Source organism: Podarcis raffonei, chromosome 8 (genome assembly GCF_027172205.1).
Source record: "Podarcis raffonei isolate rPodRaf1 chromosome 8, rPodRaf1.pri, whole genome shotgun sequence".
NCBI lineage: Eukaryota > Metazoa > Chordata > Lepidosauria > Squamata > Lacertidae > Podarcis > Podarcis raffonei.
Window position 1 is genome coordinate 43,319,787 of NC_070609.1, and position 144,179 is coordinate 43,463,965.

The window sequence follows — 144,179 nt, forward strand, 5'->3', positions numbered from 1 at the left end:
CTGCTGTGCGAAGCAGGGTCAACCTCAGTGGGGTGGTCCCTGAAGAGATTTTCCTCTTTGGCTCCTCACTTCTGGGACAGGCAAGGGGAGACCAGGCACTGGAGACCAGGCACTGTAGGTGACAGGCATGTGGCCCTTACCTAAGGTGAGAGCCTGTGGGAAGGGAAGTTTCATTTGGTGGGTTCCCACTGAGTGAAATATGGGGGGAAAGAGTTGTAGTGAAATTACTATCTTCCACCTCATAGTGTGAGGGGAGTTGCAAAGATGCTTCCCCAATTTCATTGGTGGTGGGCAGAAGAACTTATAATTGGAGTGGAGTGTCTGACCATCATTCTAGATGCTTGTTCCTGGTACCCTGTTTCAGTCACCCAGAAGTTACCAATAGCTTATCCACTGAACCCTCTGGTTTGGTGGGGCTGTCAGTGAATGCCAGTCCAGTTCATAATAAGACTATTCCCATCCATTACTTATTCCAAACTCAATGCAACAATTTAGACGAAATACTTCATTAACAAGCAAACACCCATATATGTGCAAGATACATCAAATGAACTTAACATTCTCAAACAGAACAAGCTAACTGACAGTCTTTCTCTTAATAGTCTATTCTTCTTAAAGATACATTAACAGGGTTGTGCGCAAAGGGAGATGAAGAATTGGAGAGAGGGGGCGGCATGGGCATGGGGCAATCTAGGTGCAAGGGAGAGTTGAGAAAAGTAAAGAGGAGGGTGGAGAAAAAAGGAGTGAAAGTGAAAATTGGGGAGCAAAGGGGATTGCAAAAAGGAGGGAACAGGAAGCATGGGAATGGGATTGAAGATGAAAGGAGGGTCATGAAAGGGTCCGAAGAGGAGGAGGGAGTCTCTCCCTAGTTGGGCAGAAGGTGAAAAGGGTGCTTAGTAGGAGAATGTGTAGGAGAAGAATGTGTAGGAGAAGAAAGATGTGGGAGATTACCATGGAATGGCTTGTGGGGTTGCAGAAAAGGAGGGAGAGGGGGCATGGACATGGGGGTAAAGGTGAAAAGGGGCAAAGGGGGACTGCAGAATAGTAGAGAGAAACAGAAGGGAGGAGGGACCCAACACCAGATCTCCATCTCCAGTGTTGTTGGGAATGGAAATCCAATGTACATTTGGTCCCTGGGATACCCTCATGGGAGCCAAATATTTTAATTCACAAATAATAACAAATTTATTAAAGTTTATATAAACACCAGGCACATTTTCGCTCCAACAATCTTTTTCAGTGGCACAAGGAAATAATGCACAAACCTAGCCTCACCAACAAGCACATTGTGGGCAATTTAAACAAAGAAATAGAATTTAAAAGATAATGAAATATTTACGCAGATTTGTGGGCCACTAACTACAGGTGTTTGACTTCCTTTCAATGATACCTAGTAATGTACAGAACAACCTGAACCATGTCTTCCCAGTACCATTGAATACAATGCAGCTTATTCCCAGTTAAACGGATTAGGATTTGTATTGATTTGCATTAAGTTTGCTACTTCAATTATTTCAGATCAGTCCAGACGTTTCAATAAAATGCTTCTTTATGTATTTCTGATCCTGCTATTGCTGATTACCGTGTAAAGGTTTAATTCTATTTTTTATGATATTAAGAATATATTTGAAATTATGTTTTGTTTCGTTTTTACTCCCAGAACGCTGAAACTTGTATAGCATAGATTTGGAAACGACACCCTTACATCTGTCAAAAGGTGCAATTCATCTATGCCATTCCATCCCATTGTTCCAAAAGAAAGGGGGGCATTTTGGCATGCTTACGACACTGTAAAGTGGAAAAAAAAATGTTTTTATTAGAGTTCTGTGAATTCAGAGTTACCTGTTCTTTAATTACGCTGGGCAAGCTTCCAGGAAACTCCTCTAAAACAGAACACTTGAAAATTCTAATTTGGGCCACCCACAATGACACCCCTTTTCCTGCCCTACATTAACTCTGCTTACTGATGGATATTTTATTTAATTTTCCTTTGGGGAGGGGGGTGAAGAGAGAGAGAAAGAGATCCATGTCCTGAATCACAGCTTTTCCCTTGTTCATTTTGCAGCCATCCAAGTGTTCAGTGCATTAAGACAGAAACTCGTGATATTTGGAAGCTGTCCAAAGGAATTTGCCCACTTTCTAGGATGTCTCTTTTGCTTTCCTGGCTTGGAATTCCCCTTTCTAGTGTGTGTGCTCATGTGTGTGTGTCTTTTTCTTTTTAAAAAATTGCTGGTGGTGACATTGGAAAAGCTAGTCATTTAATCTCTATTCAAATCCCAAGCATTAGCCATCAGCGATCAGTGAACAAGAACAGAATCTCAGAGAAGCTGCTGTGTGTTAGACCTTAAGCACTAAGTATGGAGGTGCAACCTTCATTCTTCCCTGGAATCCGGATCAGGCAGCAAAGCATGGAAAATACAATACAAGGATGTCAGCAGGATAGCTGGAACTTCATTCGCAGTGCCAGGAGAGAGGATATCCTAGCAAACATAAATAAATGTGTAGAACTAATCAAATTAGGATGACCATGCTGTGCGGTACAGAGCAATTCATGAAAGCAGAAAATTGCTATTTAATATTTGTAATCAAAGCATCTATTCGGGACCAGAGCAGTTTGAACACACTGCGGAAATGTAAACACTGATCTCTCTTGATTTCACTGACAGTTTGGGGTGCAAGATGGAATGTGAGTTCAAGGCCTTTGTTCCATCTTAACCAGATTATGAAGCTGTGCAAAATGAAATTATCGGGATAACAATAACAACAACAATAATAATATGAATACGCTGACAACTAATTCCACTGAGATTGCTTTTTATTGCTCAGAGCTTGCCAAGATTTGTAGGTCTCAGTCACAGAAATTGTAAGTTTTAGAGCTCTTTGGAGGAAATAACTCTACTCCTAAAATGATGTTTTGAGGCTTCTGCAGAATGTAGAATTTAATACAGAGACTGGGGAGATGATTGGAATTTTATTTTAGGAGTGTTCCTGGCTCACAAGGCACATAAATTAATGGAGGAACCATACCATTTCAAGCCATAGATGTTTGTTGTTACCTAGTCTGTTTCCATGTCAGCTGAAATGCAGTTATCAGTATGGCGTGGTAGACTGTGTCCAGGAATAATTCAGTTAGCCATAAGCAAAATCAGCCTTCATTGTGGGATGCTTTAAATGTTATCTTGGCTGTGTGAGAGCTGATTTTTCATGAACTGTTGCTCATCGTCATGGCTTTTGACCTGTGGGGATGCATAATCGTCCATTCTGTCTCCTATGCTATTCAACATCCATATGAAACCATTGGAAGCTGACAAATAGGGATATGGACCATGGTGACTTCAGTAGGCTAATGGCACAGAGTTCTATCTTTCCATTCCATCTGAATCAAGAGAATCTGTGTGGGTGGTCCCTGGAAGCAATGATAGGCTGGATGGGGGTCAGTAAAGTAAGGCTGAATCCAGATTTTTAAAAAGTACTATGGGTGACCGGGACGCGGGTGGCGCTGTGGGTAAAACCTCAGCGCCTAGGACTTGCCGATCGCATGGTCGGCGGTTCGAATCCCCGCGACGGGGTGCGCTCCCATCGTTCGGTCCCAGCGCCTTCCAACCTAGCAGTTCGAAAGCACGTCAAAGTGCAAGTAGATAAATAGCGACTGCTTACCAGCGGGAAGGTAAACGGCGTTCCGTGTGCTGCGCTGGCTCGCCAGATGCAGCTTGTCACGCTGGCCACATGACCCGGAAGTGTCTGCGGACAGCGCTGGCTCCCGGCCTATAGAGTGAGATGAGCGCACAACCCTAGAGTCTGGCAAGACTGGCCCGAACGGGCAGGGGTACCTTTACCTTTACCTTTTACTATGGGTGACCAGTCCCTGTGTCCAGGATTTAGGTGGACAACCTGTTACTGGAATGGTTTTATTTTCCTTGAAGGAAGATTTTTGCAGTCTGGAAGAACTCTTGACTTTCAGTCTGTCACTAGAGTCCCAAGTGGCTTCTGTGGCTAGGAGTGCTTATGTTTAGCTTAGGCTGCTTCACCAAATATGGCTGTTATTGGACCAAAATTTTTAGTCTTAGTTATACATGTCCTGGAGACCTCCCAACCCAGACTATTGCAGTGAATTCTATGTGGGACTACCTTTGAAGATGATCAGGAAGCTTAAGCCAGTACAGAATTTGGTTCATTACCTTCAGTGAGTCTACTCTGAGTATGTCTAGCATTGCATACCACTCTATATGTCCCATTAATCTATAGTATCTTATCTTCTAATATTCAACATATTAACTATCCCAAATGGCAAACAAAGAACACAGAAGTTTCATGGTAGGATTGATGGGAGCATCTCTGATTGATAAAAATGAGGAGACTAGAACTACCGCTTTCACCCGCATGAATTGGCACTGGAAAATGAGGCCAGAGTTGTCACATAACTGAGCACTCCCAAGTTATTTGCTTAGATATACTTAGTGGTTGCCAATGTGTTGCACAGTGAAGAATTTGCTCAAACAAAAGAAGCCAAAGCAAATAAGCTTATTTGTTCTGCATGCCTGTCAGTCCTGCTGATGTTAATATGAATTCTGCATGTGGGAAAAGACTGGAAGGCAAGAGGAACTCTTTATCAACTGTTTAGTGCTGTGACATTGGTTTCTCAGGAGAAAGAGAGAGAAAAATACTTGTTTAAAGGGGTGCAACCTTTTTCTGGAGTATCTTAATACTTAATACAGTACTTGCCTGTGGAAGGTGAAAATAGATGACCAACAGACATTGGACTACAATTTTCATCCTTGCAGCCATTGGGCAGATGGGAATTGGGGTCCATCAACAACTGTAGGGTCACAAGTTCCATGTCCCTGATCCAAGGAATTCTTTCCTACCCTGATATGGTTATGGTTCATAATTACGGTATATGGGATTAGACAAATTCAGTGAGGATGGGCATTAAGCAAGAGAAGTGGCGCCTGCAACAAAACATGCAGAACTCCAGTTCAAAGTTGCAGCCAGCCAGGCCCAATTCCAGGATATACCTTCCTACTTCCACTTGCCCCACCACTTTCTCCCACAAAAACCTGCTATTTACCACTGAATCAGAGCAAATGTCAGTCATGTTTTCTCCAGGCTGATGTTTACTCTGATCTAGCACTGAAAAGTGGGTTTTTCAGGGGAAATCAGTGGGGCAAAGGCAAAACTGCTTGGATCTAGAAACCACAAGACAAGCTTTATAAACCCATATGAGGAAAGTTGCCCATGCAAAAGTTTCCATTGACCAGATGATTTTGCCACAGCGACTGCTTTTTTCTTTTCTTTTTACTAGGGAGGTTGCTCAGGCATTTATTTTGGAAATGGATACATTTTATCAAGAGCAGGGATTGGGGAGAAACTGGATCTTGTTCACACTTTAATGAGAAATGATCTAATTCACGTTTCTCAGGACAATATGTGAACAAAACCCAGCCAACCTTCTCTCAATTTTGCGATGTGGTTATCCAACCAATATGTACAAAAATGCATATATTAGTGAAAATAACAACATGCAAAATGCATCATATTAGGGGAAATGACAAGTAAAAATGTGTGTATTAGTAAAAATTGCATACAAAAATAAATTTATTAAGAGAAATTCTCATTTTTAAGTTGACAAATTTTTATGAGTCCCTTCCTCTTTTAAACAAATTGAAATTTCATGTGAAAATGTAGAGAGCTGACTTTATTATTGGAAAATGAGAAACTGAGATAAACTGAAACTGACAGATTTATCTATACCTAGTTCTGCTTATTGTATTTAGACAGTTATAATGTGCCTTCTCCAATTTTGTCAAGGCCACCCACAGTAAATAGCAATACCCATCACTCCCAGTGGACAGTTAGGAATGATAGGAGTAGTAGACCAACAACAATTTTGCCAGTGGAGGTTTTGATATCCAAGTCTGCATCTGTATTGGATTTGAAATGGTTTTATACATGACATTGTCCTAATTGTTTCTATATGTGAAATTGTTTTAACAGTTTTTATTGTTAGATCACTTTGAGAGGTTTCAAAGGAAGTGATTAATATTTATTTATTCATTTACTCCTTCCAACAATTGATATGCCATTTAATAACAATGGTCTCCAAGCGGTGTACAACTAACTCAATACAAATGCAGATAAAAGTCATTAGAATTATAAAATCAGATTTCAGTTAACATTCCTGCTGGAATTCTTTCTTTCTTTCTTTTTTTAAGTATTGAGTAGGCACCATTCAGCAGGGAGGGTCTATCTGATTTCAACTGGAATTGAGTTCCACAAAACTAGGCCCATAAATAGAATTAAATAAATGATTTGGGAGGGCTGATGTCCCCCTTCCCTGCTACGGAAGGTTGGAAGGGAAAGAAACCATTCCAAGCTAAGGAAGTTATTTAATGTTTATGGACAGGAAACAATTCAGAGAAGTGAAATGTGCTTATTGGGCTGCATAATCACATTGCAAATAAACACCTTGCTTGTAAAAGGCAATTGGACATCTTCTCAGCTAAGTGTTTTTTGGTTCACAGCTATGTGAGACTGGAGCTGCCAAAATGGGCCCCTGGCCCCTTATTGTGAGGAAGAGCTCCCCTCACCCCACATGTTTTCAAGTGTTCTATACCAGAACAGTTCAAACAAGGGAGTTGAATCTCAAGTGTCTCCCTTGAAACACAAGTGGTAAAAGCTACACCACAAAAAATAGATTTGGGTGGATTTTCCAAAGGTTAACCCCCAAAAGAAGCAAATCAAACCCTGCAATCAATGACTTTGGGTCTAATACAGCCCAATTCACTTCAAATCTCTGGGGCCATTTCCTCCCCACTCTAAGACCACTTACATTTATTGTCCTTTGAGAAGGATTCATGTAGGGAAGCCAGAAGTAGCATACAGTTAGGGTCCTTTTCAGATGACGACTTTTCTTGCTGTTTCCTTGACATGCTAGTTTTTCTGCGGAAACCCTCCCTCTCAAATAGAGCACCATTCAACTATGCAAACCCCAAACTTGGCATAGCCCTAACATAGCTTTGGCACCTCAGCAAAAATTCAGCCTCTGGTTTAAGCAGTGCAAAGTGACTGCAAAGTGCTGTTCAGAGGGACCCCAACCATAATGGGTTCATTGGTGAGGGGCTTATTTTGGTTGCACTGGAATCTCATGGTAGAAGCCATGTTTTTTCTATATTAAGACCTGTGTCCACTCAACTTCCATGGCATGGTTGAAGAGATATGGTGGTTATCTAAAGCTGGTATGAGCTAGTATGACTTTTTTTAAAAGAGGGTTCTGCTGGGGTGCTCAGACCCTGACACCTGTGAAAGGATGCATTGGTGCTAACCCTAAAATTAATGCTTATGTGTACACAATGAACACAGTCATCTTCAGAAGACATAGGAACATTGGGATCTATATTATACTGAAGAATACCATTGGTCCATCTAGCTGAGCACTGTGTACACTGACTGGCAGTGGCTCTCCGGGGTTTCAAGCAGGGGTCTCTCCCAACCCTACCTGAAGATGTCAGAGATTGAGCATGAGCTCTTCAACATGCAGAGGAGGTGCAATATCATGGAGTTATGGCCCTTACTTATTGAGCTTCTACACTACTCAGCATAGTGAGTAGCTCCACCCAGAGCATCCATGTGCTGGCCCCATGCCTGGTTTCACATCCTCTGCTCTCATGTTGTCCTCGTGTTGGTGGCAAGCCTGCAGAGTTGAGGCCTACTAAACATGCACAGGATATCCCCATTCACAGTGCTAGCAGAAGATGTGATAGCAGGGGTGGGGCCAGCATGTATGGTTGCACTCTCTGCTTATATGAACACTTTCTTGGAATGTAGTACATCTTGAGATGGCTGCCACAGTTTTATAGACATGGGAGAGCAAAACAACTTTGGACCCAAACTCCTGTCTGAATTTAAGCATCGTCCTGGATGCATCTCCAGATATGTGAACTTGGGCAAAAGTCCCCCTATGCTGAAGTATACTTATATTCTTATACATGCACCTTGCCTTGCTATTGGGAAAGGGTGAATCTGTCAATTTTATTTTCCTTCACTTTCTCATTTTTTCCAACCTTATGTCCAGTTTGCCAGATTTTCACATCAATTTGCATTTTTTTCTTTAAAATCTGCACAAAATATCCACATTTATGTGTGGATTTCTCTTGATATATATGTATTTCCACATGCAATTTGGTCTAATATATGAATTTCTTCAAGTAATTTCTCCTAACACAATGTAGGTTTGTACATTATTTTCACTCATTGCTCCCCTAGGATCCCTTGGGAGGAAGGGCAGGACATAAATTTAATAATTGATAAATAAATAATATATGCATTTCTGCAAACAGCTTTCACACTGGATATATATATGGTTGAAGAATTGCACCACAAATTCAAAAAGTGCAGATAGCCATAAATTTTTATTGAAACTTTCCATCATGCAATACAATTCAGTTTGTTTATGGGTTCAGAAAGTGCAAATTAATTTGCCTTGCATGAAAATGCAAAGTGAACACTTTTCTCCCCAAGGTGGTTGATAAGTTCTGATGCCATCTCTTGCAGAAATCTGTGATTGGTAGGGAATGTAGTGGATGATGTTTGTCCAGATAGTGGTGGCAAATTTCAGAGAGGGAAGTAGTGCTCATATTTTCCAATAAAAATGACACTGTTAAAACTAAGCCAATTATTACAACATATGTTTTCGCAAGTTAGAAGCCACTTCATCCCATTCATGAATTTTAACATCTGTAGTGAGTGAGACAAAAAAATCTTTAATTAGGATGGGAAAACTAGGAAGACGGCACTGCCACCAATTATCACTCTGTTGTGAAGGTCGGTCACTCTTTCATTTCAGTTTTGCATGGAACAGGCACATACTGAGCAGTGATGGGGAACAGTGACAGGCAGGGATGAAGTGCTACCATATACACAGAAGGGATGATGATGTCATCTCCTGGGCCATTATTTGGCAATTCTCTGCATGACAAATAAATAAGCTTGGGGTCACACCGGATAGCTAGATGAAGATGTCATCCAGTGTGGGGCAGCTGTGAATAAAGGTAAATCACGGTTGAATGGTTGATGGATTCCCATCCCAGAGTCATGCCTAGTGTTGAACTAGGACTCAAGTTCAAATCGCCACTCATCTATCAAACCCACTGGGCCAGACCCTTGCTACTTCAGGTGATTGTTGTGAGGATTAAATGGGTGGGGAAAACGCCTTGTATGCTTTGCTGTGCTCCTTTGAACAAGTGTGGGATGCAAATGTAATAATAAGGTGTGCTTCCTGAATTGTCACTATTTCACAGGAAGGATTCAAGCACATTTAGGTTTGTGCAACCTAAGTAGATCAAGTATACTGTCACCCAACCACTCTAAAAAAAGAAAAGGGCATTTTGTGGCTAGAAAAGTGGTGGGGAAATGTATTGAATACTATGACATGAATGAATGAATAATAGGAACACATATAAACCTACCACAAGCAAATCAGGATGAACGATCATTTTTATATAACCTCTACACAAACAAATCAGAATGGATGCTCAATAAAGACTGGATATAATCTAACCTCTACATAAGCTTTCTGCAAGCAAATCAAGATGCATGCTCATTAAATAAGTTGTTTGGAGTTCTAAATAAATGAAGTGTGGCAATGGGGGGAAAATCTGCTAAATTAATGTTTATGACAAAGGCTCTAGTTAATCACTGTTTCTGCCACAATGAAGCTGTAGTCCTATTATATACTTATCTTGGAGCAAGTCCTCCTAATTTCATCCAACAGAACACATGTCTGAGTATACGTGCATAGACTTGTTGTCAATCTGCTTATCTTTAAGATGCCAATATACTATTAGGGTCCTTCTTGAGTGTTGCTGTTTTGTGAGAGGGAGTCAAGCTCATGCCAACAAATTCAGGTTGCACAATAAAAGTGGACAACAAAAAATCAGACTATTTGCTGTGATGGAAAGTGCACACTGGAAAGCATGGCATAACAATTGCTTGTCATGATGTGTAACCCCTGCAAACAAATCAGGATGGATGCTCAATAAACAGGTTGTCTGGAAGTTGACCTTGAACTCATAGACCCTAGAAGCAGAGGGCAGGCAGAGGGAGCTAGAGCCTCTTAAGCTTGGCTGGGGGCACAGAAGGAATATTTGAGCAAAAAAGAGACTGGCATTGCAGGCAAGGCTGGCTGATGTTCTAGAAATGTTCTGGGTTTGTTAGCTTTTACTTTGTTCTGTTACCATCTCTGAGATTCCCCCCCCCCCAATCAAGCATAGGTATGGCAGGCATACCTTTCAACAATGGGTATTGTTGAACTGATAACCCATGAAGGAAGCCAAGGGAAAAATTCCTCACAAAACAAGGCAACATCCTTCATGCCCTGACCACCTTTCTCCCTCTCCAATACCCCTCTCTCTGGCTATAGTCCTGTTTACACTTGCCTGGGAATGAGCCACGTTTGGAACATGTTTCTGAGTGAACCTGCTTGGAGTTGCTCTGTGATTTACCCCCTCTCCTCCTTCGCCAACGATGATGATCATTATGACCATGATTAGGAGCATAGGAACCTGCCTCAACGTCATGTCATTGGTCCACGTTGTTCAGCACTGTTTACATCAGGGATGGTTGACCTGCTGCCTCCAAATGTTGAGTTTCAACTCATATCAGTCCCAGCTAGCCTGGCCAACAATAGCTAGAAGGCCACGACATAGCCACCTGATCTACACTGAGCTCTAGCAAAGTCTCAGACAGGGTTTTTTAGGATTCTAAGTGATTTACAACCAATTACACAAGTTATGGTCATTCCTCCGGTGTATTAAAGCTAATACTTTATATCCAATCTTAGTCCTAGTTAGAGCAGCGCCTCTGAAATCAATGGGCATGCCTAACAGATCTATTAATTCCAATGGCTTTGCTCTGAGTAGCACTTAGATCACAGTAGCAGCACTTTGTATCCAAAGCTAGTTCCGCCGTCGAAGTTAATAGACACAACTAACTTAGCCTTGGTGGGCCTACTGTGCATAGAGGTCGGCTGAATACAATGCAACAACAATAAGAAGAACAGTAAGATTCCAATGGCTAAAGAAGATCAAAGAAACAGAACCCAGGAAGGAGCAGCCCAGAGCAAGGGAAGCCTGCGAAGGGCCGATCCTTCTCTTCTCTTCCCTCCTCGCGCCCGCCCCATCCCCGGTAGTTGAGAGCAGGCGCTGCTGCCAAAGCGCCCGGAGCCACCAAGCAGCCTCCTCTCTCCCTCTCTCTGTCTCTCCCCCACTCCCGATTGGTGCGCTCCATCGCTGCGCCCCCTCCGAGCCGTTGCTCCCGCTCCCCGGGGGCTGCGGCGCGCAGCGAGTTAGCGAGCGAGCCGGGGCAGCTGCGCCTTGGGGCCGCCGCGTCCTGGTGGCGGAGCTGCAGCCGATTTCAAAAGCTGCGCGCTGGCCGCGGAGGAGGCGGGGAAGGCAGGCGGGCGGGCAGCAGCAGCAGCAGCAGCAGCAGGGCTCCCCTCGGCGCTCCTTTCTGCATGGGCTGCCCTGCGCCCGCGGTGGGCGGTGCAGGCGGGGGATGCCAATCCCCATGACCATCTCCCCGAACATGTGGCGGAGGAGACGGGATCTCCCGCTGCACGTGTCTGCTGCTGCTGCTGGAGGCGGCAGCGGCGGTGGCCGCGACAGGTAAACCGACCGCACCCCCACCCACCGCGCACTCCTGGCCGCCCCCTTCCCAGATGTACCGAGGCGAGAGGAAGAATCCATGGATTGCCTCCTGCTTTTCCTGTGGACTTTGCCCGTGGCGATCGGCAACGCCACCCCGATGCACTCGCTCACCATCCTCTGGCTCGGCAGCATTGCAAAGGTAAGTGGTGGTGGGAGCCATCGGGGCGAGATCCGATCGAGGTTTCCCCACGTATCCCTGAGATACCCCTCTTCTTTCTCTCTTTTTGCAGAGTCTGCAGCTGTGCTGCCTCTGTTGCGTGTCCTTGGCGGCCGCGTTAACCGGTGACAGCGGCGGCATCGGCGGATTTAACCACGGTTCGTATCCTTTTCGATTACAATGCGAATGAATGAGCCTCTTTCTCGCCTGTGCGGGAGCCCATGGGAGCAGGAGGCGGGAAACTCTTAATATTCTTTGGTTGGGAGTAGTTTCACCGGAGGCCACTGTGCAAACCATAGTTCAGTAGGGAAGGACTATAGCTCAGGGGCAGAGCACCTGCTTGGCAAGCAGAAGGTCCCAGGCTCAATCCCTGGCATCTCCCGGTAGTGTTAGGAATGGCCCCTTCTGAAGTCTTGCAGAGCTGCTGCCTGCCAGTGTGAATGCTCTTGAGCTAGATGGACCAATGCTTTGATTCTGTCAAAAGTAGCGATGACTGGACCGTTGTGGTGGATTGAGTGCTGGAAGTTGGACTTAAGAGACCAGGTGTGTTCAAATCCTGATTTGGTTATGGAGTTCAGTTGAGGGTGTGATGCTATACATACTTTCCTGAGAGTAAATGGTACGCAAATCAGTGGAATTTAATTCTGACTAGAGATGTGTATAGGATTGCACTGTGGGGGGAGGATTGGGCAGGTGACTGCCTCAGTGTGGCTCATCTGTAAAATGGGACTGTTTGAAGGTTGTGACAAGTGAGCAATGCAATAATTGCAATGAGCTATTTCTTTGCTGAGACAGAAATAAATAAGAGGCTAAACATTGTGATGGCCAGTTGTGTTAGTGGTTTGGTAAGAGTTGAACAATTTTGGGGAGAACGGCTTTGTTAATGGCTATTGCCCTTGATGTTTAAATAATGAATCATAGAATTGTAGAGTTGGGAGTGACTGAAAGGGTCATCTAGTCCAACAGAAAGTTAAAATGGCTATAGAATCAATAGACTATAGGAACAGTCTGGAGAAATTGGTGGAAGGATTACAGAATATGTACCCTGATAGCTCAGACCCAATTAAGCTGTAATAAAAGTTCCATTTGTTTCAACATGGAGGATCAAAGACTGGGCTACTTGGAAATTAATGTCACTGGAGCCAGAAGGGCTTGCTTCTGTGTAAATGAAATAGAGGTGGAGATCATTCCTGATGACTGGTGAACAAAAACTGGTGAATATCAGTCTCTTTGCACAGCTCTTTCAGCAATATGGAAAGAAACCAGCCTGAAGTGCGAAAAGAAAGGAAGACAATAAAGAATATGTGCTTAAGGATTTGTAAGAAATAGATCAAGTCTCTCTCTCTCTTTGAAACATCTCAGTAGAAAGAATCTCTACACGTTCAAAGCACTTCCAGCCTTCTGCCCAAAATGAAAGAAAGAGAATGAAATGCTAATGTAATGTAGCAGTGTATTAAAACGTGTGTGAACAGGCAGGCAATGATTCCTAGATTTCAAAGAGAACAGGTGATTGCAGGCAATCATCGACTGAAGACGAAGCTCCCATTTTTTAAAAAAGATAAGTTAATGTTACAAACAATTGCATGGCATGCTTTAGCACTCCAGCTCATATTGCAGAAGAATACAAAAACCCCTACTCATGTTCTGTATGGATATCTATATACAAATAGATTCAGCAGGATGTCCAGCTGTGAATGTTCTGTAGCTCAGGAAGATCGAAGCGTGATGCGCTTGCTAGCTGGGAGTGTTAACAAGTACAGTGCGCACAGGACTGGGAAAGGCAAATCCTGGTGTGCCTTGTGTCTGTTCGCTGGGGAATTCCTCCCTCTCGCAGCTGCTTGCATTTTTGGCTACCAGCCTGTTTAGCATCCTGAACTTCTGCCACTGATTAACACCACTGGAAAGTGAAAGGCTTGTGATATATCATTTCCACTGTCTAACACAAAGGCAACCTATTGCTGCTTACATTTAATGGAGGCATAGAGCTGTAAAGTTGGAAGAGTGTAATGCAGGATGGGCTAGTTAGCAATTCTGCACCACTTTAACTCTATCTCTAACATTTGTCCTGCCATACAAATTTGGCAGAGAAAGGTGCTCTGCCAGTTGCTTTCCTTGTCCAGATTACCATTAAGGAAAAAAGAAAAGCATTGGATTATATCCAACTCAATTTTATTCAAAGTAGACCCATTGACATTAATCAAGCTTCACTAATTTTAATGGGCCTAGCTTTGGATATAGTCCATTATGATGATGGCATGTGGAAACAGATGTTGCTGAAGACCTAGAACTCCTAGGAAATCTGGGATTTTTAAAGAAATGCTTTAATTGGAAGGGCAGAATTTCCTATGGAGGCATACTTACTATGACAGATATTCCCCCACAATGTGCAACCACTGGGGAGTTGGGGGTATATTCCAGGAAATGTTCTCAGTTCATTTAGAACTAAAATCAAGCCTCTACAGAAAACTTTTTCATTCCTTCTGGGCAAACTTCTGAGGGCTCTATTCCAGTGGTGAGCAGGACCAGAGGCAAAACTGAGCAAAGCAATTAATGTAAGATTTACCTTTGGACAGCAGGCTAGTTTACTCCAGGCAAGTAAGAACCATGATGAGAGTTCAGGGATACATTCCATCCAAGCAAAAGTGTAAAGGCAGGAGCAAAGTGGGGGTGGGGGTGAGGGGTGTGGCCTGGGGAGAGGGATAGTAGCTTGGGGAGAGTTCCGAGACCCAGCTAAGGAGACCTGTAGAGGTCACACACCCTGCTGGGCCTCCTCTAAGTCCCATTGACTGTTTTGGCAGGTGAGCTAGTTCACTTACCTGCCAATCATCTGATGCTTTGCAGGTGCTGCTGATCAGCTGATTGCAATGTCTGCAAATTCTGCTTTTTGTAGGAAGTCACATCTTTACCTGATGCACACTTGCTGTCATATAGAATGTTATGTGCAGGGCAGGTGGGCATGGCTTGTTGGACCCAGAGGCACCCCACTGCTGCACCAGCCTATCTCCTGATTTTCTTTGCTATCACTGCCTATGTTCGTCTGCTGTCCCCAGGCATGCAAGCCATGACATGAGTTGAAACCTTCCACCTGCATTATGTGCTCTCTCTCTCTCTCTCTCTGGTTGTATGGATTGGGGCCAAAATGGGTGGGCAAGTGTGTGAGCCACAATGTCTTGGAGTGGGGGGGGGGTTAGGGAGAGAGGACCCGCCCCTCTGGAGTGCCTTGCCTCAATTTCAAAACCTGGAGCCAGTATTACATGCATATGTAATCCTTTCATGTTCATCCTGTCACCTATAAATGCACATAGGATCATAATCAGGATGCCAGTGATCAGCAGTGCATAGCTGTCAACGTTTTCCTTTTTTAAAGGGAAATTCCCTTATTCCGAATAGGATTCCTCACAAGAAAAGGGAAAAGTTGACAGCTATGCAGCAGTGCAGACCAGGTTTAGGAATTTTGTTCTAGGTATATTGCCTCACAATCTTTTCATTGTACTTCTTTGTTTATTTGATCATGAACAAGAAATCACACTGCAGCTGAATTAGCAGAAACAGGCAAAATTTAGAGGTTTGAGGTGATCTTTCTTAACAGCTACAACCTTAAAAACCAGACTAGCCAAGCTGCCATTGGTGGGATTAGTGGAGGAGAACGCTGAATCCTTTGAGACACTAATAATTAAATCCTTTAATCCAGTTGAACAAATTGTGTGCAATTCCTCCTGGGACTTCAGTATTCTTTGCTCTGCTTTTGAGAGACAGGGAGATTGCACGGGGGTGGGGAAGCCACCTTCCCATTTGTCATCAATTAATTGAAGGGACAATGGAGGAAAAAATGACACCTTGGTGATGACAAATATCTTTTCCAAAGTGACTGTGGGAAACTTCACAGCTACGCCAAGCCGTCTCTCCTGGCGGGAATGATCAGAGGGCAGAGAGGAAACTAGTCCAGTTTTATAATCCTTGTCATTTATGTGGAGCCGGCTGACATTGCTTTAGAAGTATTTATGCATGCATGGCTGTATCAACACAGACTGCAGACTCCCTGTGCCACTTTGCAAATGGTGATAACGAATGTGCCCTACTGAAAACCTGCTTTGCTGCATAAAAATGTCTTACAGAGGTTAATTTTTTTAGGCAAGAAAGCCTAAAACTAACCAACTGATAAATGAACAGGCATGCCCTTGGCTCATGAAGGCTGATGGCTAATAAACCCTTTCCCTTTCCAGATTACATCTTTGTCACCCCTGTTGAAGTGGACTCCAGTGGATCGTACATCACGCATGATGTTTTGCGCAGTGCTAGAAGGAAACGATCAACCGCGAGCTCCAAGAGTTCCTTGCACTATAAATTTTCAGCATTTGGACAGGAACTTCTCTTGGACCTCCAGCTTTCGGCCTTTTTTGGCAATGGTTTCACTGTCCAGGTGCTTGGGGAAGATGGCATCGTGCATTCTCAGGAACATGAAGTTGAACAGTGTTTCTATCAGGGATTTATAAGGAACTATAGTTCTTCTTCAGTAGCCATATCTACATGCGTAGGCTTGGTAAGTGTATGCTGTCCCCTCAAATGCAACCTAGCCTCCAGACCCTTTCCTTTATTGCCTTGGCTTGTACCAAGAACACCGTTAAGGAACAGTAGAATCCAAAACCTGTTAAAGAGAATGCAGGTGGGATGGACTCATTTTGACACAGTTATTATGACCCTGCAACATTCAGTTTGACATACAATCCTTCTCCCAACTCCCCACCCCCATTACCTGTCTTGCCAATGTAATCATATTCAACAAGAGAGCTATAATTACAGATGATATCTTTCTGTGCTAAACTAGTGGTTATCTTAAGATTGGTTCCTGAAAAGACAAGCCTTCTGAAAGTACTTCTAAGGGCAATTATGTGCAGATGTTAATCCTTGGGAATTTCTTTTCTGCCCAAAATATTCACAGTGTATATATGTGTAACTGGTTGGAAAGGTTTGAGATCCTTCCTGTGTATGTATGTATAGTCTTTGCTCATACTTCTTCTACTTCTTCTACTGTTAACTCTCATTTCCTCATATGAACCACAGTGGAGGGCAGGGAAGCATAGAGGTTGTTTTCATTGATGGCCATCATGACTAACACTCTTACTAAGAACATAGGCTATCAAAAAAGGGTCCAAGTTTTTAATTGCTCTAGTTGGTGCCAACCAATTGTCTATTAGACTCCTAGACTGTGTTTCTAGTCTTTATGGATGTGGATAATTTTGGGGGGAGCGTGTGATGAAATCACAGATGCTGGGAATAGAGAAGGACAATGGATGCTACTGATTTGGGACTGCACTCTAGTAAACTGCAGAAAATTCTCACCCAAAAAGTCTGTTACTTAAACTTCATAGTTGATGTTCACCAACTAACAGTGTCTCCAGCCTTCCGCCTTCTATCCTCCAATACACTCCCCAACTGCCCCTTTCCGCTGGTACCTGTCAGATTCCAGCGCAGTGCAGGATCCCACAAAGAAGGTGGTGAGACGTGAGGAAAGGCAGGACCAGGCTGGAGGAAGGCAGAGCAGGAGGCAAGGCTGGGCAGAAGTTGCAGAGCTACACTCTAGGGATTCAGAGGTTGTGGCGGTACCTTTCTAGATCATTGCCTTGGTATTTGCATTTTTGAGGGGAAAGTCTTTTAAAAATGTTATTAGTGTGGGCTGCTAGTGTCAGAATTCAGGGACATTGAAGCTCTCTCTCAGTGGACTTGATAATATTGGGTACATCCTTGTCCCTTGCACGTGTGTGTGTGTGAACTTTGAGGCATCTGTGCATGCAATTTTACATCCCTTTAACTGCTCAGGGGTTTAACTGTACCCCATTATGTTTTGTTTTTCTGGTATGTTATTTTGGAGAAGACATAGGGTTGGATCCAGATGAGGGTCCCATTGATATCAATGCAAAGATTTAGTCACAGCTAACTTAGGTTCCATTGATTTCAGCAGAGCATCTGAAAGAGCAGCATGGAGCATCTTTCTGGTGGGGTCCCCAGATGCTGTGTACCCAAAAAATCATATACAATGCTAAAATGTGTGTAAACAGGCATATATTCATGAAAATAACATACAAAAATGCATTATATGAGTGGAAATTGCTTACAAAAATGTCAGAATCATTGGGTTGTATGCAATTAACTTTACACAGAATAGGCCAGCTGAAATTAATGGAGCTAAGTTAGTCCTGTCCATTAATGTCAATGAGTCTACTCTGAGTAGAGCTAACATTGGACCCAACTCATAACAACAAACAAACAAACATTTAGAGCCAGTTCTTATGATTATACTGTTAAGGTTGTATCCAGATTGTCATATTTTGTGGGAGGGATTCAAGAACACATTGGAAATTTTGGTTTGTGCAACTGAAATATATTGAAGTGTTTTTTGCTCCAGCACACCAGATCCACTTCAAAATATGCAACAGACTTTTTGTAGTTAGGAACGTGATGGAGAAATGCACTACAAAGTGTGGGAGGATTAGTGGGAAGACGTATAAGCATCATGCAAACATATTATAGTGAATGAAAATGAGATGACTGCATGTTGCAGAACTTTCAAATCAGAATGAATAATCAGTAAAGACCAGGCAGAGTCTAACCTCTGTGTAAGCTTTGTGCAAGCAAACCAAGATGAATACTCAATAAACAGGTCATATGGAAGAGTCCCCGTTTTTGTTTTGAAGTAAATTGGTACATATGCTAAAAGAATGTTCTAAACCTCAAATCCTAATTAATTACTTAGCAATAGGTTCATGTAGGGTAGCTGAGTGAAAAAGAGACTAAGGTTCCTGCATATGTAAAGTTACACCTGGTGAAATTCCCTTTCCTACTCAATTCTTCAAAGCATGGGATCTCTGTTTCCTTTTTCAGCTGGCCACCTTCAATTACTATTCACTGTCTTTTAAGGTAACAATATCAGAATGAGATGCTATGTTAATTGCACTATGGGTGTTATTGGAGGGATGCGGGGGTGCTGTGGTCTAAACTACAGAGCCTAGGGCTTGCCGATCAGAAGGTTGGCTGTTTGAATCCCCGTGACGGTGTGAGCTCCCGTTGCTTGGTCCCTGCTCCTGCCAACCTAGCAGTTTGAAAGCACATCAAAGTGCAAGTAGATAAATAGGTACCACTCCAGTGGGATGGTAAACAGCTTTTCCGTGTGCTGCTCTGGTTCGCCAGAAGCAGCTTAGTCATGCTGGCCACATGACCCGGAAGCTGTACGCTGGCTCCCTCGGCCAATAAAGCGAGATGAGCGGCGCAACCCCAGAGTCATCCGCAACTGGACCTAACAGTCAGGGGTCCCTTTACCTTTATGTATGTTATTATATTACTTACATGCAACTAAAATTAGCAGTGGCCCTGGTGTGATTTCATCCAGGGTTATTCTCAGTAAGCATTGAATCCCTGGAGTGCAATGTTGGCAGCAGAGTGGATTTGAATGTTTTGCGGTTTCAGAAAAGACTGCAATGATTAAGCTTTTTAAATAGCTTTTGAAATTTAGCTCAGAAGTGCAGACAAGAATGAGATACTGACAGTTACAGTAAAGTGATGTGCCTGGCTCTTACTGATGAAAATGCATTGGGAGAAATCTAGCACTTTTTTCTTAGGTGAATAAACAAAGTTGCCCAATACTCTACAACTAATGCAAGACATTCTCCAGAGTCATTTGTCAGAAAGGATTGGGGAGAAGGTTATAGCTTAGTGGTGGACAACATACTTTGTGCACAGAAAATCTTAGGTTTTGTTCCCTATTTCATCTCTTAAAATTACCTCAGGTCTCAGGGCTGGAAAGACCTATCTGAATATTTTGAGAGCTGCATTCAGAGCCTCCCCAACCTGATGCCCTCTAGATGTTTTGGACTATAACTGTGATCACCCTCAGCCATCATGGTCACTGGTCAGGGATGACTGGAATTGTTGTCCAACCAGGCTGGAATGGATAATGCTTTGATTAGATGGACCACTAGTTTGATGCTGTAGGACTCCTTGCCCCTGTGAGTGAATGAGGAGTTGGACCACACCTGGTGGTCCTGCTCCTAATGTCAGCTGTTCCCAGTTCTTACATATTCAGGTCTGAATGAGATGCCTTCATTTACTCAGTGTTCCCTGTTGCATGGAGAACATAAGTCAATAGCCACTTTTCTATCAGTTTGCAATAACAATGCAATAACAAAGATCAAGATTCTGTAAACAAGGAGTAGCTAATGTGATGCTTTTGTCCTCTGCACCAACCCTGCACCCTTGCTTAGAGGACAAACGGGCTTTTTGGCACTGAAGTTCCACTCCTGTTACCTACTGAGTCCCACTCCTCAGCTTCTGGCTATTATGGTAGGTTCCACCCGTCTTAATAATGGGAAACCTGCCACTCTCCATATGTTGCTGGACTCCTGACTTCCGTTATCCTTGACCATTGAGCATGTTGTCTGGGGCTGAAGACAGTTGCGAGCCTAAAAACATCTGGAGAACTACAGGTTCTCCAGCTCTGACCTATCTCCTGGAATAAGAAGCAAAGCTCTTGATCAAGGGTGAGACCCTCCAGACATTGTACTCCATCAGCCCCCAGACAGCATAGCTGATTATCAGGGATGTTGGGGGTTGTAGTTCAACATGCTGTGGAGGACACCATTCTGGCTGCAGGGGTGTAACCATGTGCTTGGAATCCTGTGCTGTGATTGAGAATCCCTTGTGGACAACCACCATTTGTGTCTCCACCCCCCTTCCCTTACTATGTTGTGTCACTTGGCTAGCCTTCTTTCCTATTTGCTTTGTTCACTGCAATTAAACCGAAAGTGGTGTTGCTTCTACATGGTTGGTAGCACTAATCTTTCCATTGTTCCTTTCATTAGCAGTAGCTTCTCCACAATAAAATGGCAGTGACCCATTCTTTTAAGCCTGGAACACCACAATGTGATTTGGAAGCAATTGTATTTCAATAGACTGCAGGGATTCTTTGATCTCACTTGTTTTTTGGTCTCTGTGTGTGTAGTGCGGGGAGCAGCATGCTGGGGAGCATTCTCTAATTCAGCAGTTCAGATGTCTACTTCGTGCTTTTGCCTGGATAGAAGATTATGAAGAGAGAAGAAAAGTCCCTCTATAAGCTAGCTGGGTGGGGGAGGACCGAGGACCTGGTGCTTTACTACAGCTCTACAATGAGGCTGACACTGAACTCCATGTATCATTGATTGACATATCCATCATGCTCCGTTCTTAAAAAAAAGGGGGGTATAAGAAGTTGGACCTTTGGTTCTCCAGGATTCCAAATGAGAGACTTTCTGGTATTATAGGAGATGGAACCTGGAACAGTTGATCTAACAGTTGATCTAACACTCAAAGAAGAGCAGAGGAAGCAGACTTATCCTGAGTCAGACAATTGGTCCATCTAACTCAGTATTGTCTGCACCAGGGGTGGGCAACCTTTGGCCCTCAGGCCACGTTTGGCCCAGCATGGCTTCCAGTTTGACCCATGACTGTTTCCCATAACTCATGGCCACTTGTCCCACATGCCAGTGACGGCAAGTGTGGGGCAGATAGAGATGCACCTGGATCAGCTGCATGGCTGAGTTCTGCATGTGGGACTCACTTGTGAAGCCACTCCCTGCAGAATGCAGACTTGAAGTCACTGGATACTGCTGATGGACTGTTTTTCAAGCCTGCTGCTTGCAAATCAGCTGCACTTCAAAGCACCATGCAGGGCTCTTTGCAAGGCCTTTGTGGTGCTTTGAAGTCTCAGCAATCATCACCTGACATCTTTGTGATGTCAAACCTCGCCCATGAGGGATAGGAAAGGTGAGGATCTGGCCCACTATCCAGTTCAGTTTTCCAATCCTGGTCTATATTGACTGGGAGCAGATTTCCAGGATTCCAGATACAAGTCTTCCCTAGCCCTGCCTGGAGATGCTAAGCATAACAGTAATAAATAACTTCAATAAATAATCAGCATGTCAATAACAATAATACAGTTCAAACATTAGCATATACAAGTGAGGCCTGCAACAAAATGCTGCAGCATAGTGTGCTGATGTTTGGGATTCCAGCTACTTTACTCCATCTCCAACCCCCTTGTTTTCATTCCTCTTCCAACTGTCAATCAGCATTCATTCACACACACACAGACACACACACACACACACACACACACACACACACACTTACTTCATATAGACTGGACTGGCCCAAGGCATTTTGCTGTCTGAGGTAAAGGACAAGATGATGCCACCTCTCCAAATCCACATATAGAAGCGAAATGGACTTGCGCTTGAATCTTCCTTCAGCATTGATGATAGGGTAGCATCTTCCACAGTATCTGAGGGAAGCAGCCTAGGTTAGGGTTGCAGGGCAGATTGGGTGGCACACGCAACTCTGTCTGCTCCACAGCCCCTGGCGTCTGCTACCTATCTCACTCTGTCTAATGGTAGGGCCGGCCCTGCATGTAGACATGGTCTGAGTGTAGATTCCTTGGATAAGAAAGCCACTGATTATGTTGCTGTCTGCCTTTCTGATCCTATCGGTGGGGAAAGGGACTTTGCTGCTTTCTTGCCAAATTCTTTTTTGGCAGGTCTGCTATGAATTTAAAGTGCACAGCAGGCACTGTGCACTGATACGCTCTGACATTGAATTGACTGGCTATGGACTGATGAAAGCTAAATTAGTTTTGGTTTCAAACAGTAGGGAATAGACTAGAATGCTGTGTATATAAAATTATATATATGGTTTAAAAAAATCAGTTTTACAAAGGTGGCAGTCATGTTGACAAGGAACATGTCAAACGGGAATTTCGTTCCAGTTTAAAACTGATAACAGGGGATGCCAAATTGCAGTTGCTGACAATGAAATCTTTTTTTTTTAAAAAAAATGCTGTTTTCAAATACAGAAACTTGTCAGTTCTTGAAAAATCTTGATATATGGGTTTGCCGATGATAGGAGTGTTGAGAAATAATATCAAGCAGATACTTCTTGGCTTCCTTCTCCATATTTTTTTGGGGAGGGATTTAACAGGTGCTGAAAAACAGTTAATGGGAGTTGTTGAAGGTCAATGAAGCTTAGTTGGAAAACCTTCCCAGAAATGGCCTGTACTAGTGTTAGGCCAGATGTGGAGAACCTATGGCCCTCCAGATATTGCCAAACTACAACTCCCATCAGCCCTAGCAAGCATGGATGGCCAATGGTGAAGTATGATGGGAATTTATTTATTTCATAACATTTACACAGCGCTTGATTGTAAAAAACCAAACCAAAGCAAACCCACAAAAGTGGTTTACAGAAATATAAAACAAGAAAATCAAGAAAAAATGACAACAGTACTTTAAAACATACAAAAGTTTAAATATTAAAACTGATTAAAATTACCTCAACTTTCTAAGAATCTAGGCAGGCTTGACTAAACAAGAGTTTTTTAAGCAAGTGCCAAAAAGAAATGCATGCCTGCTTGCTATCAGTAGGCAGGGAGTACCAAAGTGCAGGTGCTGCCGCACTAACTGAATTCTTACAAATCAGAACCTGTATTATGTAGCACCTGTATTAGCAGGAACACCATCTGGGGAGGGGCTGGGGGACTGAGGGCCTTCTTGGCAGTGGCACCTTCTCTGTGAAACGCTCTCCCATCAGATGTCAAGGAGATAAAGAACTATACAATTTTTAGAAGACATCTGAAGGCAGCTGTGTATTGGGAAGTTTTAAACATTTGAAGTTTTATTATGTTTTTATATGCACTGGAATCTGCCCAGAGTGGCTGGGGAAACCCAGCCAGATGGGTGGGGTATTATTATTATTATTATTATTTATTACTTTATTAAGCTGGCTCTGGATGGATGTAATAACGTTTGGGCACCCGATGTTGAAGAACACTGCCCTAGAAGTTACGTTACCAATCTTTTGCGACCGGTTTGCCCAAGCACTAGACAGCCTTGGCATTGTCTTGCCAGACATATGGCTAGATCTAGTCCTACTTAGCATCAGTGAGATAGTTCTTACTAATGAAAAGCCTGATGCATTTCGGGTGTAAAAGCCTTTCTAAGGCAAACACTCCTGGTTACATATGAAAATCATGAAGAGTGAGGAATCTAGACTGAGCCTACTCTGTCCTGCTCTGGACCCTATGCACATGTAATTTATACATACATATGCAAGATTTGTTCTGACCTTCAAAAAAGTTTTTTTTTTAATGCATGGTCATCCAGAGTGGGGAATCCATATGCAATCCATATATTTGTGGAACATCTGCACAGGGCTACTGGTACCCCCGAGGTAGAATCTTGGAGCAGGGGTGGCCCAAGACAGGTTGCTGCCTGATGGGAAGGACAAGATGGAGTCCCATTTGCATTCCATGGACAGAAGCTGGCTGGACAAGCAAGTTGAATTTTACTTCAGCACTGGTGATGTGATAGTATCTGAGCACTGATCTCATGTCTAGTTTGGTCCTTGGAGGGACCACAGATGCACTTTTTGCTAAATTACCAGTGGCAAACCAACTGAATGTTCATGGAATAAATAGATCATCGTAACCTAGCATTAGAACCAGAGCAGTCATCCCCACCCCCATCTCTCTCTGCAAATTTTTATACTTAATTTGAGGAAAAAACACATATGCATGGGAATGTACTTATAGGGGAAAATAAACTTAAGTTCTGTGCCACATTCCTAATTCTGCATTGATTTTTTTTCCTCCTTCAAAGAGGCTTAGGATGTAGGATGTTATTATCAATCCCATATGCTTTAAATTAGTCTAGTCCAAACCACAGGAAATGTTTAAAGTTAATATTGTAATTGAAAATGTTTCTTGTAGGTAGAAATATATATAAAAATAGTCAAAATTTAGAAAACCTGCCAGTAGTTGGAAATTGTGTCAGATGAGAAGGCTGGGAACAAATTTGAGATAGGAAGGCAAGTTCTGAAGCATAGCACCTGTTGTGCTGAGAGGATTTCCTGGGGAAGTGTTGATGTGGCAGGTTATTTGTAGGCAGAGATTATTCATTGTAAAAAGATGTGCATATTAGAGCTTGAGATTTAGATGTTTGAGATTGGGTAGCATGCTTCCTAAATATATTTTACTTGGAATCAAGATTGTGCCCATTTGCCCCACACCGGCCAATTTTCAAAGCAGGAGCGGTTGATCTGTAATTTCAGTTCAGATACTGTTGCACACTAACTCCCATTAGCTGCAGCCAGGGATGATGGGAGCTGTAGTCCAGCAACACTGAGGGTGCCAGAGGTTTCCCAACCTTGACCTAGGCGCTCGAATCATAGGTCACCTGTTCTGCACCAGTTACACTTACTATGTCAGGCATTCTGTCCCAATTCAAGGTGCTGGAATTAAAGTTTTAAGCACCAAATGTTTTCTAACCACACTATCTGAAGGATCTCCTATGCCCATGTAACCACCTAAGCTTTAAGGCTGGCAGCTGGGGCATCTTCTCTCTTGTATCGTGCAATACCAGACACTTACCTTCTCGATGCCAGTCTTTAAATATTTTTGGCTGACAAAAGAAAATGAGCATTGAAATATCTGGACTGTTAGGATTTTATTAATTATTATTTTTTTGATAAAAGTTCATCTGTGCAAGAGTGTCTATGTTAAGCATTGTAAGATGTTACGAAGTAGTAATTCATTTAGAACTTGAAAAGATTACAGACAGCGAACAAATGCACCCCAGATCAAGGGCAAATGACCCTCTTAGCATGGCTAGCTAGACTAAGACATTGGCTAGTGGATGGCGCAACCCAACTGTCATTCACTTGAAATCATTGACAGGTGGGTTGTCCTGCTTATTAGTCAAAGTCCTAAAAATCTTCATTGTGACAGCATGGTGGATCAGGGTCTTGGTTGCTTTGTTTTTTAGGAGGCACAGGGCAAGCCACACAACTCACACAGCTCTGTCCTCCATTTGTCATTGTCCTTCAGCATCTGCTTGAGATGGTCACCTCACTCTTCCTAATGATAGAACCGGCCCTGTTCAGAGTGTGATGTGTGGCTTTCAACCCAACAGATGAACACCAAGGCACTATACCACATTGCTTCTCTTTTAAAAGAAGAACAAAAGAACTAATATCCTAGTAATGATAAATGTGATGAAGATATAGGTTTCTATATCTGTGGAACAAGTTTCTACAACCTTTTGGCATTTTTTTTAAAAAAAATAAATATGCATTGCAAGGGGTTATTTGTGATATATATCTGCCAAAGTGGTGAGACTATGTTGTGATTTCAAACATAGTTAAATATAGCACAACGCATTTTGTACTGTTGAAAATAAATCACTACTCTGAAGTGCGAATATAAGGGGGGAAATGTCTCACTTACTCCAAGGGCAAACTATGGGGAAGCAGCCCTGAAATGTCAAGGAGATGAATTAGATCTGTTTGAGATAAGTCTTTCCAATATATCATTGTATGTGTCTAGAACAAGCATGGTTACATTTTGCAGGAGGTTAAAAATATATGCTAGATATATGCAGGTAAAAGAAGATGTTCTTCTGCAAATCATTGCCTGATCCTAGATGGATAGTTCAGTTCTGGCTGCAATGCAAACAGTGTCACATGTCTTTGCTGCTAAACAAGGACTCTTTGTAGGAGTAGCATTTGATGTGACATGTAATCTTAACTTATGGTAGTTCACCTGTGATTACTCTTATAGGGTTGCCAAACGTCAACGGAAAGCTCAACAACTTTTCTGTCTGGATTGTCACTGTTTGAAATATGGCAACCCTACTTTCATGCACTCAAGCTGATTTGAGTTTGCTTCGTGCATTATCCCTTTCAAGCAGGCTTAGGGCCAGCACTACCATTAGACAGAGTTAGGCAACTGCCTTAGGTAGCAGGTGCTGAGGAGTGGTGGTGAAGTGTTGTGGGACACAGTTGTGTGGGCTGCATTGCCTCTGCTGTCCCCACAATGTTAGTTTGCTACTCTTCGGAGAAAGCTGTCCCTGTGTTGAAAAAAAGATTGTAGTCCAATCATTTTCTGTATGTGGGATGGAGGATGGTGCCACCTTCTTTCTCAAGTGGCAAAATGGCTTGGACCATGCAGAAGACCCTGCAGGGTCAGGCTGCTAGCCCTGCCCCAATATTGCATGCCTTCCTGCCTCCTGTCCCTGACAAAGAGTTGTGCGAGGTTATCTGCATAGAGAAATCTTAAACCTTGATTGAACAAGGTTCCAGATCATGTGGAATCCCATGCACATAAAACTCTGCATGCATAGGCTTTCCCTGTTCTTATGCCCATATGAAATGCACAGTTGTCGAAGGACCAGAAAGTTGTAGGATGTTGAAGGCAGGGTCAGCTGTATGGGTCCACTGTCCCTTCTGTACATGGTGCTGGATAACATATGAATGGAGGCTTAGATGTTGTTTTCATCAAGTTGCATGGGGCTTCTCGAATCTGTGAAGACACACCATTCCAAAAATAGTTGATCACTCTAGAAAGCATCAGCAGTGCATACCACCTAGATAAAAAAATAGGGTAACTTCAGGCCAAGGAAACCCTCTGTTTGACCGCCAGGCCATAACCTCCCTGAGTGCTTCTGCTGGGCTTCAATGCATGAACTATGATAGTGCCTCTTGCTTGCTTAGCAGAAGGCTGGAGAGATGTGGTGTGTATGGAAACCTCTGGCTTTTGTATGGTTGGAATGTAGCCTACTGCACAAAGTTAACAGCCACATTCATTGCTTTGCATACTCTTGTGTCTGAATCTGCCCATCATGTGACCCCGGAAGGTTGCCCACAAGAGAATGCTGGCCTTGGATTGAAAAAAAGGTTCCCCACAAAATGACCACATCATTTTGATTCAGAGCACTGGCTAGCTGTTCTTTAATTCTGCATAAGTGGTGTAAATCTGAGTCCTGGGACACCCCCAGAATTCAAAATATCTGAAGAGTCTGCCTTCTTCCTGACTAGGAGCATCTCTGCCTTGTCTGGATTAAGCCTCAATTTGTTAACCCACATCCAACCAATTACTGCCTTCAGGCACTGATTCTAATTTCAATAACTTCCTTTGTATTAATCATAATGAAGCGAAATTAAGACCAGGTCCATGCTAGTGCAGTCCTGTCCTCACTGCAGCCTTGTCACACCCTAGACCCACCTAGGTAATCAGCAGTGTCAAGTGGGTGGCTCTCTGGCTTTGTCCCACCTCATGGGTCACAACTGCTAGCAAGGCAATTCTTATATAGGCCAACAACTTAAAATATCTGAAGCTTATTAACATTAGCAGCAGTTCATGCATATAAATATACTCACGCCTTACCTACCATTCAGAAATTCTTCAGTTTGGGATTACAGTTCTTGGAGTAACAGCCTTTTAGGCTGAACTCAAAGGGCCAAGTGCATGTAGAAGCATCACAGTAGATTAACAAGAATAACATATTCCTGAAAGAAAGAGAAATTTGAGCCAATAAAGGGATTACTGACTGTCATCCATGAATAAATCTCCAATTTGATTCTGAAGAAATCCTGTGAAGTGCACCCAAGCACTGAATTTCTGAATATTGTTATTCTGCTGGTCTGCACAAATGCCCTGAATAATGAGAGACAAGTCTCTGCTCACTGTGCAGTGGTCTGGGTCAGTTGCAGCGAGGGTGTTCTCTTTAGCTCATGGAGCAATCATTATGAATGGACTAATGAAACTCACCTGCTATTCAAATCAGTCACAGAGTTCTTGCAAATTCTTTCTTGGAAAGTTTGCAAGGCTAAATATGGTAGCATATTGTCGCTTGGAGAAAGTGAATGCTCCCAAACAACCTCTGAATAAAATGAAGGACAGAACAATGCTATTTCATGGTGTTATTTCCTATCTACCCAAGACCACCCTCACTGGTGTAATGTGAGTTTCTTTTGTGGTGCTAATTTACCTGATTTATGAAGATGGCTGATTTAAGAACTAGTTTCTTCTGCTACTCTGGATTGCTACTTTCTGTGACATTGCTGTATTGTGGTACAATGAATTGTTTGTGTGCCCTTTGCGCTGAAAGGTGGGTTATAAATGTAATAATAATAATAATAATAATAATAATGGCAAGCGGTGTTTTCCTATGATGACTGTTTCTGGTGGTCTGCATATACTGGTGGTCATTTCTGGTGGTCTGCATATACTAATATGCATAAGGCAGTGATTCATGTATAAACGAGAGCAGTGTGGAGATTCTTGGTTTTGCAATCCTACAGTCCCTTGGAGGGTATTCTAGGGCCATAAGAAGCAACAGACAAAAGAGAGAGAGAGAGAGAGAGAGATTAAAACTTGAAGAAGAAGGTCTGATATTGAATGCTTCCTTCTTCCACAGGCCTTACTCTACTATGTCAGAGCTCTGAGTTGTTCCATCTAGGTCAGTATTGTTTACACTGACTGGCAGAGGTTTTCTAAAGTTTCAGACAGGGTTCTCTCCTAGCTGTACCTGGAGATACCAGGAATTGGACCTTCAAAGCAGATTCTCTGCCACTAAGTTACAACTCTTCCACATATGATGTCAGTAGGGCTGAGAAGGCAGCATGGTGGGGGTGTACTGAAGGCATGCTAGAGCCAGAGCAGGGGGGATGGGGAGTGTTGGATCCAATGCCTCCACAGTCCCCTGATATGCCCCCAAATCAGGGAAATAATTATGTTAGCCCTAAAGCTGGAATAGTTTGTGTCATCATTTCAGTTAGGAGGAAAATGGTTATCATCATCACCACCACCATCATAGATGGGGGGAAAATGGAGGAGCATGAGAATACCCTTCCACCCAACCAACATGAGGCTAGTAGGGTGTCCATTGGTCTCGTTTGGTTCTCATTCCTACCACACATTTTAGGATTGCAGCCTTAGAAAGATGAAAGAAATTCTTTGGCTGCATCTGACTGAGAGCTCTCACTAAGCAGAGAAAGTAGGCTGGAAGTTCAGCAGTCATACCCAGAGAACCAGCTGTTGCACATAATGTACTCCCAAGTCTGCCATCTGGAGATTACAGCTGCCAGATTTACTTCCCTGTGAGACGAGAGTGCAATGACTCTGCTGCCAGAGCGTAGTAGTAACTGCAAAAGAACAAAGAAATAAATGACTGAGATCCAGGCTGCTTCACTGCTGGACTCTCAGGCAAGGCACTAAGGGAGAACGCTTGTTCCAGTGGCGCTCCAGAAAGGAGCATCTTCAACACTTTGCCTCCATTTGTTCAACACTTTATTTTCTATTGTGCTCAACACCCATTTCATGAACTTGATAAGTGATTTGCATGGGTGATTTATCACTATCACGTGAGACAATAAATTTGAGCATGTGGACCTGATCACAGTCATTTTTAATCATTCACACACCCAAAGGTTGTTGAATGGGAACTGTTGCTGTGAATTTTCCCATGAGTTAAGAACAAGCTAATGTTAAAGCAGCACTGGTCACATGTCCTGCATCAAAACTAGGCCTAATTGGGGTGTAGGACAAGTTAAGGTCCAAACACCCAACCCACTGGGTGGAGTGGAGTTGCTGCACTGGCCTCCTGGAGGGCACTGATGCTTACCAGAAGGGAGAGGGGGAGTGGCAAGCCAGCAGAGAGGCCAGTGTGGGGCAAATACACTGGCAGGACTGCCATATTAGCTCCAGCAGTGTGTTTTGAACCATGCTGACCTCCACCTGCTTCCCCTTTCTCCTGTTCCCTCCCAGTCAGTGACAGTGACTCACAGCTAGTGTAGTGGCTCTGCCTTACCCAGTAGCAACCACTTCCCCAGCCAGCCATCTCTGGGCATTCCCCACAATTGTAGTAGAGAGCTGGGTTTGCCATGTGACCTACCTGGCTCCACCTGCAAACTAGTTCTGCTGCCTGCCCATCACCATGTTGAAACAATATTCAATTGCCTAGTCCAGTTGGCTTCTGTATACAGAATGTGGGGTAGGGATAGATGAATCTTTCACTTTTGGTTTCTCGGTTTCTCATTTTCCCAATCCTAAATTTGGTCCTCCACATTTTTTGCAGAAATCTGCGCTTAAAAAAAAAATTTAAACAGCCTCATGAAAATGTTTCAGCATTTTAGCGCAAAATTCTCCTAACGTATACATTTTTGCAAGCAGTGATTAAAATAAATCTTTTTTGCAAGCAATTTCCCCATATGTAATGCATTTTTAAATGTTATTTTAACCAATGCACATACTTCTACGCACATTTTCCCTTAACAGATGCATTTTTGTCCACATTGCTTCTTTGGAGAACTACACTGCAAAATTCAGAGAAGCTGAACTTGGACGGATAATTGTGGTTTGGTTTCAATATTGGTTTGAGAAGTGAAAAGTAGGTAGTTTTTCATTAAAATGCAAATAAAATCAACTTCTCCCCCCACCTCCTCAAAAGGGATGGGTACTATTTCTTTGCTGCATGCAGCAAAATGTCCTAGACTGCTCCTGCAGTTACATATTCTTTTTTCCAAGTCCCCCGAGAACAAATTCATTGATAATATAATACACAAGATATTATGCAACTATCTATCTGATTGATTGATTTTTTTTGTTCCCTTTTTACACACCTCTTTTAAGAGTCAACATATACCAGAAATGGATATTATTTCCCCTGGAGATATTATATTTGCAATTAGGGTAGAAAGTTGTCCTAATTTGTATAGATACTCTGTCAATTATAAGCAAACACCACACTTTGTCAAGCCACCCCTTCATAGACTGTCCCTGGGGGCATTTCCACTCTGAAGCCAGGTGAAATTTGGCTGCTGTTAACAAAAGGCTTATTCATTCATATTGTGTACTTGGAATAGCTTGCTCAGGGTGGATATAGAGATATGTGTGTGAAGAGGAAGCCCACCAACAAAAGAAAAAGAATATTGACTCAGTTGAGAAGTCGCTAAGTAGCCTAAAGCTAGCTACTGTCCCACAGTCTCCCACTTGTAATAAGAGGATAATATACATTACAGATCTTCTGAACAGAACTGTTATAGTGATGATTGAGATAATGAATGTGGGGTGCTTTGAACACTCTCCAGCAAGGACAGGAAACCTACGACCCTCCAGATGTTGTTAGGCTCCCATCAGCCCCAGCCAGCATAGCCAATGGTCGGGGTGATGGGATTTGTATTCCAGCAACATCTGGAGTACGTAGGTTCCTCACTTCTAAAGCATTGTGCTAATGCAGAAAATATTATTAAACCCACCATTAAGCCTCTTCTCGTGTCACTGATTTGCTGGTGGTCCCAAGGACCATCGTTTGAGAACATGCTGTTCTAGGTAGTAAAAGTTGGAAACCCTCCACTTGGCAAAGGTTTGCATCAAGAAATGGTACTCGCAAGCTTGAAACAAAAATTAATCTAATACATGTCTGCCATATGGTAAGAAAATGTTCAGAAATCTCTCCCCCCTCCTCTGTCTACCCAGCCCCAGACTTGTTTATAAACATCTGAAAAGAAAACAAAGTGGGGAAGGAGGGAAGGAGTATAGCTTCATGTAGCTTCTCTCATGTCACCCATTCCTCTCATCTTGGAATTTCTGTAGGGCAGCATGTGACTGATCATCTTCATGTATGAAAATAAGCAAATAGATGCTCCCGCATGGTTTAGGGCATATACAGCCATCCCAAGCAAACTGCAAAGGCATAGCATGTAACTGCTTTGTATGGGGTAGGGAAGTGCATAATGTTGCTGTGCTAAATGGAACATTTAAAAAATAATAATAATCTTGGGTTGTAATCCCCAAACAGGTTGTGCTGGAATGATACTAAGGCTCTTTAAGGATCTGCCTCCACATTTCCTTTCTGCACCAAAAACGTGAGGCATATAGCTGGCAGTGTCTTAGAGCACGTACAGAATGTGCCGATGTGGTGTAGAGCCAGTGTGGTGTATTGGTTAAGAGCGGTAGATTCGTAATCTGGTGAACTGGGTTCGATTCCCCACTCCTCCACCTGCAGCTGCTGGGTGACCTTGGGCCAGGCACACTTCTCTGAAGTCTCTCAGCCCCACTCACCTCACAGAGTGTTTGTTGTGGGGAAAGAAGGGAAAGGAGATTGTGAGCCGCTTTGAGACTCCTTAGGGTAGTGATAAAGCAGGATATCAAATCCAAACTCCTTCTCCTCCGATACCACAGAGTGACTGTAGAAGATTCCCACCCACCTGGAATTGGGGAATGGGCTTTCAGAGGACAGGATGATGTTTCCAGGGATCTCTCTTCCTAGAAATTAAAGATTGCTAGTGAACACATTCCAGCCAGGCAAAAGCAGTTGAGAAGGGCTTGGAACAAGACTGGTGATGGATGTGGCCTGGGGAAAGTATTGAGGGCTGAATAGAGAGGCTTGGAGACCTAAAGTTCCCCACTGTATAATTCCAGAGCAAACTATTTGTTCGTCTTTCCTAGTCTTGCCTACTCTGAGCAGCAGTGGTTTCCCAGGATATCAGGTGGAAGTGTTTCCCATCAGCTACGTACTTCCTGAGCCTTGTAACTGGAGATACCAGAAATTGAAGATGGGATCTTCTGTGTACCAAACCACTATAAAATGGCTCTTCTTTTCATAGGTCCTTCATAATATTCAATGTGTTGGGGAGGTTTGTAAACTTGTGTCACTGTGTGCACTTGCATAGATTTCTAGTCACATTTGTTCCACAAATCCTGTGTTTGTATGCACAACTATAGTTTAGTTGAGTGCTATAAAGCCAGTTTTATGACACTGGGGTTTTGGCTCAAGAATGTGTCATTTTTAACAGACAGCACAATGATGATTCAGTTGTAGTTTAACAGGCATGCTTTGCACTCTGGGATCTGTTTGCTATTAAATCTGGAAGTTTGGGGATGTTTATCTGGTTTACTATATATCTAAGGTTACAGTTGTTATCTAGGTTTCTTATTGTTGCAGAACATCTTGAGGGAAAGAGCGAAGAGATGGGATCTTTAAACCTGTTGATCTTTAGCAGAAATACTTGCTGTTCTGGAATTCAGTTTTAACACAGCCTGAACTGTAGCCAAACAGGAATAAAATTTACTACTTTATCACCCTTTAATATCAGAATGGGATTCAGATGGGCCAAGAATGTTTCTTTATTGTATATGGGCAATTTCTGGAAAACAAAAAGGATGACATTTACTGTCCTTTCCCTGCTGATTCCCAAAGACAAGCCAAGTAAACTAGTATCATTCAGGGGAAAAATGATCACAGTGATCCTATGAACATTCCCATTGTGTTCAATACAAAAGGTACCTTTTGGGATTGTAAATGGAATAAATAAGGGAGAGTAGGCTGAGGAGCAATGTGAATACATGTAGGAAAATCATGATCAGCTTTAGACCTTCATGCATTTCTCTGCATATCTAAACAGCAATAGGGCAGAGGAAAGGTGTGCACTGGCCACAAGCTTTGGTTTGGACTAGGGAACATGGACAGATTCAATTTTGTTTGCATTTAAATGAGAAACTACCTAATTCTCACTTCTCAAACCAATAGGAGAACTGAAACACAGCTAGCCTTCAAAATTCACACTTCTCTGAATTTTGTGTTGCAGTCCTCTAACTCAACAGATGTATAAATTCGGGGAAAGTTTGCCATATATTGAATGTATAACATAAAAAAAAAATTTTATTAGTGAAAAATGCATGCAAAAATATGTTTAGAGGAACTGAATTAAAGACTGGAAGAAAGAGAAACAAAACAAAATTGATAGATTTCAGATCACAATTAGGCACTCAGCCTTCAGTGGCTGTCCAATTTGGTTCAGGTGGAAAACTGAATTGCTAAAACATATCTATCTCTCCCTGAAGCTTCTTTTAGACAATAAATGCATCTGTTCAAAACATTTCACTTGCCCCTCTACAAAGGTCTGTTCCACAGAAGGATGTGGTATCTTATGTTTTACCATATTTGGTGTGTTGGGTCTGTGGACTTTTATGCAAGAGATTTGAGTGGATTGAGGTGGTAGTGGTTCCCATTCAGTACTTAAGGTGTCTAGTCAGGATGAGGCCTAGGGCCAAACGTGACTCTCTAGGCCTTCAGAACTATCCACAGTCCTGCTTCGCATCCAAGCGTTTTGCCTGTCTGCAATGTGTCTTTGTACTTTAAGAATGCCTCTTGCTTATCTGCATGGAGGGTAGAGAAGGGTGAGGGTTAGAGTTAGAGTTCGATAGCATAGGAAGGGGTGTGTGAATGTGTGTAGAAGCTAGCCCACTGTAAAAAGTTAAAATTTACATTTGTTCTTCTGCCTAGTTTTGCCTCTGGCCTCACCTACTGCAGGCATGTTGTTCTCAGTGCATTGCAGTGAAATAAATGTGGGACTTGGACTGAAGAAGGTTCCCTATTTCCTATGCTTAGTGGTTCAGCTTTAGGCTCAGTTGGCATGTGAGCAAATGGAGACCAGATAGTGGATGAATGGAGAATGATTGTGGCAGATCATTTTGATAGATTTCTTTCGTGAGCTGTTAATCAGGATATCTCAACACTAGAAGTGGGGCAGGAAGTTCCATGGAGGGGGAGAAGATCTCACAGGAACCGGTGGTACATTCATTTTAGCAGCAGAGATTAAGTGCTAGCCATGGGATATGTGGCGAGGCAAGAACATCATGAGAACATCTGGCTAGCACTATTTTAATGTTCAGTGTCTTTTTGTGTTTTAATTTGTACATATTTGTGAAAGCATACAAAATGAATTATATTCCAATAAATCACTTTGCAAAAATGTGTATATAAGGCAAAATTGCATACAAAAACGTTTATATTAAGAGAAATTCACACTAAATTGTTGATGAATTTTAATGAGGACTTTTTTTTAATGCAAACTGATGTGGAAGTGTGGACAACTGAAGAGTAAAAAAAATGAGAACGTGAAAGAAACTGAAATTGCCACATTCTCCCATCCCTAGCTGATACTGACCAGTTTGAGCCCAATTTCTCCCCACCTGGTTTCACTTAAGATTAAAGTTTTAGAGAGTGGCTTCCTGGTATTTGAACTAACCTTACATTTATTTTGCAGAAAATAAATGATTTGTTGCTTTTTTATCATCATTCTCTACAGGGATGCATTTGTTTCTGTTCTCTTTATGACAACTCTTTCTGTATCACTCACCTATATTTTCAACATTTCATCATTGGTTCTTGTTGGTGCATGAGAAACAGTTCAAACATATGAGAAATACTGCACTGTCTTCCTTTCACAACAAAACAAGTGAAGCATTAGGGAATTCAGAGCATAATCCCATGGCTTCCTGTTTGCTTTGCAATGCATTTTGGAACTGTCATTACTAATAAAATATCTAGATTTTTATCCTGTGCTCACAGCAGCCTTGCTTAAACAGTTCCCCTTGACATAATTGTCAAACCTATCTTAGGCCTGTTTCTCACTGCGGACCAGAACTGTTTGGAAATGCTATTTTAAAAGGGTAACATATACTTTTGATTTAAAATGTAATAGAGCAGGGGTGAGGAATATGTGCCCCACCAGATATTACTGGTCTAGGAACATAGGAAGCTGCCTTATAATTAGTCAGACCATTGGTCCTTCTAGCTCAATATTGTTTACGCTGACTGGCAGTGGTTTTCCAGAGCTTCACACTGCTCTATCACTGCGCCACAGCCCTTCCCAATACAGCTTCCATCATCCCTGACCCTTGGCCATGCTGGTTGGCATTGATGGGATTTCAACACCATCTGGAAGGCAGCAGATCTTTCTATGAAGGACCATGAAAAAGGGACAAAAGGGGAGATTTAAGGGTGGATTTAATCATATTTGTAGCATTTACATAATGCTCTAGAGGCAGGGAACCTGTGAACTCTAGATGTTGCTAAAATGCAGCTACCATTGCATTGAACCATTGACCATGCTGGCTTGGGCTGTTGGGCTACAGTTCCCCACCCCAAAGTATGCAAAGTGTATGTGTAGCTGGCAAGCAAAGTCCTGCTTGCTACTTTCCTTGGAGTGTCCCTAACCCCAGCTTTAAAATTGGGGTTAAAGCTGATGCACATTGCAAAGAGGTGGGTCTGGGAATAGGGCAGTTTATATCTCTGCTCTCCCTTGCTACAGGCAGGCTTGCACACTTTGAAGGTACATGCAAATAAAAATCCATCTGGCATCCATTAGAGTGTGGTTTTGCACTGCATTTAACAAGGCATATCTTATGGCTTGTAGTCAGCAAATGCGGATTTAGGATGGAGTTTGGATGCAAGGAATTACAAAAAAGGAAGCAATGATTGCGAAAGATAAAGGGATGGAAGATGCTTCCACCACCTTCACAGTCGTGAGCAGGAAGTGCTTTGCATATGTTGAATTGCCCTGCCTGATGATGGCTTTGTGCTTGTGGTAAACATTTCTGCATCCTCCCATGGCACCCCCAAAATTGCTTGAAAGTTGAGTGACTAATGGAAATACTTTGAGATATGGAACAAATTGCTGCAGTTCACGAAGAGAGACTGATGAGAATCGAGTGTTTTTTCCTTGACGAATGGAAGCTCTCATACCTGGTGAGGCCTGTACTTCCCTACATGCAGATTTAATTTGAAGCCTTACCTTATTCCTGGCCACTGACTTTGCCTTGAGTCTTCACTGGTCCCACATGAGCAGCATGAGCAAGCACACTAGACAGGAAGTACAAATGTTTCCCCACAGGTCATAGCATTGGCTAAAGAGAGTACACTTCCCAGAAGACCCTGTAGTGTGATGCACAACAGGGTTTGGGAACCTGAAGCCCTCCAGATGTTTTTGGATGACAACTCTCATCACCCCACCCAACATTACCAGTGCTCAGGGATGATGGGAGCTGGAGTCCAGTAACATCTGTAGGGTACCTGTTTCCAGATCTATATGGTGTATGATGAAGGCAAATGAAAGATAGGGGAGCCCCTATGGTGTACAAAAGTCACACTATTTATTCAGCCCAATGAGTTTCAAATAAACCTTACTGGGGACACTGGGAAAATAAAGCAACACTATTCCCTGTGTGTCCCTCAGCAATGCATACAGGAAATTAGTCTTGCTATGTTTCCCAGGGCTTCTGATGATGATTACTCAAAATGATTTTGTTTGAATAAACAGTGTGTTTTTCCACAAACTGTCTACACAACAGAATACTACAGAACAGTATACAGCATACTATGGTGAGGCAGGAGATATGAAACTATCATAAGCAGGTCCCGTTTCAACAATTACTCCCTGCTTCATAAACCATGGTTTATGGTTAAACCATATTTCATGAACTGAGGATCAAGGCTGAGTGCTCCTACCTCATTCATCCCCTCATTCTACAGGCAATCCTCGTTTTGTGCAGGGGGTGCATTCTAGACCCCATTTTTGGCGGGACCCATATAAAGCATTCTGCCCTTTCCTTGACCTAAAGAAAGCCCAAGCTCTCAACAAAATAAGTCAACTAACCACAAAACAATTGTGCAGAGAGAATACCAGCAAGGGCTTAGGAGTATCTGCATGAGATTTCTCAAATAACTGAAAGATTAAATTACTGCTCTTCTGTGCAACTTGTCACTAAGAACAGTTTGTATATCTGAGGGCAAGAAAGTAGCCAATATAACACCAGATTTAGGAAAGGGTTGCTGGACATTTCAGGCCAGTTAGCTGTCCTCGGAAAGTTTTGTTAAAGATAAAATAATCAAGCACATCAAAGAACAAACCTTGCTGAAGTAGAGCGAACATGAAGCAGTGATGACTACCTACATGGGTTTCAGACAGGGGACAATTCCAGCACTGCTTGAAGATACCCGGACTGAACTTGAGACCTTCTGCATGTAAAGCAGTTGCTCTATCACTGAGCAATGGCCCTTCTCCAGTTGTGCCAAATTAAGGGTGGTGTGAGCTGTTCCTCCACACAGGACACTGAGCTGAGGGGGTGCAAAATTATGATGATCATAATGCCTATATTAAGCAGGTAACTGGCGTGTGTGTGCATGCCAAATGACCAAAGTCTGCCCCTCCCCCAAGCATGATGTTAAGAATAGCCATGTCCTTTTTTGCCTTCACTTTGAATTCTACTCTTTGAATCAGTTGACTGTATGTGTGGGGGAAAATGTTAAAGATTATGAAAGAAGAAACCACAGGATTACATATAAAGTGTAATTCCATCAGGCATTCATTGATGTAGGGAGCAGGGGAATAGGAAGCAAGGCATCACTTTATTTTATATTTCAGCATTTCATTTTACAGAGAAAGCCAAATAATTTAAGTACAGAGGGGAACATTTTAAGATTGAATGTAGAGTATTTTACTTTGTTCTTAAATTCTGTACTTTAAAGTATGGAACAATGCATGATTTCTTAAAAACCCAGCCCAGGAAATGGATTTAAATACTGCATCATTGCTACACAACGTTGGAAACGGATGTTTCGGGGATGTTTTTAAAAGATCCACTCAACTGCCAAAGCACAAAGGCACCATTCAGTGGAACCTCGTCTCTCTCTTTCTCTGTTCATATCTGAATAATTAGAAGGGAGACTAGTTTTCCTACCTTGTTTTTAACCATTGCTGAGCATTCAGAAATAGCGTTCATTCTTGTGGCACTAACTTGAACTGAGCGGTCTTCTAGCCAAAGAACAAAATGGTTGTTTAAAGGTTCAAGATCACTGAAGATCCTTTAATTTGTGGGGGAACTAAAATGCTATGTAGTTTAAGCCAGCTTAACATTTGAAGCTTAAAAATATAGAGTCTTCAAGAAAGCTATGTCATTATGCTGAATGCATCTACACACCCCTTTCATAGCAAAACTGAAGCCAGGCAGCTTGAAAGCATTCATCATTTAAAGTTTGTCGGGATTTTTGTTTTGTTTCTGCTCATCTTTTAGTCTTATTTTTAGCCCAAGTCCACTCCTCATCCTACAACACAAGTTGTTCAACACTTGTTACTTCATCTGACTATCTATCAATCATTTGGATCCTAAATTAACAAGGAATTTTTACTAGTTTTGTGACTTGAGTAATAAAATGTGTTGTTGTAACTAAAGTAAGTTAATGAAACATTTCCCCTCCTTTCCCCTGAAATGCCCTGAAAAGGCACTCTGGAGAGTATGGAACTCCCCTTGAACAATGTGAGGTGGAGTTCAGGAGGCTGTTAGGGCAGTGGGAATTACAATGTGTATCTGAAGAAGTGTGCATGCACACGAAAGCTTATACCAGAACAAACTTAGTTGGTCTATAAGGTGCCACTGGACATTTTTTTTATTTTTTGTTTTAATGAGAATGAGAATCATCATTGGCAAGGTAGAAACCCACTTTGAATTTCTGCTTTGGATCTTGTGGTGCCTCTTCTTGGGCCTCATACTCAAACTGCCATTTCTTTCACCTTTTTCTAACTTGTTCTATCTTGAAGTTTAATGGTTTTTCTAGCTACTTTGTAGTCTCAGTAGCATCTATCAAAACTTGTTGAAAGTCCCATCACACAGCAGCCCACAAGGTAATTCTTGGTCACTTGCAATTGGTTTGTAGCTGAATTTAAATCAGCTTCCCTATTTTGTAGTAGCTTGTTTGTAAAATTAACTTCAAAAAAGGACATTGCACCATGTAAAAAGAGATACCACAAATTTGAATTTACAAATTGCATCAGTAAGGGCTTCAGCTTCAATTTGGGAAGTATTTCCAGATAAACTTTTAAGGCATGTGTCATCAAAGATCTCTATTAAAGCATCATATATATCTCAGTGGTTTCAAAGCACCGATCCAACTCTCCATCTTGTTTTGCTCAGTGGATTAACAGTTTTACCTAAGTCTGATACATGGCTAGTTAGAATTTGCTAATGCCAAGTCGATGCAGAGAAATAATTATAGATCAGTTGAACAAAACTGAAGAAACTAGTTGCTTCCAGGCAACACTTAGTGGCATTATTGACTACTAAATTTAAAGAGTGTGTATTTCAGGGCAAAAAAAGGACGTGTGTTTATGTCCAGGATTCTCTTTTATACTTAATTTTCTTTGCCTTTCATGTTATCATAACCTTGACCACACAGATACTCAATTCATAATCCTATTTGTTCAAGAGTTTCCATCATAAAGGCACTGTAGTGAAACAAATCCCAATAAATGTTCTCAGGTTCAGACATCTCATTATCTGATAGTTTGATTACATCAACATAACATTCATTTGCTCAATATGACTAACATCAGATATGCAGTCCGGAATAATTGAGTAGTATTTGGCTGAGTTTGCATGCGCTATTTTTTTCTGCTTTAGTATCTGCTAGAAGCTGTATAAGGTCACCCTGCACCCAGCTGATATCTGCCTTGCCTTGCCTTGCCTCGGCACAGAAATTTCTCCTTCCTGTGGTCATGGCTGACCATTTAATTTCCGCCTTCTTCTTGGCTGTGTCCACACAGCCAACCAGAGACAGTGATGGATGCTGAAGAGAGAGCCAATAAACAATGAGCAGCAGCAGCAAGGAGGGGCACCCAGGGGTGAACAGTTACCCCTCTGCAGTGGTATGGGTCATGACATGCATTCAACATCCAATGTTGCAGGGATCAAGTGTTGTCTGTGGAGGTGATACTTTGGCATGTTTGAATGCGCCAAGAGATATAAAATGCTACAGGTGAAACTTCCATATCAGCTCAGATTATGTCAGATGCAATCCTTTTCAATTGCGTCACTTTGCACGTTCAGCTGTGAGTCATCGAGTAATGAAGTGATATCTATTTCTATATCAGAGTGTGAACCACTTCTAGCAGATGCATCATTAAAAAGCTTAATGTTTTCTGTCTGGAGGCTGGGCTCAAAACCACGGCCACCACCAGATTTTTATTCTCTCTAACCAGATGCAATGCAAACCAGCTCTACCTCTCTTTTAAATCAGAACCAGTGAGGGCGGTGAAGGTCCTGTGTGAGTGTCTGGAGGCAGTTGGAGGATGGATGGCGGCTAACAGATTGAGGTTGAATCCTGACAAGACAGAAGTACTGTTTTTGGGGGACAGGAGGCGGGCAGGTGTGGAGGATTCCCTGGTCCTGAATGGGGTAACTGTGCCCCTGAAGGACCAGGTGCGCAGCCTGGGAGTCATTTTGGACTCACAGCTGTCCATGGAGGCACAGGTCAAATCTGTGTCCAGGGCAGCTGTTTACCAGCTCCATCTGGTACGTAGGCTGAGACCCTATCTGCCTGCGGACTGTCTCGCCAGAGTGGTGCATGCTCTGGTTATCTCCCTCTTGGACTACTGCAATGCACTCTACGTGGGGCTACCTTTGAAGGTGACTCAGAAACTACAACTAATCCAGAATGCGGCAGCTAGACTGGTGACTGGGGGCGGCCGCCGAGACCATATAACACCGGTCTTGAAAGACCTACATTGGCTCCCAGTACGTTTCCGAGCACAATTCAAAGTGTTGGTGCTGACCTTTAAAGCCCTAAACGGCCTCGGTCCAGTATACCTGAAGGAGCGTCTCCACCCCCATCATTCTGCCCGGACGCTGAGGTCCAGCGCCGAGGGCCTTCTGGCGGTTCCCTCATTGCGAGAAGCAAAGCTACAGGGAACCAGGCAGAGGGCCTTCTCGGTAGTGGCGCCCGCCCTGTGGAACGCCCTTCCAGCAGATGTCAAAGCGATAAACAACTACCTGACATTAAGAAGACATCTTAAGGCAGCCCTGTTCAGGGAAGTTTTTAACGTGTGATATTTTACTGTATTTTTGGTTTTTATGGAAGCCGCCCAGAGTGGCTGGGGAGGCCCAGCCAGATGGGCGGGGTATAAATAATAAATTATTATTATTATTATTATTATTATTATTATTATTATTATTATAAACCACCATGACATAATAGCGATACAGCTATTGTTCAATTACATTTGAAGTTTTCCAGCATAAAATCTAAAAGAAGGAAGAGGGGAAATGCAAGTTGTACTACGTAAATCAAGGATAGCACAGTGTGATCAGCTGTCAACCTGTTCCCTGCTGTCACCAGCACTGGCACTTCAGCAATAACAACCACACTAGACTGTGATTGTTATGGCTGAACCTATCTCTGGCCTTCTGGGTGCACAGATCTCATGGCTTGATAGTATATCACCAATCTATTTTTTTTGTAGTTGGCATGGGGCAAAGACTAGGTCACATTTTAAAGCTGTTGAAGTGGTGGCCTGCTGTTCTGTGCATACTTCCTAAACTTTAAAAAAATATTTTAAAAATACTGTAAGATACCATGTCACAAAACACACACATACTCTCTCTCTATCTCTCTCTCTCTCTCTCTCTCTCTCTCTCTCTCTTTCTGGAAATAAACTTTTCCAGTTTGTTTAAACATTCAGGCATTATGCAGATTTATTTTGATGATTCAGATATAATTTCTACTTACATTTAGTCTCAATTGGGCCTTTTTTTGGTACATCATTGCCATACATAAGAAGATAATGGCTTCTAATGAGAGATTGGAACTTGTTGCTGAGCCTCACCATTATTACCTGGTTTGTTATATGAATTGGTCCAGCTGTCCAGTGAGCAGATATATTACAATAGAATAGACTGTGTGGTGGAGGCACTTAGCCAACATCCAGGCAAGTAAACTGCTGCTAGTTTTTGAGGAGGAGACAGGCAAGGTGCAGGGAAGATGGTGCAGTACTGATAGACCAGAAGGAGTGCCAGATTGACTGTACTGGTTTCAAGGGCGCCAACCTAAATAAAATATTGGGTGGGGGCAAGTAAGCCCCACCTCGCATAATCAATCATGTGACGTGGTGCACACACACCATTCGAATGGCAATGCCCATCAACTTTGTGGGGGCCTGACCCCCTCAAATATTTTATGGGGGTACGAAGCGATCTTGGCCCCTCAGAGTTGGCTCCTATGAGTGGTTTGATTGTGCCACAGTGCCCTCTCCTTCCCCTCCTGGTAAGCAGTAACGACTCATTACACCATTCGCTACTAGTTATGGAATTATGGCAAGATTAATATATTATACTAGAATAAGGGAAGGAAGACAGGGCCAGAACAGATTTATGTATAGACAGAAATACAACACATCTCATTCTAATGGGGAAGACTTTGACCAGAGGATCTGAATACTTGCTCAGTCTGCTGTTGATAACCAAATTTAAGGCCCCTGATTTCTGTCCTTAGGGTTCTTTGTCTATAAATGGAGCTTGGACTGGGCAGCCCTACAAACAGAAGAAAGACTTCTGACAGCACTTGAAACAGAGAACTGTCCTCTGCAAAGGGGACACTAACCAAACAATACAAACAATTTGAGTGTTTCACTGTTTTCAGTTAAAGTCATAGGCCTCAGTCACAGCTGATGAAATATTTTAAAATATGGCAATGTGAAAAGATGCAATGAACTTACAAGCCAACTTATGACTTTTTCAAGTCATAAACCTTACCCATTTTCTCCCACAATGTTGTGCAAAGGGAAGCTTACCCCTCACAACTTTGAACTGGACTGTGGGGTTTAATTGGCTTAATCAACTGATTAATCAACTAAAGCTTTGATTAATCAATGGGGAACAAATTCAATCAGGGAGGAATAGTTAAATTGGCAAGGCTCCAATTAGGGATACATTCCTGTTTGTTTGTTTTTTGATGTAGTTTTGGCATGTTACAGTAATAGGAAATTAAAAAAAAACAACAAAATATGAATAACAACATGTAGCTAAAATTGTTCATTGAATTATTCTTACATTCTTTTCAGTATCTCAAAAAGGCACCCATTTCCAGCCTTCTGTAATATGCAGATTTATAATAAGGGATGGTGATCAATCATCTGAGCATTCTTTAATCAGCGGACAGTCCTAATAAGTTCCTTACACATCATTGGAATTCTCAGCCCACCAATGTGATGTCTGCAATGCAGTGCACATCACAAGCAGGTTCTTGAAAGGGAAACACAGACAATTCAAATCATATGGTTCAAATCATTTATGAAATGAATCCTCTAGGAATAATTTCAGATGTTGGAAACCTTTAGAATAGCAAAATAAAGAACAGATTTACTATGTTTTTCTGTCTCTCTCTTTCTCTTTCTCTTTCTCTCTCTGTAAAATCAGTTAGCAGATGCCCTGTTTCTGGTGCAGAATACCAGAAGACTATGAGGTTCCCTTCCCCCCTTTTGCCCAGAACTTCGTATGAATGGTGTCATTTCTTAATAAATGATGACATAAATCTTAAGGATTAAAATATCAGTTCTGTCCCCTGTAGGGATCTGCTTCTCCATGCCCTAGTGTGGCTTGCCAGTTTGAAGATTACCAGCACATTGAGCAAAGCAAGCAAATGAATTAAGCCCTTGCCAAAGATGAACTTCTTTTGTATTTTCATTGACAGCAAAGGTTTTACTCCAAAGAAGATGTTAGATGAGGCTGGGCAGGCTTAGTTAATTTCTTTTGAAAAGAGGAAGGAACAAATAGCTCCTGGTGAAGTCTCTTTTCTTATTTTCATAGTGTAATAAACTGCAGCCACAGCTGCATGGGGTTTGAAGAGGCCCCTGAGGAAAGTGTTCTCTGCTGGGCCTCCTGCTCTGTCATTGGCTTTTCATAGGGGCTGCTATGACAGTGATCCAGGGAGCATCAAGCAGCCCTTTACATTTACAGGTATGCCCTAGAATGACACAAGGTCAGAAGGCTAGAACTCTCATAATGCTAGAACTCAAGGCCATCCAATAAAGCTGAATGTTGGCAGAATCAGACTGAAAGAAAGTACTTCTTTACACAGTACATTCATGAAATGATGAGATTTTCTCCCTGAAGTGGTAGCGATGACCACCACTTTGTATGGCTTTAAAAGGGGATTAGACAAATCCATGTAAGGTAGGAATATCAGAGGCTACTTGCCATGATGGCTATGTTCTGCTTCCACTAAGAGACAAGATAATAATAACTATTATTATTTATACACCTGCCCATCTGGCTGGTTTCCCCAGCCACTCTGGGCAGCTCACAGCATATATCAGAACATACTAAAACATCAAACATTTAAAACTGCCTGATACAGGGCTGCCATCAGATGTCTTCTAAAAGTCAGGTAGTTGTTTGTTTCCTTGGCATCTGAAGGGAGGGGGTTCCACAGGGAGGGCGCCACTACCGAGATGACCCTCTGCCTGGTTCCCTGTAACTTTGCTTCTCGCAGTGAGGGAACCTTGGAGGAGGACCTCAGCGTGCAGGCTGAATGATGGGGGAGGAGATGCTCCTTCAGGTATACTGGGCCAAGGCCATTTAGGGCTCTAAAGGTCAGCTCAGAAATGCACTGGGAGCCAATGAGGAACCTTTAGGACCAGTGTTATATGGTTCCGGAGGCCACTCCCAGGCACCAGTCTAGTTGCCACATTCTGGATTAGTTGTAGTTTCTGGGTAACCTTCAAAGGTAGCCCCACGTAGAGCGCATTGCAGTACTCCAAGCAGGCGATAACCAGAGCATGCACCACTCTGGTGAGACAGTCTGCAGGCAGGTAGGTACTCTGGTACTTCTTGGTGTGCCAGACCAATAAATATATAGAAAAATGGAAAGGGTAGGGGAGGCCATTGGAGCCCTTGCAGTTGCTCAAGGATACCAGGTGCTGATCGCAGCAATCATATCATGGCTCAGTGAAGTAATTTTTTTTAAAAAAAACCTTCTGGGTGACAGTGAAGGTCTATCCAGTCCAGCATCCTGTTTTACACAGTGGTCAGTGGCAGTGGCGTAGCGTGGGGGGTGCAGGGGGGCCCGGCCACACCGGGCACAACATCTGGGGGTTAGGGGGCGCAAATCCACGGGTTAGGGGGCGCAAATTACTTGCCTTGCCCCGGGTGCTGACAACCCACGCTACGCCACTGGTCAGTGGAATACTTTATGGAAACCTGCAGGCCAGCTGTGAAACTGTTGGCCAACTACAAGTGCATGATTTTCATATAAACATATAAAGCTGCCTTCCACCAAGTTTAGATAGCACTGGTTCACCTAGGACAGTATTTTGCTTTTGTTTTTTAAACTGGCAGCAGCTCTCTGTTAAAACAGCAACGACAAAAACTCCCGCTGCTTCATTTCCTTTAGCTGGAGATGCCTGGGACCATGTTCTTTCTCTCTGATCTGTGGCGCTGTGAATCTTTTCCAAACTAAGAATATGCTCATATTAAAACATACTCTGCATTCAGTGTGCTCCCACTGCTAGATGTTGAAGCCACAGTCACACATTAGCCACAGTCCATATCAGTCCTGCAGTTTCTTGACAAATGTTTGATGCATTTTTTCCCTCAAACCAGTTTCCATCTGACTAGAAAACTGGATGCAGAGTAGGCAGTAGTAGGGACATTTGAAGAAGCCATTGCACATGTAGAGATCATTGTGCACACACAGATAACAGCTTCATGGAAAGGAGTTCCATGGGAGTGGGGAAACCAATAATGTACATTGGAGGAAGACATCTCTGCCCCTTCTCAGATGTGAACACTGTGCAAATGAGGCTTGAAATGCAGATTGGGGATGGGGGATGACCTTGCTGTGTTTTAAGCTGCTAATGTGAAGATATCCTAATTTTCAACCAACAACATGAGATACAATCTGTGTAGTAAGAAAGATAATGACCCAGGGTATCCTATTTGTGTGGAAACATTTTAGGTCACCTCTAGACTGTCAGTACTTTGTGAAAGGGATTCAAGTGCATACTGGAAATTGAGGTTTATGCAATGAAAGTGGATTAAAGAGCTCAGTCACACCAGTGCAACAAATCCACTTACAAAACAACAACCTGCATTTTTGCAGTTAGGAAAGTCACAGAGTAATACATTGCAAAATGTGGGATGATCACTGATTAATGGGAAAACTTATAAACACTCCACAAACAAATTAGAGTGTGTGCTCATTGTTGTATAATCTCCCTGCAAACAAATCAGGACAAATGTGCAATAAAGATCAGACATAGTTTAATCCCCACATCAAGTAAATCAGGATGAATGCTCAATGAACAGGCCATCTGAAGGAGTTCTTAGGATGTCATCATATACCCAGTAACCCAGGAGGAATTTAGGGTGGCCACATATGTATAGTCAAAAAAGTGTTACTACGTTACCAAAAAGGTCAAAAGAGGACACGTATCTGCATGCTATTGTATTTCTACCACAGCATTGGACCTCATGGTATTTATTTGTGAAAAAAATCTATATACTGCTTTTAAATGTGAAATGGTCAGGGCAGCTCACAAAATACCATTAGAATACCATTACAACATTGTACCTTGCTTCTGAGTACACAGTCTTTGAGTAACCAAACTTATTTGCACATCTGGTTTTGATGAATCTGTTACACATATACTACAGAAGCTGACAAGTGGTTAACAAGGTTTGCAGCAGCACAGACCTCAATAAAGTCCATGTTGGCCCTTTAAACTAGAGCTGGATATATTAAGAACAATAATAAGGGAATGGGTTGCTTTTTTGCATTTTCATTCCTAATTCGGGTGTGTGTGAAGGAGAGTGCACAACTTTGTGATTCACAAAGCTTTGCCAGCTTTCTGACTTGTGCACAGTTCTGTCGATATTTTAAATACTTTAATAACTAAGAAGTGAGACATCAATAGGACTAGCAGATATTTACAAAGAGATTTGTAAATGTTCACATGCCTAGCTGCCTGCAGTTCCTTAAGAGACATGGCCGAATCTATCAATTTTGGTTTCTCTCAGTTTCTCAAATTTGCAATCTTAAATTTGATCCTCCATATTTCCACATCAGTTTGTGTGTTTTTAATTGCGAAAACAGTAATACTTTCTCCCAAAGAATTCTGTGAGCTGTGGTTTTTAAGGGTGTTGAGGGTTGTTAGGAAACCCCCTATTTCCTGCCCAGAGCTACAATTCTTAGAGTGGTTTAATAATCAGCCCATCATCACAGGGAACCCTGGAAATGGTAGCTCTGGGAGGGGGATACGGATCTCAGCACACTTAACAAACCATGGTTCCCAGAATCCTTTGGGGGGAAGCCATGATTGTTTAAGGATCTATCATAGTGCTTTCAATGTGTGGTGTGAATGTGACCATAGTGTGATCAAATCTCATACAAGGCAACGGAGCAGGTTGGTGACCTGCTCTTAAGATTCCTTGTGGCTGCATTTGAGAAACTCTTTGCCTAGTGAACCTAAGTATAACCTTATCTTTTCTTTATATTTATCTCTTTAGTCAGGTTTGATAAGGACACGGGAGAATGACTTCCTTATATCTCCATTACCTCAACACCTAGCACAGGAACACCACTATACGCCACCTGCCGGACACCACCCTCATGTATTGTACAAACGGACCGCTGAAGAGAAGGTGCACAAAGTAGATTCCAATCCCCATCACTTCCCCCCTGGCCATCACAGAAATCACACTGCCCACAAGTCTCACGTCCAAGCTCACGGTTACCACCACGGAAGGTTTCAAAAGCAGCATTTTTGTGGACGTCGCAAGAAATGTATGTAAGGAAACTTTCTATCTCTTTTCTTGACGTAGTAGTTCTTAGATTATGAGGTGTTTGTTTTTTTGCAGTGGTCTGCAGGCATTGCTTTGGTGATTGCTGCATTTTTTTTAAAAAAATGTCCAAATAAAAGAGAAGGAGCAGTGCCTCCCCCAATCTGTACCATACATTTAAAGCCTTATCGTACCATTGTAAACAGTCCCCCCCCAAGAATCCTGTGTACTGTAGTCTGAAGTGTGTTAAGGGTGCTGAGTATTGTTAGGAGACCACCATTTCCCTTCCCAGAACTACAGTTTCTAGAGTTCCTGGGGAAGAGGAATTGATTGTTAAATTGCATGTAGAATTGGAGTGGAATTGTGGCTGGTCTGATGGGAATTACAGTCCAAAACATCTGGAAGGCACCAGGCTGGCAAAGACTGGCCTGCATACATAGCTTCCCAAATCCATAACTCTGGATAAACAGAGGCTCTGGGCATGTTGGCCTTAAGCATCTGGAGTTCAAGGGGCAAGACACAACCACAAATTCATTTCTCCTAGATTGATCCATGATTAGGACTGCTTTGGATAGCTTGTTTGCTTGCTTATCCCCATTATGAACACCAAACCTGGATGTATTTGGCAATCTTATTAGGAAGCAAACCTGAGTTACAATGGGAATTGATTGCTGCAGCTTCATCTGAGATTCCTTGTTTTTTCTGGATGTTAGTGTTCCCCATTAGAGTCCTAGTTATTTATTTGTGTGGTTTTCATTTGCTTCAGTTTGAAAGATGACTTTGTTGTAGTTTTTAAAAAGACTGTTTAGTTAAACCCATACTTGTAATAGATCAGCTTTAAAAAATAATAATGGGAAAAAGAAAACTTTAGCACAGTGCAGCATTTACGGCATATGTGTAACATTTGCCCCTTTTAACTTTCTTTAATAATTGCACTCAACATGCAGCTTGTATAGAATCAGCATTAGTCAGCATTCTTTTCAAGCCACTTATCCCAAGATACATAATTACAGAGCAAGGCATGCCAAGTGGATCGTGTTTAGCAAGTCACGCTTTAGTAAAATTCTTCCCCCATTTTTTAATAACCCTTTTCTTCTTCATAGTAACAGCAAAGACAAGACTAATCTCAGGACAAGGTGGCCTGAGAAACTACTGTCTGCATGCACTAAACATATATATTATGTGAAGACCATATAATCTCATATTCCCAGCTAAACAAATGAAGTCATGTGCTTTGTGGCTTGACTTCAAAAGGCAAGGGGACGGAAATTTACTCACACAACTGATCTTTCCCCATGTTCTTGCTGCTGTTGCTCCCTGAGCCCCACCCTTACCCCCCAAAGCCTCTGTGCAGGATTAGGGGAGGCAGTGGCAGCCTGAGGACCAGGCTATGGATCCCAGGACTGGGGTGCCTAAACAGCAGTGCTGCATCAATATCAGTCCTTTATCTTCCCTATCTTTCTAGATAGTCATGCTTGTTATGTTCATTTTTCGGAGTACTCTGTCTTTGGACCATGTGATTACCTCTGCCACTCTCACCACCTAGAAAGAGGAAGGGAACAAATGGATCCATTTTTTGGGGGGGGTGAGGAGAGAAAAGCGCCCCCATTTGTTCCTTTTCAGTCACTTGGTGAGTGAAGGAAAAACAAAGGAGACTGAGGTTGGTGATTATGCACAGGCAGGTGAACTGGATTGGTCTGGTGCAGTCGTACTGCACTAACCTCCTCATTGCCTGGCCCCTTCCTCTGCAGTAAACAGTAGTGACCCACATGCCACAAAGATAGTGTAATTGCTTCACGCCACCCAGCAACCTGCTTCTGGCTAGAGCCCAGTTCTCAAATAAGGTATGGCAAGATGAGGTGGGGGGGGGAGTATGACAAGATAGGGGAGTCATCATTAAATCTACAGACCACCCCCTGACTGCGTAACTTAGCTAAACCTTGCTTCCCCAAGTCAACTTCCAAAATAGTAGCTAGCGGGGTAGTCAAATATGGTGAATGTCATCTTTGCCTCTCCAACCCTTTCCTTCTGCAGCTGCAGAACAGTAGCTTGTTGGCACAGTCAAAAGATTTGGCCAGCTAGCTGCATTTGGAAAGAATTTTGACACAGTTGTGGCCTGTTTCCAAGGGGGAAGCCTATTGATTTGGAGGCTGCAGTTGGTAGTGGGTTGCCACTGGTGGATGAGTTCCAAAGGGAAAATTCCGAAGGAGAGTAAGTTTCTCCCTTGAAATATGGCAAGAGTGAGGGACCTCTGGCATGGACTATTGTTTGTGGATGTGTTTGTTCCTAGGTGAAAGGCTGAAGCAGCCTCTCTTCCCCCCTCTCTGTGATTGTCTCTCTCTGTGTTAGCCTGGTCTCCAACTGAAAAGTGACATGATTGATTGGCTGTACTCTTTATTGTACTTTTTTTGTATTAATATGTTGTTCACTGCACTGGAGGCCTTTGGACCAAAAAGTGGGATATAAATAAACCATAACATACCTTATGGTAGAGCTTTTCCCCCCAATGTGTCCATTTTCTCTATGCAGGTATTTTACATATTTGTGAGCACCGAAACATGTGGTTCCTACTTGCAGTTTGAATAGATAAGTATAGTCAAGCAGAAGCTTCATCTGGTAATACTGCTGATCTTTACAGTACCTGATTTGACCAGTCTTGTAACCCACTTCTTTGTCTAGCACAGAATGGCTTTATAATGCTCAAATGGCCCAAACATTCTCTTGCCACAGTTTTTTTGCAGTAGAATACCATATGCATGATCAAGTGAATGAAAAGCATATTTTGTAGGGTTGTGCACTGGATCCAGCTGACGCAGAATGCCAAAATCAAATTGGGCCAATTTGGGTCGATCTGGGCTTTGGTCAAATTGGATTGATATAACCCTTGATTGCTTCAGGTTGGGTCAGCTCACTTGGAACTATCCAGAGCTGTCAAAAGTTGGGGCTGTCAGGCAAAACAGATGGGAAGAGTAGCTGAAGCCCATTTGTATAAGCTGTATGTACATTACCATAAATTGCTCCTTTGTATCACTGTAGTACATGGAAGTTTCTACTCTAATCAAGACTGGTTCTATTCAGCAAGGCTCTGCGCAGACACAGTAAGAGAGATGGCAAAGAGCTTATAGATACATCGAATTCCAGGGTTTGAAGGAAGCAAAACCAAAGTTCATTAAGGGTGGCCATCTGTCTTAAGGCATGGTCCTAGTGGATTGTCTCAGATGACTCAAACAACAGAGAAACGCTATACAGAAGGGAAATAATAATGTTGTGGAAATAGAAAAAGCAGCTAAATGATGGGATGTCTGGATTTATAAAATAAGGTAGTATGATAGACACATATTTCTTAACTTAGCTGTAACAATAGTTATCTACCTATCCCTATAATAAAACATTGGGCACAGAAATACATTGTCTGGTGAGAGAAGCTATGAAAAGTTTAAGGTGTTGAGTAAAAGGCTTTGGGTTGCATCCAGCTAAGTTCTACTCAGACTTGACCCACCGAAATTATGTTCATTAATTTCAATGGGTCAACTTTGAGTTGAACTAACATTGGATACAATTCAATGTTTCCCATGCTGTAGATACAAATCCCATGGTTAGTTCTGAGTCATTTCACAAATTATGCAGAGGCAAGGGAGCTGCAGCCAATCAGGATTCCTAGTAAGTGCATTTGCACAGTAGCTGTCCAAGCAGACATGTACAGGCATTCATACTTAACATTTTTAGGTGTGCTGTTAAAATAAATAATGTCTACCAAGGGATAGAGGAGAAATTCATTTCATTTCACATTGAAAGTTGAACCTAATTTGTAGTTTCCAAAATAGTATGTGAACTACATAGCCACTTGTCAAAATTTACACTTCTCCAAATTTTGCAGTACAGTAGGCCAGCCAAGCAGTGTGTACAAAAATGCATATACTAGGGTAAAGTGTGCATAAAATGTCTGTATTAATAACATGCAAAATGCATAATATGAGGGGAAAGTGTTTTGTAAAAATGTATATTAGGGAAAATTGCACACAAGAGTGTTTATATTAGGAGAAATTTGTACTGCAACGCTGACACTTTTTCATGAGGATTTTAAAAATAAACAAATAGATCAGAAACAGATGTGAAAATGTGCAGGACTGAATTGAAGATTGGAAAAAAATGAGAAAGTAGGAGAAACTAAAACTGACTGATTCACCCATCCTCAGATGTATCCTTGACATATCATGAGTAAAGAGACCTAAGTGTAGGCTTCTGCAGCCCTTCAAAATCTCAGGTGCCTAGAAGTGCAAGTACTGTATGATAAAGACACAGAATCATAGAATCATAGAGTTGGAAGGGATCACAGGGTCATCTAGTCCAACCCCCTGCGATGCAGGAAACTTGAACCCACAACTGTGAGATTAAGAGTCTCATGCTTTACCAGCTAAGCTATCCAGTTCATCCACAAGCACATACAATTCATTATAGAAAGAATGGCTCATTGGTCATCCCACCTTCAACTCTCTTAAAAATGCATAGTTTCAACCCTCATTTAGAATCCTTTATTTGATGGAGGGGTTGAAACTTTGTCTGTTAGGATAAATTAGCATGAACTATACACATCTGTTTTCATTTGGTCCAGAAGGCATCATGCTTATGGTCAACAGGTTTCCTGCAACTTTATTCCAAAGCAGTAACCACAATATTGGTTGCTGTTGCAACAATCCTAGCACAGTTTGCTTTGTGCATGTGCTCTTGGGGCTGCTGCTGCTCTGAAGATTGGTGTACAATGCAGCCTGGGCTGTGTGGAATCATCAGTGGGCCACACACACAGTATAGCTTTTTGAATTGGTCCCTAGATATACAGGAGAATGTGTGTGTGCGTGCACATGCCCCATAGGGAGATAACAAATAATTAGGTAGAAATTAGAAATGTTTCCCATATCAGCATGTGAAACTCATTCTTTTCGAGATAGATTTTTTTCCTCTCTGTGACATGTTGTATTAAGTGTCTTTAAAAAGAAAATTAACAAAGACGGACAAATCAGGACTTAATAATGTATTGAAAAGGACTCCGCATCTAACAACCCATTTTAATCAGCATTTGGCATCTATCACAATATCCTAGATTCATTCAGGGTTCTAGTCCCTCAACACTTTAGGACTGAGGTAAACTGGTCATAAAGAAAGAAAAGTCAGTTCTGAGCAATTTCCAAATCTCTGCTCTGTTTCCTTTTAGACACACCTAAACCACCCACAGAGGACGCATTCATCCTGTCTGATGAATATCGGAGCTTGGCAAGGCTGAAAAGATCCCCCATTAAAAGTCAGAAGAGTGGAAGTTTGAATGTTGAAACTCTAGTTGTGGCAGACAGGAAAATGCTGGAGAAGCATAGCAAGGAGAATGTGACTACATACATCTTGACAGTCATGAACATGGTAAGAAAGGGTGGTGCAGCTGATGAATCCTTTTTTACAGTACAAGTAGCCCTCAACTTGCACTCACATTGGTTAGGCAGGTGGGGAAGTAAAATTAATAAATGGAGAGACAGGGAAACCTACTGCTCTCTGCTCTCCATTTCTTTATCCCCCCCCCCATCTGCGCACTCAGTTTGTTTTTCTTGTTTACTGGGAAGGGAGCTGGGAGGGTTCTGACAGCACCCCGGAACCCTTGCAAAACCTTCTCAAAGTCTGGTAAGCTTGACAGTGCCTTCCTTACCAGCCTCTGCCACCTCACTTACTGGAACCACTTACCACAATGTACATTTTGAGATGAGCTTCCTAGAAAATTGTCATTAGCTGGCAATGCTACAAGCATCTACTCAAGCTCCTTACATACTGGAGCCAGTGTTAGGGGCTGGCATGTTTGTATGTCTATTGAGCACCCACACCTTGGTACCAAGAGTCTCCTTGACCTGCTCATTCCCTTCACTGTTGCAACTTGCTTGTTCACTCTGGCCCCAACAGTGGTGGTGGTGATGATGATGATGATAAGGAAGAACAGTAGATGCTGCTGCCTGCAGTGGGCACTATTCCAATAACCTGTCCTGTTAATGCGAGATTTCAGCAAGAGCAGTGGGATTTTTCACCCTTTGTGCACCCTGCACCACCCCCAGATTTGCTTCATGTCATGAAGCCTATGAACACAGGGGTAGTCAGATGACAAGGTAGAGATTGGGGATTTGGAGGTGCCCAGCCTGGGGGAAGGTGCTGGAGGATTGGAGTATAGTAATCAAGAACCTAGAGAAGAGTCTGACCTCAGGGAGGGCCAAAGTGGGGATCTGGACTGGGAGAAAGGGCCAAGCAGGTAGTCAGAAGAGCAACCCACCTCAATAATAATAATAATAATAATAATAATACCCCACATCCATTTGGCTGGGTTTCCACAGATACTCTGGGCGACTTACAGCACACAAAAAAACAGTAAAACTTTAGACATTAAAAAGTTCCTGATACAGGGTTGCCTTCAGATGTCTTCTAAAAGTCAGATAGTTGTTTATTTCCTTCAGATCTGATGGGAGGGCATTCCACAGGACAGTTGCCACTACTGAGAAGGCTCTTTGCCTGGTTCCCTGTAACTTTGCTTATTGCAGTGAGGGAACCAGCAGAAGACCCTTGGAGAAGGACCTCTGTCCAGGCTGAAGGATGGGGGAGGAGATGCTCCAGTTATACTGGGCTGAGGCCTTTTAGTTGTTTAGTTGTTTATTCTCTTGACATCTGATGGGAGAGCGTTCCACAGGGCAGTTGCCGCTACCGAGAAGGCTCTCTGCCTGGTTCCCTGTAACCTCACTTTTCACAATGAGGGAACTGCTAGAAGGCCTTCGGAGCTGAACCAAAGTAATCAGATACCCTGAACACAATATCACCTCTGTTGGAGAGGGCCTTGGTGCCTCCCATTAGTGGGAAGGGACAATCCATCTCAAGGGATGCACCTAAGGATAGATTTGATGGTGAGGTGCCCCAGTTGTCTCTGTGGAGGTAACTGCCTGGCTTGAAGAGACCTTGTGAACTTTGTCTACTTACAGGTGTGACTGCTTGCTTGTCCAGTCCCAGGTCTGGGGGAAATGACAACACAAATAACTGTGTCCCCCTGCTCTTAAAAGGGGGAGCTTAGGGTGTGTGTCAAGTGTTGGAACAATTTCTTCGTTTTTGCCTTGCCGTGTATTGTAGAGCCCTACCATGCCTTAGGAATCTGTAACCTTCAGTTCAACCTTTGTTGGGACCCCGTCCTATTTTTTGGAATAAAATTTACAATCATAACACCCAAGTTGAGAGTTTGAGTTTTGAGTTGGCAGTTTAGGGGCTGTGTGGTGTTGGAGAGAGGGAGAGAACATTCTGTTGTGCAAGGAGAATTCCTTGCGCTGACAGAATGCTCATCTTAGTGCTATGTTGAATACAACCCAATTATTCTAATTTTAATTGTAAACCAGTTTGGATGACTATTTTTGTGTTGGAAACATGTGCACAAATGTTATCTTTTTTCTTTTTTAAAAAAATCCCCAACATAAATGTGCACAAGTGCATAGATACAGTTGTGGGGGAGGGGCAATAATGGAGGGTGGCAGCAAGAAGGAGGGCGTTGAAACAATGTAAACTTTCAGAAAATGGAGTATTCCCTCACCACCCTGCCAGTATTTTTTTGGTTTGGCTGTGCTGACTATACGACTTCCAGAGCACAGATGGAAATGAGAGAATCCTTGGCAGAGCTTTGGTTCAAAGCTGCCTGATGGTCTTGTGTAGCAAAGATAGAATGAAATATATGTATGGAGATGTGCTTTTCTTTCTTAAATCATTTCCTTTTTCACAGCAGTGCTTGGCCTGGTCCACGCATGGCTTTTGTACTTGCAAGAAGCGGTGTCATTTTAAATTAAACAGCACAATGGACTCAAACCCAAGGCCTTGTTTGAGTGATTAAGCCTTGCTCCGGTGTGAGGAAGGAAATAAGGTTATGAACTTGCTCCTTCCTTCCCCTTCTGACCTCTCCCCTTGCTTATGCTAGCAAGAGCATTGCTCAGAAGTCTGAATGCCTCCTTCTTTGGAAATCAGTCCAGTCACCCTTCATTAATGAGGGACAGGGTACAGATGGTTGGATCTGAAGCTAAGGGCAGAGGGGAAGGATGTGAAGGAATACCACACTTCCTTTTTGTACTAGCTCATAGTTTGTTTCCAGGCACAATTCTTGCCCTATGAAGTTCTAACCAGGGTCACAACAGTACTTTTTCACCTGCACTTGCTTCTAATTCATTTCCTGACCTAATTCAAGGTTCTCGTGTTGACCTTTAAAGGCCTGACACCTGGGTATGGAATAGAACAGCGTCTCCCATAAGTAACTACCCAGTGGTGTTTAACTGCACTTTGTGATGTCATTAAATTGACACAATATGCTTAATGTTAATTTTCACTTCAAATGATGGGTTATGAAGCTGGCTTGTTTTGCCAAACCATAGTTAGCTGTGGTCACTGTTTAGGGGTTGAATGCAACACTAAAGTGTGGTTAACAGAAAACAGAAGTGAAAGCTTCCTTTTGCCTCCTTATGTGGCTATGCCAGAGGAGGGGGGAAAGAGGGGGGCACATGACCTTGGGGCTTGCTGTGGCTCACTCAATGTTCAGATGTGACCATTGGTAAGCAACTGAGCTGTGAACCTGGAAGAAACTCAGTTCAAATTCTGGCACTGAATCATCAGGCTATTGTATTGAAGACATTGGGCTGTCACTGCCATTAATGTTTGTCTGCAAAAATGTTTAAGACTGATGATCCAATTAATTTCATGTTGTGAATTGCATAGAAATATTTCCTGAAGGATCATGTCTTTGTAAATTAATATGTCACCCAGCACATCTTTGTGCTGTCTGCATTTAATATAGTACTTGTGAAGGGATGGATTAAAAACTTATTTTCCTTTTGCTTACTACTTGTTATTTTCCTTTCTCTTTTGTTTGTGCTAACCTTCACATAGGTATCAAGTCTTTTTAAGGATGGCACAATTGGAAGTGACATCAATATTGTAGTTGTGAGCCTTCTTCTTCTGGAACAGGAACCCGTAAGTGATGTTTCATCAGACTCAGAGAGGTTGTATACAAACTCAATTCCACAGACGGAATTCCATAGGGGAATTCTCATGATGTAAATCATACATATGAACATGTGTCATTTTTGTACTACCAATGATTGAGGCTACAGTGTGCCCGGAAAGCAGGCACCGTGACAAGGCAGGCTTGTTGCCATCTAATTGCATCTCTCTCTGGCACGCACCCTCAACTTAGCCCCACCACTCCTGCCTCACATTTGCTGAGTGACAACAGCAATCACCCACCCTCTGTTTCCAGATTTAGAGGAGAAGGAGACACAGCTCAATGGCCTTGGAGCCAATCCCTTTGGAAAAGTCTCTTCCTCCATTCCTGGCCAACTGGGAATTTTGCTGCCCACCTAGCCTGCCACCCAGGTCATACACCCCCTTTCTCCCTTGATCTGGCCCTGTAGATCTTTCCTCATAAGACTTTCATTGCCTTTGAAGAATCCTTCCTTTTTCTGTTGCTGGTAGGAGATTTTTTTTCTTGTCTGTAGGGTGGACTGATGATCAACCACCATGCAGACCAGTCATTAAACAGCTTTTGCCAGTGGCAATCAGCTCTGGTTGGAAAGAATGGGAAGCGTCATGACCACGCCATCTTGCTTACTGGATTTGATATATGCTCCTGGAAGAATGAACCATGCGACACTTTAGGTATGGGCATATTCTATGGCAGCCTCCCCCAACATTGTGTCATCCACATGTTTCCAGCTATGGGGCTGATGGACATGATGGATGCTCTGGGAGGGGTGGCTTCCTAGGCAGGAAACCATTTGCTAGGATATATTATAGGGTATCACGGCTGAGAAATGAACATATCTCACGTTGTGGTAGATGCAATCCAGCTGCAAAGTTGTGCCTGTTTTAAAAGCATTGAGAGTTCCAGAGAGTTAATGAATCATTACAACAAGAAGCTTTTAAAATAAACTGAAAACAATGAAAGAAACTTGCGAGGAATAGCTTGGGATATGATCTTTGCTTTGGTCATGTTATAAGGAATCAAAGGAGGCACATTGCCCAGGCTGTCCAAAAACCACATATGAGTTTCCCAATTTTAATGCCCTCCCCTCAACAACATACTTACCTTCATTACTAATCCAGTCCCAAAGGCAGCCCAGCACAAATGAGTCAATTTGAAAGTAGCAAGTTTATATGTCAGTCTTTCACAGTTTTCTACAGGATTATCTGATCTGCAGCATTTTGGACTCAGTGGTATTGAAATGAAGGAAAGGGTCTTCTGGAGGATGGGCACTGTGCCTGGGGAATATTCAATGCAGTCAGGTTGCTTCAGATTTTTGAAAATATCTCTGGCCAAGGGCACTCTCATTCTTTCTGGCTGACCTTCAGGAAAGAGCTGGCGCCCTTTTCCAGAATAGCTTTCCTAACTGACGGGACTGTTGTTGAGTCAGCAGAGAAAAGGAGCCTGTGTTAGTTTTGTAGGTTAACTGCTGCAGACAGAATGCATTTTTCTTGGATTGGGCCCAGCATTGCCATGTGCATGTGAGTTTGCCTTGTGCATTCTTCTACATGACAAAGCTTAAATGAGCACAAAATCTTCCTAACACAATCTATGTTCTGAATCTCTGTGATGTTATGCAGCAGAATAAAGATATAATGCCATTCAACCATCCTTTCCCTGGCAGGTTTTGCTCCAATCAGTGGAATGTGCAGTAAATACCGCAGTTGTACAATCAATGAGGACACGGGGCTTGGTTTGGCATTTACTATTGCCCATGAATCTGGACACAAGTAAGCTATTCCTCGTGAGTCTTTCCCTCCCTACAAGCTACTAAAAGACTGTTATTATTATTACTAAAGACACACACACACACTGCTTAGGCTGATATTTTATTATTATGTTTGATAGAAGATTATGACCTTGCTGATCCGGCAGTGTTCCATCATTACAGCTGTTATCTAATGCAGTGCTAAGTACCATCAGTGAAAGGATTTCTGCTTCCACAATGGGACTTTTCCCCCTCTTCACCAACTATGCACATCCCATGCCCTCCCCAAACCTGCTCTAGAGTGTTGGGGAAAACTTCAAAAGAGATTTAGGGGAGATTTCATAGTGCAGCTGATCCTTAGTGGGATTTACAATGTGTGCTGATCAGTTGACCCCTTTAGAGGAAGATCTTTTCCATCATGGGCCTGAATTTAAACTGGCAACTCCAAAGGTAGAGGTGGGAGCAATTAGCATTTTTTAAAAAATGCTAAAAATTCTTCAGCATTTCAGTGTAAATTTATTTTAATAAATAGTTTTGTATGTAATTTTGACTGATGCACACATTTTTGCAAACATCTCCAAATATAAGGCATTTTTGTATGTTATTTTCATTAGTTTTAACGGATATTTTTGCCTAAGATATGCATTTTTGTAAATTATTTGACGTTTAGAGAACTGCATCACAAAATTTAGAGAATTGTGAATTTCAAAGGATATCTATGTTTCAGTTCTCACACTGTTTCAGAAAGTTCAGCTTTGAGAGATTCACCTTTAAAAGTGAAGTGAATTAAATTTCTCCCCCATCCCTAGCCTAAACCCACTGGAGGGTTGGGGATCTGAGGTTTTGGATGATTTAGTTACATTTGCATTTTAATCAACTATTTTACATTTGATCTTTAAAATCAACTATTTGCTACCTGAACTTTTGAGATGAGGGATTGATGAATGTTGCACATATATATATATATATATATATATATATATATATATATATATATGAATGTTTGCTATGACATTGCGTTCCCAAGGTATCAGTTGCAGGCTAACCGTGGCTTTGAGCACGGAGGCAGAATTAAATCCAGAATTTCTTTTGTTCAGGAATCTGTATGAAAACACATCCTGCACAGAAGCTCCTCATTGTTGGCTTGACAGTTCCATTCAGCTTGTCCCCTTTTGTCAATGGGCATGCTGCTGTCATCCCATTCACTTGCTACATGGATCTCTGATTCTGCATGACTGCTTGGAGCTATTCAGTTCTCATTGTGTAAATATACTGTAGAGCATTGACTGTGACCTCATGGCTATATGAGTGGTCCTTTTGCAGGTCCATCTGAAAGGAAATGAGGAATTAAAGGCTCATCCTAAACCTAGTGGTAACTTTGTCAGGGATTTCACTGGGGGGAAACAGGAACAAATCATAGAATCATAGAATCATAGAATCATAGAGTTGGAAGAGACCACAAGGGCCATCGAGTCCAACCCCCTGCCAAGCAGGAAACACCATCAGAGCACTCCTGACATATGGTTGTCAAGCCTCTGCTTAAAGACCTCCAAAGAAGGAGACTCCACCACACTCCTTGGCAGCAAATTCCACTGTCGAACAGCTCTTACTGTCAGGAAGTTCTTCCTAATGTTTAGGTGGAATCTTCTTTCTTGTAGTTTGGATCCATTGCTCCGTGTCCGCTTCTCTGGAGCAGCAGAAAACAACCTTTCTCCCTCCTCTATGTGACATCCTTTTATATATTTGAACATGGCTATCATATCACCCCTTAACCTCCTCTTCTCCAGGCTAAACATGCCCAGCTCCCTTAGCCGTTCCTCATAAGGCATCGTTTCCAGGCCTTTGACCATTTTGGTTGCCCTCCTCTGGACACGTTCCAGTTTGTCAATGTCCTTCTTGAACTGTGGTGCCCAGAACTGGACACAGTACTCCAGGTGAGGTCTGACCAGAGCAGAATACAGTGGCACTATTACTTCCCTTGATCTAGATGCTATACTCCTATTGATGCAGCCCAGAATTGCATTGGCTTTTTTAGCTGCCGCGTCACACTGTTGGCTCATGTCAAGTTTGTGGTCAACCAAGACTCCTAGATCCTTTTCACATGTAGTGCTCTCAAGCCAGGTGTCACCCATCTTGTATTTGTGCCTCTCATTTTTTTTGCCCAAGTGCAATACTTTACATTTCTCCCTGTTAAAATTCATCTTGTTTGTTTTGGCCCAGTTCTCTAATCTGTCAAGGTCGTTTTGAAGTGTGTTCCTGTCCTCTGGGGTGTTAGCCACCCCTCCCAGTTTGGTGTCATCTGCAAATTTGATCAGGATGCCCTTGAGTCCATCATCCAAGTCGTTGATAAAGATGTTGAATAAGACCGGGCCCAAGACAGAACCCTGTGGCACCCCACTAGTCACTCTTCTCCAGGATGAAGAGGAACCATTGATGAGCACCCTTTGGGTTCGGTCAGTCAGCCAGTTACAAATCCACTGAGTGGTAGCATAGTCAAGACCGCATTTTACCAGCTTCTTTACAAGAATATCATGGGGCACCTTGTCAAATGCCTTGCTGAAATCAAGGTAGGCTACATCCACTGCGTTCCCTTCATCTACCAGGCTTGTAATTCTGTCAAAAAACGAGATCAGGTTAGTCTGACATGACTTATTTTTCAGAAATCCATGCTGACTATTGGTGATCACAGCATTCCTTTCCAGGTGCTCACAGACTGTTTGCTTAATGATCTGCTCCAGAATCTTCCCTGGTATTGATGTCAGACTGACTGGGCGGTAATTATTTGGGTCCTCTCTTTTCCCCTTTTTGAAAATAGGGACAACATTTGCCCTCCTCCAGTCTGCTGGGACTTCGCCTGTTCTCCAGGAATTCTCAAAGATGACTGCCAGTGGTTCTGAAATCACATCTGCCAGTTCTTTTAATACTCTTGGATGCAGTTCATCTGGCCCTGGAGACTTGAATACATCTAGACTAGCCAAGTATTCTTGTACTATCTCCTTAGTTATTCTGGGCTGTGTTTCCTCTGCTGAATCATTTGCTCCAAATTCTTCAGGTCGGGCATTGTTTTCTTTATCGGAGAAGACTGAGGCAAAGAAGGCATTGAGGAGTTCAGCCCTTTCTGTGTCCCCTGTTTGCATTTCACCATCTTCTCCTCTGAGTGACCCCACTGTTTCTTTGTTCTTCCTTTTGCTACGAACATACCCATAAAAGCCTTTTTTGTTGCTTTTAACCTCTCTAGCAAGCCTGAGTTCATTCTGTGCTTTAGCTTTTCTGACTTTGTGTCTACACGTGCTGGCTATTTGTTTGAATTCCTCTTTGGTGGTTTCCCCCCTTTTCCATTTTTTGTACACATCCTTTTTTAATCTTAACTCAGTTAAAAGTTCTTTAGATAGCCACCCTGGCTTCTTTAGGCACCTTCCATGTTTCCGTCTCATTGGTATTGCCTGAAGTTGTGCTTTTACTATCTCCCTCTTAACAAACTCCCAGCCATCATGAACTCCCTTTCCTTTTAGTATTACTGTCCATGGGATCTCACCCAGCACTTCCCTAAGTTTTATGAAGTCGGCTTTCTTAAAGTCGAGAAATTGAGTCCTAGTATGCTTGGCTGCTCCTTTCCGCTGTATAGTAAACTTCAGAAGAGCATGATCACTCGCGCCTAATGATCCTTCCACTTCTACCCCACTAACCAGGTCATCAACATTGGTTAGGACCAGATCTAAAATGGCTGTTCCTCTTGTAGCTTCTCCCACTTTCTGGACAATGAAGTTGTCTGCAAGGCCAGTGAGGAATCTGTTTGACCTTATGCTCTTGGCTGAGTTTGACATCCAACAAATATCCGGGTAATTGAAGTCCCCCATTACTACTATCTCCCTTCCTTTTGCATGCTTGGCCATCTGTTCCAGGAAGGCATCATCTATGTCCTCCGTTTGGCTTGGGGATCTATAGTAAACTCCCACAATGAGGTCACTGTTATTCTTCTCTCCCTTAATTTTGACCCAAATGCTCTCACTTTGGCTTTGAGGTTCTAAATCTTGGATCTCTTCACAGGTATACACATCCCTGACATATAACGCCACTCCTCCTCCTTTCTTGTCTGGTCTGTTTCTCTGAAATAGATTGTATCCCTCCATTATTACATTCCAATCGTGGGACTTATCCCACCAGGTTTCAGTGATGCCTATTATGTCATATTTAGTTAGCTGTACCAAGAGCTCAAGCTCGTCTTGTTTATTTCCCATACTTTGCGCATTAGTGTACAGACATTGAAGTCCATTAATCATTCCCCCGTGTCTCTTATTTAAGGATTTTTTCCTCCCACCACTAGGTCTGCATGCTGTTTGCTCCATTCGGTCTATGACATTTGGATGATCATCTTCATCAATTGATAGACTCCTACCTTCAGGAGCACTGTCTCCCTCCCCCACATTAGTCAGTTTAAAGCCCTCCTGATGAGGTTTCTGAGATTTTTTGCAAAAACATTCCTACCAACCGTTGTGAGGTGCAGCCCATCGCTTGCCAGAAGTCCATCTTCAAGAAACTGCATTCCGTGATCTAAGAATCCAAACCGTTCCTGTTTACACCATTTGCGAAGCCAGTTGTTCACTTCCACTATTTTTCCCTCTCTCCCTGGGCCACGTCGTTCAACTGGGAGGACAGATGAGATGACAATTTGTGCATTTAATTGCTTCAATTTCCTGCCCAGAGCCTCGTAATCTCTTTTGATCTTCTGGAGGCTATTGCTTGCAGTGTCATTGGTTCCCACATGAACCAAGAGGAAGGGGTATTTGTCAGTGGGTTTTATGATTCCTTGCAGTCGTTCAGTTACATCTTGGATCTTAGCCCCGGGGAGACAGCACACTTCCCGAGACATCTTGTCAGGCCCACAGATCACTGCTTCTGTTCCCCTCAGTAGGGAATCCCCTATCACCACTACACGCCTCCTCTTAGGTCTGGTCGGGGTTCTTCCGTGAGCTGTCCGTTCCAAGGTCGCCTGCACATTCCCTGAAGACTGCCTTTGCTGCTCGTCTTCATATACCTGATCGAATTCAGAACTATATCTTTCAGGCTATGTATAGATGTACAAGGGACGCGGGTGGCGCTGTGGGTAAAACCTCAGCACCTAGGACTTGCCGATCGCATGGTCGGCGGTTCGAATCCCCGCGGCGGGGTGAGCTCCCGTCTTTCGGTCCCAGCTCCTGCCCACCTAGCAGTTCGAAAGCACCCTTAAGTGCAAGTAGATAAATAGGTACCACTTTATAGCGGGAAGGTAAACGGCGTTTCCGTGTGCTGCTCTGGTGCCGGTTCACCAGAGCAGCTTCGTCACACTGGCCATGTGACCCGGAAGTGTCTGTGGACAGCGCTGGCTCCCGGCCTCTAGACTGAGATGAGCGCACAACCCTAGAGTCTGTCAAGACTGGCCTGTACGGGCAGGGGTACCTTTACCTTTACCTTATAGATGTACATAATTGCGTTGGTGGGATTGAGAAGGATGCACACTGTTAGTGGTTCATACCAATAACCTTCTTCCTAGGATCAGGTTCCCCTGTTGGAAAAGTCTGTTTTGCTCATCACTGATTGGCTGGACATTGCATCAGCCATGAAGAAATGTTACACCTCTTCTCAGAGCAGTACAACACATAGCACAGATTGGCTTGTCTTTCCATCCGCCACGAAATCTCCTTTCTCCCCAGTATAGGTGCCATCTCACACTGAAGATTGTGGGTGCCTGCAACAAAGGGCTTCAACTTTGCCCATTGACTTTGTGGGGGCATAGAGGGAAATGTGGGTGGAGCCAGAAGCAAAAGCAAGTAGAGCAACAGATAGGAACACAGAAGCTTATACTGAGTCACACCATTGGTCTCTTTAGCCAAGTATTGTCAACCTTGGCTAGCAGTGGCGCTCCACAGTTTCAGACAGGGGCCCCTCCCAGACCTGTCTGAAGATGCTGGGGATTTTCTGCATGCAAGGCAGATGCACTACCCGTGAACTTAATCTCTTCCTTTGCACATACCAGACAGGCAAAAGTCAGAGGCTTCTATGCCCATCCACCATGCAAACAGTTTAAGGACATATTCCTATCAAGCAAAAGCACTCAAGGAGAGTACAGAACAGGGTTGGTGAGGAGTATGACCTGGGAAGAGAGAAAGAGATAGGCAGGGCCTGGGGGAGAGTCCTAGAAGCCAGACAAAGAGGGAATGCTATAATTTCTCCTGAGGTTCCTGGTTTCTGCTGTATTGGAATTAACTCCTTAAGAGAATGCTGGTGTGATGCTCTCTTGTAGAAGCCCTATAGAAATTAAATAGGAGCAGTGCAAGAGGACACTTCCTACAACTGATTGATTGTGCCCAGAGAAAATAAGTAGATAAAGCTGGGTAATAAGCACACATTTTTGCATCTTACTTTCTTCTTCTATTTATCATTAAGTAATACAGATCATTTGTCATTCCCTTTAGGAGTTGCTTCTTCTTCTTCTTCTTCTTCTTCTTCTTCTTCTTCTTCTTCTTCTTCTTCCTATTATAACCTTCCTTTTTCAGCTTGGCATATGAATGCTGATATCCGGACAGGAAGGATTTATGAAATGCCTTCCAAAAAAAGTATCTTGGAAAGACTGCAATTCTTTCATTTGGCAATAACTGCTAGAAATTTCTTCCATTGTCATTTGTCCAAGCGTGTGCCTTTTCAGCTGTATAATATAGGAAATTGGCAGCAATGGCCTTTGGATGCCTAGAGGCAGATGATCCTTAGAAGTGTTGCCTAATGATCCTATTAGCAGTCAGATAGTAATTATAGATAGGAGGGAACGTTTCAAACAATTATAGGATTTTTTGTCAAATAAATCATTTAAAGTTTGATGGAACTTCCTTCCCTACAAAATGAAGGATACCACAGCTTAGCTCAAGTTTAATTACAAAAGCCAGAGGCTTTAAAGTTGGAAACCTGGAGGAAACTAGACCTGACAGTTAAACTTCCACAACTTGAACATAAAGTCACATAAAAAGATACAACTGGTGCTTGATTCAAACACCACTTTTGCTTTTTAAATCAGACCCCATTTGCCCATTTTGCATATATGGGCTGGTTTTGTGTTTAAAGATATGGGATTGGATCCAAAGGCTCCCTTTCTCTGACATATGGAGTCTTCGCCCCTCACAGAAGGAGACTTTTCATCAGATAGAGTCATTCCATCAGATGAAGACTCCTGCTTCCATTGACCTTTTGGAACCAACCTACTTTTGGTTTCATACCTAGTTTGGCCCTTTGTGAAATGATGATTGACACATCTACAAGGCCTCTCCTCCTTCCGGAGGGGAGGTGTTGTGGGCGGGAGACGACTCCCACGTCACACAGGGGGCGTTACGCCCCCTGCCCCATCGACATGGCTGGCGCGCCACGCCTCCCGGTTGAGCACCCAATCGGGTGGCTTGGTGGGTGCGTGGTTTGCTGATCAAGATGCAGCCGTGCCAGTCATTCAGCCCACTTGCTCACCTTCTCTAGGCATTGGAATGTGTTGTTGGTGTGTGAAAGGGCAAGGTGTGGCCATCGCCTACCCCTTCAAATTTGCGTATTCCGTTAAAGGAATCCGGCGGTCGTGAATCCTGTCCAATGCCTGTGTGGCGGGGGGCCATGGCACGACCTTTGGTGACATCAGGGGAGAGCTTATAGTTGTATTAGCATCAACAGGCTCCCCCTACTGGTGGTTAACCCCCTCTTCAGACTCACCCCTCTTCGAGTGGGTGGAGTCAAATCTTCCGTGGTCCAATGCCTAAGCCAATACCTTCTCACTTGCGGCAGTCAATAAAGTTGTGGCCTTTTCTTGCCCATTAACCTTATATTCTATGTCAATGTGTCTTTATTCCACCAAGCGGGGGTCAGGTCCTCGAACCACAATCAAAGGTTTACAGGCCCTTTATCATTTTGGTCCTCCTCCTCTGCACACATTCCAACTTATCAATCAACCAACCAACCAAACAAACAAACCAATTGCATTCTGTATCAATTGTCATTTCCAAGTGCTTACACATGTGGATCACTCATGAAGTAGTCTAATAATTTGCATTACCACACCATTGCCATATCATTTGTCCTTACACATTGTGAAGGCCTCTGCTTTTGTTTTTGGAACTTTCTAGTTTTGGCATGATTCATGATGGAGAAGGGAATCCTTGCAGAAAAGCCGAAGGTAACATTATGTCTCCCACCCTCACGGGAAACAATGGAGTGTTTTCGTGGTCAGTATGCAGCCGGCAGTATCTCAACAAATTTCTCAGGTAGGCTTCAGCTTGGAAGGGCATCTTTTTGATTTCTGATCCTGAGGAAGATAGCCTTGAAAAGTAAAACCCTACTGGAGCATAGTGAATCAAGTGATTAACATCACATTGAGCAGGATACTGGGGTCACACCTACTAGCTGAATGTCCTAGTTGGTCCTATTCCTTACTGACATGGGCATAGCCTGGGGGGGGGGCAGGGAGCACCTGTCCCCCAATCAATAAAACAATAAAAATCAATACAAATCAATACAAATCTGAGGTTCTGTCCCCCAGCAAAAGCCTGCCCCCCTAAGAAAAGCCTGCAGCCTAACAAAAATCCTGGCTACATGCCAGTGGTGGGTGGGGCTAGTTTTGTACAGTTAGCTAGTTTCTACATAAACTCACATGCTCTTCAGCCAAGCAAGCAAAAGTCATTAAATTAAATTATAAAATTAAATTAAATTAAATTAACACGGACACTTATTTAGACAGGAATAATGAAATGTTTAAAAGCAAGTGGGACTTGCATGTCTGTTGGAGAACATTATGGTATATTCTCCCCCCCCAAAAAAAAGTGAAAGTATTTGTTAAAACTCGACAATATATTGCTGTACTCATGATGCAATATACTGCCCTCTCTCTCATTTCTTTCTTCTTTTAATTTCTGTACCCCCCCCCTTTCCTTATAATTTTAAAACTTCAATCAAAATTATATGGAAAAATAAAGTAATATTTAGATACATATTCTTGAGACTTAAATAAAATATAATAAAACCAGACTAATACAGAAACAGACCGGAATAGAATTATGGGTGAAAACATGTGGACGTGATTTGAGCTAGAAATAATTAAGTCCCTTGATCTCCTTATCTAAGTCTCCCATTTCAATTATTGTGTTGTTTTAATTGGATTGCTTTATTGTATTTTTAATTGCAAATATTTCTATTTTAATGTTTTAGTGGGACTGTCATTTTGTGAATTTTAATGATGCATCTCCATATTTTAATGTTGTTTTTTAAAAATTCTTGTAAACTGCTTAGACCACCACATGTGATAAAAAGACCCTAAGCAAATGTATTAACAGATGCTTTCCTTCCTTCCCTTCAGTACTGCTCAAGCAGCTTGCCTGATAGATGAACCCAAACAGGCCGGACAATACAAATACCCTGATAAGCTCCCAGGACAGATCTATGATGCTGACACTCAGTGCAAATGGCAATTTGGAGCAAAAGCAAAACTCTGCAATCTGAGTTTTGTAAAGGTACGAGATTCGTGTCTTCCAGACAGACGTTAGAACTTGCACTGAGGAATAGCAATGAATTATAAATGGGAAGATTATGAATGAGTGGAGGGGTTCCAATGAGCTCCAGGGTCTGCACTGTTTCTAAATCTTAAATAATTTGGCAAAGCCATTGCTTGCTTTGAAGGTGTTGGCTTGGATGGAATTCAAGGTGGTCCAGCATAGCTGCAGGGAGAGATTGTGCTTATAGGATGCAGAATCTAATTGCAATGAACGGGGGGGAATAGAGGCGCAGGGGATGCCCAAGCTTCACTGTGCTTTTAAGAATATTTTAGTGTGATTTCTTGCCTAAGATGGAACTAGGCTGATCAGTTTTTTAAGCAGTGCATAGTTGTAGCAGAAAAAGGGATGTTACAGATATGCTTGCAAACTGCATAGCGTAAACCAGGTCTAAAATGGCATTACCTGTAGTAGTAATGCTACTATTGCTACTAGAAGTGATAATAATTACATTTGTAAAGCACTTTCAAGTCTAGAAGGCTCTTCCCATGCAATAGCTAGATGACAAAAGAAAGTACTTTTCCATGCAGTGCATAAACTATGGTATTCACTCCTGCAAGTGGTAGTCACCTACTAGGATGGTTTTAAAAGAGGATTAGACAAATTTGTGGAAGATAAGGCTATTGGGGCTCCTAGCCACAATGGTTATGTTCAAGCTCCATTGTTGTAGGCACTATGCTTCTGGATGCAGTGGTACCTTGGGTCATGAACTTAATTTGTTCTGGAGGTCCGTTCTTAACCAGAAACCGTTCTTAACCTGAGGCACCACTTTAGCTAATGGGGCATCCCACTGCCACCACGCCACCGGCGCACGTTTTCTGTTCTCATCCTTGGGCAAAGTTCTCAACCCGAGGTACTACTTCCGGGTTGGTGGAGTTTGTAACCCAAAGCATTTGTAACCTGAGGTACCACTGTACCAGTTTCTGGCAGAGCTTGGTCAAGCTCAGCTCCTGCTTTTGGGCTTCCCATAGGCATGGTCAGCTGTTGTGAGAACAGGATACTGGACTAGATGGGTCATTGGTCTGATCCATCAAAGCTCTTATGTTCTAATTCTTGCAAGAACCCTATATCAGAGATTGGGGACTGAGGGTGTGAGAGAGAGGGGCTTTGTCTCAAGGCCACCTAGTGATTTCATGGCAGAGATGGAATTTGAATCAGGAAATTCCTGATTCACAACTCGGTTTTTTAGCCAGTATGCTACTCTCATGCTTAGGTTTGAGTTCTCATCTAATTGATAAAGCAATCAATAAGATGCAAAAACCTTTAATTAAGCATAACTTCATTAAATTGATTTATGTTATACATATACTTGGGTTTAGGGAAAAAAGAGTTAAAAATTAGTTATGAGCAGAGTGGAACAGTTGCAGCCTCTTATTGCACAAGGATTCCAACATCTCTTTAGTTCCAGTTTAATTTGCTGTAAATCCATATTTAGTTTCCCTTGAAAGAATTTCAAAAATATACCTCTAGACTCTGATCTTAAAACCCATTCCACTATTTCAAGTTACTGTTTGGAAAAACATGCTTGAAACAAGCAACATCTGGTGTGCAATTCTTGTTGAGGCAGATTCTAGAGCCAAGAGGCCATGGCAGTCATCAAGTACAGCTTGTGACATCTGTAAGCAAAGTTTATACGTATATAAGATAGCATCATGACAATTCACAAATTAATTATTGGCAGTAACATGATATTGGTGGTTTTCCTATGCTAACACTGGTTGCTAGAGATTTAAAACCTTGGTCTCAATTGATTCCTAAATGAACAGAATCAAATCAAATCTAACAGCTGACACAGGCACTGAGAGGTGACCAGCAGGAGGTGGGAAAAGGAAGGCAATAAGAGCATACTAGGCAAAGTCAAAGACTGATATGAAAGAGTAAATGCATCTATGAAAGGAGAGGAAGAGAACACAGGATGCCAGGGGGTGGGGAGAGGCGTACAGTTTCATGCTTTTAGACAGAGTGGAGGAAATGGAGTGATAAAAGAGAGCTAGAGAAGAGGAGCATGCAGTATTTGAGGCAAGCCACAACAAGACGTAGGGGACAGAGTTTTGGCAGCTATAATGGGGAGGAAGGGGTGGATCTTGTTAATTTCAAGGAGGGAGAAGCAGAAGCCTTTGCTGCAGCTTGAATTGTTAAGAGGCAGGGTGGGCAAAGGACAAGGTATGGAATCCAAAATAGCCATGAGGGGATTTGTTTAGGAAACCAGTTGGATAGTAATGTTGATGAAAGAGAAGCAACAGAACAATAATAATATGAGTCAAGCATGCATTTGGATCAGACTGGTGCACATGTCAGGGAAAGCTTTTCAGGAGAGCATAAGAATAGCCTGTTGGATCAGACCAATGGCCCATCCAGTCCAGCATTCTGTTCTCATAGTGGTCAACAAGATGTGTATAGGAAGCACAAAAACAAGACCTAAGCAGGAGAGCACAATTGGAGCTTTCCAGACTAGAGCTTTCCAAATGAAGGGCTCCTTGGTCCCATTCTTATACCCCAGTAGCAGAGTGGGTGCTCTTTCCTCAAGGTCTTCTGCCCCCAAATCATACCTTGATGGCATTATTGTAGAGGAGGAAAAGTTGAGAAAGTAAGTTAGTGTGCAATACGGGTTGGTTCATATATCCCTAGTGACAGCAGCAGCATGGGAAGACTTGAAGTTGACTAAATGAGTTATCACAGATCTAAGACTACAGAAAGAACCTGTGACAATTACAATGCATTGCAAAGCAGACAGTTCAAAGAAAATGGACACAAATGATGAAGTGTTGGTGGGGGCGGGGATAGGAGTCATCTGCTTGTATGTGTGAATATTCTAGAGTTCTCAAAGATTTGATTTTGTTGATTTTATTGGGTTTCTTGGTTATCTGTTGTTAACATTGAATGGAGAAAAATTAAATGAAACTATAATAATGACAGTATACAAGCACCTATATAAATTTCAGGCCTCTTATTCACATCAGAATAGACAAGTTGGATTTTTCCAGTCAGGAAAGACTGAGATTAATGGGAGTGTCTTCTTCTTCTTATAAATTTCAGGATATATGTAAATCACTTTGGTGCCATAAAGTAGGCCATCGATGTGAGACAAAGTTTATGCCAGCCGCAGAAGGAACACCCTGTGGGATAGGCATGGTAAGTTACTAAGGCTGCAAAAGTGGGGGAAGGGACAAAGCTCAGTGGTAGAGAACCTGCTTTGCATGCAGAAGATCCCACCCAAGAATTTCCAAGCAGAGCCAGAGGAGAGCTTTCTCTGAAACCCTGGAGATCCGATGCCAGTCAATATAGACAGTACTGAGGCTGACCAACCAATTTAGCACGAGGCAGCTTCCTATGTTCTGAAAAGGCATATGCACATAAAATCCACTGTGTATTGTCCTCAACAGTGTTATAAACATCCCAGATGAGATCTAGGAATGGCACACACATTCTGCATCTAGGCACATTGAATTGTATGTGTGTGCCCACCCTAATGTATTATTATACCCAGTGACAGCTGGTATCCATTGCCAGGGCAGAAAGCTGGGAGCCCAAATGGTAGGTGGAGCCAGAGCCAATGAGAGGCAGAGTCAACTAATTCTAGCTTCGTTCCTATCCTCCCCCTCGCTGAGTTCTACAACAGGCAACACTGAGATTAAGGAGGAGTTGACAGCCAGAACCACCTCCTGGACTGGTTGTAAGAAAGGAAGCAGGTGAGGGCCGGATGAGGACAGACTGAGGCTGATGGAGCAATTATTTTAAATTTCTATATTGCCCTTCATCTGAGGATCACAGGCCAGTTTACAATGCCTCATTCTCCCAAAGCAGGGGTCGGCAAGGTTTACCAGCCATGGGCTGGATCACTCCCACGGAGATGGTCACTGGGCCGGACTGGCACAGCATGACACCGGAAATCACATCTGCGCATGCCTGCGATGCTGAAAATTGCTTCTGTGCATGCCCAAACCCCGAAAATTGCACCTGCGCAGAAGCAAGTTTCGGCATCTGGACATGTGCAGACGCAATTTCCGATGCAGCCCGGTGAGTCCCTGTGCCACGCTGTGCCGGTTTAGCGCAGCGCGTGGGAGACTCACCAAGTGGGCGGCTCGATTCAGGGGTGGCTCGTGGGCTGGTAAAATGGTCTTTGTGGGCTGCATCTGGCCCATGGGCAACATGTTGCCGACCCCTGTCCCAAAGGAACCAACCTCCATTGGTTATAGCTCACCTGGGACTGTTTTGACCTTAAAGGTAGGACAGGGACAATGGTTGGGAAGGGATAGGAGGTGTATTCACTCAGATCTCTGCCACTAATTCCAGTTCCACCATTTTCTTGCCACCTACTCTTTGCCTTAGCTTCCTTTCCACTCTAGTGGTTCATAACTGATTATAACTGGTTCTTTTTTCAACCTTACCCAGCCATCCTGGTAGATACTGACAAAGCATTGGTTTTCTACATTATCTCCTACAGTGGTGTCGAAGAGGTCAATGTGTACAATATGGAGACCATGGTCCCAAGCCTGTTAATGGCCAGTGGTCTATGTGGTCTGAGTGGTCCAGTTGCTCTCGGACCTGTGGGGGTGGAGTCACGTACCAAGAGAGACACTGCAATAATCCAAAGTAAGACATTGATATGAAAAGGTATTATTTTTAATCATTATTTGTATCCTATCAAGATAGGTGGCAAAGTAAATATTTGTGTTAAGTTTACACACCCACACCCACACACCCCTTTATAATGTTTATGGGATGGATTCAACCAAATTTGAATGTTTTGAATGTTCAAATGTTTAAAGAGCATAGGGTAAGGAAGAGTAGGGTCTCACCAATCATGGGAGGGTCCGGAACACAGGAAATTGATTTATATGAAGCCCAGACTGTTTGTCTCTCTAGTTCAGTATTCCCATACTGACTGGCAGTGGCTCTCCACAGTTTCAGAGAGAGGTCCTTCCCTACCTGGAGACATCATTAGATTTACCACTGAGCTATGACCTTCCCCAAAGGTATTAAGTTGAAAACATAGAATCCCCAATCAGACCTTTCCAGTAAACATGGGAAATTGGGGGTGAAGGGGGTGGTGCACATTTATAACACCTGACATCTGGAGGACCACAGATTCCTTCACATCAATTCCTTAGCAAAATAATAATGTCAAGTGTTTCATTTTTTGTTAAATGACACAGCCTCATAAGATAATTCTGAAGAAGGTATCTCTTAACTGTGGAGTCTCAACTAAATTGAGTGTGTGACATATTTCATTCAGAGCTGAATGTCGTTTCTCATGCTGCGTCAGCTATGTATGGAGAGGATTGCAGTAGATTACATTTCATTTATGGATTATGAGGGTTCTGGTATGAGCACCTGCTCCAGTGTCTGATGTTGGTTGATCCCTCTTTCTAGTGATAATTCACCTAGAGCTGAAAGAAGTAGATCTTAAACCCTATCAGGATTATGGCATGTCCAGACAACTCTAATTTTGGCTAGTTAGTTATTTGTTTGCATGTTACACATATTCAGCTTTCTGTTCAAATTAGGCTTGCAGCCAGGCAATATAGAGGATTATATAAAGCTAAGATCTGCTTAGCTTTAGCTCTAGGATTGTAGGGCAGTTCTCACAACATACCCCCTACAATGTGCAAGTGGGGCCAAGAGAGAAGGAAGATCACCCCTGCTGTCCCACTGTTGATCTCTGTGTATTGTAAGCTTGTTCAGGAATTACACTTACACAGGTACAAGCTGTATGTATAACTGTGAAAGAGTGTACTCACATTGATTTGTACAGCTACACATGAACATAATGCACTCATTGAATGTTACATGTGAATAGCAGTACGAGTATATAGCTCAACTATTTGTGTACACAAGTACACAGATTACACAGTCATTAAATGCAATGTGTGAACATACCTTAGCACAGGCTTCCTCAACCTCGGCCCTCCGGATGTTTTGAGACTACAGTTCCCATCATCCTTGACCACTGGTCCTGCTAGCTAGGGATCATGGGAGTTGCAGGCCAAAAACATCTGGAGGGCTGAGGTTGAGGAAGCCTGCGTTAGCACATGCCACATGTTCAGAACACTGCATTCTGCAAGATCACTGATCACACATTTTGCAGGATCTCTGAGCATACAGAGACAATCAAAACATGGTGTCTGGGGGACAGGGACACTGGATTCAATCTGGTTTCCTCCCTCCACATGTAGATCGGACATATATATGTTATATGACCAGTGGACCCCTCCCATGGAATTATTGTGAAAAGCCAAATTCATGGTGGAAATATTTGTTGTGGACATGAAACTTCAGTATTCTATTGAATGGTTGGATCTCAACCTCCTAATCATAAAATGAGTACGAAATGCATCAAGCTTCTGAAGTAAAATGCCATTGAGAGATAGAATCATCACTCCATTGAGTTATGGTGGTGGCAGAAAATTAATATTGTCATATACTTGGTAGGAACCTTTTAATCTTTTTTTGTGCCACAATGATTCATTAGCATTCGTGGATGGCTCACCTGGCACCTCTGTTACTTATCTTTAGGTGCCAGGCAAAAATATTCCTATTCTCTCAGGCCTTTGGCTAATTAAAGAATCTATGGGCTTTTAAACTGTAAGCAGAGGAAGGGGGTATTGTTTTTGTTTGTTACTATGTTATGTCTTTTTGTGTTTCTATATTGTAAACTGCTCTATGATCCTTGGATGAAGGGTGGTATGAAAAAGTCCAAATAAATAAATACATAAATAAATAAATCTCATTGTTCTGTTTTGTCCAATTAGTACATACTATGGAGTTCATTGCATGTACAGTCAGACAATCCTAGTTCCATTGATTCCTACCACATGGTGACCACATGGCTCCTATTGTGGGGCTGTTGTCTGAGCCTACCATTTCTCATAACCTTTTGTGTTTAAAGTTATGATTCTAGCTTTCCCCCCCTGGCATAATCAGCAATTTTATCATTATAATGTACAATATAAATGGAATGTGTTGAGCTTGTAAGAAAATTGGCCCTGGTATTCTGAACATCTCATGGCATTAGATACGACCTTACAGCACCAAACACCTTTGGAGGTCATCCACAGTACAACAGAACTATGCAGATTTGCTAAAATCATTATGTTTGTACAAGCTGCTGTAGTGTAAATTCGTGGGTCTGTTTCCCATACATCACAACATTTTACAATCGAGATATTTTTCTCTGAGAAAGAAATAGATTACATAATTTAATAGCTTGGCTGTAAAGAGCATGAAGAGAACCCTGGAGACAAACGTTCATAGTAACTCATATATGTAGGATTGAGTCTTACCTGCTGCATAATAGTGTATTGTTCACAAAAATATTAGAATGCAATTTTAGATGTGCTTGTACATTTTTAAAAAAAATCTACCAAAGCAACAAAATCGCTTCAACATATGTACTTTTTATTTGCTGCATGTTGTAGCTTGATGAGTGATGAGGAGGGCTGCAAATGAAATTGAAGTGTACAACTAAAAACAGTAATTAGTCTAATACTGGAGGGATGGTGCAAGCATGGAATTCCATAAACCTTTGACTCTATACAGAAAATATAGAGCTTTAATAGCCCAGGCATGACCATGCTTACTTTGAAGAGGTGTGACTTTAATAGACCATAAGAATGTAAGCAGGGGCCTAGCGGGTGAAACCGAAGGCCCATCTAGTCTAGCATCTTGTTTCACACAGACTCCAGCCAAAAGCTTCTAGCAAGTTCTCAAGCAATGCAACACAATAGCAATAGGCTCCCCCCAATGTCTCTTTCCCTCCCCACACCATCAACTGGTATTCATAGATTTACTGATTGTGAACCTGGAGGAGGCTCCATTCACCTCTTGGAACTAAGAGGCAGTGACAGATCTGTGCCCCTCTTTAATTGTTAAAGTCCCATTTGAAGCCATCCTAAGTATAGGATGGCTTCAAATGGGACTTTAACAAATACACAGAATTTAACAAATTCTACACAGAATTTAGTCCCATTTAATTCAGTTGTGCTTGCTCCCAGCTAAAGGTATGTAGGGCTGCAGCCTAAGCTCCTATCTTGTTTATTAATTCAACTTACATTATTTCTAACATTTATATTCCGCCTTTCCAATGAGAAGATCAAAGTGGCACCCCTCTCCCCATTTTGTTTTCACAACAACACTGTGATATAGTTAGACATGTCAACCATGACTGGTCCAAGTTTACTCAATGAGCTGCATGGCTCAGTAGGGGTCCCTGGTTACTAGTCCAATAGTGTAACCATGGGAACCACCTCCTAACCCACCCAATAAAATATTTGAGGGGCCACCAAAAGTTGATAGGCATGTGCTGTATCTTGTGTTTGATTATGTGAGGTGGGGCTTACCTGCCCCCTCCACCATATTTTATTCAAGTTAGCACCCTTGACTCTAACCATTATGCCACACTGATAGTTATAAATTCCAAAAAATAAATGTTTCTGACTTCAGAATGTGAGCAGGTTGTAGTAAAAGCAAGACAGTCTGGTGGCATCTTAAAGGTTTGCAAATTTATTGCACCATAAAGTTTTAACAGATTTATTGCGGCATAAAGATTACTAGGACCTATTTGAATCTGATCAAGTGGGCACTGGACCATGAATATGCAGTATATACCATGATCAATCTGCTAGACGAAGATGCTTACTATTGCACAGTCTCAGATTCATAAAGAGGCTGTTTGGGGGTTGCAAGAATTTAGGCCAGAACCAAGAACTTCACATTTAATAAAAAATTAGATCCAATGTTAATCAATTGCCAGTGGTTGCAAGAGAATATTCTGAATCAGAATTCTAGCTTTCAAGGCACACAAACCATGGAAGCATGTTCCAGCTTGTTTTGTAATAATACAAGAATTAGAATGCTAAGTCTGAGCAGAGGATATATATATATATATATATATATATATATATATATATATATATCTCACTCACACCTGGATTTCTGTCCAACATATGTTAACAATTTCCCCCCATGATGGATTCAACTGAATAGGATATTAAGAGATATGTATTTCTAATACCTCAAAATAGGGCCTCTGTTCTGTTGTATGTAACTGACTTAACATTCAGTGGTAACTATCTATACAGGGATTTGAGCACCACTGTTGAGTAAATATGGTGGGTTAATTTGGAAACATTTCTCCTTGTCATGTACCAGGGCAATTTAATATAATGTAAGGGGTCCTGTATCAGGTCAACCAAGATTAGCCCAGGGCTGACTACATGTCATGTGTGTATTTAGAATACATGCTTGGGTGGTTGATGACATTTGAAGACAAAAAAAAAAAAAAAACTGGAACAAAATTGATCTTGCTTGCTCAATGAATGCATTGCGTAATCAGACCTGTGGGAGAACCTTCTTTAGGTCAGTCGAGGAAAAGTTGCATGATGTGTAGAAGTTCAGTGACCAGTGGAGCCAAATTATTTCTGGCCAATTACAGCTGCATAATAACCGTTATTTTATTTTATTTTATATTTTATATTATTTTAAAATGTCTTAGTTTTCCAGCTATGCCTTGTAGTCATGTGTGTGCGTTTCAGTAATATTCAGAGGTATGGGTGTTACACCTGAAGAGAGAAAGTATAAATCATCCCTCCCTGTGTATTGTGATCTTGGTAACAATCACCCAACAGCTGTAATGTGTTTGAGTTACACTCGAGATACAGCTGCATGCTGCATATCCTGGTCTCCCCACACACTTGTCCCTGACTCTCTCAGTAAGCTAAGGTGTCCAACAAGCCAGGAGGCTAGCATAGTGACTCTGTCCTAGGTAAAGGTAAAGGTACCCCTGACCAACAGGTCCAGTCGTGACCGACTCTGGGGTTGCGCGCTCATCTCGCTCAAGAAGCCGGGAGCCGGCGCTTGTCCGAAGACAGCTGCCCTACCAGCAAACAAATTCTGGTTGAAACCATAGATAAAAGAAATAGGAGGGAGTTCATACCCCTCTACCACTGCTCCTCTTCCCAAAGCTATTTAAATGTAAAATAATAAATAAATGTTCAGTGATTGACTGGATTAGGAAATTTACTATGTTCACATGCTGACATCCATTGAAGGGAGAAAAGGAAGTACTTTTTCATGGAGTGCATAGTTAAACTATGGAACCCATAGGAGGCAGTGATGGCCAGCAACCTCGATGGCTTTAAAATAGGATTAGACAAATTCATGGAGGAGAAGGCTATTGATGACTATTAGGCTATTCATGGCTACTAGGCATGATGGCTATGCTCTGCCTTCACAGTTGGAGGTGGGATTGCTTCTGAATACCAGTTGCTGGGAGCCATAAGTGGGATGAGAATGCTTTTGGCCACTTTGAGAACAGGATGCTGGACTAGATGGGCCATTGGTCTGATCCAGCAGACTTCTCTTATGTTCTTACCTCCTGGACATGGAAGATAAGTTGATCCAAAACAAGAAAGTGTTTCTTGATTTTATTTAGGATGCAATGACCTATCAGGTAACAAATCGTTTTGTTGAACATATATTGGCTCTTACCAGATGGCATGTTCTAGCCTCATTGTTTTGATTAATGAAGCAAAACACAGGATCTGAAACAAAGCTTCCTGGATTAGAATTGATGTTGCTTACAATTGAAGTAGATATACAGTGGTACCTTGGTTTACAACCATAATCCGTTCCAGAGGTCCATTTGTAAACCAAAACAGGTTGTAACCCAAGGTGTGCTTTCGCCAATGGGGCCTCCCCAAAAAATTTGTTTGTAATCCCCCAAAAATGGGTTGTAATTCAAAAAAAGGTTGCAAACTGGGACACGCACTTCCGGGTTTGACGTGTTTGTAATCCAAAATGTATGCAAACCAAGACATATGCAAACCAAGGTACCACTGTAATGATATGCATGTAAAAGTTGATCATCTGCTCTGTGTCTGGTCTTGCAAAAAGGTGTTTCTTTCTCCATAGGCCTCAGTACGGTGGCAAATTCTGTCAGGGCTCAAGTCGCATTTATCAACTTTGCAATGTTCAACCATGCATGTCTAGTAGCCCTGACTTCCGTGCCCAACAGTGTGCTGAATATAACAGCAAACCTTTCCGTGGATGGTACTATAAGTGGAAGCCCTACATGAAAGTGGAAGGTAAGCCAGGAACATCATGCAAACAGTTTCTGATATGTCTTGCATTATTCATTCAAAATTCTAATACCCTGCCTTGCCATCATAACAGACCCTCAAGACACTTTCCAACAAATTACAGAAAATTGACAATAAAATCCTTAATAACAACAGTGGCAGCAGTATAAGCTGTTGACAGCAACACAGGGAAATGTTGTTTATGAAAAGATCAGGCATCTAAAGCTTTACTTAATCTGACAGTCCATAAAGAGAGATGTAGCTGGAGGAGAATGACTGTAATGTAGTGGCTGAGAGACTGAGAGTTGCAGCTAATGCTAGTCATAATCAAAGCAGACATCAATAATTTAAGTTCATTAATTTCCATGAGCCAACACTAAGTAGCATTTAGTTAGTTACAAACCAAAGCTGCAAATCAGGAAGCCCCTAGTTTGAATCTCACCTCTCCCATGAACCCACCAGGTGGTTCTAGGGAACCACTCCATTTCACCCTCAGTTTTCCCAGCAGGAATATGGGGGATGATAGTAGTAGTAGTAGTAGTAGTAATAATAATAATAATAATAATAATAATAATAATAATAATAATAATAATAATTTATTTATACCCCACCCATTATATTGTGTTATGCAACAGCAGAGGCAGTGAGCTTCAGGCCTCTATCTGTCTATCAGGACTCTCCCAGGCCACACCTCCTCCCTAGTCACACAGCCTCTCCCCTGGCCACATACATCACTAGCCCAGCTTTGCATCCTTAGGTGTTTTTCCTGGCTGGAAAGTGTCCATGAACTTTGAGAGATATTAAGTGGACTAAGACCTGGGTAATCAGGGTTAAAATCACTACTCAGCCATGACGTTTGCTGTGTGACCTTGAACCAGTCATTCTCTCTCAGCCTAACATAACCCTTGGGATTGTTGTGAGGATAACATGGCAAGAAGAAGAAGAAGAGTTTGGATTTGATATCCCGCTTTATCACTACCCTAAGGAGTCTCAAAGCGGCTCACAATCTCCTTCCCTTCCTCCCCCTCAACAAACACTCTGTGAGGTGAGTGAGGCTGAGAGACTTCAGAGAAGTGTGACCAGCCCCAGGTCACCCAATGAATGCTATGTTGAAGGAATATAAATCTAATACTGATAAATAATGAATGATAAAAATCACAAATTCATCTCCAGCCTGCCTGTCCCTGATTTTGAATTGGGGGAGGGATGTGTCTTGGCGTGGCCAGGTGGTAAAATATATTCCAATTTGCTGACCATTCAGAAACAGTATGATTAATTACACAAATGTTCTGGCTACCTCTGTCCATTTTATTCCTTGTGCTGTCATCCATCTCCAGGATGGAATGGCAACACTGTTTAATAATTCTACTCCATAATTTGCCCTTTTAATGTCTTTTCAGAGGAAGATCGCTGCAAACTATACTGCACTGCAGAAGACTTTGACTTTTTCTTTGCAATGTCCAACCGAGTAAAAGATGGAACCCCTTGCGCCCTATACAGAGATGATGTGTGCATTGATGGGATTTGTGAAGTAAGGTTAAGCTAAAAGTTCTCTTTGCCACTTTGCTTTTTTACAGCTCAGTGGTAGAGCAAATGTTTTGCATGCACAAGGTCCCAGCTTCAATTCCTGGCACCCCCAGTTTTAAAAAAGAGTATGCTGGAAAATAATCTTTGTCTGAAAACTCAGGTAGTTTCAGCCAAGTGGCATACAGGACTGTATGAACCAATGGAACTTAGGCCTTTTCTGCATATACATTTAACATGCTATGATACTACTTTAAACACTTATGGTTTTCTCCAAAGATTTTTGGGAGCTGTAGCTTAAAGGTGCTGAAATTTGTTTGGAGATCCCTGTTCTCCTTATCTTGTAGTTCATTCTCTTACATGTATTTTTCTTCTTCTGACTCGTTTGATCTTTAAGCTGAAATATCATAACTGTTGGGGGAAATAACTAAAATAATTCACATTTCATGATGTGTTTTCCCTCCCCACTTAGCCTTAAGTATATTTTTTACTTCAGCACAGCAGCTTGTAACCTTCTGAATGCTGGAAAAAAACAACTGAGAACCATTTGGATGAACTTGAATTGAACTGTGAACTGAACTGAATGTGAATTGAACTTGTTCATTTTGTTAAGCAACAAATGTAAACTAGAATTAATTCCTTTTTGGACATGTTGAATTAGAACTAGAACTTGTTCCTTTTAAAAATGAACTTTGCAAGTTTGGGGGGGGGGTTGGAATAGCCTAACAGCCTAACGTACCCTTTTAATGTACTCATGTTTTCTTTGTTGCAGCAAGTTGGGTGCGATCGTCAGCTTGGATCTAAAGCTGTTTTGGATGCATGTGGAGTTTGCAAAGGAGATAATTCAACATGCAAGTTCTTCTCTGGCCATTATTTGACCCAACATAGAACTAATGGTAAGAAAACCCATTGAGCAAGGATTTTGTGGTATATCTTCCTTTGCACTGTGATTTCTCATAGTTCAGGATTCCCGATGTGGAAAACTGAGATGAGATAAAAGGTGAGATAAAAGTTAGAAGTGTATGTAGCAGCAAATCTGTACCTTCCACAGAGATAGAGTTGTCCTAAAAATGGACCTTTTCTTTGTTCCACAGGTAAACTCACCTTTCCACAGACAAAAGTAGATCATCCTACCAACCTTTTGCCCAGCCCCATCTCATCCCAAAGAGAGGCAATGGCAATTCCACAAATACATAGAGCCCTGAAAATTTACATGGTTGGACCTTAGTCATTTTGGATAATTGACCCCCTCCCCCCCTTCTTCCCTCAAAACTGGGTCATAAAGTTTTCTCTTCCACTCTTGCTAGGTGGATCAAGGCCTGCATCTCAATGGCCTATGGTGTGCAAAGGATATCACTGCTCATTTTATGATTCAGCTAAACAAGTTTATTGTGTTAGACAAAGGCCATGACAACTGCAATATACTAATAGCATAATAAACACCAATTTGATTAGCGTGGTGGCAACCTTCTCAATTAATGCCCCCTGTGAGATGTGTGCTGGGCATCCATGTGGACCAACACAAACACTACAAGAACCTGCCCAAAGGAAATTTTGATCTTGTTCTTGCTTGTATTTCCAAAGCCTTGCCTGTCTATGGCCATATTGTAGCCAGAAAATTGTAAGTGAGGTTCTGTATTACCAGAAATTATTACCTGCCTAGAGCAGAACTGATAAGGTCCATGATCTGTGGATAATAGTCTTACCTTTTACAACAGAAAAAAAGCCTGTGATATTCTGGTTTGATTAAAAGGAAATGCTTTTACAACTGGGATGAAATCCTATATTACAACTGGAATGAAATCCTACATTTTCTCCAACTTTTAGATTATTACCCCATTGTTACGATTCCAGCAGGAGCCCGCAGCATTGAAATCCAGGAAGTGCAGATGTCTAGCAGCTACCTTGCAGTGCGCAACTTGAACAAAAAATATTACCTAACGAAAGACTGGACAATTGATTGGCCTGGGAAATTCTATTTTGCTGGGACCATGTTTGAGTATCAGCGCTCGTTTAGCCATCCAGAGAGGCTTTCTGCAACTGGGCCAACTAATGAGACACTCATATTTGAGGTAAGCTTTCTTCTCCTCATTCTTTTCTTGATGCAGACAAACTGAGCTTGGTGCAGCATCTGTTCAACAGGTTAAATAACACAAAAGAACAGGAAGCCATGTTCCTGTTTAGGATTGTTAGCATAGTCATGCTGAAAGGTTTAAAAGCATGGTTAACAGAGGTATAAGACAATAGTCTTGGGTGTTCTAGAGAATATTGTTCCTCCCGGTCAGGGTGAGGGGTGAGGTTGTTTGCCCTCATTCCTCCATTGCCTAAAGACTTGGGTAACTTCAGATGCTCTGGTGGCGGGGGGGAGATCATGTTACAGCCTGAAGGCCACCATTTACTTCTGCAGTTCATATTGATGTTGAAGATGTTCTGATAGCTGTTTGAAAGATTACTGAACTATAATTGACATGAAATACTTTCAGTGTTAAAGGCACAACCCTGTGCATTTTAACTTGGAAGTAAGGTCAACTGTATTCAGTGGTGATGGCGATTACAGCTACTACTACAGCTTCTTCTTCTTCCTCCTCCTCCTCCTCTTCCTCCTCTTGCTACTACTAGCAAAATAAGTATGTGGATGTTTAAAGTAGGCAGAACATGGGGAGTCATTTTGCAATGCTTCTTGATGTCAGAAGAATGCATTATGTATAGCTTGCTGATTGTGAATTTACAGAAGCCTATAAAAACAGATACAACTAAAACACAGCATCTCTCTAGTGGATTCCAAACTTAATCCTGCAAAAATAGGAAGATTCTGACTGGAGGGTGGAAACTAGACCAAAATGGTAGACGTATGATAGGACAATGATCACCTGGTATTGTAAATCAATGCCAGCTTTTAGCACATGGTTTTGGTAATGTAGATGAGTTGCCTTAAGTGGAGACATGCATTTTTTTTTTAAAAAAAGTGTAATCCAGTTAAACGTTTAACACTAAAACGTTTTGTTAAAATTCCAGCATAGGTAATTTAAGATCATCTGGTTTCAATTTATAAAACTTGTTTAAAGACTTAGATGGGAGGTGGATTGGCTTTGGGCAAAGAAGACCCCATTCCTGGTTCATCATTGCTTGCACTGTAGCTTAGCCTTAAAACTCAAGACTTTAGAAAAAGACAATGAAGCCATGATCAATCTTAGGTCTGAGCATGGATTCATTTTTGGGTTCAATTTCTGTTTTCCAATTTTCTAATTCTATGTGTGTGAATTATGTATCTAGAGATGAGCAAATCTGTCACTTTCAGTTTCTCTGCTTCTCATTTTCTCCAGTCTTATATTCAGTTCCCCACATTTATCTGTCAGTGTGCCAGGGGTGGGGGTGGGGACATTGGCCTTATGAAATTCATCAGCATTTTAGTGTGATTTTCTCTTAGTATATAATTTATTATGCAATTTTGCCTAATATACTGTATTTGTGCATGCTCTCCTTTAAAGGTGTGTGCATTTGTATGCACACTTTACTTAACTAAATGCATTTTTGTACGTTTTACTTGGCTAGAGAGCTGTATTGCAAAATTCTGAAAATTACAAATTTTAAAAGATTGCTGTGTTTTGTTTCACATATTGTTTCAGAAAGTGCAAATTAAGTTGGTTCACCTTTAAATGTGAGCTGAATCAAATTCTTCCCCATCCCACCTTAGGCCGAAACTACTTGCCCAGCAGCATTCTGTGAATCTTCAATCCAAGTGGTTTTTTTTTTTGTAAACCCAAAGGAACAGGGGGAAGATTGCTCTGAAGTAGGAGAAAGGCAGACTGAGAGTGATTAAGTAAAGTTGTAAAGACCAAGTATCTTTCCCCTTATGGGAGCAAAAAGCAGTTTGGGGCGGGTAATTTTGAGTTGGAGAATTTTCTTCAGTTCGCATTAAAGTGAACTAACCTAATTTACAGTTTCTGGATTTATATGCAGATTAGAATGCTTAGAATGCAGTTAAAAATTGGATTGCAGACATCTCCAACCTTTGTGATACCAATTTTGTTTGAAAATGAATATGAAAATGTATATTTTATGGATGAAATGTGTACTCAAATGGATATTTTAGGCAGAATGCATAGGAAAGCATACAAAGTTACGTATTTTAAGGGTGAAATTCATTAAAAAAGTGTACAAAGTGCCTATTGTAGAGAATAGTTTGTATAAAAATATGTGTAATTTAAATGTGTGTGTGTGTTTATTTTTAAAAAGTCTCCAGAAAATGGGATGGAACAGACTTGGGACTGAACATTTGTAAAGTTGATATGGAACAGAAATAGACTGATAGGCGCATCCCTATTTTTGAGCTAAACAATACCAGGAGGGGAAAGAGTTAAGCAGCCTCTCCCAATTTGCTTTGCTTCCACTCAGAGGAAGCTTGCTCCAGGCTGATTTGGATTATAAATAAAATCAAATTCTGAGCAAAGAGTCCCGAGCTTAATGCATAGTTTCAACCTCAGATTTCAAGTCCGATAGCTTGACCTATATCAGTTACTCCAGGCACTTGAGCAACAATCAGTAATAACATTAATCTGATAACAAAACCACCTGCTTCCATCTTTTGAAATGGTTTGCCATGTGTGAAAACTTTAAGAAGGTTTCGATTAAAAAAGAAGAAGATTATGACCTGTCACAATATAAATGGGAATATGGCAACCTTCAACAAAACTGTCTCATACTGAATGAATTACCAAACTGTCATAGAACTGGATAAGTTTATCTCCACTGCAACATGTAAGAGAGGGATGGGACATTAAACAAAGTGGCAATCATTCACTCAGGGTGGAGAGAGAAAAGAGACAAGGCAAAAGGGAACCTATTATCAATGCAGGAAAAGATGTCTAATTAAAATTGATAAATCATTTCTTCCCCTCTTTGGTGATGGGAAAATGAAAAAAGGAAGCCAGGTGGAAGGACTTTGCTGATAATTTAGGCTAGCAGTCACTGGGTGAAAGCCAGCTTGGAGTTTGAAAGCCTTGCTTTTATTATTAGCTACTAGATGATAATTTAGCTCTGATTTCCCCTAAAGAGAGTGTGTGTTGGACAAAGCAAAGCCTGGCTTATGAGATACAGATGTAAATTCAATGTAAGGGATAAAAGGGTTCTGCTTAAGTGAAAAAGATTAGATGGGCTCTATCCTTTAAATGGGTGCCTTTTGCACATGATGTTTACAAAAGAAGAGGGAGCGAGAAATATATACCATGACAAATATAAGCCAGCTGAAGAAGAAATGAGATCATAGGAGGACCTTTCAAAGGCTACCTTTTCCTGTCAATGCCCTCGGTGGGCTTGTGTGAACTCTCCATTTTTCATGTCACTTTTAAGATTTGCTTTCTAAATGCCCTCTAGAAATAGCAAGGCACATAAAACCTCCCTGTCTTCGATTTCAAGATTTTTCTCAGTACACGCAAGTCAGAGTTGCCCACCCTAAAGTTTCTTTGAGTGTGTTCCACAGTCATTCTGAAAAGTCCCTCTCTGCAAGAAGTCTGCATTTTCTCCTGTGGACAAGATCCATTTGTGGCACTCTGGTTGCATAATGGACTTCCACTAGTGCAGCCCATCAGGGCTAGTAGCCATTGACAGCCTTATCCTCCTTCTGGAGTTTGTTCTAGGAAGGAGCTGACACACACACACACACACACACACACACACACACACACTTTCTGTTGCTCCAGAGTATAGCTTCTGGATCAGTGTCCAGAAGAGGGTGACCAAGATAGTGAGTTCTCTAGAAACAAAATCCTATGAGAAATGGTTGAAAGAGTTGGGTATGTTTAAACTGGAGAAGAGGTTAAACAAATTGATGAACATCCTGCTTGTATGAACTGTTTGACAGTGGAGCAGATTAACTCAGGAGGTAATTTACTCTACTTCATTAGAGGATGTTAAGTAGAGGCTGAATAGCCACCTATCAGGATACTGTAGCATTAGACTTCCTGTATTAAATATTAGTGGCTGGTGCTCACTTGTAGTGGTTAAAGCAAAAGGCAAGATGGCCAGCAGTAGATGGAGCCAGAGTCAATGATAGGCAGAAGCAACTAATTCTAGTTTTGTTCCCAGCCACTTCCATGACTTTTGAGATCCCTCCCAACTTTATGATTCTGCTTTATGAATCTATAACCACAGTGTTACTTTATGCAGACCCAAACAGTTGGTACATGATGTGGGTGGTGCTGTGGTCTAAACCACTGAGCCTCTTGGGCTTCCCAATCGAAAGGTTGGAAGTTTGAATCCCTGCAATGGGGTGAGCTCCCATTTCTCTGTCCCAGCTCCTGCCAACCTAGCAGTTCAAAAGCACACCAGTGCTAGTAGATAAATAGGTACCGCTGTGGCGGGAAGGTAAATGGCATTTCCATGCGCTCCGCTTTCCGTCACAGTGTTTGTTGCACCAGAAGCGGTTTGGTTATGCTGACCACATGACCCAGAAAGCTGTCTGTGGACAAACACCAGTTCCCTCGGCCTGAAAGTGAGATGAGTGCCACAACCCCATAGTCGCCTTTGACTAGACTTAACCATCCAGGGGTCCTTTACCTTTACCTTTTACGTGCCATTCCATATTTGCTGGCTGAGCAAATCTTTAAAACATCCATTGAATGTAATTCAAGGTAATTAATTGCAAGTTAGTACTAATTGCCAGATGCATGTTTACAGCCTAAAATCACCCTAGGAAGTTTGATGACCTAAAGGAAGTGTTGATGTACATTTACAAGGAATTGCTTCAATGATCCACAAATGTAGATAGTCATTTACACATCAGTAATAGCCAAGGGAAGGAAGGAGAACCAAACAGAGAAATAGATGCACAGCTGGTTAAGAATATTTATTGTTTTTACTTTGAAATAAAAATTAACAGGAAAAGAAAAGGGCTGTTTGTGCAAGAGAGTTCAATTTGTCCATTGTTTCAATTTTTTATGCCCTAAGCAAAAGTTTTGCTCTTCCGAATAGTTCTGGCAGATATTAGCCATTGAGCTTGTGTTTTTTTCAATGTACAAAGTTGTAAATTTTATAACTCTGCGCCCTGCGGTCAAAGCTGCTGAGTGTTGTGTCTGAAGTCAGGTGGTTGGTGTGTTAAAGGTAGACATTAAACAGTTCTGTGGAAGACCTGGAAATGTTTAAGGAGGTTGTTTGCCAGCTGTAAATTTGGGAGCAAACGCCAATTGGCAGGGAAGTCTCTGGAATGTGTCCAGTTAAGTAGACTGAAGCACTGGAGGTCTTTCCAAATTTGTAGTTTTAATAATATGCTGCTGCTCACTGACTTCAGATATTGGATTCCCATGGAAAAGCTTTCTAAGTGAATGCTTGACACTATTCTAGGAAGAGATAATGTTTTATATTCTGCAAGTTCTTGTCACTTTGAAAAATGACAAGCTGAGAATAGCTCTGCCTTGATAATGGAAAATAAATAGTATCCTTAAATAAATATTATATGGTATTGTAAGATTAGACTATTTACTCTGCAGCTATGCAGTGCTTGATTCACTGTCTATATAAGAAATGGGGATCCTGTGGCCCTCCGGATGTTGTCAGGATCTCACACCCAACAGCCCCAACAATCATGGCTGTAAGATTGTGGCGTAAGAGCATGCCATAAGTTGAAGTCAGTCCTGATCAAGTGTAGCACTTGCACATTACCAGAGATATTGCAGTAAGCAGTAGGGGACATGTAATATACTTTAATTTGGTATGTAAGGGACATATGCAGCCTATTTCTGTAGCCATTGTTATGGTCATGTACTTGTGTGCTGTGTGTGTAGGTGGGGCTTCTCTCCAAAATGTACACTTTTCTTGCATACCTCAAGGTTCCCACATTCAGTTTAAGTTTATGCAGGATTTGCTATTTGGTTCATAGCACATTCACACTAGATATATGCCTTACTTTTAAGAGGAGTGTAATTGTATTCCACTAGTGGCAGCGAATTCTTTCTTGCTGATTAGCTGAGGTAGTTTGGTGGCAGGAAATGTTCAGTTACTCAGAGGAGCAAACAGTTTGCTATCTAGTTCTGTGAGGGAAATGAAAGTTGTCAGCTTGGATGGGATGGCTGAGGACTGGGAAGAGATAGTGGATGGGTAGGAAAGCTAAGGAAAGATGATCCAAAGGTAAGAGGATGAAGGAAGGATGCACAGTTGGTAATGGACTCAGGAAGACATTGACAAAATGGAGTGGTGTCCAGAAGAGGGTGACTGGGATGGTCAGTGGTCGGTAAACTAAGTCCATTGAGAAATGGTTGAAAGAATTGGGTACATTTAGCCTGGAGAAGAGAATAATAAGGAGGGGTGTGATAATGATATTCAAATATCAGAAGGACTCTCACACAGATAATGGAGTAGGCATGTTCTCTTGTTTTAAAGAGCAGGACTAGAACCAGTAGCATATCTCAGCTAAACATTAGGAGAAACTTTCTAATAATAAGAACTGTTGAACAACTGTCTGCCTCAGGAGGTGGTGAGCTCTCCTTTACTGGAGATATTTAAGCAGAATCTGGACAGCCATCTGTCAGGGATGCTGTAATTGCATCCTGCATTGCAGATCAGGTCTAAGGTCCAATTCCGTGATGGTAGTATCTGTGTATCATTGCAACTTCTTACAATTTCTTCTCTTTCTCTCTCTCTCTTGCACATGTGCACAATGCGCATGTGCTTGCTGTCTGTCTGGGTGGTGCAAAAGGGAGGCTGATTATACCCCTGGTCTCCATAAAATCTCATACATTATTTTACATTTGCCTGATATTAGGTGTTTCCTCAACCCTGGGTCTTGCAATAAAGCAGAGAGCCAAGCTATTAGTTTTGCTGGATATATATATATCTGGACTAAGCCATATATTTCCGGTTTGGATCTCTACCAGAATTTGTGGACTGAAATAGAATCTGGCTAATGGGACTGGAAAATATATCATCCTTTTCTCTGTCTCCTCTCCCTCCTCACAACAGGCACACTTTTCTATAACAACAGTAAATAATAGTGAGCTACCCAGATCTTTCAGATGTTCGGTGTTAATGGACTGAATATGCAAATTTATTTTACTGTTTTTCACTATCATAGCTCATTGCTTCTCTCCTTTACCTATTCTTTAAGGTGTACATTTTCTGAAGAGCTAATATCCACTTCTCTGCCTTGAAAAACGTTAATTGTATGTTCTTGGGATTTATTTTTATGTAACCTTTACTGCTGATTTTTCATAAGCCTTTCTCCACACCTGCTCCAATTTAGATTCCATATCCATTCATAGATTTAATCCAAGCAGGACTGGTTTGATATTGGCAAGTCACCACAATACCCTTCAGGCTTTGTTAAAATGGAGAAGTTACCCATGATTCCAAAATGCATGTGGAGCCTCCACAGATATATAATAACACATAGGGAATACACAGGGAAGGGCTGTAGCTCAGTGGTGGAGCATGTGTTTTGCATGCAGAAGGCCTCAGGTTCAATCCCCAGCATCTCCAGGTAGGGATGGTTGAGAACCTTGCCTGAAATACTGGAGAGCCAATGTCAGTCAATGTGGACAATAGATGGACACTGTAGATGGACCAATGGTCTAACTTGGCATATAATGCATCTTTCTATGTTCCTAACATAGGGCACTGACTTATACTGAATCAGACTATTGGTTTACATAGCTCAGTATTGTCTACTAAACTGCCACTGTCTCTCTCCATTGGGAATTTCAGCTGGGGCTGATGAGAATTGGGAGTTCAGTGTATGGAGGACACCACATTAGCTCACCAGGGTTTCAGACAGGAATCCTTCCTTACCTGAAGATGCTGGAGATTGAATCTGGGCCACCCTGCATACTTGTAGAGACGTTGCAGTCCTAAACTACTCAGAAGTAAGCCCCTATTGAGTTCAATGGGATTTACTCCTGGGTAAGTGAGGTAGGTTAGTCTACGAGATGGTGACTGGCCCAAGGTCACCCAGTGAGCTTCATGGCCAAGTGGGGATTTGAACCCTGCTCTCCCAGGTCCTAGTCAAACACTCTAACCATTATGCATGCTGACATAGGGATCTGCACATTCCTAGTTCAAATGAAAAATAGAATTCCTTGTAAGCCTTTATGAACCTTGTTTTATTTATTCCATCTTTTGAATTAATGAAGCCAAAGTCTCAGAAACTGCTTCTGCAGGGTACAATAGAATTTACCTCCAACAGCAAGCCTTCCTTGAGTTAGTAGTTATCTGAACTGAAGCAGATGGTTTTTAGTAATTGGCTATTGGCCTGTTCAGAATCAGCAACAGTGTAAAATTAAATGGCCTATGATGGAAAAGACAGACTTTTCTACACACACACACACACACACACACACACACACTCATTTTGACTGTACAGTATTGAGGACTTATGAGCTAGGGGACCTGAGTTTCTTTCTTTCTTATGCATGTATTCCACCCTTCCTCCCAGGAGTCCAGAGCAATACATTGCATTATCTCCTTTTATTCATGCTAAATCCTCATGATGAGGGTTACATAAAGGTCGAGTTGTCACTGTGGTGGTAAACTGGACTGTTCCTTCTTCAACTGAAAGTTGGTGCTCATTCCCACTCTAGCAAATGGAAGAAGTCCTGGTGTGTGTGTGTGTACTTTTCTCTTTAGTGTGAAAGGAATCTCCTATGAAAATGATTAATATATGGGACTTACCTGGGTACCCTTTGCAGGTAAGGATCTTCAGATACACATCAGTGTCCAGAACCACAGCAGATAAAGGTGATTCTATTATATCTTTAACTGTATATTTTAGGCACAGTCTTAAAGGCATCTGCTTCCTGGTAAATCTTGTGGTATTCAGCTGGGCTTTCACCCAGATAAGCTTGCCTGAGACTGCAGCCTTAACCTTTCTTTTCCCTTCATTCTTAATAATGTATTTCTCTCTCCATGCTGTCTAGATCCTTTTACAAGGCAACAATCCTGGCATTGCTTGGCAATATACCTTCTCTAAGATTATAAATGAGAACAAGATATTCACAAAGAGACACAGCTACTCATGGGTAACAGTGCAGTCAGACTGCTCAGCTACGTGTGGCGGGGGTGAGTAACTTACTACAAAAGTCTGAATTCAATGAATATGTCAAAAAGTCATGAAATATAGCTTCCAGCATTATTATTTTTTTAATATTGAATAATACATTTGAGTAGGGGTGAAATATACTCAGAGTCGCAAAGTGATTTCATGCTCTTTATTCAGCTCATAGTGGTGAGGAGGAATGAATGAAAGTCCCCTCAAAGTATCTGCTTTATATACATTATTTACACAATGGGCTGCACATGATTGGCTAATTCCGGAATTCTACTGTAAGCCAATCAGGTTGTGGATTCACTTCTATCTGGAGCATGATTGGGTGGTTCCTGCCAACCAATCATATTGCTGCATTGTTCTAGGACCAATCAGACTGCTGCATTCTGAATCCGATTGTTCTAGGACCAATCAGACTGCTGCCTTTTGGGTCCTATTGTTCTAGGACCAATCAGACTGCTGCAGTTTGGATCCTATTCAACTCAGTACATAACAAGGGGCTTCTGATTTCAGGAATCCTGGTTGATAAACTGAATTTCAGTTGATTGAATGTGCACAATACATTATTGCTTCTGATTTCCCTTTCTTTAGTCTGTTGTTGTTTATAGGTCTTTGTGTTATTAATTTGTTGCTTTTATTTATATTTACATATATATTAGACTTTCCATACCTACTAAACACAAAATATCTTGCAATTTAAAATAAAGAGAGCATAAGGGGCTGGATTCAATTAAATAATTGTGCTTGCAAGTGTCAGCATAACAAATCCTTCTAGCTCAGTGGGGCTTTCCTCCTCCTCTCCCCCATATCTGTGCCCCCATGACCCCCATCAGCTCTGAGGGTGAGAAAAAAACCCTGGACAGAGGAGAGATAAGTTTATATTAGTGCATTTCCACTGTATTATTAGGTCACATTTCATCAATTCTTAACTTCTTATTCTTTCATTTATCAGCCCCATTTTTGTCATACCAACTCAACAAACTAACACACAAAAAACTACATTAAAACATCCCAACCATGCAAAAAGACCATAAATAGTTAAAAACAAACATTTTTGCCTGGCACATAAAGGGAATGGTATAGGATAGCCATTGTTAATACAGCACTGCTCTAAGCACTATCACAAAGGTTTCTTTTACTTATTCTCTATTATCTCCCCCTAATTTTCTTCATTGTCTTTGTTTTTCATGACTTTTTCATATTTTGTCTGCCATTTCATGAATCAATTTTCCCAATATTTTCCTTTTATATTCTCCATTATTTCAGGCCTTGTGCTATCTAGATTTTTAAACCCCATTCTTTCCTTTTGTCTCCTTTTTCCTTCTCTTTCTTGCCATCTCACGTTTCTTATCCATCTTCTTACATTTCTGATCATATCTTTTCTTCAAAAAGATCTGAATTCATGCCTTAATTGTTTCCAAAGATAAACTTGCTTGAGATAGTGTCTCCTCCCTGTGACCCTATTCCCCTTCTTTTTCCTGCCATCTTCAAGAAAGCTACAGTACATTATTGTTTAGTCATTTCCCCCCTCCCATGCATTAAATAATCCAATACAGGCTCCCCTTCTTTTTTAACAAAACCTCAAAAACCTTATTCAATGGTTCAATTCCTTCAAAACCTTCAAATTAATTGTAACTATGCAACATTTAAAATTATACTGAAAAATATTAACACACGTTGTGAGAATTCCTCTGACTCATGTTTTAAAACCAGTAAGAATGCTTTGTAACATTAATAACACTAAGGCTTGCATCCAACATTAGTACTACTCAGAGTAGATCTTTTGAAATTAAGACCTAAGGTAGTCATGCCAATTTATTTATTAGAGCTCAAGGTGGTGGCATTTTCATCTGAGGTCACATTCCCTCATAGAGAACCTTCTGGGGCCCACATGCCAGTGATGGGGGCGGGGAAAGGTTGAGAGGCAAATTGCCTGATGAACTACAGTGCTATGTTCAGTTACTTTTTCATTTCTACAATAACTTCTCTCTCTCCTACATCTTTTTTATTTCTCTTGGTTTTCTCCATAGGGCACTTGATAGCGAAAGCTGTATGTTTACAAGATCATCGTGTCCGTGTCAATGCCTCTTTCTGTGGCCCAAGCACAAAGCCCTTGACGGAGACAAAGATATGCAATGCAAATCCTTGCCCAGCCTAGTATGTATTCTGAATTTATCATCCCTTCCTATTTCTTTTATGGGTCTTTGTGTTCGAGTCTCAATTCACAAATCTGTGGAATAAACCTATTTTGCTTCCTAGACAGATGATTCCAAACCCTCCTCTATAAAGTTGGAAGAGTTTGATTTGTATGGGACTAGGGATGGGGCAATTATTTGGACCCTTCCTCAAATTAGTGCAACAGGATCAAAGTAGGCCCATTCCAGCTCAATTCTGCTTCCACCCCCCAACCTGGACAAAGCCTATGAGTGCAAATAGCAGGAGACAATAGGCTTGTTCACATGTTACACTGAACACAGATACAAGGTGTCTCTACACATGTACAAGTGTTTGTGTGGAAGTGTTTGTGTTTGTTAATTGGTACACATACTATGCACTTGGTGACTGTTACATGTAAATAACTGTGTGAGTGTACATCTCAATTATTTGTGCACACAGGTATGTAGACTGTACGTACTCACTGAAAGTAGCATGTGAACACTGCTATGAACATCCCAGTGCCTTGGAGATGAGTATGGTTTGAGTATGAGTATGGGATTGAGTATAGGATACTCTAAGAGTTGCTGGGGGAACAACTACAATTGTGGGACAATAAGTAGGGAAGAACAGCCAGAATAATGGAGCAAAAAGGCAATGTGAATGAAAGTAAGGGTGTTTAGCCTAGAGCAGTGCTCTTTAGCCTTGGATCTCCAGGTGTTGTTGGACTACAACTCCCATTATCCCTAGCCAGCTTAGCCAACGTAGATGGATGATGGGAGTTGTAGTCCAATAACCTCTGGGGACCCAAGGTTAAAGAACAAAGAAGATGAAAGACAGGTATGCTGTCTGTTTTCAAATGTGAATCACATAAAAATTGTTTTAATGAAAAAAAAGTTCTACCAATTCTTCATCCTGTTTCCAACAGCAGCCAGCCAGATGCCTGTGGTAGCTCATATTTGTGCATGAATGTGATAAGCATCTTCTTTCTTTATTTTTGCTCAGCATCTGGTATTTAGAGAGATACTGCTTCTGTTAGTAAAGATTATATCTTCCCAATATTTAAGCCATTTATAGACTTACCTTCGTAGTGAAAGGGATATAAGAAAGAAAGGGAACCACAGATGGGGAAGCTCATCTGTTAACCAAATCTGTCCAATTCAGAGGAGCAAATGAATATATACTGCATTGGTATCCATAACAGCATCCATTAAAACATTATTAAAATGTCAATAAAAACTCATTGGTTTCTAGGCTCTTCTGTGCTATTAGAAATGTGGGCATTGCTATGGTTGTATGATGGTTGTGTCTTCAGAGCTGGGAAGGAATTTTCCCTGCTCTGCATGTTTTGCTTTTCCCATAGCAATTGTCACAACTTTGGCGGTTTAGGCCTTGGGTGGAATCCTTTAGTCTGACATCTGAAGTTGAGGTGAAGTGATGACTCACTCGCTTCCTGAGGCAGTGATAACAGGGTAACCCATTAGAGGGGTCATGAGGGGAGTCTCTGTCCAAAGCACATGACAGAAGTGCCATACAGCTCCCCTCAGCAATTTGGGGTGGGACCAGCTGCATAAACAAGTGTTTTCTGTTGGTTCCACCTTCCCCTAACTGACCCTGACATGTCTCAGACCCCCAGCTGGGAGCTGAGAGGAATACACACCCAATGCCTATGCCAAGGTTTACCGACACCTGAATTCAATAAAGTTGACGTTATCGTGTCTTTTCCTTTTATGAAGGCCTGGCCCCCGGGGCAGGGGTGCTGCATCAGCGTATGCAAATATGCACCTATTTGCTGTGCAATTCAATTTGTCCAGTGCACAATTTAATAAGTTTTACATAAACCATAATTTTTCACCCACGGAGTAGAATCTTATGCAGAAGTGTGTGGGTGTTTCCCTCCCTGATGATGATGATGATATATCACCACACAAATATACTGCATAAGATTGGAAAGGAAATTATAGCAGAACCACAAGAAGGCAGAGATAAAGTTTAATTGGAGTAACATATCGTGTGACAGCTTCTGCAATTTCATTGCCTAGCCTTGAGCCCCAACATTGTCTGAAAACTAATTTGAAGTAACCTCCCCACACCAAACAATCTGTTTTGCATGTGACTAATCTTCTGCCAAGTGTTATTTCTGTACCCATGGGCTCTACTTCTTGCAGACAGAAAAGTCTTCCATTAAGTTTCCTTCAGCTTTCTCCGGTTTGTTTGTATTTGCCTTTTAATTGTGGCTGGCAACTTCTAAAACGTAGCATTTATTTTAATCGCCAGAAAAAGCCACACAAGTAGCTATCATCATTGCATGCCTCGACTCTGACGGGAAACTCTGTGTGCACTTTGAAGATGGGTGTGTGGATCCTAAATGTTGAGTTTGCCTTTAGCTGTGGCTCCACCAACTCTTGATCACTCTGCCTTCCACGCTACCAGTTTCAATGTCTCAGACCATGTACCTGCTAGTCGCAAAGCAAACAAAGCTCCCACAGCTGCCAATGGGAGCTTTCCTCCCATTGTGAGGAAATTCATCTGCTAGTTGGTAGCTTCTAAATCTTCCATACTCTAATTACAGGATGGTTTAATTTAGCAAGATATTTCTTTCTTCCTTTATTTGAAAGATGAGTTGAGATTGATGAGAGCCTTTGTGGTATAGTGGCTGTTATGCTGGATTTAGACCAAGGGAGACTCATGTTTTTAATGTTCACTTGATGATACTCAAACACAGGTCAGCGATAGACTAGCCACAGTGACTCATGCATTGGTAGCCTCAAGATTCAGTTAATGCAAAGTGCTCCACTCAAGAGTGGTTCGAAAGCTGCAGCTAATGCAGGATGTAGTGGTCAGGCTGCTAAGTGCAGCCACCTACCATGAGCATATAATATCATTTCCAAATGAATTGCAATGGCTACCAGTTGGCTACTGAACCAAATTTAAGATTTTGCTGTTTGGTCTGGGGAGGACCTGCCATTCCTAGAAGACTGAACAATGGCCAATGTTACTTTCAGATTTGTTCAAATTAGATATAGCCTGTGAATCAGGAATTATACAAATGGGGTAAAATTCAAAGCAAAAGAGGAAGGAGGAGAAAGTGTGTGTGGCAGAAGGTGTGTGAAAAGCAGTAATATATGGAGAGAGAGAGAGAGAGGGAGGGAGGGAGATCAACCCCAATCTGATGGGAATTACCTCAAGTTTAATCAGAAATGTTAACTGCCCAACATGTTTTTGATAATCCTTCTACTGGGGAGAAATATGACTACTTATAATACTCCAACTGAGGATCAGAGTAAATATATGTATTTCTATCTTTCCTGCCGTTATAGTTTTTCTCATAATGTTGTATATCAACATCCTTTGAGGCTGTAGCATTCCATTTAAGTACTCCAAACAATGAATGTATAGGGGATTGCTGCTGCTTTCTGGTTCCTTGATGGAACAGTTTAGTAGTTCACTGAAGAAAGGTACAATCTGTCTCTATGCATGTGCAAGTGTTTATGTGGAAGACTGTACACTTGTTGATTTGAGTACAAGTGTACTTGAGTACAGCTCCATTCTTGTGTTCACAGGTGCGCAGATTTTACATTCATTGAACGTTTCAGGTGAATAATTGTATGAGTATCCAGCTCAACTGTTTGTGTACACAAGTAGACAGATTGTACACTCATTGAATATAACATGTGAACCCCCGAGTAGCTATAATCATAGCTGATATAGAAATGTCTCCTTTGTTTTGCGCTCATTGTCTGATTCTTGGCTATCTAGTCAACACATGCATTCTTTCTTGAAGTTGGTCAGCAGGTGAATGGAGTGTTTGCAGCCAGTCTTGTGGTGGAGGGCAACAAAGTCGTCCAATCCAGTGTGTCCAGAAAAAGGCTTTTCAGAAGGAGGACATTGTGGCCCATGCTCTCTGCCCAGTAACCACACCAGCACAAATCCAGGCATGTAACCATCAAGACTGTCCCCCGGAATGGAGTCCTGGCCCGTGGTCTCAGGTAATGAAAAGAAAAGGCTAGCATTATTTTGCACTGTATTTATTATAGGTAAGAACATAATAAGAGCCCTGCTGGATCTCCATCTTCTTTAGCATCCTGTTTCTAACAGTGGCCAAGAAGATGCTTCCATGAAACTCACCAGAAGAGCAATGAAGGCAGTAGCCCTCCCCACTGCTGTCCCATAGTAATTGGTATTAATTTGCCATAAGGGAAGACCTAACATTAGTTAGTGGGGAACCTTTTATGGCTGGAGACCAGACCTTTATTTCTTGACTCCTGCCAGGCCAAATTTGACAGATGGGTGAAGTCTGTGCATTTCAGTATCCTGATTGTTGTGACAGTGCTGGGATGTTCAAAATCCCTTTTGCTTTTTAAATATCCGAAACCTGGATCTTCAAAGAACAGCAGGGTGCTGCTTGCAAAAGGGCTCTGTTCTTTGACCCTCTGGTGGGCTTGTTTGCTTTCTCATCAAATCTCCCAAGACAGCACCATAAGCAAGGTCTCTGAAAATTGATCTTAATTCCTGGACCAGCAAGCATGGAAGCATGTCTAGAGAAGCTATGAAGAAGTGCTCCTACATATGTGACCCGCTTTCATGTTGTCAGAGGTGGTTTTAGGATAGCCCAGCTGGTTTGGCTGCACTGGGTGCCGCTCCGCAAGTGGCTCCACAATAATTATGTAGAACAGAGCACGAGAGCTGGTAGGGCGCTGAATTTTAGCATCGCACAGGGCACCCCTGAAATGTGAGCATTCAGAGTCTGCCACTGGTGATGTGGATGAGGTCAGTGCACATGCCAGTGGTGGGTGAGGCCAGAGGCAAAAGGGAGAGGAGCAACAAGTGCAAATATGCTTTTGTACTGTAGGCTTCTTTCTACACACTCTGTCACAGCCTCTCTATGCTCCATCCAGACAAGCAGGAGGCATTGTCAGAGTTCAATGACATATTCCAACCAGGTGGAAAAACAACACTCAGTGTGCAAAGCAAGACCATTGAGACATGTGGTCTTGTGAGAATACTGAGGTCTAGATAGAAGGATGGAGGGTTGCATTCAGCTCCTGATCCTCAAGTTGCCCACCTCTGGCTTAAGATGTTCAGCTGGAGTAGAGCAAAGAGGCATTTAGGGAAAGATATTTCTTATCTCATCAATTTGCATACATTAACCCCCCACCCCCCACTAATCAGGCGTCCAGTGTCACATGATTATGGATAAATCCAGGATGACTGATGTCTTCTTCTTTTTGATAAGGTATCATTCCAAGCAGCTGAAAATCCTGGTACAGTTTTTTGTTGTTGTTTAAAAAGCCCTGCACTTAAAAGTAGAGTTGGTAGCTTAGGGCCTCAGGCAAATTCCAATATATGCACACACCCCTGCTTCAGAAAGATGTGGGGTGTCTGAGAGCTTTTATTCTGAACTGAAACACATATACTTGTAATGTTGCCAAGGGAGACATATCACAATTTTTTATTTAAGTGAATGTGCTGGTGCAAAAGCATTCTAAGAGCCAGTGTGGTGTAGCGGTTAAGAGCGGTAGATTTATATTCTGGGGAACCAGGTTCGTGTCTCCACTCTTCCACATGCAGCTGCTGGGTGACCTTGGGCTAGTCACACTCCTCTGAAGTCTCTCAGCCCCACTCACCTCACAGAGTGTTTGTTGTGGGGGAGGAAGGGAAAGGAGAATGTTAGCTCCTTTGAGACTCCTTCGGGTAGTGATAAAGCAGGATATCAAATCCAAACTCTTCTTCTTTTAATCTAAGGATTACATTGTAGCTGTGAGATTACGAGAAAAAAGACTTTTCTTTGTTCAACAAACATTATGGAAAATGGATGCATTTATTTTTTCCTGATCATGTTGCCTACATAATAGTAGTACTGGGTTGTAGTGGTAATACTACTACTAGTAGTAGGATTGTGGAGGCCGTCTAATGTATCCCCACCCTATTCAATGCAGGATTCAATTACATTCTTCCCTGGCACACGGCTGCCCAACCTTTGCTTAAACATCTCCGGTGAAGGACAGCCAAACAGCTTTCATCATTAGTTTATCTCATAACATTTAGTCAAAATTTTTGTAATTTACACTAATTAGTTTTACTCCTGCCTAATTAGAGAGAGAGAGCAATCTAGAATGGTGTGTTACAGTTCCACCCATTGAGAAATGGCTAGCAACAGCAGTTTCCTTTACTTCCCTTTCCTACTTTGGATTGGGTTTAGGTTCCTGAAGGGTGAGCCCAGTGACCCTTGGCACAGTGTCATCCAAATATGAGTCTCCTAAGAGTATGTTAGGACCCCTTGGGGGCTTGCCGTAGTGGTGCTGCTGATTCTATATGGCAACCACTTTTTCCCCAAACAGAAGACAATGACCAACTTCTGAGACATTTCGGGGGGGGGCAGGTAACAACCAATCCAAACCATGACTGGCAAGAGAGTTTGGTGGTGTTTTTATTTGTTTTAAGAAGAGAGTCAAGGGCCGGTGTCAGTGGTGTGATGTCACATGGCACTGGGGCCCTAGCCATTACCCAAACATGTTGGTTGCTGACATGCCCCGGAAGATGACAATTAAATGAATTACCTGAGCATTGTCCAAAGGTACTTGATGGAGCCAACATACTGTGGGATGGGCCACCACCAGCCTAGAACCACATGAATACTGCCTTGAATTCCACAGTGAATTCCAGGATGGGGTTGAGAACCATTTTGTTTGTTGTCCTACTTTGGCATTTCTTGTTGTTTAGTCATTTAGTTGTGTCTGACTCTTCGTGACCCCATGGGGCATAGTAGTGTCTATTTAAAGTCTTTAATATCCAACTTTCTCAAATTCCCATAAAGTGTTCCAAAACTTGTGGAAGAGGACTTGCAAAACGTGATGTCGTCTGCAAAAGTGTAGGGCCTTCCACACTGAAAATCCTGCCGGATAACATGTGTAGCAGTCAAACAAAGCCCGAAATGCAGCAGACGTGTGTGTTGGAACGGTGCCCCAAAAATGATCGTCTACAATGGGTGATTTCTGCTTGGAGTGAGGTACGACAACCAACATGCTCTACAGGACTTAGATAGCCAGAGGGTGATATTTGAAAATCAAATGATGTTATATTCAAAGGAGTGTCAGGCTTCGTTGGTCAGGCAATATCTGTTGTTAATAATGCAAAAGTTAATAATGCCCCTTTGTCGCTGGACTTTATGAAGAGAAGTTTGTCTCCTTCCTTGGAGCTGTGAGGGGAGACAGTTGATGCAGGCCCACCCACTGTGGGGCATGTGGACCTATGGCAGGGATGTATAACCATTTATTTTTTTCAGCCCAAGGACCACCTTCTGACCTTCAAAATGCACAAAATGCTGAAAGAGGAAGTGGAAAAGAGAGTCACTCTTCCAACGTTTTCCTTCAGCTCTCTGTGTATATTTCAAGGGAGGAAAAGCTAGCCACACTCACCACCTCATGGCCAAGAGAATAGTGGGCTTAGTAGCTTTGTGGGCATCAGAGGAAGACCTGAAGGTTGCCATTGTGCCAATAGGCACTATTTTGAGCTTAACTCTCTAAATGAAACTCCATTATCCAGTCAGTATCTTTTAAATAAATTTTCTGTGTGTACTTTGTTGTCCCCTGTTAGGAATAGTGGTGGTGGGGGGGCATTTGATTTAGTTTGTATTTAAAGGCAAAGTTTCCAAGTCCACATTTTCCAAAACAACATGCAGACCTAAACAAGACATCCTTCAAAATTCACACTTCTTCACATTTTGCAGTGCATTTATGCATCCAAGGAATGCACATGCTTACCTCAGAGATATTGTAGGTTCAGTTTCCAACCGCAACAATAAAGTTAGTACTGCAATAAAGTGAGTCACACACACACACACACACAAATTGTTTGTTTCCCAGTGTGTATTAAAATTATGTTTAGATTATGCTGTGTGAAATACCATTATGTTGTTGTTGTTTTAAAAAATGTACATACCTTGATTAACACATACTTTATGGCTAAAAATTCCTAACCATCATCTGAGCCTTCAGCAAGATGTAATCTTTTTGCCCACAGAAGGTCATGCCTCAGCGTTGATGGCTGCTGATGGATCAGGGTGGTGGTTGCTGAAGGTTGGGGTGGCTGTGACAGTTTCTTAAAATAAGTAGCTTGATGGCTACCCTGAGAAAACACGCTTAGCCTTCCCCCAGGCCTCTCTGGCTACAGAAGTGGGTGGGCTTTAGTCCTAGCCAGTTCCACTGCGATGGCCAGAAGAGGGGAAGCAGGGTGGGGAACTTCCTTCCCCTGGAAATGGTTGGGCTGCCTGTTGCTGCACCCACATTCTCATAAGGAGCAGCAGGAGCAGGTGGGGGAATAGGGTCCTGCAGCCTCACCACCAACCCAGCAGCAGCAGCAGCTGTTGCTCCTCCAGTCCTTCAATTTGTAAAAAATGCAATTATCTGCAAAGTGCAATAAAGTGAGGCATGCCTGTATATAAAAATGCATATACTAGTGTAATGTCTGCTTATAAATGCATATATTACATATAAAATGCATTATATTAGGGGAAATTGCTTGCAAAATATTAGGCAAAAGTGCATACAGCAAAGTATATAAGAATTTCATACTCAAACACTGATGAGTTTTATGAGGATGTTTTTATTTTCTAAAATGCAAATTGATGTGGAGAAAATTAGTCTGGAAAAATGAGAAAAGGAGAGAAACTGAAAGTGACATATTCTCCCTTTCCTGCCCATAGTGCTCTGCCACCTGTGGCCCAGGTGTGAAGCGGCGAGAAATGCAGTGCAGCGAGAAAAGTATCAGTGGCAAACTGATCACCTTCCCACAGCGCCGTTGCCGAAACCTCATGAAGCCAAACATCGAACTGGAGGAAGGCTGCAACAGAGGAGCATGTTCTCTGCACCATTTGTACCACAGGGTGCCAGGGTGGTATTCTTCACCTTGGCAACAGGTGAGAGAAGAGGCTTCATATGGAGATCTAAATCAGTCATTTCTACCATGTTTCATAATGTTTGTTATCACCAAGTGCTTCCCTTTCTCTAGTTTAGGGAAAGGGAACTTTCTAAGCCTGAGGGCCACATCTCCCTCTGGGCAACCTTCTGGGGGCCAAATGACAATGGTGGGTGTGGCAGAGGCAAATTAGGCAAACAAAAAAATGCATATTTTGCCTTTGCACAGTAGACTAGTTTCTTCAGACTTGTACATCTCTTTCTATCCTCCATCCAGGCAAGCAAGGAAGCATTCTCAGCCTAGAAGAGCACATTCCTGTCAGGCAAAAACACTCAAGCAAAGTGGGGCTGGTGTGGAATGTGCCTCAGAAGACTCCCAAGGGCCACAGATAAAGGTCTAGAGCAGGTGTAGGCAGCCTAAGGCCCAGGGGCCAGATGTGGCCCAATCGCCTTCTAAATCTGGCCCGCAAACTGTCCAGGAATCAGGGTGTTTTTACATGAGCAGAATGTGTGCTTTTATTTAAAATGCATCTCTGGGTTATTTGTGGGGCATAGGAATTCGTTCATTCCCCCCCCCAAAAAAAAAATAGTCCGGCCTACCACATGGTCTGAGGGACAGTAGACCGGCCCACAGCTGAAAAAGGTTGCTGACCCCTGGTCTAGAGGCTGCATTTGGCCCCTAGCCCTGTTCTTCTTTGTTTTCCTGTCCATTGACAGCGTCACTGTGATTTGTACATCACTTAAGGAAGAAGAGGAGAATCAACAGCACCATTTTGGTATAAATGATTCATTTGTCTGGAAACCGATAAGTGCTTTATATAACAATGTTTCTGCTGCAGCAGCTATGTTGCATTCCACCGTCTTTTCCATACCAATCTTCAGAGGGCTGCACTGTGGTTGAACCATTACAAATCTTTATGCACAATGTCCTTGGGGATCTACAGAGATTGTCTGGAATTCCTTAAATAGTGTGATTGATTACTGGATCAGTCTGTGTTTGTTTCCACAGTCTCTCAAACAAGCTTCTGTATTTTGGAACTTGCTTACTTTGTCAGTCCCATATCCCTAAGACAAGCATTTATTTGATAGCATATACATGCAGCTTTTGAACCTTAAGCTTCATAATCAGATGAAAGTGTCGTGGGGACATGATCTTCATGTATAGTGGGGTTTCTTGAAAATAAAATCAGGGTATTTCAACCACACCGGGTCCCCTCCCCCTTGAGAAGGATAGCAGGCAAATTCCTAATACCTCTTAGCCATCCTGAAGGATTATTCAAAGCCAAGTGGCAAGGGGTCTTGCACAGCATTTAATTAATGTTTTAAACCCTGATTAAACAAGCAGTCAGGAGTTGGGGAAGGAGAAACTTGCAGACTGCCTACATATATCCTTCTTCTCCCATTCTCCTCGCTGCCAGCCTTTGACAGCCTTAGGTTGCTCGGGGGGGGGGGTTGACCCAGTATGACCTGAAGCAGCCTCAGCCCAACCCAGTCAAATCCCTGGTCAACCCCAGTTGGCCTGATTTATTTTGATATCTGGGATTTAGGTGGGTCCAGTGCACAGCCTGACTAGAAATACAGACTCAAATGTGTAGACCTATCCAGGGAGAAAGTTCTACAATGCAGGTTGTAACACTGAAAAGACCCTACTCCTTGCTACCACCTTTGGGTTTTTCCCTCAGCCTTTCAGGGATCAAGTGTCAAATGCATATACTCCTTTGATGGCTTTGTATAGAAAGATTCATGTGGAAGAAGTGTAAATGGAAAGGAATTCAATGCTTGGAGCTCTGGAGGCCCTAATGGAAGTAAAATCTCTTATCCTTTCTGTCACTTACAGTGCACGGTGACATGCGGTGGAGGAGTGCAGACACGGACTGTCCAGTGCCTTCGTCAGGGTCAACCAGCTGTGGGCTGCCTGCCTCAACAGAAGCCCGCAATGTCAAGAGCCTGCAATACTAACTTCTGCCTTGCCCCTGAGAAGAAAGGTAAAGACTGTCCCACTGTTTAAAGTAAATGTGTAGCAGACTAGATTTCCCAAGCTTTGCCCCTTTCTGTGAGCTGATACATAAAGGCCAGTGAGAACTGAATGGTTGAATTGTTTGACAAGACAATTCTGCCTGAGTAGCTGGCAAAATATGGGTAAAAACATATGGAAGACCTGCAGAACTAGGCATCACCTGTCTATGGTGGTCTATTCCATGCAGGCCTCATGGGAAGTTTCCTTATTCCTGATAAGACTGTCCACCTAACCCAGTGTCATCTACTCTGAGCAGCAACGACCAAGGGAGACATTAGCAAATAGGATACTGCTCCACCTGACATCAGCCACCCTGCCCTGGCATCTGCCTGCTTACTTCCATCCAGCCCAGGAGATGGCACTGGCTGTCATCTTTCCTCTTCCTAGTCTCTGTATTGCCATTAAGTAGCTAGGAGGGTGGGGGCAAACCTAGAAGTATTTGGCTCTGTCTGTCATTGGCTCTGGCTCTACATGCTGTTGGTCTCTCTGCCTTCCACCCTGCCACTCCCAATGGGCACCAACCGCCACTCACAGCAGCTCTCCAAGGATGCAGACAGAGGTCTCTCCCAAGACCTGCTACCTTGTTATTTTAAATGGAGATGCAAAGGATTGAACCTGTGACCATCTGCACAAAAAGCCTGTGTCCTGTTACAGAGTTGGAGTCCCTCCACAAGTCATAAAGTGAGTCGTTTTCATCTGTGAGGTAGACCTAAATCATTAGAATCAACTGAATCTTGGAGAGTCAAAAGGGATGAACGAATAAATCCTAGCCTGAAATTACTGCTTCCTTATTTATTCCTACCATTTTTATATAAAAACCCACAAACATAACAACTTATTTTTGCTGAGTTCCAGAGGTTTTTTTGGTGTGTGTGTAGATCTCCTCCCCTCCTTGAACTTCCAGGAATGGATCATTCCAAGAAGTTCCTGGGTCTAGTTTCATCCACCTTTATTTTTGCCCAATTAATACCAATAATAATATCCACTTTCTGTCCTGAGACAGTATTTTTTCCATTTCTCTTCCCCTAACTGGATTTCTTGTCCAGTGTCTGTTACTCATTTCACTCCAGTCTCTTCCCTTCCCCCTCCCTGCAGCTGTAGAAGTCCTTCTGACTTTATTGTAACTAGGTCTTCAGGCTCTGGAGATCAATTATTTCTTCACCGTGCTGTAAGTCTCTGTCTCCACCAGCGAACACAGCCAGCTGTGCTGGAACTGTATTGAAGCCAATCACTCTCAATTACCCACCACATAGTTCCAGCCCTGTGAGTCATTGGGGAGAGATCATGAGAAAGAAATGAGCCTTTCAGGGAGAGTTAACATGCTTCCCTAGACAAGCTGGGTCTGCTCCTCTGTTCATTCCCCCCGCTCCTCATTTCCATCACTCAGCAGGGTACTGTAACTCAAAGCTCAGTGGTGGCTGGTGGGGCTGAAAGGCAGAGAAGCCAACAGTAGGTGGAGCCAGAAACAGGTAGAGCTAACTAATTCTTGTTTTGCGCCGATCCTTCTTCCTACTTAATGGCAACACAGAAATGAAGGAGGCGGAAGCCAGTGGCACCTCTTGGGTCAGATGTATGTAAGAAGGCAGACTTACATGAGTAAGACGGCTGGTAGATAGCAGGAAAACTTGTTCTTTACTGCTGAATCAGAACAAATGGCAATGCAGATTTTCAGCGGATTGCTGTTTGTGCTGATTCAGTGGTAAATAACAGGTTCCCTTGAGGAAAGTGCCAGCAGGGATTTGGGGGGGGGGGACAAAGGGGCTCAGACATGGAGTTTTAAACTACGGATCTATGTCTAGAAACATGGTATAAAAGGAAGTCTGGATGAGCCCTTAAAGAACACAGTTTTGGATAAGTAGAGATGTTGGATAATTCCAACAGACATAGAAATAGGAAACTACCTATTTTCGCTTATTTGTTCCATGTCTGGAATGTAAATCAGTCCAGTGAATACAAACAGTATTTGCCTTTGATGTTGCTTTTAGACTGCAAATGATACATAACTGATTACTGCCCCCCCATCATTTGCAATGTGTTTACTTTGCAATGAAATGAATGGGGCGGAATAATGTAACAGCAATATGATTAATTATAAAAATTACATAAATTAAGTAATTTTGCCACATCAGATGGTGAGATGAATAACATAGGTTTTGGAAGAAGAACTTCAGTGGAATGGAAATGATGTTGTGTGCAATGAATACAGGGAAAACTGAAAAGGATGTATTCTTACATCCCTGTGGGCAAGACAATTGTTTGTTTTTGTCTCCAACACCTAGCCTTATAGGGCAGGCTCATGTGGTCCTTACTGGAACCATGTCTTTGACCAATAATTTATGGATTATCCTGTGACCAAAGCCATGATGAGGGAAATCTGTAGTAGTCAAGCCTCTTTCTGCCACTGACCTATTCATGTCACAGGAGATCTTTGGGCCAATAGCTGACAGCCTGTGTATTATGTCAAGATGTGAGTGATTTTATACAAATGAGAAGAGTCTCTTCTGTGCCATCAGTTTTAAGCCTTTCATCTGAAATAAAAAGGATGCGGATTAAAAGCCATGCCAATTTCCTGTACTATGAACTACTAGTTTTGAGGGCAAACTGGAAGGCTTTCCCATGTTCCAATAATAGCTGAACTCAGCAGTAAATCTTTCCCAAGTTTCACTTATGTTGCTTTAATGCTGCAATTTAAATTGTTAAGGAATGTATTTCTAGAGTAGCAACATGATTCATTGCTATTCACTTTTAGGTAAAGCATTAATCAGTTGCAGCCAAACTACAGAATGCTTCAGCTATGCAATATTTTAAACCAACTGATATTTGCTTTTTCAAAATGATAGTCTAAAAAAAGTGGGTGGTGTTTCTTTTTTGGAGAATTTGGGCTGTAGTTCCAGTGCATGAAAGGACTCTTTTCTCCTTCTCTTTCTCCACCCTCTCTTTCAACCAGGCACTCTGCAATGCACTTACTGATGTCTCAGTTTGCATATTTTCCTCCTCCTCCTCCTCCTCCTCCTTATCGCTGTTTCCTTTTGTGTCATGTCTTTTAGATTGGGAGCAAGAGGGGCAGGCATTGGCTTCTTTTTCTTTTTATCTGTAAGTTGCTCTAGGGGACTTTTGGCTCAAGAATAGAGTAAAAATAAATACATAATCTGAAATCCTCCTGCACCTCATAGACAGTTGTCAGTTTGCTTCCCTCCCAGTGTGCTCCATGACATATGGACTACTCTAACAGATAGTATGCTGTGGCTGCATATTCCATGCAGAGAGAGGAGAAAGCTATTGAATAGATTGGTGTACAGGAGAACTTCATGTAACAAGCATAGCACAATGTGCCCAGCACATTAAGCAGCATGTCTCTAAGCAGATGTTCTGTGGCTGGAGTGGGGACTATTTTTCACACTGAGAGCCACATTCCTTTTTAACCTTAGGGGATAGGGCCCATTGAACTGAATCTGTAAAGTCAGTCATGACTTAAGTCCCACGAGAACTAAGTGCAACAGTCTCATTCTGGATCAAACTCAATACTATTACCAAAACTTAATTTGCATATATGTGAAAGAGATTTCTTTGGCTGACTTTCTTGGGCATGAGATGTGCTGAACAAGAGATTCTCCTTATAGGTGTTTTCAGGTATCTGCATTTTGGTGGTTTGTGTTTGGGTTTTTTTTTGTAAGAAACCCATCCCCTGCCCCACAGCTCTTGACATTCTCAGACAGAAAATGCATAAGTCCTTGGAGGCAGCTTACATGTATGAAACAAACCAGCTAATAGGAGCATTCAGCTCATATTTGCATGAGTTGTATTCCTTCTGAAAAGAAAGCTAGCAGAAATTTACAGGTAAGTATCCATGATCCAGGAATGCCATGAGTCTTGTATGCTGACTGAAGCTTTTCTGCAATCCCGAGTCTTCAGTGTTAATGCAGATCACATGAACAGGGCACATGGGAGCGATTAGATGTCCATGTCATCAACCAGTCCAGGTGCATGAAGTGTCCCTGAGCTTCAGTGTTCCTGAGACATACTGCAAAATACTAAATATTCTTGTCTGGAATTTCACCATTGCAGATGATCCTTCTTGTGTGGACTTCTTCACTTGGTGCCATCTGGTCCCCCAGCATGGTGTCTGCAATCACAAATTTTACGGCAAGCAATGCTGCAAATCGTGCACACGGAAGAACTGATGTGAATGGAATCACTTCAATGGCAAGAGCCTCCCTTGCAAGATGGTGGCAAACTTTTCTAGAAGGTCTTCCAGAACCACGAATGACCAATGGAAGAGACTTGGGTATTGTAGAACAAGATGTTCTATGGTACAGCTTTTAACCAAGGATTAGTACACAAGGACTGGACTTTTTCCAAACAGGGTATTTTTGAATGCTAGCAGATGGAGGCAACTCTTAGCCTTCTTTCTATTTGTCATTAACCCTACTCTGTTAATGGTCATATCTGATCTCCAAAGTGGAGTAGCACAGTCAGTATGGTGCTCATATTCTGCTCAGTGGTATGCACACAGAACCTGCAAAGAGGCAATATCATTGTAATACCAAGAGATATGTTGGCTATTTCAATGTTAGTTAGCATAGCCCTTCAAAACAAGCAGAAAACAACTCCAGAGAAATTACGTTGGTGGCTGCTGAGATAATGTGTTCCTGTACATAACATAGGCATTATGTTATTCACAGTAAGCACAATTACTGCACTATCAAGATAAAAGGTGCTTTTCTATTTCACTTGCTGCTGGGAAAGCAAGGCTTATCTCATGGTAGAATTTTAGTTTTATTTTGTTCCCCATTTCACTTTGATTAGTAACTCAGTCATGGTTTACTAACCACTTGAGAGGCAGGCACTCCTTGAGATGCCCATCCAAGAGAACAAAACAGGACTTTTCTTTAGAGCATCTTCATTTAGCGCATTGCTATGTAGTATGAGCAGACTAGCATTTTATTCTTCAAGTAACTCATGAAAGCCACACATTTGCTGTTAGGCATCATTATCATCAGTGCTGAAACAAATGATCACCAGAATCCCAGAATCCCATCGGCATCCAGAATATGCTAATTTAGAGTTCAGTTTTGAAGACTCACAACTTTTGGAGAACTTGCAGAAACGAGGTCTTTCACCTGCAAAACTTGAGCTTCCAGACATTGCACCTAGAAAGAAAACTCAGCTGTTGCCAGAAAAGTATAAATGGTCTGCATGAAATTCATAAACCAGTTTCTGGAAACTCTGAAGTTGCAAAATTAATCTTGGTGAATTCAAACAGGGTTCTAAATTAATATGGTTGTTTTTAGATTATAAAGTCAATAGATAAGAACAAATTGCTTGATTCAATTCACTGATTGATGTGTCAGTACAATACAATGCTTTTTGCAAATTCAGACATTTATTTTCTGCTTGGCACCCCACCATTATTCCTTCATGTAAAATGCCACTCTGGAGGGTTTTCTGACCTCCTGGAGCCAATGCACAGTTTGTAAATAGGGGAAAGCTATTGATGCCTTCTGCATGAACATGTGCCTTTGTTCATGTGGGACCCAAGCCTATGATCTGTGTTATTTGTTTCTGGGTAGCTAGCCCAGAATAATCAAACACCAACACAATTATTATTTTTTTGCAGTGGTGCTGACATTTGTATGCTCAGAATCCAATGGAACCAGGGCACACAATATCTTGGATGCCCAAACTGCAAACATTTGGAGGACCAAGCTATCACCTCTCTCTCTCTTTGCCAAAACTGAGACAACTAAAGAAAGATTGTAACCTAATGAAATTTTCTGAGGAATGGCTAAAAATGACATTTCCCTCTGTTTCCACTCAACTCCACAGTTTCATTTGATGAATGTAGTTCAGTTTCACTGATCCAAACTAAAAGTAGCCCCATCAGCACCAATGTAGACAGTGGTCAGTTAAATATAGGAGTTGCTTTTGCTAATGCTTAAATGAAACAAAACAAAATACATGTCTTCTCTGTGATATGCTTAAGAAATGATTATTGGAACCATATCTTGGCTTCTAAATTCTCCATGTCTTGAATATTGAACGTTGTAAACTGATACTTTCTAGGGGACATTTTCCTCCCCCTGGCAAACTTGTGTTCTAAAAATGTGTCATTTTTTATTATTTGATGTAAAAATATTAATTTATTAATGCATAGCTCCCCCCTCTCTTTATTTTCTCACTTGCTTCCCAAGTAAGTGGCAGCAACAGCAAAATAGTGTTACATAGAAGTATGGATTATGGTGTAAAAAGAAAGAAGTGCAAAGTATAAAGTGTACTATTTAATTATTTTATAAGTTTTATAAGAAAAATATTCTAACTGTTTCATTATGTTTGGTACACATACACGTTTTGAATAAAACATGGAAGCTTGATGTACATTCAGAGCAATGTCAATGACATTTCTGTTTCTGCATGCTTTTACAACTGCTGCCTTGAACATTCTCATGCCTGGCATATAATTTTGATATCCTGGTTTACTGTAGCAATACGCACCAACATTTAAAGGCTATGTTGATAATATAGAAAGCTTCATTTTAGGCCTGATAGTTGCCTCATACCATCCAACATATCTCTGATGAAAATAGGGATGTCCTATTCAACAACAACAACAAGAACAACATTATTATACCCCACCCATCTGACTAGGTTGCATCTGGGTAGCTTCCAACATATATAAAAACATAATAAAACATTAAAAAACTTCCCTATACAGAGCTGCCTTCTGATGTCTTCTAAAGGTTGTATAGTTACTTATCTCCTTGGCTTGGGGGTTGCTTAACTCCATACCCTCCAACATCTCTCCGATGAAAAGAGGGACATCTTCAGGAAAAGTGGGACATTCTGGGATCAAATCAGAAACTGGGATGGCTTCTGTAAATCTGGGACTCTCTGGAAAATATATAATTCTTTAAAGAGGTCATGAACCCGGGCATGCAAAGCTGGTAACAGGCCTAGGCCAGAAGGGAAATGTAGGCTCTATTTCAATCATCTTTACCAAAGATCTCCCTTTGCGTCTACGAGGGGGACTTGGAGTAGGCCCCTTCTAAGAGGTAGGTGCACGCCAATTGTCCTACCTACCCCCCAGCCTCTGTTCTAGCCTGGTCATGCAGGAGAATTGTGTATTGGTATTATGGATGCACTGTTTCTGGATAACGAAAAGCAGATTATTTCCAACATAATACCGTGTGGATCCACATTCTTTTGCAGTGCAAGGGCTGTAGGTGAAATGGAGATTAGAATGGGGATTGCATTTAGAATCTTGAAAAGCTCCAAATTCTTGGAAGCAACTCAAGCCAAGCTTTTTCAGATTCCTTAATGCTACAATAAAACAGCCCACAATCTCAGATGACAGGCTCTCAGTTCATCCATGCTGTTCTAGTTTCAGGTTTGGGACACCCATTGAAGGAACTGGAAATTTATTCTGGATGTCGGACAACGAGAGGTATTAAATAGCCAGATGAGAAGGAGGGAGGCTAGGTGACAATGAGAAGGGACAGTGCATGAGTGGGAATGTCAGAGTATTCCAACAAATACACAAATGGGTGAAGAAATTTACAAAGCCACTTCCGGCCTGCCCAGGAGGTGGGGTTGCGGGCTTCACGCCCACCCCCACATGAGCGGGGGCTGGTTTCAGCCCCCACGAGAGCAGGGGAATCCCGGCCGCGTCTCCCCCCCCAGCCAGCTGATTGGCTGGCTGGGGGGCGTGGCCTGCCCTATTTAGGGCCGGTGCAGAGGGGGCTCGCCCTCTTTTCGCCGGCTAGCCCCCACGTTTTCCCACCCTCCCTCCCTTTGGGTAGGCTTTAGGTAGGTCTCTGAATTTGCTATGGACTTCGGTCTGTCGCCGCAAGGGGCATGGTAGGAATTTTTCCCAATTGGCAATTTACAGCCATTTGGTTTTTCGCCTACCTCGTAGCAACTCGTCACAACTCCTCGGCATTCGTGGTTAGGCATTGGTAAGAAGGGGTTAAGAGGATGTGTGGGAGGGGAGGAATGCCATCACCTCCCCCCAGGGAATGAAGGGTGGTCCAATAAAGGACTCCGGGGGGCGTGGCCCTGTCCGAAGCCTATGGAGGTGTGGGCCAAAGGCACGCCCCCGAGCGGTGACCCGGGAGAGCTCCTAGTTGACGTGCCTCAGCAGGAGACTCCCCCTCTATGGTGTTAACCCTTCCCGTGTCTCCAGCAAATGGGCTGGAGCCGAATAGTCGATAGGACCAATGCCTAAGCCAATGCCTCTCATTCCTGAATTCAATAAAGTTGTGGCCTAATTCGCCCATTTAACCTTAAATTATGGTGTCTTGTGTCTTTATTTATCCTGGTTGGGGGCGGGAACTCGCCACGCAATGTTCATTTATTCATCCCATGTCCAGAGTGGACATTAATCCAGTGAATATGATTGGTATTTACTGCTGGTGCTTTCAGGCCTCAAAAAATACATAACTGATTAGATTTTCCCTCATTTGCTGGTGATAATGGCTTTGTAATACTCTGCATTCCATTGAGAATCCAGGGTTCATGAAGCATTGCTGCCCCCACACCCTCAACCCCTGTCATACAAGCACCACATAACCCCAATTTCAGGACTAGGAGGTATAATAATAGTTAATATATTAGAGAAACGCTTTTATTTGGGACGTTAGTCAAAGCTTTGAAGTTTGCAATTTGTTGGTCTATTGGAGCTGTTGAAGACAAAGACTTCTCTTTGTACATTGTTGGCTATCTCTTTAATGCATCACAAGACAAGAGAAAACCCATCCCTGAAAATAGAGAATTTGCATATAATTAGCATCTGCTAATTTATATGTCTAGAGGCAAATGTAGAATAATTACTATAATTTAAGTAGAAACACAGTCTCACCATAGTAGGGAAGGCTGCGACCAGATGACCTGTGTCCCTGGCCAGGTGTTGACTGTTGACTAGCAACTACAAGGACCCTGTTCTCCCTTCTTGTGGTTTTTTATATTTAAACTGGTCTTGGAATGAACAGCCCTTCAAACAGAGGGCTGTCCTAGTAAAGCTGGACACATAGTAGCCTTACTTTCTTTACAGGTGGGGAACATTTTCAGCCTAAGAGCCACATTCCCTTCTGGCCAACCTTCTGGGGGCCACCTGCAGGTGATGGGTGAGGTATGAGGAAAAGGTCAGCAGAGCGAAAAAATATTTATCTTTGTACAGCAGACTCATTTATACTCACACTCACATACCCTTCTTTAGTCTCCATCCAAAAAATAAAAAAGACATTATCAGAGTTCAAGGACACAGACTAGCCAGGCAAAAAATAGCTGAGGAAGGTGCAAAGCAGGGCTGATGAGGGGTGTGGCTTAGAAGGGCATGTCACCAAGAAGAGTGTTTCAAGGGCCAGAAAGAGAGAACATGGGGGCCATGACCCCTGTGCTTGAGGTTCCCCAACTGTGCTTTGCATATCAATAGTGTTTATATTCCAGCCCATATTTGGTGGTTTTGCATCATTACAAGAGGGGCCTGTTCCTGTCATCTCACCAGTGGTACTGTCAGGGCAGGACTGTAGGGTAAATTTCTAGTGCTCCACTCAGCAGACTGAGCAGAAGGTTCCCCTAAGCACAGCAGAGCTGACTCACCATATTTTAAAGTAGGTGAAGTAATACACATTACCATCTAAAGAGCTCCCCACCCTAAGACCATGAAGTCCAGAGTCTAAAATTACCTAACGGCACCACTGCTTCTCTCCAGCCACAGAAAGCCCTTCCCAAGCTTTGCTTCTGGTTGAACATTTTGTTTCTTGACCCAAGAACATTCTCAGGAAGCCACAGTTCTGGAAAGTCCTGCCCTTATTTTCCCTTCCTTGTTTAGCCTCCCACCACGTTGGTATATACGCAGAGGACTTTGTTCTATTGCATTCAATTGAAAGGTTATAATTTGGACTAAAGAAAAATGGCAATGTAAGCTAAACAAATTCAAACAATTTCACTAATCAGGGTTGCTTATCTAACTTTTCAAAGGAGTTTTTTCTCCCAATGTTCCATCCCACTATGTGCAATTAGGCTAAAATAGTAGGAATGAACTGTTTAGCTTTCCCATATCATATTGTGTAGTCTAAGTTGATGGTAAAACAGTAATCACAAAAAAAACTTCAGATTTGGTTACCATTACAGCCAAAGTAAAGGTAATACTAATTGCGTGGATAAGAACATATGAAGGCCCATCTAGTCCATCATTCTCTTCTAACAGTGGCCAGCCAGATGCCTGTGGGAAAACCTCAAGCAGGACATGAATTCAATAGCCGCCTTCTCACTTGTGATTCCCGGCAACTGGTATTCAGAAGCATATTGTCTCTGAGGGTGCATTGTTATGGACAGATAGATATGGATGGAGTAGGAAGAAATTGGATAGTTTTTTCCTCATCTTAATTATTGCCCAATGGCTGTAATAAGATAGTAAGAAGAGCCCTGCTGGATGAGGCCAAAGACCCACTCTGTTCTCACAGTGGTCAGCCAGATGCTTATGGGAAGTTCACAAGCAGAACCTGAGCGCAACAGCACTCTCCCCATCTACAGTCCCTAACAACTGGGATTCAGAGGGATACTACCTCCGTCAGCAAAGGTCAAACATAGCTATCATGACTAGAAACCCTCCATGAATTTGTCTCATCTTTTAAAGCTAGCCAAATTGGTGGCCACTTTAACTTCCGGGGCCGGGGGGGGGGATCCACAACTACGCGCTGCATGAAGAAGTACAGTGGTACCTCGCAAGACGAATGCCTCGTAAGACGAAAAACTCGCAAGACGAAAGAGTTTTTCGTTTTTTGAGTTGCTTCGCAAGACGAATTTCCCTATGGGCTTGCTTCGCAAGACGAAAACGTCTTGCAAGTTTGTTTCCTTTTTCTTAAAATCGTTAATACCCAGGGTGCATTGCTTGAAGAGGTGCAGTTCTGGGCTTCGCAAGATGAAAAATCCGTAAGACGAAAAAACTCGCAGAACTTTTTAATGAAATGTGTCCTGAATCTTCCAGCATACAGCTTCATCGGCTGTTCCTGAGTTCTAGTATTTTGTTTGAAAAATACCTTCTCAATCCACACCATGAATAATTCTGTACACCTCTATCGTGTCCCCTCCTTACCTTTTCTATATAAAGGAGTTCTTCATAAAGGAGTTGCTCTATCCAGTTAATCATTTTGTTGCCCTTTGCTGGACCTTTTCCAGCTCTACAATATCCTTCTTCAGGTGAGGTGACTAGTAGTGTGGCAGCTGATCTATGAGCCTATAGGATTTTGAGATGCATTTTTAAAAATAAAAATAAAAAGAGGGGGCAGGAGTGGACATAGGAGTCACAGACCAGGTACTCCATCCCTTGACATGAGTGAATTCTTGTCACATTAGAGAATTTCCATCAATTTTTTTCCCTACATGCATACTGCTTCTTGCTTACAACATGTCCTTTTGAAGGCTAACATTTTCATTAGAAGGATGTTTCAAGGAGGGAAATGTATATTACGTTTCTTACATGGAAACTGTGGAGTTCCTCATAAGCCCAAAGAAAAACAAGTCATAGTCAGGGAGAACCACATCCCATAAAAGAAATGAGACAACCACAATGAAATGAAATGAAGCCCCACAAAGGAGGTGAGTGGTTTGGCTAGAAGACGATAAAAAGGGCACATCTGGTGAACTGATGACTCTCCATGAAAGGAACATAGAATGATGCTTGTATTGCATGGTAAAATTATCTGGCTGGCAAGTGGCCTCTAAGGCAAGACCGCTGGGTTATTGGACAGTTTGTTCCATTATCTGTGGCTGTGTGCTGTGATTACTTGCCACCTCTTGTGAGGTTGGTCATCCAAAATGTAATGCTTCAGGGGTTCACACTGATAAGTCAATAGGAATATTTCATGAATATCACTGCCAGCTGGGAAGCAGAGTAATATTTGGGGGAAGGAATCTGATTATAAATGGGTCAGAGGACTCTAGGAAATAGCATCATGGGCTGGAAGGTGCCTGCTGGTCATAAGTTGTGAGGAGGAGATACATTCCCTGGATTCAGAGAATTCATAAATCACCCTATAAATTTAGCATCAGTTACTAAATTCTTATCAGTTTTGTTCAGGCATGATCACACTGCCAACTCTCATCATCTTTAAGGGGCATTTAAGAAACGCAGGAAGCTGTCTTATATTGAATCAGAACATTGGTCTATCTAGTTCAGCTTTATGTACACTGACTAGCAGTGACTGTTCAAAGTCTGACATAGGAAACGTGCAGCCTTACCTGGAAATGCTAGGGATTGAACCAAGGATCTTCTGCATTTAAGGCAGATGCTTTCCCACTAGGCCATTCAGTAACCTCTAGGGCCAAATGATCCTAAGTGCTCTTCTACCCTAGCAGAAGGTGTTGATCACTGTGACTCCAAAGCTCAACAAGAAGTGACCTGACCATGGCAACAGACAGGTTGTAAAATCATGTGCTTTCAGAAAACTATCATGTCTAGATAGAGAAGACCAATTCTAGAGTGTGCTCTGCTATATGAGTTGAGCCAATGAGGTGTTGGGACAATCCTATGGGCATCATGGCCTCGACAAAGCTGTTGTGGAGTTGTTGTGGATTGAGTGGTCCTGACATGAATATGAAGATCTGCCAGGGCAATAAAATTAAGTTTGGCTGTAATCACAAACAACCCCATCTAGCTGAGCATCCTGTTCTCACAGTGGTCAACCAACCTATAGAAAGCCAGTAAGCGAGATCTGAGTGCAACAATTTTCTCCCCACTTGGGGTTCCCAGCAACTGGTATACAGAGACATACTGCCTCCAATTCTGAACATGCTTGTGTGTGGTATCTTATCAATGTGCAAACACTGGATAAAGACCCTTGATGTGATCATGCATGGAATCACATCACGTGAATTAACCCTAATATGCAGAGTTCCCCAGACTGCCCTCTCCATGATTATTTGTGCATTTAGCATTCAAAGCAATCATTCTAAGAGCACAACTGCACCTCCAAGGAGCATCTCATCTCAAGATACGAACCAGCAAGCTGTGTTTTTAGCAGCTGACACTGCACACATGTGGAGCGGATAGTGACTGGTATTTTTAAAAACAAATTGTCATGTTGCTTTTGCCCAAGCATCACTGGTATCATTATTGAAACCCACCAGTGTTTAGTGGAAGTGCCACTGCTACACACAAAACCACGCCCAGAGTCTCAGATTTCTTAAATATAGTTGTGCTCAAAGAGTTCCTCTCACCACTTTGTTGGAGTTGGCTTCTTCTCTCCATTCCTAAAGTACTTTTAAAACACATACAAACACACACCAAAATTACATATCTATCAATGTGGCAAGTTATTTTTAAATTTTCCAAGGATCTACTTCCTCAAGTAGATCACTTTTTCTTCTTGAGAGATGTTAACATCACACTGAGCTCTGTCTCCAACTCTGAGCTCTGGAACTGCAGGATTGAAAAAGCTCAAAAGGCTTCAGTTCCTGCCATCCACAAAGGGGGTGGCAGCAAATTAACCAGACTGCCGGGCTCCCCCAATACTAGCTAGCCAACACAATTTTTTTTTTTTTTTAAAAAAAGCTTGGATATGGGCAAGTGGTAGGTCACAAGAAGGGATGTGAATGTCTCCATCTGAAACCCTAGAGAGCCACTGCTGGTCAGTGCTGAAAATGCTTTGTGAGATGGAATAATGATTTCACTCGGTTCAGGGCAGCTAAAAGGGGAAAGCTAGAATTAATTGATAACTTTCTGTTTTCTTGCATGTTTTTAATTGAAACCTAGGTTGTTTGCTTTGCATATAAACTTTTTAAAAAACAGTGATATGCATTAATGAGATATAGTTTCCTGCAAGCAACCTTCCAGAATTAGACTTACCGTATTTTTTGCTCTATAAGACTCATTTTTTCCCTCCTAAAAAGTAAGGGGAAATGCGTGTGCGTCTTATGGAGCGAATGCAGGCTGCGCAGCTATCCCAGAAGCCAGAACAGCAAGAGGGATTGCTGCTTTCACTGCACAGCGATCCCTCTTGCTGTTCTGGCTTCTGAGATTCAGAATATTTTTTTTCTTGTTTTCCTCCTCCAAAAATTAGGTGTGTCTTGTGGTCTGGTGTGTCTTATAGAGCGAAAAATATGGTATCTTTAAAAAAAAAGTCTCCATGAAAAATTCATCAGCCTTTTAGTGCAAATTTCTCATAATGTACGCATGCTTCTATGCAATTTTCATTTTAAAAACATTTTTGTAAAGCAGTTTCCCCTAATAATCGTGCTTTTTAAAATGCTATTTTCACCATAGAATCATAGAATCTTAGAGGTGGAAGGGACCCAATGGTCTTCTAGTCTAACCCCTTGCAATGCAGGAATCTCAGCTAAAGCATCCATGACAGATGGCCATCCAACCTCTGCTTAAAAACTTCCAAGGAAGAAGAGTCCACAACCTCCTGAGGGAGACTGTTCCACTGTGGAGCAGCTCTTATTGTCAGAAAGTTTTCCCGGATGTCTAGTCAGAATCTTCTCTTTTGCAGCTTGAAACCATTGGTTCAAGTCCTACCTTCCATAGCAATATGTGCTTTTTTATGCACACTTAACACAATGTATGTATTTTTTAACACATTGCTGCATTCCTAAATTTGAAACAGTGCACATTTTGAGGAATGGCCACGTTTTGGTTAGCATACAGTTTCATAACTTGTGAATTAGGTAGATTTGCCTTTAGATGTGAATTGAATTGAAGTTTCCCTCCATCTCTACTCACAAACACCCTTTGGCCACAACAAAACCCTAAGATAAGCACCTCAGCAACTCTCAAACTTCCCCATGAGAATTTCTCCAAAATGTTGTCTCTACTTTAATAAGGAAATAAAATACATTTGAAAATTATCAAAGGAGAGAGAACAGTGAAGGGGGGGGGATTTTCTGCAGAACAGTAGATTTCATGCTCTGTCTATGGCTGATAATATAATGTGCTTTCCTCCCAAAATTGTCTGCTTAAGACAGCTTCCCCTGATTTTGATATGGTATAAGTTCTCTTTCCCTGAGCTGAAGTGAGAGAACAGCTAAGGAAGTTTGTTATTCTTGGGGGCTGGCTTTTATACATGTCTCTTCTTGATTTTTGTCATGACATTTTCTGAACCAATTGTTGATTGGAACCAGGCCAGTTTTTTCCTTACAAAAAAATCTTTTAAAAAGCCTCCCTTCTCTGAAATTAATGCTTTTCATGATAACATACATACAAACCTAGCTGATAATAGCTATTTCAGTTGTTGCCCAGTGCTTTAAACAAGCTTTAACCATTGATAAATTTTGCATTTCTTTGTACATCAAAATGATAATGGAAGAAACTTTGACACAGTCTTTTAATTCCTCATTTAGCTCCCAGTTTATCCCCTCATCAGAATGTTCTTCTTCAGATAGCATTGATCACCAAGCAATCCTTCAATAATTCATTCTGACAGAAAAACTCCACTGATGAAAATGTTGGGCTCTGGAACGATTCTGCCACTGGCTTTTGAACCACAGTCTACATAAGAGAGGTTCCTCTTACAACTTAGCTGTCTGTGGAGAAACGCCAGCTCCCTTGGCCTGAAGTGAGATGAGTGTTGCACCCCACAGTTGCCTTTGACTGGACTTAACTGTCCAGGGGTCCTTTACCTTTTTAAAACTTAGAAGTCATCTGTAATGAAGAAGTAAGGGAGAAGGGAAACTGAGAATGCATGTTATGATTATTTTGGGGGAAACAAATTCCCCTTGGGTCCCCTGAGGGTTATCTAGTCCAACCCACTGCAATGCAGGAGTTGCAGATTTAGGCAAGAGAGGCAGATTTAGGCAAGTGTGACTGGTTGCATTGGGCATGGAGCCTTGGGAGTGCTGCAAGTACAGGGCCATTAGTGAGCCTTCTTGGGGTTCGGTCAGTCAACCAGCTACAAATCCACCTAACTGTTACCTCATCCAGCCCACATTTTACCAGCTTCTTCATAAGAATATCATGGGAGACTTTGTCAACAGAATAACTTAATTTTTCTTGATCATCCAGGAGACTTTCAAGCCAAGAACAGTGGTTTTCATAAGCACTGGACCACATTTTTGTGACATTCAAAATTGAAAGTTCTCTCCCCAGCCTCTGGCTTAAAGGCAGGAAACAAATTTGCCCACTGGCAATTTCTGCTCCCATTTCTATTTTTGTTTGAATTCTCTGACATCCCTAATTATGATTTTCTGGGTGTTTTAATTGTTATTTTCTAGTGATTTCTAAATTTAAAGCAGTAAATCCTAAATTTAAAGCAGTCTAAATTTAAAGCAGTTTTTGAAATAAATTAAATGTGTAATTGCCTGGTGTCATAGTGTCTGTGACCTGAGGGGTGTTTGCCTTCTAGACAGCAACTGTGTTCAGGTTTGACATCCCATAGCTGCCAACGTGTAAAGAAGCTAAGAACCTTTAGCCCCAAAACAATCTAGGGAAAACCAACCCTTCCTGATAAAATCTGTAGCCCCACAAATCCTGGACCAAGCGAAACCTAGGTTGTTTCTGGATGTCCTTGGAATTCAAAAACACGAACAAAACAGTCCACTCACGGTCTTTTGAGCACTAAACCCACAAGTTAGTCAGTAGCATATGACCAAGTAGCCACTTACCAGATTCAGAGCTAATGCTTACTCCAAGAAGCCACACAAAGGATAAATACAATACTTTTAAAAATAGGTTATGAATGACAGAATAAGAACCATTTACAAATAAGGTATATTTAAGAAAGGCTAACGGTGTAAAGACACTTTTCCGGGTTTGAAAACAGACCGTCATAGCTTGTCTCACTCTAATACCAAACATTAGAGTCACAGATCCCACTGCATCCAGGCACATGTGGTTTGTTGCATCACACAGTCATTCATTCTGATGGGGGGTCATTAGATCAAAAACCCTTTTTATTCAAAAAGGCCTGGATACAGAAGGATAGGTTTTCCTTCGGCCAGTAAGGGCTTAGGGGCACAAAAAATAGACATAAACAATAAATAAAACATCATAAACCAAACTGAACCACATTTCCACATAAATGATGGAAAGATTTAAACAAAAGATACAAACTCCTAAGCAACTCCCCCAACCCAAGAGTCTGTTCAGAAGCCTCAGCTTTTGTAGCTGGAGTCAGTCAGGGCCCCACCCTCCCAGGCCAGGTGGCAAAAAGCTTGCAAGAACTCACAGCCAAGATGGTCCACAGTGAAGGTTTTTGAAGACAATTTCTAGGAGCAAATTCCTAGGAGCTAACTAATTTTAAACTCTGCTTACATTTACAGCTGAAAACATGCCACTTGCATTCCCCAATGCATTCAATCTTACAGTTGTTATTTATTTGTATTGCTACAGGTATGAGCTGATGGTGCTCCCATTCCATGGTTTTGCTGTCCTCTAGTGCATGACTGAAGAACAAAATAAATGTAAGTTTTTGAGTGCTTATTCTACACCAAGCAGAAAAACGTAAGTGTTCCTACTCTGCCACCAAGTGGCCATGTTGCATAAAAATAGCAAGCATCTTTAAGGAGCAATATGTGTTGGAATATAAACTGCACTGAGGATTTAGCAAAGCCGAAAAAACATGATGCTTCTCTTATTTATTTATTTTAAGCATTTCTTTCCTTGTTGGTTAATCATGCTCTTAACCCCAAAAAGGTTCCTGCAGTGGTTTTGTTGTTGTTGTTGTTTAGTTGTTTAGTCGTGTCCGACTCTTTGTGACCCCATGGACCAGAGCACACCACACACTCCTGTCTTCCACAGCCTCCCGCAGTTTGGTCAAACTCATGTTATTAGCTTCAAGAACCATTCACAGATCAATAAAAACAAGGCAGTTCCTGTATTGAGACTTACAACCCAATCTATATGAGCCTAAAGGAAAATGGATTGGGAGGGAGAAGGAAAGGGGCAAAACCAGACACTAGCTTTTAATTACAAGTTCTCCTAGTTATTTATTTAACAGGATTTATATGCTGTTTAGTCGCCTAAAGGTGGCTTATATAAATCATACCAATAACATCAAACGTTAAAAAGAAGTTGACCTAAACTTCATACAAATATAAATAAACCCAACAGTTTAAACACAAATGTGCATAATAAAGTAAAATCACATGTTAAAATGGCTTGCCGGGGTAGGCTTACCTATCCCAAAAAAGTTTTAAGCAGGCACCAAAAGCAGGGCAGTGAACATACAAGCCTAATCAATGGGCAAGGAATTCCAAACAGTAAGTGTTGCCACAATGGAGGATTGATTCCATGCAACTGAAGAACAAACATCATGTGGAACTTGTAAAAGTGCCAGTTCCACAGACTGGAGTGATCAAGTGGGCACATATGGGGGAAGGTGATCCATAGACTATATACCAAGAGTCATCGAACAAGTCTATAGATTCCAATACTTGGGAGTTTGATTACAACATAACCTTAGATGGAAGGCCCATGTAGCCTATGTTACAAATAGAGCCAAAGCTATCTCCTTGGCGATCTTGCGATTTTTCTTCACCGATGGGGCCCTTCATATCCCATCGGCGTTGAAAGTCTTCAAGGCCAAGGTGATCCCGACAATTGCTTATGCCATCTCAATTTGGGGGACTTTTGTCAACTTATCCCACCTAGAGGTTATTCGAAATCAGTTTTTAAGAGGGATATTGAAACTGCCCAACTGTGTAAGTAATACAGCGCTACGCATGGAACTTAATATTGTATCCCTGGAAAACGCTCTGTGGAAGCACATACTTTGTCACTGGTTATCTCTATGGCACAATCTCCCAAACTTGTACTTGATACAATGCATGTGGAGAGATGATTTCCAGAGCCCATGGGTAAAAAATTTACAACTGAAAATTACGGCAATGGGAATCTCCCCATCCAAATTACTAGAGCAGGATATAGTTCCAGCTAAAACAAAAGTAACCTGTAAACTAGAGGAGATGGACTTGCAGCAGAAAATGGTCTTGGGCAATGGTACCTGCTCACCTCTAAACCTTGGTTTATTACCCCTCTTAAGGCTCCCAAACTATTTGAATTCCTTAACTTCTTTGGCTCATAGATATGCCTTTGTAAAGGCAAGATTCAACACCTTCCCATCAAACGTGCTGAGAAATAGATTCTCCAATGGACAGATATCGCTCTTATGTGATTGTAATTGTGGGGCACCAGAATCGTTGCATCACATAATTTTTGATTGTGCATTTCACTCATCGGCCAGGAGCAAGTTTCTTGCTCAATATCTAAAGGGAATTGCCGATGATACGAATGAAGCCAAACTGAGATATCTATTAAATGATGATGACCCCCTAAGATCACTCATGGTTGCCAGATTCTTGATCAGCGTTCTATCCCTAAAGAAGAGAAATGGACTCCTGTGCGGCTCGGATAATCCCTCTAAACTATGATCTATGTTTTAGGATGTAATTAGGTGATATCACCATTGATGTCTTCTACTAATTTATGAGTAGAGGGTGATGTTTATGTTACAAATTTATTGTAATGTATGATGTTGGTCTTCTGTTTTTGTTTTGCTTTGGTTCTTGTCTGTTTCTTGTAAGTTTTGGCGGTTTTAAATTTGGAGGTTTAAGTACATTATGTTGGTATGGGAAACTGTCGTGTGATGGGCCAATGGCCGTAATAAAGTTCGATATAATAGACTATATACCAACAGTAAGATCTTGATTTTGGCCCTGGGTAGCAAATAAGCAGCCAGCACAAATCTCTGAGAGGCAGTTTAATATGCTAACAGGGTATCACTCCTGTCAGCCTCACTCACTGAGCAGCCCTTCTTAGGATCCACTCTGCTCACCCTGAAAAGGGAGAGGGCTAGAAAAGGTGCCCTAAACATAGTCTGCCTCCCTTTTTCCTTGACTGGATTACCACACCCAGTGGGGTCACCACCTAGCAATCGTAAAAGACAATTGAACTTTGGAACATGGACTTTGTCAGATAATACAGATAACAAGCACCCTGAACGCAGAACTGCCATCATAGCAAGAGAGCTGCAACATTTTAACATCAATATTGCAGCGCTTCAAGAGACTCGAAGAGCAGGTGAGGGACAACTGAAGGAAGAAAAAGGAGGCTACACATTCTTTTGGAAAGGTCTATCTGAGTAAGAACATCAAATACACGGGGTAGGCTTCGCTATCAAAAACGATCTTGTGAAGCTCCTGTCAGAAGTCCCTACCAACATTAATGAGCAACTCTCAACCTTTTGAATAAAACTGACCAAAACCCAACAGGCTACTATTATAAGTGCTTATGCACCAACATTGGATGCCAATGAAGACATTAAAGAAAAATTTTACTCTCAGCTGGATACCGTCCTATCAGAGACGCCTAAGGAAGATAAAATTATCCTCCTGGGTGATTTTAATGCAAGAATTGGGTGAGATTTCGATCTGTGGCCTGGGACTATTGGGAAAGAAGGAATTGGCAAGAGCAACTGGAACGGAATATTACTTTTGACAATATGTGCAGCGCACAACCTTGTTATTACCAACACACTCTTTTGACAGAAAAATAAATTTAAAACTTCATGGAGGCATCCTCGGTCAAACCACTGGCATCTCTTAGACTATGTGATTGTCCATGCTAAAGATCGCCATGATGTGCTCCTTACCAGAGCTATGACAAGTGCCGATGACTGCTGGACATATCACCAACCAATACACTCCACGATGGCTTTCAAGATTATACCTCAATGCAGGCTTCAAGGAAGGAAACCAAGGAGCAAAATGAACACTCAAGCCCTTCAAGATCTCGTTAAGTGGGATTGCTTCCAAATGACTCTTAAGGACCATCTGCTTTCAGAATTTCCTGATAACATTGATGAACACTGGACCAAGCTAAAAACATCCATTATTGCAGCCTGTGAACAAACTATTGGATACAAAACCAAGAAACACCAGGACCGGTTTGATGAGAATGACAGTGAGATTGAACGCATGATTGACAAGAAAAGGAAGGCTTTTCAGATCTGGCAAAGAGATAGAAACTGTGCCACTAAGAAAAAAACCTATGCCAACCAATGCTGAGGTTCAAAGAAGAACCAGAGAACTAAAAAACACCTGGTGGATAAAAAAGCTTAAGAGATTCAGCACTTAGCTGACACTCACGGTGCACAGAGTTTCTTTAAAGCCACGAAGACCATCTACGGGCCAATAAATCATGGCATATGACCCCTATGCTCAGCAGATGGTACCACACTGCTAAAAGATAAAGAAGCTATTGCACTGCCTGGAAAGAACATTACCAACATCTCCTTAACCGCAACTCCCCCGTAGCTGCTGAGGTCCTCTCACAAATTCTGCAAAAACAAGTTAGAGATGAATTTGTGGTATCTACAAATCTGGAAGAGTTGTGTACAGCTATTAACCAAATGAAAAACAACAAAGCCAGCAGACCTGATGGGATACCTGCCAAAGTCTTCAAAGTGGGTGGAATTGAACTTACACAACAACTTCACAAGGTCATCGGAAAAAATCCGGGAGAGAGAAGAGATCTCAGCAGACTTTAGGGGTGCCAAAATTTTTAAAAAGGTAACAGAACTGACTGCGGAAACTATCGAGGCATCTCTCTATTAGCTGCGGCCAGCAAAATTCTTGCAAGGATCTTAGCAACCTTCTCTTAACAATATCTGAGGTGACCCTTCCTGAATCCCAAAATGGTTTCCGGCCTTTTAGGGGGACAGTGGACATGATTTTCACCCCTCGACAGCTTCAAGAAAAATGCAGAGAGCAAAACCAACCCCTGTATATAGCGTTTATTGACTTAAGGCTTTCAACACTGTAAATCGTAATGCCCTGTGGACTGTCCTTCTGAAAGTTGACTGCCCAGATAAATTTGTGAACCTCATTCGGCTCCTCCATGATAATATGACAGCAACAATCGCAGATAACAATGGCTTTCAAAGTGAACCATTCACAGTGGGATCAGGTGTTAAACAGGGTTGTGTTATTGCCCCAACTCTATTCATTATTTTCATTGCCATGTTCCTACACTTTGTTGAAGGGAAACTCCCCACCGAAGTAGAAATCATATATCGAACAGATGGAAAACTCTTCAATCTGAGCAGGCTGAAAGCAAAGAGTAAGGTTACCGTAACTTCCGTCATAGAGCTTCAGTATACTGATGACAATGTAGTGTGTGCATGCTCAGAGGTTGACCTCCAAACCATCCTAAATATCTTTGCAGAAGCTTACAAAAAACTTGGCCCATCACTCGACATCCAAAAAACTGAAGGGCTGCACCAACAAGTACAAAATAAGCCCTCTGCAGCTCCACACATCCAACTCAATGGTGTAATGTTGGAAAATGTCTATCACTTCTCCTACCTAGGCAATTATCTTTCCACAAGGGCCAACATTGATGCTGAAATCCAGCATCACCTGAGCTTTACGAGTGCGGCTTTCTCCCAATTGAAGTGCAGAGTGTTTGAGGACATTTGCAGGGAAACCAAAATGCTTGTTTACAAAGCTATTGTACTACCAACTTTACTGTATGCTTCTGAAACATGGACCACTTATAAACGCCATCTCCAACTCCTTGAAAGATTCCATCAATGGTGTCTCCGAAAAATTTTACACATCACTTGGGAAGCCAGGTGAACTAATACCAGTGTACTGGAAGAAGCAAAGATCACCAGTGTTGAAGCAATGATTCTTCAACATCGACTTCATTGGATTGTTTATGTTGTGCAGATGCCTGATTATTGTCTTCCAAAGCAACTACTCTATTCTGAACTTAAAAATGGAAAGCATAATGCTGGTGCTCAACAAAAGAGGTTTAAAGACTGTCTCGAGGCAAATCTAAAAAAATGTAGTATAAACACCAATAATTTGGAAACACTTGTCTTCGAGCACACCAATTGGAGAACAGCCTTTACCAAAGGTGCCATGGGCTTTGAAGACACTTCAACTCAGGACGCAAGGGAGAAGCGTGCTAAGAGGAAGGCACACTTGGCAAATCCACACTGTGACCAACTCCCACCTGGAAACCAATGTCCCCACTGTAGAAGGACGTGTGGTTCCAGAATTGGTCTCCACATTAACTTACGAACTCATTGTTAAAACCGTGTTCATGGAAGACAATCTTACTCGGCTACGAGTGATCGCCAGAGAAGAAGAAGACTCCTGTCAGCAATCACACAGCAGCATTCTGCACCAGCTGTGATTTCTGAACCAAGTACAAGGCAAGCCCCACACTAAGTGCATTGCAGCAATTTAATCCAATCTTCTAATGACCACATGAAGTTTGGAACAACTTTTTCAAAGTCATCCTGACAGAATGAATTGCCATGACCTAGTTGGACGGGATCAAGGCATAAGTAAACATGGACAGATTCTCCTCCTACTGGAAAGGAGGCAGTTGATGCATGGCCAAAGCTGAGGAAATGCACTTTTAACTATAGCCACCATCCTGCTCAAAAGCAGCATCTGAGCACAACAGCACTTTCTTCTCCTGCAGTTTCTAGCAACTTGTATTTAGAAGTATATTGCCTCTGACTATGGAGGCAGACCACATCCATCAGAGTTAGTGGCCTCTGATACTCTTATCCACCATAGAATCCTCTTCTACATGGGAGAAGATCCTGGGCCAAACAGGATTCTTCCCTGTGTGGAGAAGCTGTACAGATGTAACTCAGTGCACTTTTAAGTCTCCTTCTCATTCGTGCCATATGCATAGGTAAGGTAAAAAAAGGTACAGTACCCCTGGACAGTTAGGTCCAGTCAAAGGTGACTATGGGGTTGCAGCACTCATTTCGCTTTCAGGCCGAGGGAGCCAGCGTTTGTCCACAGACAGCTTTCCGGGTCATGTGGCCAGCACGAATAAACCGCTTCCGGCGCAACAGAACACCAAGATGGAAACCAGAGCACACAGAAATACTGTTTACCTTCCCGCCGCTGTAGTAGCTATTTATTTATTTCCACTGGCATGCTTTCGAACTGCTAGGTTGGCAGGAGCTGGGACAGAGAAATGGGAGCTCACTCCATCACAGGGATTCAAATCATCAACCTTCCGATCAGCAAGCCCAAGAGGCTCAGTGGTTTAGACCACAGCACCACCCGTATCCTGGTGGCATAGTTGGTGGGTGGCACATGCATTTGAGGCCTGTCCATAAGGGCAAGTGGAGCAGGGTCATACCAACCTGAGTCTGCTCTCAGCCAATCTCCATCTGCCTGCTTTTTCTTACTCACCAACACCTCTGGTTGGGCTCTCTGCCTTCCACCCTACTAGCCTCAATCGACACCAGCCACCACTGGACATGTACAGCATTGGTGAGTGAGAGCTGACACAGGACGCATTGCCAGAAATGGCTGTGTGATGTAACTACCCTATGTTCTTTCCGGGACAATTGTATCATTAGGCACGCCCTCCGGAGATAAAATTGTTTTTATATTTGAAATTGTTTCAGGCATGTTTTTATATGAGAAATTGTTTGATAGGGGTTGCAGCTGGTGTAGAACTGTTATAGTCACTTAACGGTAGACTTGTTGTGGTGATGAAATGTCGCTGCACAAGGGAAAATATAAGAACATAGATCATTGTGCCGCCGGTTGTGCAACAATGACCGACTGTTACGCAACAAGCACCAGCTGTTGCACAACAAGAATTACAGTAGGTGCTCTGCAACAAGTTGTTGCATTGGATTCTTTTCTTGTGCAACTGTTAAACTTGGCCACCAGATGGCACTGTGGAGTCCCATCTTTTCCAACTGGATTTCTCTATGTGAGTTTACATCCCGTTTAGCTGATATGCTTCTTTGATGTGTCTAGATCCAGCCCAAGTCTGAAACCAATTACCAAAGCACACCTAATTAATATACACACTAAAACAAATTCATCAACTCTTTAAAATAAACAACCAGTATTGAAATGTACAATAATTAAAATAGTTATAACAGCAGTTAAAAGATTTAAAACAGGAGGTTCAAGTCAGGTAATCAGGGGAATTGTTACAGATCCTGTCTGGGGTAGAACTAGATTGTGAACTTTAAACAACAGCCTTGCTGTGTACGCCAAAGTTGACCAGGCCTGAGACACACAGCTGGGGAATCTTTGCAAAAGAAGAATGCAAGAATACCAGGATAAACTTGTTTGCTAACTAAATGTTATAGCAAGGGTGTTCTCTGCTTATTGAAAAGTAGCCCTGAAAATGGGGAACAGGAAATAGATTGAAGGAATTATCCTAACTAGGCAGGCTTAATTCATACACACAGCTTGGTGGTAAAACAGAGAACCATGACCATCTTATTAATTTAGGAGAGTTAAATCATGCACCTTTTGAAAATTTATAATGGCAAAATCACCCCACAGCTCTTCAAGAACATAAAAGGAGTCTTTGCTCATTTGGCTTTCATATTTTATATCCTTCATGTGAAACAACTCTCTCCATTGATCTTGTAGAGTGGCCTTTATTTTGGAAGGAGAGTGCCCTATTACAGAGGCAACCTGCTGGGCTTGAAGGACCAGGCGGGAACTGTGCAATGCTGTGTCCTTAAATGTTAATAGCTGATAAAATTTTCGTTAAGAGATAGTTACAGGCAGCCTGATTTCCCAGGAGTTGCATTAGTGCTGATCTGAAATGTGGCCTTCCCATTTCACTACCCCATTTGAGGATGGCAGGAGTGAAGTGGGGGGGCCATTTTGGCTATCTCTCAAGTGAGAATCCTTCTTTGGCCTGCCCATAAAAAGTATAGCATGAGAGACTAGGGTGATGTCTGCTGTTTCCAGGAACTTTTCTCATTGTGAGGCTTCTGTGGGTGAGCTGAGAGTTTATTTGTACTCTGGGTGAGAACCCAGAAGCTGTGAGGGAGGGTGCACGAGAAAGAAAATGGATTTGTATTGATTAATATATATTAGTAATTTTGTATTTATGTAACATTTTTATATGTGGTTGTGTATTTGTTTAAATTGTCTGTTGTTGCTTCAGTTTTCTGTAAACTGCTTAGAGATATTTTTAATATATTAAGTGGTATAGAAATTCAATAATCAAACAATCTATCTATCAATTGACCGTGGAGGCATAACATTGCCATCATGGCTAGTAGCCATTGATAGATTTCTCCTCTCTGACTTGCCTGGACAGAGAGGGGTGTGGGTGTGTATAGTAGCCTCTGAATTTTATGTGGCTTGAATGTAGCTAATAACAGGCAGAGTCAGCTAATACTTGTTTTGCCCACATTCTCCTCCCTGCTGAGTTCTACAAGGGGTAAAACTAAGACTAAGAAGGAGGAAACAGACAGATAGTAAGTAAGAAGGAAGGCAGGTGGGGACAATCTGAGGACAGACTGAAATTCATGGCACAGTGACCCACTGGCCCCATCCTGGCCCTGGCCCTGACCTTGTCATATACCTAAGGTTGATTTTGGGTCAACTGAAAAGGGAGAATTCATATGTGCTATCACGGCTTAGCACACACGTCCAAGTTTAGCCAAAAGTGTTTGAGGCATTAATAATCGGCTCTTGCAGAGGAAAAGAGAGACGTCTTGTCACAATCAGGCTGTAAAAAAAAAAAAAAGATTATCACTGCCCTGCGCCTTCATTTTTAATAAATATTTGCTGTTGGCTTGCCAAAAAGCTGTAGAGTGCTGTTTGACTTCCTCAGCTTCCCTTTTCACATACAATCCATCAAAACCCCAACTGCTCAACTCCACCGGAATGTCTATTCTCTTTATTTATTCCATTCACTCTCCTTGGCTCACTGGGGGCAAATAACCTGTCTTAAGCTGTGGCAGATGCTATTTTATATATTTTTGAGACAAGTGAATGTGAAGCAGATCTGGATTAGAGGTGGCATTTCCTCTTAGGGTCTGTAAGATCCAGACAGCTGCTCTGGCTGTTCCCATATGGGAAACATGCCCTCAAAACCTGATGCGGCATTCATACATATTCCTGATCCTCCCCTGCTGGCTACCTGTGTCCATCTGTTACAATGCTTCAGTGCCAACTTGTAACTTAATCAGCCCTGTCCTTAATGCTCAGTTTCCAGGCAAAGCACTAGGTTAGGCGAACAACACCCTGCATGACAATAACCCAGCCATTGGCTCACTATGTAAGTTTACCTGCAATGTGGATTCTGTTCCCTTGATTGAAGCATTAGGGACACACATACTCTCTCTTTTGCTTATGTTAGCGTAGTGAATCCTCTTTTATCCCAAGTCACATTTCCTTTTTTCAATACCTTCTGAGTGTCACATGTCCATGGTGGGTGGGAATAGAGGAGAAAGTTGGTGGAGCAATACATGGAGATACTTGCCTTTGAACAGTAGGCTAGTCTCTACACACCCACTCACACAAATATCTGAAGGGTTGTCACATGGAAGATGGAGCAAGCTTGTTTTCTCCTGCTCTGGAGGGTAGGAGATGAACCAATAGCTGCAAGTTACAAGAAAGGAGATTCCGACTTAACACCAGGAGGAACTTTTTGACAGTAAGAGCTGTTCCAAAGTGGGACAGACTTCCATGGGAGGTGCTGTACTCTCATTTCTTGGATGTATTTAAGCAGAGATTGGATGGCAACTGTCATGGATGCTTTAATTGAGATTCTTGTGCTGCAGGGGGTTGCATTAGGTGACCCTTGGGGGAGGGTACCTTTGAACTCTACATCCCTCTCTCATCTCCATCCAGACAAGCAAGGGGCATTATCAGAGTTCAAGAACACATTCCAGCTAGGCACAAACCCTCAAGGAGGGTGCAAGGAAGGACCAGGGAGGGTTATGGTTGGGGATTGGGTGTTGGAGAATGGATTCTTGGGAGAATCCCAAGAGCCAGATAAAGAACATAAGAAGAGCCCCATAGGATCAGGCCTGTGGTCTATCTAGTCCAGCATTATGTTCTCACAGGGGCCAACCAGATACCCCTGGGATGCCCACAAGCAGCACAACAGCACTTACCCTTAAAGTGATTTCCAGCAACTGGTATTCAATAGCATACTGCCTCCAGCAGTGGAAGCAGAACATAGTCATCAAGGTTAGTTGCCACTGAGAAGCTTGGAGGACCACTGGGCTAATTAGAAGCCAAGGCTCCTTATTCAGCAAGGTATATGATGATGGAGAAACTGTGCTGAAGGCTTGCAGGCCTGGATCTAGTCTAGAGACGAACTGGAATTTCTCAGAAGATGTTTTACTCTGAGATAATTCTGAGATCTTTCTTTCCACAAGCACCCCCTGCTCCCAAGAAGGCCCCTTTGCAGAATTTTCTCTGAATATTCACTAACATTTTTGCACAGCAGCCACTATTCTCACCTACCACCATGTCCCATAAGCATGGAGAAGAATCTGCCATTACATGATAAGTATGAAAAGGGAGTATTATCAGGAGTATCAGCAGCTGACCCTCAGTGCCTGAATTTCAGAAGATGGCAGTTTGGAACAAAAAACATTTCACAGATTATGATAATGCAGGTGATTTAGCAGTACCATTTATATTCTCAGGACATTGGGGTATTAGCTCTTATTTGCTATTTAAACATTCTAAATGTACCTAGAAGGACAAATGAAGAGGAAAAGAGACATATCTGAATATTTTAACCATCTTGCTGTAGATCTGAAATTTGTATGTTCTGTGAATGTGTGTCTTTTAGACATAGGGAGTTAAATTCTTGTTTACTTGGAAGTAAGTCCTGTGTGGGGCTTAATCTCTGGTAAGTGCATTTAGAAATGCTGCCTGAAATACTCTTCCAAATCAAAACACTCCCCTTTTAAAAATGTCAGAGCAGAATAATGTAAGACAAGCACAGTGCTATGTAGATCCTTTTGACATTTAACAGCAGCACTTCCAGCGACACCCGATACAATCATGAAGCCACTAAAAAGACAGATGGATCGGAGCAATAAAATGAATGGCTGGCTGGCTAGGCAGAGAGAAAAAAATCTTGCCCTGCATTTTATCTCATCATGGTACTTTTTGCACAAGGAGCTCAAGTCCTCGGATGGAGGAGGCAGGATGAAGTATAGTGGTTGCTTTTCTTCCAGCTTAAATGTCAGAACTTTTGGATCTGTTTTCAAAAGCAGCCATGTCTTTTATTTTATCGACATTTTTGCAATTATTTCCCTCCTCTTGTTCATCAGCTCCTTTAAGTCTGTGCCGGTAGGGAGCCAGGAACAACAACAGCTCAACGAATCATATGAAGATGAATAGAGGAGCAGAAGGACCTTTAAAAAAAGAGAATCCTGAGGGTGAGACACAGAAACATGGAGGGCTAATTCTCTTCTATTACTGTATCAAAAGCATATTCATTCCATAATTCTTTTCCTCCATTCACATTTGTTTTACTTATTTTTTCTCTCTCCCTCTTGCAGGTTCTTTTAACTTTTGTTTCTGTCATAGCTTATGATGGTAGGAACGGTGGAAATATTATCAGTGGCTACCTTGTGGTGACCACTCTTCTATTTTCTCTGAATGCCCTTGGTGTGACATCAATTCAAAACATTTTTAAAGGAAAAAGCAAAAAGCTGCTACAGGACAATGTAAACCCCATCAGTCCCTATTTAAGGGCATGCCTTAAATAACAAAAAAGAAAAAAGAAAGCAATCCATACACATGGGTCCCATTTGGTTTCATTTTTCTCCCATTTTTAATTACAGCAGTATACAGTGCTATTATTCTAGAAAAAGAGGTGCCAGAACTCACCATGAATGCCTCCCACACGAGAGGAGCTGGAACTGAGTTCCAGTGAGTTCCGGCTGAAAAAAGCCCTGGCAGTATATAATTGATCACTATCTCATTTATTCCCAGGTGTTCTTTTAATACGTATTGAACTACTGAGGCCATATTTTTGAAGTTTCTTCAAATGCCTAATGTCCCTTTAATGTTATTGTCAATTTAACAATATCTAGCTGTTCTCATAGAAGAAGAAGAAGAAGAAGAAGAAGAAGAAGAAGAAGAAGAAGAAGAAGAAGAAGAAGAGTAGTAGTAGTAGTAGTAGTAGTAGTAGTTTGGATTTGATACCCGGCTTTTCACCCCCTTTAAGGAGTCTCAAAGCGGCTAACATTCTCCTTTCCCTTCCTCCCCCACAACAAACACTCTGTGAGGTGAGTGGGGCTGAGAGACTTCAAAGAAGTGTGACTGGCCCAAGGTCATAGTTTCCTTGCTAATGCCTAATATATTGATACCGGCGTGTGGGTTATCTTCCATACTTTAGCAAACACAATTCTATCTAGAGTAAGGATCTATAACACTTGTGTGCTTGGACTTTTGAGAGCACTATATTATTTTTGACATAATTTAAAAGGCACAGGAATAGATCATTATTTATATCTATATGAAATATTTCATGCCCAGTATTTTCTAGTTTCCCAACCATTCTACCAAATGGGGAAAAAATCTTACAGAACCAAGATTTAGGGTGCAATCCAACCCTCCAAACCCTATCAGTAGAGCTGTCCAGAATGTTGGAGCCACTGCAGCATCAATAGCCCAGCTGCTAATGACAGTCATAGTGGAGGTGGGTATGGAGCCAATAAGGGCTGAACTGAACCCAGTGCCATTGTATGATGTTAGTGGCACCACTCAGCACCTCAGGGATCCCAGGATGGTTCAGACTACACCCCAACCTCGGAATGCCCCATTTTGGGGCTTTTCATTAGCTACCACTGGTGGGAAACACAGCAGTGTGCTGCCCACACATTGGGCAGCTGGCAGATCTGAGTGGAAGGGCACCTCCACACAATCCAACTTGTCCCCCAGTCCCTCCACTGACCTGTGTTGTTGTTTACTTTACTCTTCCATAGGGTCAAACTGTATTATGTTGCCATTTTAACACAGTATTGCTTGTAGCTGAGGAAGTGGATCCTGTTTTAAATAGCAATAACAAAATCCTAGTACTTCAGTTTAGTAAAGCTGACATATTTTGGAAAACCACTGTTGACCTCCCCCTCCTTTTCCAACAACTCCCTGAAATCATTTTCTTCTGACTTAATTCTTGTCCTTACTTGATCCTGACTTGGAAGAAGCTTCATGTGATGATTTACAACAACAGTAGCAAATGCTGTGATCTAGCAAATCCCCAAACATACCTCATATAGCCATGAGAAGCTGCTGCTTATAAACCATGTGATAATGTGCTGCCTTTTCATACCACTAGTCCTTCTTTAATAGCCTGTGTTAACAGCAACAATAAACCTTTTCTCACACATTAGGGAAGTGGAAAGTGAATTGGATTTTATTTTTGCAAAGTGTAGAGCACATTGGTAGTCTGTGACATCCTCAGAAAGCAAGGAAAGACTCTTAATACCAAAGGTGCATTAAAATCATTGACACTGAGATTTCTGACTCTTTGGAAATAACATAATGTACAGTGGTACCTCGGTTTTCGAACAGCTTAGTTCACAAACAACTTGGAACCCGAACGCTGCAAAACCAAAAGTAGGTGTTCCTGTTTTTGAACTTTCATTTGGAAGCCGAACTTGCTCTGTTTTGAGTCCCCCTGTGTTTCCTGTTGCGCTGCTAATTTGCACCCCCCACCCATTGTAATTCAAGCCTTCTGTTTCTAATTGCAGTGTTCTGAGGTGATAGTTGGAGCTTATATTTGGTGCTTTTATTTTTGCTATTTATTTTGCGTTTTTGTTTTGAGGCTTTTTGAGTTAATTTGTTTTGTGACTGTGTGGATCCCAGTTCAGCTATTGATTGATTGATTATGTGACTGCGGAAATGGATAAAAGCCCCTCATCCAAACAATGACTATCATCAGTGCAGGTAAGATTTTTTTAAAAAATTTTTTTATCATCTACAATACTGTTTTATTTATTTCATAGTACAGTACATTATTTATTGCTTTCATTTTATGGATCAATGGTCTCATTAGATAGTAAAATTCATGTTAAATTGCTGTTTTGGGGGTTGTTTTTAAAAGTCTGGAATGGATTAATCCGTTTTGCATTACTTTCCATGAGAAAGTGCACCTTGGTTTTGGAACAGACTTCTGGAACAGATTAAGTTTGATAACCAAGGTACCACTGTATAGTTATGCTTGCATGAAGTAACATGCATAAGCACATTGGCAACAACAATACAACATGGGTTGTAAATTGTTGTACAATGTGCTACTTTGTTTTATAAGGATCGCCCCAGTGCAGTACCTGTGGTGAAGTTGAAGCATGATGCTGTCTTGAGGTCTTCCTGCCATAACCTGGCACTGTGGAACGGTGCAAATTACTGATCTGCCAATTGCTTGTGTTCTGAATTTTCCTTGTGTTCTGAATTTTGAGTATATGACAATATTGCTTTGTAGCTTTTAGATAGCCCCACCTATACTATATAATTAAAGCAGTATTGGACCACTTTAAACAATCACAGATTCCCTCAAAGAATTGTAGGAACTGTAGTTTGTTAAGGCTGCTAAGAGCTCTTAGGAAACCCCTATTCATCTCACAGAGCTACATTTCCCAGAGTTCTCTAGGAAGAGGGATTGACTGTTAAACCACACCCAACTGGACTCCTTCGAATACTCCTTGAGTGCTTTTGCCTACTTGGAGTGTAATAATGAATCTGGTTTGCCTGGATGGAGGTGTGTGAGTGTGTATAGCCTACTATACACAAGTAAAATTTATAGTCATTGCTCTGCTCACTGTTGCCTCTGGCTCCATCCATTACTGTCATGTAGCTCCTGGAAAGGTACCCAGAAGGAAATGAGGCCCTTTAGCTGAAAAAGATTCCCCACCACTGATGTAACGTGAGGCAGGTAGATGAAGGCAAGAGGAACTGGAGTTTCAAACAAGACTTTTTAAAACTGCAGCAACAAGAGGGACAAGTGCTGCACCTTGCAGCCTATTTGGACTCCACTTACCACAACCAGATGTCTTGGGCTGCCACTGTCGGCACATGATTTCCCTATTTTAAAAAAAGTTTGAAAAAGAGAGAGAAGTGTAATAAAATGTCCAAGACAAAGTTGATTTCATGTTCAATATCAATATCCTTGGAGACCCTCTGTGTAGTTATGAACTTGAACACTAAAACCACAGATGAAGACATTTGTGACCCAGCCATCTTCCCATTGTCCTTTACTGCTGAGATGGACATTTTGGGAGAAAATCAGTGCTGATATTAAAGATAGGGATCAATAGCTTATTGTGCTTAGTTTGAGTTTCTTGCTTACATGTCAGTCCTCCCATTTGCAAGACAAACATATCCGATATGATGAGCTATCAGATTTGCCCAGCTGAAGATCAAGTATTTTCATTTGATTGTTGATAATCCCCACTCCACCACACATATTTGTTCCCAGTAATCTCATATTCAGAGCTGAGGTATATCTATTCCTCCCATATATGGCGAGATGAATGCTCAATAGAATTAGTTGCCAGGTGCCTTGTTATTAGCTACTTCTCTCTGATACTTTTATTTTTTTAAAACTCATCAAAGCTTGCGGGGAGGAAATGTCCTTTTCTGTTGTCATAAATTTTTATAAACCTCTGATATGAGTTTGGCCTAAGAAGGTCTCTCCAGGTTAGAAGCCTGGGGCTCAGTTCTGCATATGCTTTGTGATAAGTCTCTTGCGCTTCTCTGAGCTCCTGCCAGCTCTCATTTCAAACCAAACTGCACATGCCCTACAATAAAAGGGATCTGGCAAACAGTTGATGATATGGATTAGGTCTCTTTAATCCACTTGACATCAGCCAACTGCAATGGCAGTTTCTTCACTGCCCTCTTTTGTTGAATAGCTTATTACAGGCCATCCATCTCACACATTCTCAGAGCACAGTAGAGGGCAATAAGGGATAAGATCTACTAAGCTTTTTGTGAGACTCATGCAACATAGTTTCAGCTTATAAGCAAGAGTTACAGAGTAACAAAGAATAATTTGCTTCTTTTATTTTCCAGAGGAGCAAAATAAAATACAGTGGTACCTCGGTTTGCAAACTTAATCCGTTCCAGAAGTCCGTTCTTAAACCGAAACCGTTCTTAAACCGAGGCCCTCTTTCCCTAATGAGGCCTCCAGTACTTTTCCACCATTCGGCTCCTGTTCTGAGGTAAAGTTCGCAAACCAGGACACTACTTCCGGTTTTGCAGAGTTCGTAAAGCAAATCGTTCATAAACAGGGCTGTTCTTAAACCAAGGTACCACTGTAAAGTGGGGTCTGTGTGTGTTTCAATTTGGGGGGGGGGAGGTAAGTCCTGCTAGATCAGCCCACAGTTCCATCTAATGCATTATTGTTTCCCCACATGTGGTAACTACATTCTTCTGGAAACAGCAGCAGGATATAAAATCACCATCCTTCACTGTCTCTTCTCTGCAACTGACATCCACTGATACTGAACACTTAGGTTCCATTTAGACCTCATGGCTAATAGCCATTGAAGAAACTAGCCTCTGGGAATTGGTCCAATCCCCTGTGGATGCATACTAAACCCATGCCCATTGCGACACCTTTTGGCAGAGAGTTCCATAAATCAAGTATGTTTTGTGCAATGAAGTTCCTTATCCTGAATCTTCTTCCAATGGATTTTAGTGGGTGACTGTTGTTCTTGAGACTGAAAGAACTCCTCTCTAGCCACATTCTCCAGACATGAATATATATTTTTATACCTCTCTAGTCCGTTCCATCAGTCTCAGGAAATGAGAGGCCTTTGGATTCTGTGCATCCTTTTCCAGGACAGCACTTACATACAGCTTGTTAATGGTCGTTAGAGTTAGGACACCCATCACAGAACTATAATTCCCAGCACTCTTAATAAACTACAGTCCCCAGGATTCTTAGGGGGGGGCACCATGACTGATCATGTGGTATAAGACATCTTTAAATTCATTTGTGTGGATGTGACTGAAAAAGTCCCCCCAAAGTGACCTTAAAAGTCCCTTTTGTTTCATACTATACTTTGTACCTTTTATGTCTTGGAGTTTTTTCTCCTCCCCCCCTTTTGCTCATACAAGGAGAATGAGTCCTTTAGAAAAGGACAAAATCAAGGCTATTTTTTGAGATGGCATCCTATTATTATTGTTTCTCTACAATCAAAGATGAGGGGGTAGGGGAAAACAAAGGGAAAATGAAACTAAAGAGAGATTACATAGAATGTTCAAAGGTATTTTTATACGAATCCCCCTCCTTGCATCTTTGGGGGGGGGGGATTCTCACTGAAGAGGCCAAATATTTTACCTTTGCTTTATGGCCTGAACTCAGTGCATAAATTTAAAGTGTGAAAGCTGATTGATCATGGAATGTGGGGATATTTTGTTTTGTTTGGGTTTTTCTTTTCTACCCGAGTCCGATTTATTGCCCTTTCATATAGCATTTTTGGGCTATACATTATTGCTAACAACTTTGCTTGCTCGGATTACTATTAATAAATGATACTGTCTGAAGGTTGAAAGCTCTTCAATGCCAGAAAATAAAGCAAAAAGAGAGAGTGGATCCTGCTGCTTTCTGCTTTCCAATAAATTCAGGAAACCAAATGGCTCTTTTTGGTTTGAGTTTATATTGCCTGTGATTAACATCTTCACTGGGCATTCAGACATTAAGAAGTGGGGCTTTTTTTAGTTGTTACTTTTGTTATTTTAGAAACCCATTTATAAAAATTGCCTTTGGAAGTGTCAACAGCAAAAATATGTGGCTTAGAATTCCATTTATTGGGGGGGGGGGAATAAGCCAAGTAGTCATTGAAGGAACTGTGCATGGGGCTTCTGTTTGGAAGGGTGATGGAGGCAATCGCTTGACATATGGAATGTCATGATAATAAAAAAACTGAAGGACACATCAAGTAATAGATAGGGTGGGGATGGGGTGAATTCCACCCACCATACAAGTTTGATTAAGAGTAGACCCATTGAAATGAATGAGCAAACCTAAATTAAGTCAATTAATTTCAATGGGTCTACTGTGAGGGAAAGGGACTTGGGTGCTGCTGTGGTCTAAACCACAGAGCCTAGGGCTTGCTGATCAGAAGGTCGGAGGTACGAATCCCTGCGATGGGGTGAGCTCCCGTTGTTTGGTCCCAGCTCCTGCCCACCTAGTAGTTCGAAAGCACGTCAAGTGCAAGTAGATAAATAGGTACCGCTCCGGCGGGAAGGTAAACGGCGTTTCTGTGCACTGCTCTGGTTTGCCAGTCATGCTGGCCACATGACCCGGAAGCTGTCTGCAGACGAATGCCAGCTCCCTTGGCCTATGGAGTGAGATGAGTGCCGCAACCCCAGAGTCGTCCGCAACTGGACCTAATGGTCAGGGGTACCTTTACCTTTACTGTGAGGGAAACTCAGCTGAATACCACTCTTTGTCAGTTGACAACTGGAAGAGGGTGGAAAGTAGATGAGATTAACTGGGTGGGAATGTGTTCAGGTTGCTAAAGTCCTCTTCATAAATTGCGTGGACAGGCAGAGTCCCCCCAATTCCAGGCAACCCCTGAGCAGAATAATGACTCAAGACAATGTGCTATGGGATTAAAATTGGCCACAACTTTATTAAATTTCAGATGTAGGGAGACCTTGGCTCAGGCATTGGGCAATTATCCTTCCCAGTCCCCAGCCAGGGATCAGGGAGACATCAGGGTTAACCAGAATGTGTGGGGATTGGGCTGGCTCTGGAGAACATAGGTTCAAGCAGAGAGCCCGCCCCCTGTTTCGCCACTGTTGGAGGGAAGAGCAATGACTACCTCTCGGCATATGACCAATGCCTCCCCTCAAGACCCCTTTAACGGGGAACCCTGAGATTACCGCCGTAAGGGGGGCATGGGTCACTGCTTCACCCCCCCCCCCATTTAGGAAGATGGCCTGAAACCGCCAAAGTTGTTTCATTTTGCTAAGGGAAAGGCAAAACCTACCAATGCAGGAAAATTCCTTTCTGGCCCTTCAACAGCAACCCTGATGTAGCAGCGCCTGCGTACCTGTGGAAAAGAAGTTAACCTGCAAAAGAAGACTTAACTGAGGGAGGGCAGGGTGGGAGAAGCTCTGGAGCCAACTGACGCTTTGCAGGTAAGATTCACCTTCTGTTGTGTGGGCAGGGTGGTCCCTCCCCTTACCTGGCAATGCTTCCCCAGGTGGGATTGGACAATTGGCTGAGGTAGGTGGAGACCTCCAGGTATCCAGCCTGGGGAGGATGAAGCCAGCCCGAACTACCAGGAGCTGCACTGGGATCCAGGGGGCTGTGGACATTTGATGTGGGGAGCAGTCATTATGATCAAATCTTCAGTCAGTGTATGTTTGGTGCTGTGCTTCCTAGCCCCATTTCCTGGCATGTACATATTCAGTCTGCAGCATATATGAAGCCTTTTCATATATGCACGAAGACTTCTATCCTACAGATGTTCATGGTGTACAGGCACACGCTAGTAGGCAAAGCTATTGGATGTGGACCTGTTCATGCTTTAATTAAATGTGTAGACATAATGCTTGTAGAGGGCTTACTTCGAATCACATTCATCACAGCCTTCAGTTTGCTGTGAATCTGCTCAGAGAAATACTGTGTGCCTGTTAAACCTGATAATTGTCAGTGAAACCCACACGTCAAGGGTTGAAACACCTGTCTTGATGCCTACTTCTATAGAGTGCTGTTAACACATTAAGACATGTGACTGCATATTATGGTGTTTACTCCTAGGACAAAGTTTTGGTTCTTGGTTGTACTACACACAGTTCAAAGTAGCAGTATGGGCCTTTGAAGCCTTTCATGATTCAGTCCAGGGTAATTTAAGGATTCTCTACCATAGGGATTGCCAATTTCCTCAGATGTCTCATTCTGATTAGTGAGATTACTCATAGGATTTGTGCCTATTAGCACAATCCTAACCATGTCTACTTAGAAGTAAGTTCTATCAGATCTTACTCCCACGTAAGTGGGGTTAAACTTGAAGCCTAAGCCAACAGCCAACTGGCTTTCATTGTCCTCATGCTTAGGAACTTTGTCCATATGGAGTTTCAAAGCTTTTGTTTGTTTGTTTGTACAAAGTCAGCTCAGCAAGGCTCTGCCTTGACTCTATAAGTTTCCAATCAGTGTTCTGTTCTCTTTCCCAGACCACACAGTTAAATCTGGACAAAGCTGAATACACTATAATCTCTTTTGGAATGAGTTTCTGAAACCTTGTGGTCAACAAGCATCAATACACGGGTTTTGTTTTGTTTTTGCCTTACACATCCTTGTTTAATACAGGA

At 42.1% G+C, this 144,179-nt stretch overlaps 1 protein-coding gene and 1 long non-coding RNA gene across 4 annotated transcripts; both read left to right on the forward strand.

Annotated features, from left to right (window-relative positions):
• Positions 1–11,197: 11,197 nt before the first annotated feature.
• ADAMTS18 (ADAM metallopeptidase with thrombospondin type 1 motif 18) lies at positions 11,198–112,522 on the forward strand. Of its 3 annotated transcripts, none has more exons than XM_053399600.1 (23): positions 11,198–11,841; positions 11,933–12,017; positions 16,083–16,399; positions 48,833–49,109; positions 54,315–54,514; positions 58,034–58,117; positions 58,642–58,801; positions 59,791–59,896; positions 68,004–68,141; positions 69,230–69,383; positions 72,459–72,554; positions 73,867–74,015; positions 80,334–80,506; positions 81,901–82,031; positions 82,797–82,920; positions 83,852–84,096; positions 92,926–93,067; positions 95,084–95,210; positions 98,992–99,196; positions 102,025–102,216; positions 103,912–104,124; positions 105,960–106,107; positions 110,205–112,522. In XM_053399600.1, the coding sequence occupies exons 1-23, from the start codon at positions 11,740–11,742 to the stop codon at positions 110,318–110,320; spliced, it is 3,684 nt and encodes a 1,227-aa protein (XP_053255575.1). In that variant the 5' UTR covers positions 11,198–11,739; the 3' UTR covers positions 110,321–112,522. The 3 variants fall into 3 exon arrangements, with proteins under 3 accessions (XP_053255575.1, XP_053255576.1, XP_053255577.1); XM_053399601.1 differs by having other exon boundaries at positions 83,879–84,096; XM_053399602.1 differs by lacking the exons at positions 11,198–11,841; positions 11,933–12,017; positions 48,833–49,109 and having other exon boundaries at positions 16,289–16,399.
• LOC128419184 (uncharacterized) lies at positions 32,171–35,558 on the forward strand. The gene is made up of 2 exons (XR_008331815.1): positions 32,171–34,619; positions 35,001–35,558. It is a non-coding gene; the product is annotated as an uncharacterized LOC128419184 (long non-coding RNA).
• Positions 112,523–144,179: the final 31,657 nt, after the last annotated feature.

Coding starts and splice junctions, on each gene's coding strand:
- ADAMTS18 (XM_053399600.1), top strand. CDS start 11,740: ATGGATTGCCTCCTGCTTTTCCTGTGGACTTTGCCCGTGGCGATCGGC. Junction 11,842..11,932: donor GGCTCGGCAGCATTGCAAAG/GTAAGTGGTGGT, acceptor CTCTTTTTGCAG/AGTCTGCAGCTGTGCTGCCT. Junction 82,921..83,851: donor GACCCAACATAGAACTAATG/GTAAGAAAACCC, acceptor TCCAACTTTTAG/ATTATTACCCCATTGTTACG.